Raw genomic sequence first — 140,961 nt, forward strand, 5'->3', positions numbered from 1 at the left:
GCCAGGATTTCGAACCGCCATGTCTTCCAGTCGCTACGTAAGATACAGTAACGTTGCCTGAATGAATGAAGCGTCGAGCGCAGACTGAGTGCTCTGTGCCGGGTGAATGTGCTTTGTGGATGGACTGTTTGGGGTTGGCCTTGGCGATGAGGATGGTGACAGACTGCGGGGTAGGGTGTGCCTGGGTTGACGGCAATATCACTTACTCAGTGTATTTTCTTCTGCCACTTTAATGCAGCCGCCTGTACCCGCTGTTACTGGGCAGGTCCCTGCCGCAGGCTGGCAGGAGGAGTCTGCTGAGCCGGAGCACTGAAGGCATTTTGTGCTTTGTGCTGGAGAAAGAAGAAGGAGTGTTTCCTTTTTACTGTGGCGTAACAGTGTCACCTCTGGCACGTCCTTTAGCCCCAGTCTTCCCCCTCTGCTCTAAATTAGCCAAGGGATTAATGGACCTGATTTCCTCTGGGACACTCAGCAATTGCACAATTTCAGCCCCTGGGCCAGTGGTACCTGGGGAGTCAGAACTGGGATGGGTGAAGGGGATGGTGCTCTTCCCAAGCTCCACCCACACAAAATCTCATTCCCGTTGTGCAGGTATTCACAGTACCGGAGAGTTGCTCGCTTCTCAGCGTGCGTTCATAGAATCATAGATCATTAGGGTTGGAAGGGACCTCAGGAGATCATCTAGTCCAACCCCCTGCTCAAAGCAGGACCAATCCCCAAATGGCCCCCTCAAGGATTGAACTCATAACCCTGGGTTTAGCAGGCCAATGCTCAAACCACTGAGCTATCCCACCCCCCTGTTGCCTGTGTTGGTTGCATGACCCGGGTCTCCTGGCAGCCTCCCATTGCCCTCACAAATTCGAGTTACCCTCCCATCCCCATCTATTGCAGGGTCACCAGACTACCCCCCACCCCCTAACTAATGCCAGGGGCTCTATCCCCCCTCCCTGTACCAAGGTCTCCAATTCTCTTCCCATGCCAGGAGCATTGTGTGCGTCCCATTCCCATCCCCCATACCAGAGTCCCCCATTCTCCCCCCATGCCCAGGCCACTGTGTGCTTCCCCCCGCCCCGCCCTATCATCCATCTTTCTGTCTGGGAGATCAGCTGCTCAGGGTGTAACATGAAAATACCATTGAGGTGAGTGCGGCCAGGCTCTCTGGGCTCCCAGCCGGCCAGCAGAGGGGTCTGACGGAAAGGTTTGGGGTGCAGAGCAGAAGCCAGTGTCTTGGCCTCTAGCGTCGTGGGGATTGATCCCCGTTGGGAAGGCTCCACTGGACTGGTCCCCCCAGGTTTACACCTGGTTACATGGCCCTGAGCTTTAGTTAAAGCCAATTTTGCCCACATCCCTCTGGATCAGCCCAGCCATTTGCAATATGTGGGGGATGGGAAGGATGGAAATCACCAGGCAAAACCTGTGTTAAGCAGAACAAAGGGACGTTCATTGTCTCTTGTTCCACAAATTACCATTGATACAGTCACATTAACCACAGCGTGTGGACACACACAGACCTCTTGGGGACATGGACGTGAACAATCTCCGCACTTCAGTCCTTATGTACAGCACCCTGCACACAAGCTGTGTAAGTGCAGCAGCTTCACAACTTTTCTTTTAGAGAGATTTAGATTTTCAGGCTCTGATGCTGTTCTAGTCTGAGCTCCTGCATTGCCCAAGCCAGAGAACCTCGCCCAGCCCTTCCTCCATCCAGCCCATATCTGATGGCTGAGCTAGAGCCGATATTTTAGAAGGACGTCCAATTTCAGTGTAAAGACTCCAAGTGATGGAGAATCCACCCCCCACTCTTCGAGAAGCTGCTGCCAGGATTAATTCCACCTTCGAATTCAACTCCCAGCCATTGGAGCTCATTCTGCCTCTGTTTGCTCGGTTGGAGAGCCCTCTGCTACCGGAAATTGTCGGCCTGATTCCCGGTTACACTCAGTCCCTTAGCAGTGTCATTTACTCCTATATGGAGTCCCCTTTGTGCTGCCAGAGCAGGGCAGAGGGGCCTTCATGGGAATAAGAATCCAGGGCAGTGTCCAGTAATGGTGTCTCAGGCCTGGTCCACACTCAACAGTTAGGTTGTTATAGCTACGGCGCTTGGGGAAGTCACACCCTCAGCACTGCAGTGAGGCCAGTCTAACCCCTGGAGGAGATGGAGGTCGATGGGTGAATCCTTCCCTCAACACGGCTTCCATCGCTCAGGGAGGGGAGTTCCTAGAGGGATGGAAACCCCCGTCCATTGGGACAGGCGACGCATCTACTACGGGTCTCTGCCAGCCCAGCTACAGCGCTGTGGCTAAGCGGCTACAGTAGCCCTAGTGTAGACAGGGCCCTGTACCCCACCCAGAGCTAATCCCCCCTCCCTGCACATGCTGGATGTTCTCCTGACTGGGGATCCCTGGGGTGTAAAGTGTCCAAGTCCGGGGGGGAGGCTACATGGCCACAGCAGCGAGTGACTCACCTTGTGCATTCGTTGTAGCTAGGAGAGCAGGCAGCAGGCAGAGGATGAAGGGAACCATCCTGGTGCTGGGAGGCCCACGGGGCCGGGCTCAGAGCTGAACGGAGCTTCTCACGGCTGACACGGCGAGCGCTGCCGGGGGGAGGAGGAGAGAGACAAGACCGAAATGAGAAGGGAAAGGGAATTACAGCCGAGATTCAGGGGGTAAAGCACCAGGGAACAGAGCTCACAAATAACCAATTTTTTTGTTCACTAGCAATTGTCAAAGATCGGGGAGGGGAAGTGGAATCTTTTTTGGTTGGCCCAAAATTCTCATCTAACTAAAAAGCTGAACAAAAATATGGTTTTGTTTCTTTTTCAAGTATCTAAAAATATTTTTAAATTGGTTTTAAAATAAAAATTGACTGCAGTTTTGAAATTAAAAGACACTTTGAGTTGAAAAAAATCAAAACATTTAATTCTGGAAATATCCAGACAAAACTTTTCCTTTTTTTAGGATTTGTTTTTCTAGAATTTTTTCCAGCTGAAGCAATGCAGCAAAATTGACACAAATTTGTGAAATGTTTTATTTGCCCCAAACCTGCATTTTTCAATGGAGAAAAGTTTGGGTTAGAAAATTTCTCCCAGCTCCGGCTGAAGACAGAAGCTGCCACCGAATTGCTGCCGCCGAGGAAATGCGCATGCTGCCCTAACAGCACACAGACTGCCCCCAATGTCCGCGGCGGCAATTTGGCGCACTGCTTGGGGCGGCAAAAACAGTGGTCCCTTCTCTGGATCAGCCTGGTTCAGTTAGAACCTGTCAGATCTAGGAGGCTTCAACCCCCTCAGCCCCCATGTGCGTTACTTTGTATTGATCAAAACTCAGCTTCATCCGCCATCGTGTTACCCATTGATCCAGCTCCGTTCGATCTCGCTGAGGTTCCCGACTAACCTCAGTAAGTTGCCTCCTCTGCAGATTTCACCACCTCCTCGCTCATCCCCCTTGCAGATCATTTGAGTAACTTGAACTCTGGGTCTAGCATAGAGCTTAGAGGCCTCCACTTCTAAGCTTTTGCCATCACACAAAATTCCCTGGAATTTCAGCTCTGTTTTCTAGAGACACAAGGTGGGGGACGAGACGAGCGTCCGAGTGACACCGAGCTCTTCTGCGGGTCAATGGAGCTCCAGAGCTTCTGTCTCTCTCCAGCAGAAGCTGGTCCAATAAAAGCTTTTCCCTCACTCACCTTGTCTGTCTAGTATCCTGGGACCCACACGGCTACCACAACGCTGCAAACTCCTCTGTTCTCTGACTGTTGTCCTGTTTCTGCTCCATGCCAGTCCCTTGCCTCCCGCCCCAGCACTGCTTCGATTCCTTACTGCGCCACGGTGAGGGAGTTTGCCGAAGGCTTTTTGACAGTCCAAATCAAGTACGTCGACTGGTTCCTCTCTGCTCCCTAAGCCTGGGATGTTCAAAGCAGCCGGAGGGAGTTCGAGGCCCGACTCCCAGGGCGTTTCAGCAGACGCTGGCCCTCTCGCTGCTGGTTTTGCCTTTGAAAATCTCCCTATTTCGCTCACACCCCATTCCATGAGTGGGGCTGCTTTTCCTTTGCACAAACTGAGCCGCTTTATCCCTGCAGCTTGCACCTGAAATATATCTCCAGCCTTTACCCACTTTCAGCAGATTATCAGTGATGACAAGCAATAATTTAACACTGCATTAAAAACTCTTACCTTCAGCCGCACCACGGTTCCGTTCACCTCCAACTTCTCTGTAATATCAAAGAGATGCACTGACCTGTCTAGCACGGCCCCTTCCTCTCTATATAGTCCAATGACACAGTCTGATTAATCTAGAAACTGGGAGTCACAGTGAATGATTTACTGAAATGTAATAAATTGCACGACCGTCATACCAGGCCACTCCCTCTTCAAATACAATCCAGATCGACCCTTTCTCAATCCATCAGCTATTGTTTTATTGAACTTGTCCCATACTGTTCATGCAACAGAGATAAGGGGCGATACGCAGCTCAGTCACGGGTAGAGTTGCAATGTTTGCATACCAGAGGTGTTTATCCAGATCCTGAGGTGCTGTAAATGATAGAGGAACCGGTAAATTCACAGCAGCTGGGGATCCGGCTCCATTGATTCCATTGGAGCAAAGGCCAATTGACACCAAATGGGGGTCGGGTGAGATTGTCAGAACGAAACTAAGGATGGCCATGGAGTTGGCCCCGTTACAACAGCTCCCCGCCCATTCCCAGAACAGGTTGTTAAATTCCTTCTCGTTCAATTGTGTTAATATTAATTGGGGAAAGATTTTCTTATCTGCCCCATACCAGGGGGTGGCATCAAACTGGGTCTCATGTGCATGAGGTCGCACCCGGCTGGGGGAATTTAGTTACAGAATAACTGAGCGGAGAAGATTTTTTCAGCCTTGGTTGCATTCCAGGCCAGCTTGGCTCCCGGAGGTTGTCAAGATGGGCAGGGGGCTTCCAGACAGAATCCAGGTGTTAGGCTCTTCAGATGTCTAACAAGAGAGAGTGGTTGGAGATTGACTGATGAACAGTGTGATGGAAAAGCTGGGGATTAACTATAAACACGTATGGACTCCTGGCTCAGATTCAGCCAGGCAGCGTGGTCTGATAGTGGCACCTCGCTGAATCTGCAGCCTTGTTCTCTAGGATCTCGGCTGCCACTGAACACACACGAGCTATTGAGTGTCAGGGTGGGAGCTCCCACCCCCGCCCTAGGGAACTGTTGGGTGGATAATTCCCCTCCCTGCTAAACATTTGGATTGCGCCCACTTTGCCCCAGATCAGCCCCAGCCGTCTGTCATGCCCATCCCAAAGTTGTGTGGGGAGCCCCTCACCCCAGCACTCTGCACCATCACTCCTCACCTTGGTCAGCGAGTCACATCAGGACAAACCCCTGCCTAGTTGAACCCAGGAGTCCTGACACTCAGCCCCTCCCGGCCCTGTGCTCTAACCACTAGGCATCCCTCCTAGGGCCAGCTCTAGGCACCAGCCGACCAAGCACGTGCTTCGGGTGGCACCTTATAAGGGGTGGCCAATCTTGGTTAGGCAGGGCAGCGCTCGGGTTTTTTTGTTGGTGGTGGTTTTGGTTCGGCGCTCACGGGGGTGTTGGTTTTGGTTCGGCGGGGCGGTGCTCGGAGAGGTTGGTTTTGGTTCAGCGGGGCGGCGCTTTTTTGTTGTTGTTGTTGCTTGGGGTGGCAAAAAAGTTAGAGCTGCCTCTGCCCCCTCCACTCCCTGAGCTGGGGATGGAACCCAGGAGTCCTGGCTCCCGGGAGATAGGGACAGAGCGGATTCTCCATTCTTAAATCAAGACACTTCTTTCTTTCTAAAGGATGTGACTCGTTTCCACACTCATCCCCCCCCGCCCACCCCCGATATGGGCTGCGTGCAGAACTCACGGGGGAGGTTATTTGGCTTGGGATATACAGGAAGTCAGACTAGAGTATCTTACCACTCCCTTCTGGCCTTAGACTCTGAAATGAAATCAGCTTTAAGAACCCAGCCCAGCTGCTTGGCTTCACTCTGTGACATCTGACTGACGTTCACCTGCACCAACTGGCTTGCCTTAGTGAGGCCTCGGAAACACAGAGAGGGTTGGCTAGCGAAGGGTTAAATCCGGGCAGCTTTCTTGGGAAAGGATTATCACCTGGTTTCCCATCATTCCAGCCCTCTTTATGAGAGATCACTAACTGCTGTGTTATCGGAAATCATTGTCAGAAAGTGATTCCACTTTCTATATGATACAGGGGCCTGCTGCGTATGTATATATATCTCTATAGGGAAGAGGAGCTCAGGCTGGGAGAAGAAAGGAAGAAGCCCCGTCTCTGTTCTGCTCACTGACACACAGGGGGCTGAAGGTAAGAGATTCCCTGGCATAGAATTGACGGCCAAGGAACCGTCACGGTGATCCAGTCTGGTTTCCTGCACAGCCCAGGCTGGCGAATGTCTCCCCGTGAGTTCCCCGTGCAGCCCATAACATCTGGCCCAGAAAGAGGCGCCCAGATGTGACTGGCTGAGTCATTTATGATCCGGCTTGGTCCATGCTGAAAGCTTAGGTCGACAGAACGGTGATGCTCAGCTGAGTGCTTTGATCCTTCCGGTCAAAACACCAAACGCCTGGCAACCCTACCCACGAGCCCCTGGCCTAAGTGACCACGAGAAGACTGGGGGTGCAGCCCCCCAGGGATCCTGGGCCCAGCCTTGTTGGGGTTACAAAGACTCTGCCATGCAGATGGGAGGAAGGGGAGCCCTCGAGAGCAGGCCGGCCTCTGGGTGAAGGACTTGGAGCGAGGACTCAGATCCTGCCACCATCCAATACTGCCGGGGCAGTGCAGATTCCAGGAAAGTTCCCCGCGGTAGCGGGACCATCCCCCACTGGCATAGACACGGCCTCAGAGCACCTCTGCTGTATCGGGGTGAGGGAGGCGGGGAACTGCCTAGTGTGAGAACCACACCCAGCATCATGTGTGTGAAGCCGAACCCAGTTTCCCGGGTCCCACCAGGTCAATAATGTTTGTGACGCTCTCAGATGCCGCGGTGAGAACTCTGGAGACAGGCGCAGGCAGTGAGCTCATCATTCAGCTCAGCGCAGGGTTGGAACGCTGGGTGGGAAATCCCGCCTGGAGTAGCCCCCCCAGCGAGAAGAAAAAGACGTATTCCCTGGGGCAGGGCTGCGGTGGAGAACGCACAGTGTGTGATCATGGAATCAAAGGCTGTAGCCATAGGCTCCGACTCTGTGGGTGCTCTGGGGCTGGAGCACCCACGGGGAAAAATTAGTGGGTGCTCTGCACCCACCGGCAGCCAAGCTCCCCTATCCCCCACACCTTTCCTCCTCCACCTCCTCCCCTGAGCGCTCCATGTACCCGCTCCTCCCACTGCCAAACAGCTGTAGCAAGCTCCGGGAGGGAGGGGGAGGAGCAGGAACGTGGCAGATTTTTTAATACAGATTCTATTTATACACAGACACACACACAGAAAGAGAAGCAAATTCTTATGTGGCTAAAGCATCGGTCAGCGCCCCAGTCTTATGCGGACGGGCTCAGCAATGGGAAACCTGAACATACCATAAAGCTTGGGGGGCCTATGAACTTTAGCACAGATCAATGGCCCAATGGTCACCCCTAAATTTGAGGGGCCTGGGAACAGAGTGTTTAAAGGGGCGGTTTGTCCGTAATGACACCAGCCAGCCACAGGGACGTGAGCTAACGCCGGCTTTGGGATATTGTAGGACGGGAACGTCTGGAGATGTCTGACCACAAGCCGGCCATGGCAAGGAATTGACATGTCTGAGAATAAGCTGAGATCAGTAACATCCTAACCTACAGGAGACGGGACCCCGACATCGGCAGGGTGAGGAGATACAGATAAGGAGGAGGGGAGAAGCCCCTACTGAATAGGCATTAGGCACAGCGGCGTCAGCGTAACATTATACAAGTCGTACCCCAGCCTGTGGGCAGGAGGTGAGCGAGAGGCAGCGTTTGGGGGGTGCCCGGATCACGGCCCCGGGTGATGAGGAGGAAGGTGCTGGTGAGGAGGAAGATAATGTCTAACGTTTCCGGTTGTTCCGCAAGGGGCGGTGCGAGAACGGGGCAGTTCAGATGGACATTCTGTATTACCGCTGTCCCCCTTGCTGGGCTGGAGCCTTTGGGACTCTTCATAAATGTGCTGATCAACCATTAGAAACACAGAAGTTTCCTACAGTGCAAGGGCTGCGACCAGCCCCCTCGGGGTTCCCAGCTGAACTGCAATTTTAATAACACTGGGACGGATCTAGGAACCAGAACCTGTCAGACCTCCCAGCGAGCACTGGGAGTTTGTGAATAATCAATAGAATTAACGTACGATTCAGAGCTCGGGCTGCAGCGCGCAGGAATCAGGTGCTGCTTGGGCCGTGCTGGGCGGGGGTCAGGCGAGCAGCTTCACCAGCAGCAGCCCAGTCAGGCCAGGCAGGTAGAGGGCGAAGGAGAATCGCCCCAGGGCCGGGCTGGCCCCACTGGGGGGTGTTTTCTCCGCAGGATTGGAGGTCGTCTTTGTTAAGTTGTAAGTGGAGAATGCAGAAACCAGGGGGATTCCAGCTGGAATGTCTTTTGTGGATGCAGTTGCGCAGCCTTTTGCAACAAATGTTGATATATCTGAAGATGTACCTGATGGGAAAATTAGCCTGTTATTGAGGGGGGCAGCTCTGGTTCCTTCTCTGCCCCAGAACCTCTGTCTCCACCATCCAGCGGTTCCCACCTCTGCCTCCCGTTCCCACCCACCCGGTGCTCTCCCTGCTCTCACTGTAACTAGCCACGGCAGGGCGGGCGTCTGGTCCCTTCCTGCCTCCCCCGCGCCCCTTTCTGCAGCTCCGCAGGAGACTGAAGCTGGAGTTTGGAACCAGCTGATCTCCAGGGGCAGCTCCTTCCCCAGCGCCCGGCACCCCCGGGGAACACACCCGGCTCTCACCGTCCCCGGCAGCCCCAACCGCTCACTTCAGTTATTTTATAAACACCCCAAAGCGCTGGGAGTCCTGGACACACACTGAAAACAGAAGCTTCTGCACTGAGCAATAGCTTAGTCACGTTAAACATAAAGGGAGTGGTGTCTAGTGGTTAGAGCAGCAGGGGCTGGGAGCCAGGACTCCTGGGTTCTCTCCCCAGCTCTGAGCTAGGGGAGGGGTCTGGTGGGTTAAAGCAAGCGGGGACAGGGAGTTAGGATTCCTGGGTTCTCTCATTGGCCCTGGGAGGGGACTAGGGGCTAGTGGTTAGAACGGGGGGCGGGGGGAGCTGGGAGTCAGGACTCCCAGGTTCTCTCCCAGCTCTACATCGGTGACATAAGAACCCTTCCCCTGTGTAGCGGGGTGCTTACCCTGCCCTGAAGGGCTAAAACAGCCCTGGGAGAGGGCTGTGGCGGGGAAAGCTGGGCGGATCGGGGAAACTGCCTCAGCTGTGGCCACCCCCCAGCCAGGCCCAGCTGGTTCCTGTGAGAGGCTGCGAGCCAGAGGCACAGAGATTCGCTCTCTGCCTCCAGAGAGAGGGGGGCCGGGCTGCTGGGAAGCTCAGGGTGCCTGGAGTGAGGCAGGGCTGGGGAAAGGCTAGCGGGGCTGGGGAGCTCCAGGCTGGCAACGCCCCAGGCTGCAGGGCCCCGTCCAAGGCCCCAGAGAGGCACTGGGATGCAGAGAGAGGCAGCGGGTCCATACCCAAGCTTGCTGGCGATGAGTGGCTGACACTGCAGTCTGCCCCAGGGCGCGGGGCGAGTTGGTGACTGGCCGTAGCCTACGACTGAGGCGAGGTGGGGATAGGGGGTGGGGGCTCCCCGGGGAGGGGAGACCCTGAGAGTGAGGGACGTATGGCCAGGGGGCAGCACCCCAGATTATGAGGCATCAGGTTCAGGAGGGACACAGGGGCCTAGCGGCAGCAGGACACCAGCCTGCAGAGGGCGCTCCGGAGACTGGAGAGCTAATTCCCCGAGATGACCAGCAGGAGGCGCCACAGGGGTGAGTCCCGCATCGCTACACCATGGCAAGAGAGTAACGCCAGGGGCAGGGCGGCATCGCTGAGAGGCGGGAGCTGGTCTGGAAGGGAAAACTTCCCAATTCCTCACTCCTTCCCTCTGGCCAAAAACCCCTCTTGGCGGCTCCCAACCGCCCAAGGGCTCAGCACAGCCCGCGGGTCTGGGAGACTCTAGGGGCCTGTCTACACTACATTTTATGGTGGTATAAGCTATAGCGCTCAGGGGACGAATAAGCCACCCACTGAGCAACATAAGTGACACCACCCTAAGCACCCGTGTCGGCAGGAGAGCTTCTCCCACCAACGTACCTACGGCTGCTCGCAGGGGTGGTTTTATTGTGCCGATGGGAGAGTTCTCTCCCGTCAGCACAGAGTGTCTTCACCTCATGGGTTACAGTTTCACCGCGGTAGCGCCTCTAGTGTAGACTGGCCCTAGGTTTCACCAGCTCTCTGGGGAGTTCCTGAGGCGTGAGATTCCCGGGGCAGCTCCCGCGCTGCGGCCAGCTGGCAGCATTTACCATTCTGTATCGTCCCAGCGAAATCGATGCAATAGGTCTCGTCCCCAGTACAAGGGGTGATTTGGCTGTTGCAGACGGTGACGTTCAGAGCGAAGCAGGTTGGGCACTGCAGCCCGTTCACGGTGGTGCTCCCCGTGGGCACTGGGAACCCAGAGAGAGAGAGAGAGAGAGAGAGACATGGTTACGAGATGGGTTCAGATTAATTTATCCCATGTTGTGCACCCGCTGCCCTGCATTGCCCATGCGTGTAAAGGCCTCTATCCCCAGCCCAACAGCATTGCTCCATCTGTCTGTCCCAGGGTAACCTCCGAATCCCACATCCGATCAATTTCAGAATTTCCAGGCACGTTCTAGGCACCGAGGGCCAGAACCCTGCCATCCTTGGGAGAAATCGGAAACACCCCTCTCCCCCTGCCACCAGCTGATCAGCCCAGCCACCTCTGCCATTGTCTCAGATCAAACAACTGGTTAACGGTCCCATTGACACCCATCTCCGCTCTGTTCACCGTCCCGGGGGTGTAACCCGGTGACACCCGCTATGACTCATCTCCCAGGCAGAAAGAAGGAGGATGGTAGGGGAGGGGGAGTGGGGATGAAGACGGCATATACACAGACCTGGCATGGGGGGGACAGGAATGGGGGAAGAGGGGTTTGGGGGATGCACTGAATCCTTGGCAAGGTGGGGGAGATTGCTATAAAATGTTGTCTGCAAGGAATTCCCAGCAGGGACGGTGCAAGGATGTTTCGCGCCTTAGGCAAAACTTTCACCTTGCGCCTTCCCCCGTCCCCGAGCCCCCGCCCTGAGGTGCCCCCCCGGCAGCTCCCCTGCTCTGCCCTGAGGCACCCCCCCTGAGGTAGCTCCCCACCCTCCACGCTGAGGCACCCCCCCGCCCCAGCTCACCCCTGCTCCGCGCACGAGCACCCCGTCGCTGCTTCACTTCTACCACCTCCCAGGCTTGCAGCACCTAAGCTGATTGGCACCGGAAGCCTGGGAGGCGGGAGAAGTGAAGCAGCCATGGCGTGCTCGGGGAGGAGGCGGGGCAGGGGTGAACTGGGGCGGGGAGTTCCCCTGCGTGCCGCCCCCCGCCTTACTTGCCCTCCCTGTGCTCCCCTGCCCCAGATCCCTCCGCCTAAATGCTGGCGGCAACCGGGGCGGCCGAAGATCCAGCCACCGCGGTTGCTGCCGAAGAAAATGCCGCCCCCCAAATCCTAGTGCCCTAGGCGACTGCCTAGGTGGCCTAAATGGTTGCACCGGCCCTGATTCCCAGACTTTATTGGAGGATCTGTGCCCGGCTGTGTTATTTTCCCAACTGATCTCTGGGTAGTTGAAGTCCCCCCGTCACCACCACGTCCTGGGCTTTGCATGATTTTGTTAGATGTTTAAAAAAAGCCTCCTCCACCTCTTCTTCCTGGTTAGCTGGCCTGTAGCTGACCCTACCATGGATCCCCCTTGGTTTTCCCCCTTTAATCCTTACTCGGAGATTTTCAATGAGTCCGTCTCCTATTCCCATCTCAGCCTCCGAGCAGGTTAGGGTGACCAGACAGCAAATGTGAAAAATCGGGACGGGGTGGGGGGTAATAGGAGCCTATTTAAGAAAAAGACCCAGAAATCGGGACTGTCCCTACAAAATCAGGACATCTGGTCACCTTAGAGCAGCTGCAGACACCTTTGCTATACAAGGCAACCCCTCCTCCCGCTATCTCTGCCCGGGGTAAGCTGTGCCCCTCGGTGCCGATATCCCAGTGTGACTCATGGCTAGAAAGGTTTAAACGCCCTGCAAAATAAATAGCCCACAGAAGACATGTGGGGAGATAATATTTCTTGTTTCGTGTATTTACATATGTATGAGTAGGGTGGACATTGTAATCACTCGTCCCGGTCTGGGCTGTATTCTGATGTCATTTAAATTAACTGTAAACACGGGATATCTCCATATTCATCTCTCTTTGAAATGTACCGGGAATGGTGGAGGAACAAGCAAATGGCCTTATGTTAATTCTATAGCTAAGTACCGGTGATGGGCATCCTTCAACGTCATCCTAATGACCTTTTGTTCCGGGAAGGAATCCCAACTTGCCAAAGACGACATGAAACTGTATAAAAGACCCTTGGGTCCTGATTCTGTCATCTCAGATCTGCTTAGACGTCATCAGGGGAAGTTTGAGACGCAAGACTGAGGTCCCAGTTATGCTGGTACACCCTGAATATGAGATTTGGACTATGACCTATGAACTGAATTCTAAAGGAACTCTTTGCAACTACAAAGCTCACCATCTCTGCTGTGAATCTGCACCTCAATGAACTGAACTCATGGCTGTATGTATACTGATCTTTTAACCATATTCTCTCTTTTGTTTTGTTTTTTTCATAAATTTTAGTTTAGTTAATAAGAATTGGCTGTAGCGTGTATCTGTGTAAGATCTGAAACATTCATTAACCTGGCAGGTGATGTGTCTGATCCATTGGGATTGGTAGAACCTTTTCTATTATATGATGAAATAAGAGTTACAGATATTTTCATCATATTTGACGTGGGTACCTGGATGGAGGCCTGAGGCTGGATCACTTGAAGGGAACTGTGTTGTTTGGACATTTGAGTAACCAGTAAGGTACTAGAGAAGCAGTTTTATGCTGGTTGGTGAATCTAAGTATTGGCATGTCCACCAGATTGTTGGGGTTTGTCTGCCCCATTCTTTGCAGTTCACCCTAATTGAGTGACCACAGCTGGCCCCCACTGGGACCCCGGTCACACCCAGCTATGTGTATTCTCCCCCCAAGAGCCTCCAGCGAGTTTGAAGGTGGAGCCTGCCAGGTTCAGGGAGGTTTAGACTGGAGCCCAGCCCGGCTGCTGCCCCCTCTCTCGCGTGCAGCCCTCGCCCGTCTGATTTCACAAGGGCCCCGACTGTTCCAGCCCCTGGTTTGGGGACCCGCCAGCGACAGGCATTTCAGTGGCGACAGAAATGACATTCCAGTGAATGGACGTTGGGGGCAGTAAAGGGGAGAAATGGTAACAAATATGATTCTGCTGGGGCTTGTCCACATCAACCATTCGACTGTGGCAATGGGTGAGGTGATGTAAGGGTTCGGCGGGGTGTAAATCTACCCTGCCTGCCACGGCCCAGCTGTCCCCGTGCGCCCTGCTGACACGCGTGAACCGTTCGTTAATGTGCTTTGAGCTAGTGCCCTGCCAAGGTGCTGGAACGAGCTGTTCACGTGCATCAGCAGGGGGCACACGGAGAGCTGGATTCACACCCCGGCTCAGCGCCGTCTCACTGTTCCTGTGGACAAGCCATGAAACAGGGACAATAAAAACTGACCCATAACTTACCTGCCAGTGTGCCCGAGTTACAGTTATCTGTGTCGTTGCATCGTGTGGTGTTGATCCTTAGATACTTGCCGTTCCCAAGAGTGACAGTGACGGGGTCTTTTATGCCAATATTATAGTCATCTAAACAGTCACTGGCGAAGCCCGTGGTCTTTCCCCCAACTGTTGTAAAGAAAGAAAACAAAGAACAGAACTGAGAGGCTGGTGGGGGAACCTGGAGGCGGAGCAGGGAGGTTATTTTACCTCCGTGTCCGGCCCTGGGGCGATGCTGCTGGGAGCCTATGCCCAGTTCTGGGCCCCACCGTTCAGGAAGGAGGTTGGTCAATGGCAGAGAAGAGCCGTGAGGACGATTGAAGGGTTAGAAAACCTGCCCTAGCACGAGAGACACCAGGAGCTCGATCCGTGGAGCTGAACACAGAGACAGTTCAGGGGCGACGTGGTCCCCGTCTGCCAGAACCTACCCGGGGAACAAACGTTCACTGACGAGCTCCTCAATCGGGCGGCGGAAGGTCGGACGCCGTCCCGGGGCTGGGAGTTGGAGCCGGTCACACTCAGACTGGGAATAAGGGGAAGGTTTTTCACAGGGAGGGTGATTAACCACTGGGATGATCTCTCAGGGGCCGGGGTGGATTCTCCATCAGGGACAATGTGTAAAGCCAGAAGGGAGGTTTCTCTCCCAGCTCTGCCCTAGGGATGATCTGGGGCAGGTCTCTGGCCTGTGCTGGGCCAGGGGTCAGATGAGACGATCCCAACGGTCCCTTGTGGCCCTGGGGACTAGGACTCGGTGGCCGTGTCTGCAGTGCAGAGTGAACCCGGGTTAGCCACGCCCTGGGGTGAGCGTCCGCACTGCGAAGCCTCCCGGGGGTTGGATCCACCCGGACACCACCTGGCCAGTGCTGCACTAACCCCGGGGCAGCGCTAGGCCTCTGGGGACAAGTTTCTGTGACGGCGTCCCTGCCTGAGAGCCGGGTAGAGCCGGAGCCGGCTGCAGGGAACGTGGGGTTTGAAATATCACCAAGGGGTGTGTAAACCGGCAGGTGATTTCAGTACAGCAGAAGTGAGTAGGAAGGAGGGCAGGAAAACACGGCCCCGAAGGAATTATGGGAAGGCGTTGGAGGACTATCAGAAACTGTGTGAAATAACCTAGTTTACAGCTGCGTCCTCACTGCAAAGTTAAAGTGGAACCCGGGTCTAAGCTACACTTTGAACTGCACAGCCTGCCTGAGCTCACAGCTTGTATCCACTAGGGTTAAAGGGTTTGTGGGGGTTAATAGGGACGGTGGCGGGGATGCTAGAGCTAAACCCCAGGTCACAGCCCACATCAACTGCAGTGAAGACAAACCCTGAGTGGGGGGAAGTTTTAATAAACCCATTTGTGATTGTGCTGGGAAAATTTCCAGATTCTGGTCAGAAAGAGAGAGAGAGAGAGATATGGGTGTGTGGAGATTAGATAGATAGATAGATAGAGAGATGGGGTGGATGGGGATAGATAGATAGATAGATAATGACAGAGCACGTTAAAGCTGATGCTGTGCTATGCATCCTTCTTACAGGGTAAATGGAAGGAATCTTAAATCTCTTTAATTCAATGGGAGGATGAACAAAGCCAGGTCTGTAACTCAGATTTTCAATTCCAAAGGGCAAACGTGGAGAAATGAAGGGAACTAGTGAAATCCGCCAGCCTGAAGAGCTCAGGGAGTTGAACACAGAGAAGGTTTAAGTCAAAAGGGAAAAAACATTTTGAATTTGCATCCCAAGCAAGGGGAAAAATCTTGTACGGAAGGGCTCCAGCCCTGAGCAGTGACTAACAGCTTCATTGGGAGCAAGGTGGCAGTGTACAAGGGATCTCAGCGCCAATTTCCTGTTTTTAACACGATTCAGAATGGGCATCTCCACCCAAAGCAGCTTCGCTTGTTGCAGCGCAGCCGTCCATTGTGGAGATGAAAACTTAGTGAATAATATTCAGTAAATAAAGAAAACCTGACCCCAGTGAAGTCAATGGGAGATTTGCAATTTGGGGCCAGGATTTCGAACCGCCATGTCTTCCAGTTGCTACGTAAGACACAGTAACATTGCCTGAATGAATGAAGCGTCGAGCACAGACTGAGTGCTCTGTGCCGGGTGAATGTGCTTTGTGGATGGACTGTTTGGGGTTGGCCTTGGCGATGAGGATGGTGACAGACTGTGGGGTAGGGTGTGCCTGGGTTGACGGCAATATCACTTACTCAGTGTATTTTCTTCTGCCACTATAATGCAGCCGCCTGTACCCGCTGTTACTGCGCAGGTCCCTGCCGCAGGCTGGCAGGAGGAGTCTGCTGAGCCGGAGCACTGATGGCATTTTGTGCTTTGTGCTGGAGAAAGAAGAAGGAGTGTTTCCTTTTTACTGTGGCGTAACAGTGTCACCTCTGGCACGTCCTTTAGCCCCAGTCTTCCCCCTCTGCTCTAAATTAGCCAAGGGATTAATGGACCTGATTTCCTCTGGGACACTCAGCAATTGCACAATTTCAGCCCCTGGGCCAGTGGTACCTGGGGAGTCAGAACTGGGATGGGTGAAGGGGATGGTGCTCTTCCCAAGCTCCGCCCACACAAAATCTCATTCCTGTTGTGCAGGTATTCACAGTACCGGAGAGTTGCTCGCTTCTCAGCGTGTGTTCATAGAATCATAGATTATTAGGGTTGGAAGGGACCTCAGGAGATCATCTAGTCCAACCCCCTGCTTAAAGCAGGGCCAATCCCCAAATGGCCCCCTCAAGGATTGAACTCATAACCCTGGGTTTAGCAGGCCAATGCTCAAACCACTGAGCTATACCTCCCACCTGTTGCCTGTGTCGATTGCATGACCCGGGTCTCCTGGCAGCCTCCCATTGCCCTCACAAATTCGAGTTACCCTCCCATCCCCATCTATTGCAGGGTCACCAGACTACCCCCCACCCCCTAACTAATGCCAGGGGCTCTATCCCCCCTCCCTGTACCAAGGTCTCCAATTCTCTCCCCATGCCAGGAGCATTGTGTGCCCCCCATTCCCGTCCCCCATTCTCCCCCCATGCCCAGGCCACTGTGTGCTTCCCCCCGCCCCGCCCTATCATCCATCTTTCTGTCTGGGAGATCAGCTGCTCAGGGTGTAACATGAAAACACCATTGAGTTGAGTGCGGCCAGGCTCTCTGGGCTCCCAGCCGGCCAGCAGAGGGGTCTGACGGAAAGGTTTGGGGTGCAGAAGCCAGTGACTTGGCCCATAGCGTCGTGGGGATTGATCCCCATTGGGAAGGCTCCACTGGACTGGTCCCCCCAGGTTTACACCTGGTTACATGGCCCTGAGCTTTAGTTAAAGCCAATTTTGCCCACATCCCTCTGGATCAGCCCAGCCATTTGCAATATGTGGGGGATGGGAAGGATGGAAATTGTCAGGCAAAAGCTGTGTTAAACAGAACAAAGGGACATTCATTGTCTCTTGTTCCCCAAATTACCATTGATACAGTCACATTAACCACAGCGCGTGGACACGCACAGACCCCTTGGCGACATGGAAGTGAACAATCTCCGCACTTCAGTCCTTATGTACAGCACCCTGCACGCAAGCTGTGTAAGTGCAGCAGCTTCACAACTTTTCTTTTAGAGAGATTTAGATTTTCAGGCTCTGATGCTGTTCTAGTCTGAGCTCCTGCATCGCCCAAGCCAGAGAACCTCCCCCAGCCCTTTCTCCATCCAGCCCATATCTGATGGCTGAGCTAGAGCCGATATTTTAGAAGGACGTCCAATCTCGGTGTAAAGACTCCAAGGGATGGAGAATCCACCCCCCACTCTTCGAGAAGCTGCTGCCAGGGCTAATTCCACCTTCAACTGGTCTAAATTCAACTCCAAGCCATTGGAGCTCATTCTGCCTCTGTTTGCTCGGTTGGAGAGCCCCCTGCTACCGGAAATTGTCGGCCTGATTCCAGGTTACACTCAGTCCCCAAGCAGTGTCATTTACTCTTATATGGAGTCCCCTTTGTGCTGCCAAAGCTGGGCAGAGGGGCCTTCATGGGAATAAGAATCCAGGGCAGTGTCCAGTAACGGTGTCTCAGGCCTGGTCCACACTCAACAGTTAGGTTGTTATAGCTACGGTGCTTGGGGAAGTCACACCCTGAGCACTGCAGTTAGGCCAGTCTAACCCCTGGAGGAGATGGAGGTCGATGGGTGAATCCTTCCCTCAACACGGCTACCATCGCTCGGGGAGGGGAGTTCCTAGAGGGATGGAAACCCCCGCCCATTGGGACAGGCGACACCTCTACTACGGGTCTCTGCCAGCCCAGCTACAGCGCTGAGGGTAAGCGGCTACAGTAGCCGTAGTGTAGACAGGGCCCTGTACCCCACCCAGAGCTAATCCCCCCTCCCTGCACATGCTGGATGTTCCCCTGACTGGGGATCCGGGGGGTGTAAAGGGTCAAAGTCCAGGGGGAGTTACCTGGCCACAGCAGCGGATGACTCACCTTGTGCACTCGTAGCTAGGAGAGCAGGGAGGAGGCAGAGGATGAAGGAAACCATTCTGGTGCTGGGAGGCGCACGGGGCCGTGCTCGGAGCTGAATGGAGCTTCTCACGGCTGACACGGCGAGCGCTGCCGGGAGGGAGGAGGAGAGAGTCAAGACTGCAACGAGGAGGGAAAGGGAATAACAGCCGAGATTCGGGGGGGGGGGGCAGGGGAAGAACACCAAGCAACAGAGATGCACAAATAACCAATTTTGCGGTTCACTGGCAGTTCCAAAAGATCGGGGGGGAAATCATTTTTGGTTGACCCAAAATTCTCATCTAACTGAAAAGTCAAATGAAAAATGATTTTGGTTCATTTTCAAGCGTTTTAAAACATTTGTAAATTGGTTTTAAAATTAAAATTGCCGTCAACTTTGAAATGAATTGAAAAAAATCTCAATGTTTCATTCTGGAAGTGTTGAAACAGAACGTTTCCATTTTTCAGGATTTTTTTTCCTAGAATTTTTCCGGCTGAAGCAATGCAGCGAAATCGATACAAATTTGTGAAATGTTTCAGTCACCCTGAACCTGCATTTTTCAGTGGAGAAAAGTTTTGGTTAGAGAATTTCTCCCAGCTCCCCATGGCTCAGACATGCCCAGCAGTAGCAGAGCGGGGGCTCCGGGACATCCGGAGACGGGCGCTCCGTAGGGCAATCCCTGTAAAAGTCATTGCTCCGGACGGAATCATGGTGACCAGCAAAGCGGAGACGTCAAATGGAGCCAGTGAGAGTCACGGGGACACGACCTGCCCCGACTCACACCTTGTTACACCAAATAGATTGAATGTAGATGGAAACAGTTAAACAGCAAATCATCCTATAGCCTGGGTACTTACTGCCAGACGGCCAGGGCCCTAGCAAGCAAATGGGTCCATTGACTTCAACAGCTACACTGGTGTAAACCGGCTGGGGATCCGGCCCCATTGACTGCAATGGAGCTACGACCTATTGACCCCAGCAGGGATCTGGCCCAGTTTTCACTCCCTCGTCCGTATTTGCTCCAGATCTGCACTGTCCCTTCTGACATGGGGCGACCAGCACGGCCTGTGGGGCGCCAGGGTCAGAGCATCCTGCTGGTCTGCAGAGGGGCACTGCAGTGTTTTCACATTATCTCCATCCCCTTGGGCAGCCCAACGGCGTCTTCGCTTTTCTCTTCTAGTGTAGAACTTGGAGGCCTCCTCTTTTAAGCTTTTGCCATCACACAAAATTCCCTTGAATTCCAGCTCTGTTTTCTAGAGGCAGAAGGTGGGAGAAGAGACGAGCGTCCGAGCGGCACTGAGCTCTTCTGCGGGTCAGCGGAGCTCCAGAGCTTCTGTCTCTCCCCAGCACAAGCTGGTCCAATAAAAGCTTTTCCCTCACCCACCCAAGCTTGTCTCTCTAGTATCCTGGGACCCACATGGCTACAACGCTGCAAACTCCTGTTCTCTGGCTGTTGTCCCATTTCTGCTCCATGACAGTCCCTTGCCTCCCGCCCCAGCACTGCTTCGATTCCTTACTGCCCCGCGGTGAGGGAGTTTGCCGAAGGCTTTTTGAAAGTCCAAATCAAGTACGTCAACTGGTTCCTCTCTGCTCCCTAAGCCTGGGATGTTCAAAGCAGCCGAAGAGAGTTCGAGGCCCGACTCCCAGGGAGTTTCAGCAGATGCTGGCCCCCTGACTGCCAGTTTTGCCTTTGAAAATCTCCCTATTTCGCTCACACACCATTCCATGAGTGGGGCTGCTTTTCCTTTGCATAAACTGCGCCGCTTTACCCCTGCTCTGTCGTCATCAGGGGGTTTTACAATGGGAGCTTCCACCTGAAATATATCTCCAGCCTTTACGCGCTTTGGAGCAGATCGTGAAAGATTACAAACAATAATTTAACAGCATTAAAAACTCTTACCTTCAGCCGCACAATGGTTCTGTTCACCTTCAAGTTCTCTCCAAATTCAGAGATTCACTAGCCCGTCTAGCACAGCCCCTTTCCTCTATATATAGTCCAAAGACAGAATTGGATTATTCCAGAAATTGGGAGTAAAAGTGAATCATTTACTGAAATGTAACATTATACGAGACTCATACCTGGACACTCCCTCTTTAAACACAGTTCAAATTGACCCTTTTTCAACCCATTCTGTTTTATAGAACTGGTTCCATACAGTCTGCTGGTCCTTGCAACGAAGATAAGAGGTGATACTCAGCTCAGTCACAAGGGTAGAGGTGCGACTGTTTGCACATTAGAGGTGTTTCGCCAGATCCTGAGGTGTGTAGATCATAAAGCAATGGCAAATTCACAGCAGATGGGGGTCAGGCCCTATTGACTCCAGTGGGGCTAGGGCCAATTGACACAGTGGGGGATCTGGTTCCATTGACTTCAATGGAGCAATGGCCAATTGACACCAAATGGGGGTCTGGTGAGACCGTCATAACAAAACATAAGGATGGCCATGGAGTTGCTCCATTACGACAGCTCCCCTCCCATTCCCAGAACAGGTCGCTAACTTCCTTGTTGTTAACTTGTGTAAATATTCATTGGGGAAAGATTTTCTTACCCGCCATATCTCAAGTGTGTTGTGCCAAGCCGGATCTCACGAACATGACGTTGCACCCGGCTGGGGGAAGTTAGTTATAGAATAACTGAGTGGAGAAGAGCGTTTTGACCTTCGTCGCGCTTCGGGCCAGTTTTGCTCCCTGAGGTTGTAGAGATGGATAAGGGGCTTCCAGAGAGAATCCAGGAGTTAGGATCACCAGGAAGGTCAGAGACAGAGGGTGGTTGGAGATTGACGGATGAACAGTGTGATGGAAAAGCTGGGGATTATTTAGATCAATGTATTAATGCGAGGCTCAGATTCAACTGGTAGGTGATGGTTTTGTATCGGCGCATCTCTGAAGTTGCAGCCTTGTTCTCTAGAATCTCGCTGTCATTGAACACACAAGAGTATGGCCAGGTCGACACCAGAATCATTTGCTGGCACAGCTAAGCTGGTTAGGGCGTGTGATCTCCTGGGACATCTCTGTGCAGGTTAAAGCCCCAGCATGGGGGCAGTTATACCGACAGAAAACCCTTTTGCCCGTAGAACTTATTTCTGCCTCCTACTGATGCTGTCCCACGGTGTGTAACTGAAATATTCATTGGAACAAGAGCTTGAGACTCCCACCTCCCAGGTACAGAATCTTTCTCTCACTTGTGCTCTTGGTCTCTCTGGCCCAATAAATAGGGGGAATCTCACGTAAGAGCAGGGAGGTGATTTCCCTCTGGAGTTGGCCTTGGTGGAACTGCTGTGCTGGGATCCTTTTCCAGTTCTGGGGACAACAATTTGTGAGGGATGTTGATCAATTGCAGAGAAGAGCCATGAGTAGTAAAAGGGTCTACTGTCAATCAAACTTTGACTCCGCCCTGTGGCCACTAAGGCCCCTCCCACCTCTCACCATAAGGCCCACCCTGTGGTATATTACTTCCAGGGTCAAGATTGACATATGACCAGAAGCAAGGGGTGGCATGTGACCCCTCTAAGAACTCCTCCTGCTGCCCACTATCAATCGCGGTGGGTTTCAGCTCCATGGAACCTCCGCAAGAGCAGAATTGACCAATTGGGGCAGGTTCTGGGGGAGGGTTCCCAGCTGGAAGTGGCTCGTGTAACCAATCCAAGAACTCCTCCCACCACCGTCTACCAATCAGCGAGGATTTCACCCTCTATCAATCCATATAGGTATAGTGCAAGGCTCTGGGCTGGAACCCCCGCCCCCAATCTCTGGAGCACAATGGTTGGCCAGCTGGCAGCACCGCCCCAGAAGTCCCAACACTGCATGGAAGAGGCTGTCTCGTTTCAATAACATGATTTTTGTTTGTTTGTTTCCAGAAATTGTGGAAATGCTGAGAGGAAACATGGACTCCTTCACCACTCCAGTCAGAATTTAGCAATTTGTTGTAATTCCCAGGGAGTTCGGATGCCTGCAGAGAAAGCCCTACATCAGCGACAGTTGTGAGGTGGAGGGAGCGACCGAGGGGACCCCTGTGGCCCAGCCATTGATGAGTACGTCAAAACCCAACCCCATGACCCAAGTGCTCGTGAGGCAGACTGGTGAGCATGATGGCCTCCTGTTGTCCACCTGTGTGGAGGAAGGTGCCTGCAGCTCATGGGAGTCACTGGTGGACGAGGTGAACAGAGAAGACATTGCACAGCTGAGTAAATGATAAGAAGTGACGGTCAAGGATGGAGTGTAATGGGGTAGGAACCAACTTGGGGTTTTGTAAATCTAAAAGCAGGGGGAAGGGAGGTTACAGCTCTTTCTTTTCTGAAAATCTCAACAACACCTTTCTAGAGGCCTTTGAGAGTCATGTGGCAATAAATCTTTCATGCATCAGGTGTTTTTGCTCATGCCTGAGACACAGTTCTTAAGAGAAAAATCAGGATAAGAATAAATTGGAAGAAAGACGGGCAGTGAAGTATCCACGGCCTTTAAAGCTGTTTTCAGCGAAGGTCGCATGCCTCAAAAATTACAAAACGTTTGAGGAAAATAATTTTTAAACAAACCTTTACGCAGATTGTTAAAGCGGCGTTAATGGCGTTCACCATTTTGTTACTAATAATGAAGTCAAAGCGGGGGTTGTGGTGCGATTTAACAGGACTTCAAAATCTCGGATGTGGAGTGTAAGCAGGCGCAGACTCACCCGGCAGCGCCTCCTGCTGGTCGTCCGTGGGAATTAGCTCTTCTCCAGCCGTTGGTGTGCCCTCTGCAGGCCAGTGTCCCGCTTGCTGCTTGGGTGCCGTGTCCTTCCCAGATCCCGCTGCCCTTTTATCTGGGGTGCTGCCCCCTGGCAATACCCCCACCCTCTGCCTCTGGGTCTCCCCTCTCTGGGGAACCCCTCAACCCTCAAATCCCCACCTGGCCTCAGTTGTAGGCGACTGCCAGTTACCAACTAGCCCCCGCGCCCTGGGGCAGACTGCAGTGTCAGCCACTCAGCATTGGCAAGGAGGGTTTGGACCTGCTGCCTTGGCCTACCCCGGGGCTGCCCTCTGCAACCCCCAGTACCTGTTGGCCCAATGCTAGGCCACAGCCTGGGGCTTTCCAAGCTGGAGCTCCCCAGCTCCTCTGCCTTTCCCCAGCCCTGCTCCACTCAGGTCCACTGCTCAGGTCCCTGCATCCAGGTCCCTCCTTCTCAGAAGCTAGAGAGAGTCTCCTGAGCTCCTGGCTCCCAGCTTCTTAAATAGGGCCAGCTGAGGCCTTGATTTCACTGGCTACAGCTGTGGCTGCTTTCTCCATCAGCCCAGCTTTTCTCTGCCCCAGCCCTCTCCCAGGGCTGATTGAAGCCCTTCCAGGCAGGAGCCAGTGACCACCCCGCTACATGGAGATATTTTACATCCCACAACACCGTTTGCTACCTCGACATGTTCCCTGAGTTTATAAAGAGTGACAGCCGGAACTTTCACAAAACTCTAAGTACCAGACCCGCTGATGTCAACCCCTCAAATTCTCTGAAGGTGTGAAAAATGGTTTACATCCCCTATGATAAACCTCATTACGTGCCTGTCAGTAAACACCACATCGGCACCATCACCCCCAAAATAAAGACAGACCAGAAGAGACGCGTCCCATTTCACTTTGGCAAGGTGATCGTCAAGCTGCACTTGCATTCCTGGAGAGGGCAAGGTTTCTAACAAGCAAAACACTATAGTGACCCTAATAAATTATGGGAACCCCACTGTCTACGGCAACTATGACAAAGCCAGGGGCGGCTCCAGGCAGCAGCACACCAAGTGTGTGCCTTGGGCGGCAAGCCAAGGGGGGGTGGCATGCCGGTTGCCGTGAGGGCAGCAGTCAGGCAGCCTTTGGCGGCACGCCTACAGGAGGTCCGCCGGTCCCGCGGTTTCGGTGGCAATTCAGCGGTGGGTACGCCAAAGCCGCGGGACCAGCGGAGCTCCCGCAGGTGCGCCGCCAAAGGCTGCCTGACTGCCGTGCTTGGGGTGGCCTCCCCCAGCCAGCCCATCCGCATTGCCTGGCCCACACTGCCTGGGGCTCCGGCGATGATTTAAAAGGGCCCAGGGCTCCAGCCACTGCAGCCCCAAGCCCTTTTAAATCACCAGGCCCCACATCGGCAGCCCTGCCAGTAGGGTCCCTACTGGCCAGGCCACTGACAGGGGATGGGTAGAAAAGGGCAGTGATCTTAAAGAGCTGCTGGGGCTTTAACATCAGCTGTGTACAGGCCAGTACTGGTAGCCACTTACCAGAAAGCCATATTGGCCTTTCACCCCGGGGCTGTAATAAGACTCTTAATTGAGTCTTAATTAGCTCTGTTATTATACAGTGGACAGATAAAAGGGTCAAATAGACTAGACAGACACACACCCAATACAAGTACCTATCATCACCTTTTCTGAACTCACTGGGCTTTGGCACCCACGTCCCCTGCCTAGCGAGTGCCGTTCAGTTGAGGGCGAGTCCCTCAGTCGGGATGTGCCAAGTACAGTTCTGCTGCCCTCGATTCACGCAACAAGGATAACCACCCTTTAGTGCCCCTGCCCCAATAACAAGGCGACTGGGGATCCCACACCAGCCAAGAGGGACCCTTTGGGCAAGCAATCCCATCATGCCGAGCACCTAGGCAGCGTGGGTGTGCCCGGGCAAAGGAGAAGCGCTCCCCACGTCCTCTTCCCCAGCTTGTCACTAGATGTCAGGGGAGAGCTCCTTCAAACCCTGTTTGCAGGTTATGTTAAACAGCCCGCTGCTGTCGCTTTGTTGCCAGACTGTAAAAGTGGACGGAACTGAACTCACCAGGGGAGCCGAGGTGGGTCTGATGAATTACCCAGCGGCATCTATTTTCAGGCAGTTGGATGTCATGCTGGGAGACCACCTTGTAAGCCAACGCAACAACTGTGACCCTTACAAGGTCTTTATAGACTCGGTGCTCAATTACAGTGATGACACCCTCGCCACGCAATTTTCTGCTAGTCTGTTTTACAAAGACATTGTCAGTGCAACACAGAGCAGCAGAGCTGGATGGTGAGAATCGAGGCTTTGTGAGGTGGGCAAACCCGATTACAAGACCCCTGCTCTGTCGGCTGCAGCTATCCCTGCGTGTTTTCCTTACATCGCCATAGCAAGGGTTCATCTTTGACCAGATTTAAAAAATATATTGTAACGACTTAGTGCAAAATGACCCGATGGTGATGCTTTTTGTAAAAAATAAAAAACGTTAAATCTCGAGTGTGTCTAGGCTCACTCAAAACACCTTTCAACAAGCCCAGACGTGTGTCTCTTGCAAACTGTGTCCTCTTGAGAGGAAGGGGAGCCCTCGACGGTGGCCGGCCTCTGGGTGAAGGGAGTTGGAGGGAGGACTCAGATTCTGTCACTGTCCACTACCACCAGGGTGCTGCAGAAGCCAGGAAAGTTCCCCAGTGCCTCTGCTGTATCGGGGTGAAGGAGGCAGGGGCTGCCTCGTGTGAGAATCACACCAGGACTTGGACGTGAGCAGGGAGGTGAGTGTGAGGACTCCCTGTGCCCGTGTCTCAGTTTCCCGGGTCACACAGGGCTGTTGCTCAGACCAAGTTATGAATGTTTGTGATGCCCTCAGATACCACAGCGAGAACTCCAGAGAGGCCCGGGGGTGTCATTAATCATTCAGCTCAGTGTAGGCTTGGAACGGTGGGTGGGAAATACACCCTGGGGTGGCCCTCCCACCACTCCCAACCCAGCAAGAAGTAAAAGACGTATTGTCTGAGGCAGGGCTGCGGTGGAGAACACAGTGTGTGACCATGGAATCAAAGGCTGTGGCACACTGCAAACGGGCCGGGGGATTGAATTAAGCTGGTAATGGCAACGTGTGCAACCTCCATGGTGTGCTTGGAATGTAGATATTTAATTCAAGTATTATGTCTACACACACACACACACACAAAAGCCAAGCACATGTTCATGTGGCTAATGCATCTGACAGTGCCCCAGACTCATGAGGACGGGCTCAGCAATGGGCCCCCTAAAAGAGCAGCACACTGGAGGAGTTTATTTAGGGTCTGGTGAATTTGCTAATGCACAGAGAGATTCCAGCCAGCCGTGAGGTACCGGGACAGACACACCCTTCATTTTGGAGACTCTTGGTTATGCACTGAGAACCTCCAGAGAAGGGGCAACTGGGAATTCAGGCCTTTATTCAGTCGCCCATCGAGCCAGCATTTGCATTCGCTTCATTCAGCAGTAGCACAAGGAACCGCCGGGCCTGTCTCCGGTAAGACCCTGGCTGCAGCGGTTAGAATAAGGCTTGAGCTTTGGCACAGATAAATGGCCCAACGCTCGTGTCAGGGCTGAATCCCCCTCTGGCACTTCGAGTGTGGAAGGGGGGGCCCGCAAGGATTCTAAACATCAATACTGGCCACTCCTGGCTGGTATTAAACTCCTCAGGTTACAGCTTCTCTCTGACCTTGGCTTGGCAAACGCTGCCACTACCCAATGCAAAAACCCCTTGGACCCAGGAAGGGGCACTTGGGAATTCCTCCCTGTGGGGCACCCTCAAGCCCTCTCAACACCCCCAGGGGAAGAGCTGAGAAAGAAAGCAAAGGAAATTAGTGGTTGCCACCAGCTAATCAAACAGCATGTGCACAGACCTGTCACAACACCGAAACTCCAATCCTGTTCTTTAAACAGGTCAATTTTATTCAAATCAAAAAGAAAGAAAATAAACCTGGAACTTCGGCTTCTGCTAGTTTTTAAAAGAGCAATTCCAAAAACCAAGCACCCAGAATAGCTTCTTGGGGTTCAGCTTAAAGGTTACAAGCAAACAGAAGCACCTGGGGTTAGCACAGAGGAGTCCACAAGCCAAAATAAAGAAATAACCTGATCGCGTCCACCTGGACATTCCCTGTCCCAATGAGCCCTGCTAGGCAGGGAAAATAAAGTTTCATACCTGGTTCAAAGCTTACCCAGCATTGCTGCTTATAGCATGGCTGCTCCTGTCCCCGCAGCCCACAGAGAACAACAGACAAAGGGAAAGTTTCTTTCCCCCTTTTATAAAGTTCTACCTTCCCACTGGCTCTTTTGGTCAGGTGCCCACTTCCTTTTCTTTACCTGGGGGACTTTTTAACCCTTTACAGGTAAAGCAAGTTAAGAACAGCCACCAAGAGGGATTTTACAGCTAACTGGCTGGCTGGGTGTCCATCAAAGGGAGCTGCTTGCCCCCAACTTTACTTATCACAACTCGCCCCTACGTTTGGGGGACCTGGGAACAGAGTGTTTAAAGGGGAGGTTTCTCCATAACGACACCAGCCAGCCACAGGGACGTGAGCTAACGCCGGCTTTGGGATATTGTAGGACGGGAACGTCTGCAGATGTCTGACCACAAGCCGGCCATGGCAAGGGATTGACGTGGCTGAGAATAAGCTGAGATCAGTAACTTCCTAACCTACAGGAGAAGGGACCCCGACATCGGCAGGGTGAGGAGATACAGATAAGGCAGAGGGGAGAAGCCCCTACTGAATAGGCATTAGGCACAGTGGCGTCAGCGTAACATTATACAAGTTGCACCCCAGCCTGTGGGCAGGAGGTGAGTGAGAGTCAGCGTTTGGGGGGTGCCCGGATCACGGCCCCGGGTGATGAGGAGGAAGGTGCTGGTGAGGAGGAAGATAATGACTAACATTTCCGGTTGTTCCGCAAGGGGCGGTGCGAGAACGGGGCAGTTCAGATGGACATTCTGTGTTACCGCTGTCCCCCTTGCTGGGCTGGAGCCTTTGGGACTCTGCTAAATGTGCTGACCAACCATTAGAAACACAGAAGTTTCCTACAGTGCAAGGGCTGCGACCAGCCCCCTCGGGGTTCCCAACTGAACAGCAATTTTAATAACACTGGGATGGATCTAGGAATTAGAGGCTGTCAGACCTCTCAGCGAGCACTGGGACTTTGTGAATAATCAATAGAATTAACGTACGATTCAGAGCTCGGGCTGCAACGCGCAGGAATCAGGTGCTGCTTGGGCCGTGCCAGGCGGGGATCAGGGGAACAGCTTCACCAGCAGCAGCCCAGTCAGGCCAGGCAGGTAGAAGGCAAAGGAGAATCTCCCCAGAGCCGGGCTGGCCCCACGGGTGGTGGCGGCGGGTGGTTTGGTGGTGGGGGTTATTTTCTCTGCAGCTTGGGAGGTCGCCTTTGTGAACGTGAACGTGGAGAGTGCAGAAACCAGGCCCATTTCCACTTTAATCACTTTTGTGGACGCTGTAGCGCAGCCTTTTGCAACAAATGTTGATTTCTTTGTACCTGATGGAAAAAATCAGCCTGTTATTAGGCGGGGGCAGCTCTGGTTCCTTCTCTGCCCCAGAACCTCTGTCTCCACCATCCAGCGGTTCCCACCTCTGCCTCCCGTTCCCACCCCCCGGTGCTCTCCCTGCTCTCGCTGTAACCGGCCACGGCAGGGCGGGCGTCTGGTCCCCTCCTGCCTCCCCCGCACCCCTTTCTGCAGCTCCACACGAGACTGAAGCTGGAGTTTGGAAGCAGCTGATCGCCGGGGGCAGGTCCTGCCCCAGCGCACGGCCCCCCCAGGGAACACGCCCAGGCCAGAGTTGACAGAGTCTTCCTAAAAGTGGGGGGGCCATGAGGCCCTGCCCCCTCTATGGTCCCGCCCCACCTCTCCTCTTCCCCTCGGGGCCCTGCCCCCCAGCCAAGCCGGAAGCCGTAGCAGGGCTGGGGACCCTGGGCCTCTCCACCTGCCCAGGGTGGGGGGGACTGAGAGCAACCCCTGGCCTGAGTCCCTGCCCTCTGGGTCCCCTGCCCAGGGCAGATGGAGGGTGCACAGCACCCCACAGCTGCTCAGGCTCCAGTTTCCAGCCTGGCCGGGCGGCAGGATCTCAGGAAGAAGAGGAGGGGAAGGGGGCCAGGCCCGTGGTGAAAAGTGAATGGCCCAGGCCCAGCTTTCACCATCCCCTGCAGCCTCGACCGGGTTCAGTTCAGTTATTTTATAAGCACCACAAAGCACTGGGAGTCCTGCACACACACAGAGAACAGGAGCTTCCGCACTGAGCAATAGCTTAGCTTCACGTTAAACATACCGGGGGTGGGGTCTAGTGGTTAGAGCAGCGCGGCTGGGAGCCAGGACTCCTGGGTTCTCTCCCCAGCTCTGCATCATTGACATAACAACCCTTCCCATGGCAAGTACTGTGTTGTCATAACTCCAGGAGCAGGGCAGCATCACTGAGGAGGGGGGAGCTGGTCTGGAAGGGAAACTTCCTAATTCCTCTCTCCTTCCCTCCGGCCAAAACCCCTCTTGGTGGCTCCCAACTGCCCAAGGGCTCAGCACAGCCTGAGACTCTAGGGGCCTGTCTACACTACAGCTTGGGTCAGTATGTCACTCAGGGGTGTTGGAGAAGCCACGTCCTTCAGCGATGTAAGTTACGCCATCCAGTGCCCACTTCCCGCTGACCTCCCCACTGCCCCTCGTGGAGGTGGATTTATTGTGCAGACAGCAGAGCTCTCTCCCGTCAGCACAGAGCATCTTCACCAGATGTGGTACAATGGCGCAGTGTAGACTGGCCCTAGGTTTCACCAGCCCTTTGGGGAGTTCCTGAGCCGTGAGATTCCCGGGGCAGCTCCCGCACTGCGGCCAGCTGGCAGCATTTACCTCTCCATGCCATCCCAGCGAAATCGATGCAATAGGTCTCGTCCCCCGTACAAGGGGCGATGTGGCTGTTGCAGTGATCGGAGTCCAGAGCGAAGCAGGTTGGGCACTGCAGCCCGTTCAAGGTGGTGCTCCCCTTGGGCACTGAGAACCGAGAGAGAGAGTCATGATTACCGGGTGGGTTAAACCTCGCTCAAACCGTACGGTGCACCCGCTGCCCTGCATTGCCTGAGCATTTAAAGGTCCCTACCCCCAGCCCGACGGCATCCGTCTGTCACATGGCAACCTCTGACCCTGGCAGCCGATCGGTTCCAGAATTTCTGGGCATTTTCTAGGCACCCAGGGCCAGAAGCCTGCCGTCTTTGAGAGAAATCGGACCCCCCTCTCCCGCCCACCCAGGCACACACCCTGACATCTGATCAGCCCAGGCACCTCTGCGATTGTCTCAGATCAAACCCCCTGTCAATGGCCCCACTGACACCCCATCTCCATTCTGCCCAGCATCCCCGGGGGTGTAACATGCTGACACCTGGAATGACCCATCTCCCAGACAAAAAGGAGGATAGTGGCGGGGGGGGGGAGGTGGAAGGGGAGTGAAGGGGGCATATACACAGACCTGATATGGGGGGGGGGAAGAGGGGAAGGGGGACATGGTGGGTGCCCTGAATCCATTTCAAGGAAGGGAAGATTGCAATAAAAAAAAGTTGTCCCCAACGAATTCCATGAACTTGTTGGACAATCTGCCCGGCTGTGTTATTTTCCCAACTGATCTCTGGGTGGCTGAAGTCCCCCATCACGCCACGTCCTGGGCTTTGCATGATTTTGTTAATTGTTTAAAAAAAGTCTCATTCTCCTCTTCTTCCCGGCTAGCCAGTCTGTAGCCAACCATACCATGGTGCCTCCCCCTGGTTTTTCCCCTTTTATTCCTACCCAGAGATTTCCAATGAGTCCGTCTGCTATTCACATATCAGCCTCCGAGCACATGCAGACACCTTTGCTATCCAAGGCAACCCCTCCTCCCACTATCCCTGCCCGCCCGCCAGGAACAAGCTGGGCCCCTGGGTGCGGATATCCCACCCGTGTGTGTTCTCCCCCCACGGCTCTGTGACACCAGTGATGTCACAGCTGGGATCACTCACTGCTTCAAACGCTGAAAGCGACAGGAAATCACATTGTTTGGGGAAATGGCCAAATGGGTGGTTTTGAATTTTTCGCACAAGGGCCCATGGGAATAGCCTGGCTGGCAATGAACAGCCCCAGGGCTCCGAACCCGGTTTCCAGACATCTTAGAATCATTGAATATCAGAGTTGGAAGGGACCTCAGGAGGTATCTAGTCCAACCCCCTGCTCAAAGCAGGACCAACCCCAGCTAAATCATCCAGCCAAGGCTTTGTCAAGCCGGGCCTTCAAAACCTCTAAGGAAGGAGATTCCACCACCTCCCTAGGGAACCCATTCCAGTGCTTCACCACCCTCCTAGGGAAATAGTGTTTCCTAATATCCAACCTAGACCTCCCCCACTGCAACTTGAGATGATTGCTGCTTGTTCTGTCATCTGCCACCACTGAGAACAGCCGAGCTCCATCCTCTTTGGAACCCCCTTCAGGTAGTTGAAGGCTGCTATCAAATCCCCCCTCATTCTTCTCTTCTGCAGACTAAATAACCCCAGTTTCCTCAGCCTCTCCTCATAAGTCATGTGCCCCAGTCCCCTAATCATTTTTGTTGCCCTCTGCTGGACTCTCTCCAATTTGTCCACATCCTTTCTGTAGTGGCGGGACCAAAACTGGACACAGTACTCCAGATGTGGCCTCAACAGTGCTGAATTGAGGGGAATAATCACTTCCCTCGATCTGATGGCAATGCTCCTGCTAATACAGACCAATATGCCATTAGCCTTCTTGGCAACAAGGGCACACTGCTGACTGATATCCAGCTTCTCGGCCACTGTAATCCCCAGGTTCTTTTCTGCAGAACTGCCACTTAGCCAGACAGCCCCCAGTCTATAGCAGCACCTGGGATTCTTCCATCCTAAGTGCAGGACTCTGCACTTGTCCTCATTGAACCTCATCACATTTCTTTTGGCCCAATCCTCAAATTTGTCTAGGTCACTCTGGACCCTATGCTATTCTCTGGCTTTAAGATTAAGCTTGATAAGTTTATGGAGGGAATGGTTTGATAGGATAACGTGATTTAGTCAATAGGTCAATAACGTGCGACCACTGGTAATTAGTACTGAGGGTCAATGTTGGGAAAGTGAAAGTCTTTTTCCTGAGTGTCTGGCTGGAGAGTCTTGCCCACATGCTCGGGGTTCAGCTGATCGCCATATTTGGGGTCGGGAAGGAATTTTCCTCCAGGGTAGATTGGCAGTGGCCCTGGAGGTTTTTCGCCTTCCTCCGCAGCATGGGGCAGGGGTCGCTTGCTGGAGGATTATCTGCTACTTGAAGTCTTTAAATCAGGATTTGGGGACTTCAACAGCTGAGTCAAGGGAGAGAATTATTTCAGGAGTGGGTGGGTCAGTTTTTGTGGCCTGCATCTTGCGGGAGGTCAGACTAGATGATCATAATGGTCCCTTCTGATCTTAAGTTCTATGATTCTATCCCTACCCTCCAGCGTATCTACAGCTCCTCCCAGTTTAGTGTCATCTGAGAACTTGCTGAGGGTGCAACCCATCCCATCATCCAGATCATTAATGAAGATATTGAACAAAACCGACCCCAGGACCGACCCTTGGGGCACTCCGCTTGATATCGGCTGCCAGCTAAACATTGAGCCATTGATCACTACCTGTTGAGCCCAACAATCTAGCCAGCTTTCTATCCACCTCATAGTCCATTCATCCAGACCATACTACTTTAACTTGCTGGCAAGAATACTGTGGGTGACCGTATCAAGAGCTTTGCTAAAGTCAAGATATATCACGTCCACAACTTTCCCCATATCCACAGAGCCAGTTATCTCATCATAGAAGGCAATCAGGTTGGTCAGGCATGACTTGCCCTTGGTCAATCCATGTTGACTGTTCCTAATCACTTTCCTCTCCTCCAAGTGCTTCAAAATGGATTCCTTTAGCATCTGCTCCATGAATTTGTCGGGGACTGAAGTGAGGCTGACTGGTCTGTAGTTCCCTGGGTTCTCCTTCTTCCCTTTTTTAAAGATGGGCACTACATTTGCCTTTTTCCTGTCATCTGGAACCTCCTCTGATCGCCACGAGTTTTCAAAGATAATGGTCAATGGCTCTGCAGTCACATCTGCCAACTCTCTCAGCACCCTCAGATGCATTAGATCTGGACTCATGGACTTGTGCTTGTCCAGCTTTTCTAAATAGTCTTTAACCTGTTCTTTCACCACTGAGGGCTGCTCACCTCCTCCCCATACTGTGTGGCCCAGGACAGCAGTCTGAGAGCTGACCTTGTCTGTGAAGACCAAGGCAGAAAAAGCATTGAGTACTTCAGCTTTTTCCACATCCTCTGTCACTAGGTTGCCTCCCCCATTCAGCAAGGGGCCCACACGTTCCCTGACCTTCTTCTTGTTGCTAACATACCTGTAGAAACCCTTCTTGTTACCCTTCACATCCCTTTCTAGCTGCAAATCCAATTATGCTTTGCCCTTCCTGATTACACCCCCGCATGCTCGAGCAATATTTTTATACTCCTCTCTAGTCATCTGTCCAAGTTTCCACGCCTTGTAAGCTTCCTTTTTGTGTTTAAGCTCACCAAAGATTTCACTGTTAAGCCAAGCTGGTCACCTGCCACATTTGCTATTCTTTCTGCACATCGGGATGGTTTGTTCCTGCGCCTTCAATAAGGCTTCTTTAAAATACAGTGAGGACTGGCCTGTCTCCCAACTAAAACCTCTCCAGCACATCGTCTAGGATCTACAACCTATCCTAGAGGATGATCCCTCACTCTCACAGACCTTGGGAGACAGGCCAGTCCTCGCTTACAGACAGCCCCCCAGCCTTAAGCAAATACTCACCAGCAACTACACACCACACAACAAAAACACTAACCCAGGAACCAAACCCTGCAACAAACTCCGGTACCAACTCTGTCCTCATATCTATTCAAGGGACACCATCATAGGACCTAACCACGTCAGCCACGCCATCAGGGGCTCGTTCACCTGTGCATCTATCAATGTGATAGATGCCATCATGTGCCAGCAATGCCCCTCTGCCATGTACATTGGCCAAACTGGACAGTCTCTATGCAAAAGAATAAATGGACACAAATCTGACAGCAAGAATTGTAACATTCAAAAATCAGTCGGAGAACACTGTGTTATAACTGAAATAAATATATTTGAAAATGCAGAAAACATGCAAATTTTTTAAACAAATGGCATTCTATTATTGTTTAACAGTGTGATTAATTGCAATTAATTTTTTAATCACTTGACAGCCCTACTTTAGATTTTAGATACTAAAGGATTGGCACCAGCATGACTATTGTGTAAGATCTGAGTTATATAGTGACCTGGGTATGTGGCTGGTCCTTCAGAATTAGAAGAACCCTTTTGTTTGATAAAATTGGTTTTCAATAACCACTCATCTTTAAGTCTAGGGTTTTTGGTGGTGATACAAGAACTGGAGGGCCTAAGGAGGCTGCTTTGCTGACTTCTTGTTAGCCGGTGTGGTGAGACAGAAGTTTACGTTGGTTGCTGGTTTGGTATATCTCATGGAAGAATAGCCACCAGTTTTGGGGTGTGTCTGCCCTTTCCCCAGCAGCCTGTCCTGAATTTGGTATTCTCCGTTGTGACCCACGGAGGCACAGTGACAAACACCCCAGCTCACTGCTGTCTAATTGTTTGGGTGAACAAGCCCTTAAACGGGGCAAGTAAAACTGATCTATAACCTACCTTCCGGTACGGCCGAGTTACAGTTATTGTCTGTGTTGCACCATGTGGTGTTGATCCGCAGATACGTGTCATTCCCAAGAGTGAGAGTGACGGGGTCTTTAACTCCCATATTATCGTTATTTGTACAGCGACTGGCGAAGCCCGTGGTCTTTATCCCCTCTGTTGTAAAGAAAGAAAACAAAGAACGGAACTGAGAGGCTGGGAGGGGAACCTCGAGGAGGAGCAGGGAGGTTATTTTACCTCCGGGTCTGGCCCTGGGGCGACGCTGCTGGGAGCCTGTGCCCAGTCCTGGGCCCCACCGTTCAGGAAGGAGGTTGGTCAGTGGCAGAGAAGAGCCGCAAGGACGATTGAAGGGTTAGAAAACCTGCCCTAGCGCGAGAGAGGCCAGGAGCTCGATCCGTGGAGCTGAACACACAGACGGTTCAGGGGCAACGTGATCCCCGTCTGCCAGAACCTACCCGGGGAACAAACGTTCACTGACGGGCTCCTCAGTCAGGAGGCGGAAGGTCGGACGCCGTCCCGTGGCTGGGAGTTGGAGCCGGACACACTCAGACTGGGAATAAGGGGAAGGTTTTTCACAGGGAGGGTCATTAACCACTGGGACGATCTCCCAGGGGCCGCGGTGGATTCTCCATCAGGGACAATGTGTAACGCCAGACGGGAGGTTTCTCTCCCAGCTCTGCTCTAGGGATGATCTGGGGCAGGTCTCTGGCCTGTGCTGAGCTGGGGGTCAGACGAGACGATCCCAACGATCCCTTGTGGCCCTGGTGTCTAGGACTCGGTGGCCGTGTCTGCACTGCAGAGTGAACCCGGGTTAGCCACGCCCTGGGGTGAGCGTCCACACTGCGAAGCCTCCCAGGGGTTAGATCCACCCGGACACCACCCGGACAGTGCTGCACTAACCCCATGGCAGCGCTAGGCCTTTGGGGGCATGTCCCAGGGCTCCTAGCGCTGCCCTGAGCTGGGCCGTCCTCTGCTGCGAGTCTCTGCGACGGCGTCTCTGCCTGAGAGCCGGGTAGAGCCGGAGCCGGCTGCAGGGAACGTGGGGTTTGAAACATCACCAAGGAGTGTACAAAGCAGCAGGTGGTTTCAGTGCAGCAGAAGGGAACAGGCAGGAGGGCAGGAAAACCTGGCTCTGCAGGAATTATGGGAAGGCGTTGGAGGACTATCGGCACCGTGTGAAGTAACCCAGGTCACAGCCGCGTCCCCACCGCAGAGTGGGCGGGTTCCAGCCAAGTTGAAGCGGAACCGGGGTCTAAGCTGCACCGTGAACTGCGTCAGCTGGGCTGAGCTCAAAGCTCATATCCACGGAGGCTAAAGGGGTTTGTGTGGGCGTAGTAGGGGATGGCGGGGGTGGGGGGGCAGGTTGGGGCTAAACCCCGGGTCACAGTTCACATTAACTCTGCAGTGAAGCCGTATCTTGAGTGGGGGGAAGTTTTAATCAACCCATTTGTCACTGTGCTGGGGAAATTTCCTGAGTGTGGTCAGGGGGTTGGGGGGAAAAGCAGGAGAGAGAGAGAGAGAGAGAAAGAGAGAGATAGGGAGAGATGCATGTATGGGAGATTAGATAGATAGTTAATGACAGAGCACGTTAAAGCTGATGCTGTGCTATGCATCCATCTTACAGGATAAATGGAAGGAATCTTAAATCTCTTTAATTCAATGGAAGGATGAACAAAGCCAGGTCTGTAACTCAGATTTTCAATTCCAAAGGGCAAATGCTGAGAAGTGACGGGAACTAGTGAAATCCGCCGCCCTGAAGAGCTCAGGGAGTTGAATGTGAAGAAGGTTTGGAATCTCTTTAAGTCAAAGGGGCAAAAACCATCTTGAATTTGCATCCAAAGCAAGGGGGAAAATGTGTTATGCAGGGCTCCAGCCCTGAGCAGGGGACTAGCAGCTCAGAAATGACTTTGGGTGTCCAGCAGTGTACAAGGGATCTCGGCACCAATTTCCTGTTTTTAACATGATTCAGAAGGACCATTTTCACTTTGCTTTTTGACGTCCGTTGTGGAGAAGGAAACTCAGTGAATAAAAATAAATAAATAAAGCACAAGGGTTGAAATCCTGGCTGCCCTGAAGTCAATGGGAGATTTGCAACTGACTCCAGAAGGCAGGAAACACCGTAATGTTGCCTGAACATATCAAGCATCGAGCCCAAACTGAGTGCTCTGTGCCGGGTGACCGTGTTTGTTAATGGACCGTGTTGGGGTTGGGCTTAGCAATGAGGTGAGGCTGGTGACAGACTGCAAGATAGGATGTGCCTGGGTTGACGGCAATGTCACCTACCCAGTGTAATTTCTTCTGCCACCGAACAGCAGCCACCTGTAGCCGTGTCTACTCTGCAGGTCCTTCGAGCAGTACGGCAGACATCTGCTGAACCAGCGCAGGTTTTGCATGTAAGGGTTGATGCTGGAGAAAGAACAAGAACAAGTGTTTCCTTCTTACTGGGGCATAACAGCGTCACCTCCCTTAGCCCCAGTCTTGCCCCTCTGCTCCAAACCAGCCGTCGGATTAATGGATCCGATTTCCTTGGCAACACTCAGCAATTGCACAATTTCAGGGCCAGCGGTACCTGGGGGTCAGACTGGGGACGGGTGAAGGGGATGGTGCTTTTCCCAAGCTCCGCCCACAAAATAAGCCCCACCCACCCCAGATGTGGCTCCTGTTGTGCAGATTTTCACAGTACTGGAGAGTCGCTCGCTTCGCAGCCTGTGTTGGCTGAGTCCATTGCACGGCCCGGGGCTCCTGCCAGCCCCCCGTGGCACTCACAGACTCCTCGCATGCCCCTCTCATCCCCTTCCACTGCAGGGATGCCTGGCTAGCTCCTCCCACACACACAGACACATCCTACCACATGCCAGGGGCTCTGTGTGTCCCCCAATCCCCATCCCTCATACCAGGACCCCCCATTCTGCCCCCACCGTGCCACAGCTGCTGTGTACCCCCCATTCCCCCTCCCCCATCATCACTTGTCTTTCTGTCTGGGAGATCAGCTGCTCAGGGTGTAACATGTTAAGCTCCATGGGGACGCTGGGCTGGGCTGATGAGCTGGAAGGTGTCATTGTCACCACCAACCGGCTCTGTGACCTACACACAGTCACAGAGGAGGCTGAAAGTGGCTGGGTTGGCCAGACCCAATGGCTCTGTGTGTCCCCGATTTCCCTCTTCCGGTTCTCTCACTTTCCCTAAAATCAGTAGAGTTCTGCCCAGTGATGCTGGATTATTGGAATTGGTCGGATGCAGGATTCAGACGTTAGCCTGTTGCACAGAAGCAGAGAAACGCCATTGAGGTGAAAGCGGCCAGGCTCTCCGGGCTGCCAGCCGGCCAGCGGAGGGGTCTGACGGAAAGGTTTGGGGTGCAGAAGCCAGTGCCTTGGCCCCTAGCCGCATAGGGATTGATCCCCATTGGGACGGCTCTGGGATGGACTGGCCCCCCAGTTATACAGCCTGATTATACGGCCCCGAGCCTCTGGATCAGCCCAGCCATTTGCAATCTGTGGGGATTGGGAAGAATAGAAATCGCCAGACAAAAAACAGAACAAAAGGACGTTCATTGTCCCGTGTTCCCCAAATTACCGTTGATACAAGTGGCATTAACCACAGCGCGTGGACATGCTGGGGACCTGCAAGTGAACAATCTCTGCCCTTCAGTCCTTATGTACAGCACCCTGCACGCAAGCAGGTGCTGTAAGTGCAGCAGCTTCACACCTTTTCTTTTAGAGAGATTTAGATTTTCAGGCTTTGATGCAGATCTAATCTGAGCTCCTGCATCGCCCAAGCCCTTCCTCCATCCAGCCCATATCTGATGGTTGAGCTAGAGCCAATCTTTTAGAAGAATGTCCAATCTCAATGTACAGAGACCAAGGGATGGAGAATCTGCCCACCCCACCCCCTTCTTGAAAAGCTTTTGCCACGGTTTATTCCAGCTGGGATTTGTTTAAATTCAGCTCCCAGCCATTGGAGCTCATTCTGCCTGTTTGCTCGGCTGGAGAGCCCTCTGCTACTGGAAATTGTTGGCCTGATTCCAAGTTACACTCAGTCCCCAAGCAGAGTCATTTATTCCCATATTAAGGCAAAGCCGGGCAGAGGGGCCTTCGTGGGAATAAGAATTCAGAGCAGTGTCCAGTAACGGTGTCCCAGGCCTGGGCTACACTATACAGTTAGGGTGATATGGCTGTGGTGGGGGGGGGGTTTGAAAAATCCACACCTTGAGCACCACAGCTAGATCAGTCTAACCCCTGGAGTAGGTGCAGGTCGACGGGTGAATGCTTCCCTGGGCTCAGCTACCATCACTCGGGGAGGTGAGTTCCTAGAAGGATGGAAAACGCCGTCCATTGGAACAGGCGGCGTCTTCATTACAGGGCTCTGCCAGCCCAGCTACAGCGCTGTGGCTAAACTACAGTAGCCGTAGTGTAGACAGGGCCCTGTAGCCCACCCAGAGCTAATCCCCCCTCCCTGCACATGCTGGATGTTCCCCTGACTGGGGATCCGTGGGGTGTAAAGTGTCCAAGTCCGGGGGGGTTACATGGCCACAGCAGCGAGTGACTCACCTTGTGCACTCGTAGCTAGGAGAGCAGGGAGAAGGCAGAGGATGAAGGAAACCATCCTGGTGCTGGGAGGCGCACGGGGCCGGGCTCGGAGCTGAACGGCGCTTCTCACGGCTGACACGGCGAGCGCTGCCGGGGGGGGAGGAGGAGAGAGTCAAGACCGAAATGAGGAGGGAAAGGGAATAACAGCCGAGATTCGGGGGGAGGGGGGGGGGAAGCACCAGGGAACAGAACTGCACAAATAACAGATCTTTGCTTCACTGGCAGTGCTAAAAGATAGAGGGGGTGGGGAGAGGGAATTGTTTTGAGTTGGCCCAACTTCCTGTCCAACTGAAAAGCCAAACAAAAAATGGTTGTGTTTCATTTTCAAGCATTTAATATCATTTTAAAATTGGTTTAAAATAAAAATTGCCGTCAATTTTGAAACAAAAGGACCATTTGAGTAGAAAAACCCCAAAACATTTAATTCTGGAAATGTCCAGACAGAACGTTTCCTTTTTTTTTCAGGATGTTTTGTCTTGGGATTTCTTTTGTACTGAAGCAATGCAGCTAAATTGACACAAATTCGCAAAGTGTTTCAGTCGCCCTGAACCTGTATTTTTCAGTGGAGAAAAGTTTTGGTTAGAGAATTTCCCCCAGCTCCCCATGGCTCAGACATGCCCAGCAGTAGCAGGGTGGGGCTCCGGGACATCCGGAGACGGGCGCTCCGTAGGGCAATCCCTGTAATAGTCATTGCTCCGGACGGAATGATGGTGACCAGCAAAGCGGAGACGTCAAATGGAGCCAGTGAGAGTCACGGGGACACGACCTGCCCCTGCCTCACGGCTTGTTACACCAAATAGATTGAATGTAGAAGGAAACGGTTAAACAGCAAGTCAGCCTATAGCCTGGGTACGTATTGCCAGACGGCCAGGGCCCCAGCCAGCCTATGGGTCCATTGACTTCAACAATTACCCTGGTGTAAACAGGCTGGGGATCCGTCCTCATTGACTCCAATGGCGCTACGACTGATTGACACCAGCTGGGGATCGGGCCCAGTTTTCACTCCCTCGTCCGTATTTGCTCCAGGTCTGCACCGTCCCTTCTGACATGGGGCGACCAGCACGGCCTGCGGGGCGCCAGGGTCAGAGCATCCTGCTGGTCTGCAGAGGGGCACTGCAGTGTTTTCATGCTTTTACAATTTACGCTCAGGTACGGGAGAAAATCCTTGGAAATATTCATTTTTAGGAGGGGGTTAGTGAGATTTGACCTTTTAATGAAAGGGGTTTGCAGGTTGTTGAAGCTGGGGAACCACTGTCCTAGGGGGACACTCAGATCCCTTCCCTGGATCAACCCGGTTCAGTTAGAACCCGTGAGGTCTAGGAATGCGTCACACTCCCTTCCCCACACACCCAGTGCACGTTACTTTACATTGATCAAAACTTAACTTCTTCTGCCATCACGTTGCCCATTGACCCAGCCCTGTTAGATCTCGCTGGAGTTCCTGACTAACCTCAATAAGTTTGACTCATCCGCAAATGTCACCACCTCCTCGCTCACCCCCCGTCAGATCATTTGAGTCACTTGTACACTGGGTCTAGCACAGAACTTGGAGGCCTCCACTTTTAAGCTTTTGCCATCACACAAAATTCCCATGAATTCCGGTTCTGTTTTCTAGAGACACAAGGTGGGGGAAGAGACGAGCGTCCAAGCGGCACCGAGCTCTTCTGCGGGTCAGCGGAGCTCCAGAGCTTGTGTCTCTCCCCAGCAGAAGCTGGTCCACTAAAAGCTCTTCCCTCACCCACCTTGTCTGTCTAGTATCCTGGGACCCACACGGCTACAACAACACTAGAAACTCCTGTTCTCTGGCTGTTGTCCTGTTTCTGCTCCATGACACTCCCTTGCCTCCCGCCCCAGGTCTGAGTGCTAATCAGGATATTATCCACATAAGAAATCACACTATTTCCCTCAGGCATCCCATGCCACATCCTGACCACCTACAATGGAGGCCATTACTTCCTAATTCTTAGCCACTAGCGGGGCCATTGGTGGGGTAGCCCTCCCTTTAGGGAAAAGTGGGATCCAGGGAGGCCTGGGGGATTAGCAGGGCGGCCTGGCACCGGCAGCAGAGAGCGACCTACACCCAGCCTGCTCTGCCCCGCCCCACCAGCTCCCAGCGTCGCTCAGGGGAGGGGGCAGAAGCCGGAAATAGGTGGGGCGGTGGTTTGGGGGAAGGGGTGGAATGGGGGAGGGGCAGAGCAGGGGCAGGAAGAGGCAGGGTGGGGCAGGTGTTGTAACCTATAGGATTAGCTTGCTTGCATATGCATATTATATATATAAATATATAAATAAATGGTTCAATTCTTTGTTTTATTGTAATAGGTTTATATGTAGTGTGGCTGTAACACAAGGAACCTACAGGCTATACCCTGTATGCTGAGCTAAGACAAAGTTAGCGTATCTACATCTGGGACCTTTCATCTAGATAGATAGATAATGGGCAGAATGGCATAGAGGGTTTTGTACCCTCAAACTTAACAGGTACACCACAAGGGAAAAACAAAATAAGCGGGTAAACAAAAAACAACACATAAAAATAATCTAATGTCATAAACAGGGATGTACATGTCATCAATACATACAAACATGCCTGCCTATGGAGTAAGTGACCCTAACAAGTTTGTGGTGTGATACAGGAGGGCCCGGGAGCAGTGGTAGAGTGGTCAAGGGGAAGTATATAAGCCCACAGCTGATTAAGGCGTAGTTCGCTGTAGACTGGGGAGGGGGGCTACAGGTTAATTGGAGCACCTGCCGTCAATTAAGGCCCTGTCAGTAATCTTATAAAACCTCCTGCTTCAAGCAGTCAGAGAGGAGGAAGGAGAGAGGACTGAAGCTTGGAGGTGGCCTGTGAGACTTGGAAGGTCAAAGAACTGAAGGAAGAGAGATCCCGTCTCCAGCGTTTAAGGACAGAAAGTAGCCCACCCAAGGGGGAAGAGGCTAAGAACCTGCAGGGGTTGAGGCTCAGCGTGAGGAGCAAACCCAGACCCCTCCCCTGCTTCCCTCCTTTACCACCTTCACAGGCCACTAGTGCGGCCCTTGGTGCCACAAGAGCAGGGGCAAGGGGTGACCTCTTAGCCCCCCTGCCAAGAAAAGCACACGGCCCACCATACTGACATCGGCCATCTTGTTACAGTGGGTAAAAAAAGAAAGATTGGGCATAAAAAATGGGCTCAGGTACCTGTGCCCACCTTGCTAAAGCGAGAGCCTGTATTTGTTTTTCTTAAACCTCCTAAGCTCCAAGGAGAGTAGGCTAAGCTTGGTTTCTCTAAACTTTTCTGTTCTTAGTTTTATTAGGTTTTAATTTTAAGTTTGTTAGTTAAGTAAACTTTAAGTTAGCTTTGGTAGCTCTTAGCTCCAGCTTCTTCTAAGCTCTGTGCCTCTCACTCAAGAGCTGAGGAACCTGAAACGCCAGAGGTGAGGCCGGTCCTGTGTCTCTCACCACCGGGTTATCGAGGACGGGTGCGAGTATATTAACCAAAGCTTTGTAACACATAATACCATATGTATCTTTTAAATAGCAGGAATACAATTGTAACTTTGTAACTCTAATTATTTTACCATTTAATTATTACTTCATTTATCTTAATAAAAGTCTTTAAAGCTGTATCGGTCTCAGTATGAACTTCTTGTCATCTCCCCAAGGGATCCTTTGTAAATTCTGTGGAGCCTGATTTGGAACAAAAACCTTATCTTCTGATCAGATTGTTTGGTGAGCCTATAACCCATACTATCCAAATTAACAGCATTAACCTCCTAAACCAGGCAATGGTGTGCAGTGGGGGCAGGGCCTGGGGCAGAAGGAGGGTTGTCCAAGGCCCTGTACACCTCCCCCCCGGGATGGCCCTGGGTGGGGGTCATCTAATTAAGGGGGCAAAAATCCAGAAGCCTCCAAGTCTTGCCGTCACTTTTAAGGACCAGCCATAGAGCAGCGTTATTAGGGCTTGTCTGTTCTGCCAAAACGCCTCGACTCAACACTTCATCAGTAGTTTCTTTCAGATTGGCTTCTGCGTCCTTGGGACATCTTTGTCTTCTGGGGTGGGGGGCACTAGAATTTCTGCGTCGGTTCTAACACATTCTATTTTATTTTCTCCTTCCAAATCCATCAAGTCAAATTGCCCTTGTATTGTTCCTCTTTTTAACACAATACACAGCAATGCTAGCAACAAGACAGACAACACAAACCATAAAATACAAAACACAATCTTTGTTGCAACAGTAAATCCAGGGTATTCTGGGTTTCTCTTAGCCTGGTGCCTGCTTTTCCTAAAGTTCTGAAAGAAAACCAGAACATTTTTCTAGACCCCATCGTGGGGAGGGGTACCAGATTATTGCTTAAAATACCCCTGCCTTTTACAAATCTTTTTGCATATTTCATGAGAAAATACACATTTTCTTCTTTCTAAGTTTAACTTCCATAACATTGTATTAGCAGTGACAATCTTTACATAAAGTATAACTTTGTGCTTACAGAGCTTTCAGGTACCCTTATTAAAGTCTGGTTATTCAGGTAAGGCATAGTGTCTCTAACATTGCTTTTCTTGTGCACCTCATCCCTGCTGTATTAACTTTTTGGCCTTTTCCCTGCAGCTCTTTGCTGCTACCTATTACAAAGAAAAAGGTTCAGAATCTTTCCCCATTCTCCTGGTTTTGACTGTTCCTGCCACAGCCACGTCTTCTGGTCCTCATTTTAAAAGCTATTAAACTTCATGAAAAAATGGACGTATCCACAGGGTTAAATAATAAAGCCAAACCGCACTCGCTGCCTGTGACTGGCTAAAATGTCAACTTGAAATGGGAGATTCAAATGGATTTTTAGTGGCTTTTTTTTTTTTTTCAAACACCCAAACCACTTCATCTTAAACCTACAAAATACAGTTTTCTGAGTCAGGAGTGTTTGTTTAGGTTTTTAAAACTTTACATATTTACACACACACGTGCACACACACACACATTCTCTTTTGCTTAACATCCCTTGCAGTGCTCTAATTATTTTTTTACAGCTGTACACAGATTCCATTCCCTTTTATACATTTGAGGCACTTAGGTTCCAATGGAAACCCCTTATGTTCTTTTAGTGATTTTTGACTAATTTGTCCATATTCAAATGAATTAAATCAGATGGTCTTTCTGCCTGCAGCAGTTGTTTACAACTGATTATTTACAGAAAGTCCCATTTTCCTTCAGAATGGCTGCAAAGAAACCAAGAATTCTCTTCCTCTTTAACATTTCCATGACAGTTTAATTTTTTTCTAACCTCCAGGTATCTGCTCTCCCCAGTGCCTGCACTTATCCTGAGATTCCTTCAGTACAGCTCTAACCTCATTTCTATCAGTTTGCTTTTGCAATTCAAATACTTCCCGCTGCAGCCCATCTCTCTCGCTCGCTATCAGACACTTGCTTCTGTGCGGTCTGAGTCCATGTGGTAGCTCTGGGGTATCTCATTTGACTTGCAAGCTGGCTTCAACTTTTTCTGACTCTTTCACCCTCTCTTTCAACTGGGAGGATAACACTGTCATCCACACTGACCCAGGTTTCCCATTGCTTACATAGCTGCAGGAATGCTCCGGGGCTGTTAAAGGTTCCAAGCTTCCAAAAATCATTACCCTGCCCCTGTACAAAATCAGTCACACTCTTTCCCAATGCCATGTCTAACTTTTCCATCTTTCCAGATGTTCCCTTCTCTTCGGATACAATTTCTCAACCAAGCAGGTCACTGGCCTGAGCTCTTGAAACCAATGACTTGCAAACTACGACCCGGGAACTGTAGGGAGCGACCCCAACCCACTGACCTCTATTTTCTATTACAATAAAACTGTTTATGCCAGCCATCTCCTTCCTCTCAACCATCCCTGCTGGGCCCTCCAAATCTGTTACTGGCAGTTCCCCCGAAGCCAAAGCTCTCTGCGAGTCAGTATCAGGACAGGCCAGGGGAGACACAGGACCTTTGTCTGCTGTATAGCTGGCACAAACCAATCAAAGCCACGTGCTGCCACTTCAAGCCAGTATTTTATTAATTCGCTGCACTCCCAATGGAATGCCTCTATTTATCTAGTCTCAAGCACACACCAACACAATCGGTTCTACGGCACCCTAATCTGCAAAATATCCCTCAGAAGTTTGGAGTGGTCTTTGGGTGATTCACCTGCAGATTTCCAGTGGCCAGCCTTCCCTCTGTGTCTGGAGATCATCTTAATGTGTCCACAATGTGATCTGCTGACCGAGTCCCACAACGCCCCTTTTATACCCCAAAATTGCAAAGACATCTAATCAAACAGCATCAATTGCTGAAAAAAGCAAGTTTTACAGAGAATGTCAAAACAGGATGCGGTTTTGTGGTTTCCAGCAATTAGTCCTGATGCCTGTTTCTGAGAAGCCCACCCTGCCCTCCCGCTCCCCCTTCACTCCCCCCCAGCACTCCTGCTCTTCCTTTCCCGCTCATTTCCCCCCCCCACACACACACACGCACACCCCTGCCAGTGTCCTCCTTTTGAGGAACCTGAAATATGGCAACCCCACCTGAGAAGGAGCCCAGAGGGCAGAGCCAGGGAGCTGAAGCTGCAGCGGTGCAGACCAGCCGCGCTGATGGGGAGCCAGAGGCCACCAGTGACACCAGCGCCACGTGCGTGGAGTGCTGGGAAGAGCCAAGGAGGACCGTGGGCTGCGGGCCTAGCGCAGGGAGACATCATCAAGCTGCTGTTGAGAAAATACAATATGTGATCGTGCAATCAATGCGCCAGGGATTGAATTAAGCTTGCACTGGCAACGTGTGTTCGGGCATTTCCTAACTTCTTAGTGCCTGAGTGTGCAACCTCTATGGTGTGCTTGGAATGTAGATTTATAAATTTTCACACACACACACACACACACACACACACACACACAGAGCCAAGCAAATTCTTATGGGGCTAATGCATCTGACAGCGCCCCCGTCTCATGCGGACGGGCTCAGCAACGGGCAATGTGAACATAACACACCAAAGTTCAGATCCTGATTTATTCAGTGAATTTGCTAATGCACAGAGAGATTCCAGCCAGCCGTGAGGCACTGGGACAGACACACCCATACGCTGGGCAGACCTTTGGCTACACAGTGGCCCCTTTGCATCGTCCGGCAGCGTGCGGGGGGGGGGGGGAATTGGAAGGGGTGTATCTGAGAATTCAGGCCTTTATTTTCCTCCATAATGAAGTGTCTCAGATGATTAAAGCTGAAAACAGCTCTTAAAAATCCAAATCTAATGCTCATGTTTGCTAATTCATAGAATCATAAAATATCAGGGTTGGAAGGGACCTCAAGAGGTCGTCTAGTCCAACCCCCTGCTCAAAGCAGGACCAATCCCCAGACAGATTTATGCCCCTGATCCCTAAATGGCCTTCTCAAAGATTGAACGCACAACCCTGGGTTTAGCAGGCCAATGCTCAAACCACTGAGTTATCCCTCCTCCTATACCAACAAATTGGTTGAAACTATAGTAAAGAATAGAATTATCAGACACATAGATGGACACGATTTGATGGGGAAGAGACAACATGACTTTTGTAAAGAGAAATCATACCTCACCAATATATTAGAATATATATTGGAAGGGGTCAACAAACATGCGGACAAGGGTGATCCAGTGAATATAGTGCACTTAGACGTTCAGAAAGCCTCTGACAAGGTCTGTGTAGCGAGTCGGTGTGGCTCCCCTCGTGCCCAGCAGAAGGAGCTCCCTTCCAAACACCCAAGTGGGCGGAGCCACCACCACCTGTCCCCGCTCCCCGGAAGTCAAGGGGCGGGACAGGAAGTAGAAAAGCCGGCAGCAAGAGCTCAGTCGGAGCCCAGCCACCGCCGCGAGCAGACGTGCCGACGGGGGCTCCAGACTGGGAACCCTCTAGGACCCGAAGCGGCTATCCTGACTGGCCAGACCTTCCTCGCGCCCGGTACGACGAGGAACCAGTGGAGCTTCCCCGGGAACGGTACCCTGAGGAGCCGCTGGAACTCCCTCACGCCAGCTACGAAGAGGAGCAGCCGCCACCGCCGCTTCCGCCCTGCTGTTATCCGGAGGAGCCGCCTGAGCACGCCTGGCCGGACTTCCAGCAGGAATTGCCGGACCTGCCCCCAAGCCCTGGTCCCGAGGAGCCCATGCAGCTCGACTGGCCGGGGTCCAGTGCCACGGAGGAGGTAGGCCCGGAGGGGGAGATGGAGTGTAGCCCGGGGGTAGCCGACCCCTGTCCGGCTGAGGGCACCGACGTGCCCATGTCAGTGTGTTGCGGCCAGGATCCCCACTGACTGCAGCGGATCCACGCAGCTGCTAGGGCCCCGGGCTGGGACACAGTGGAGTGGGTGGGCCTGTGTCCCCCCTGCCACCCCACCCACGGGTGGCAGTCTCCCCCTCCACTCCAACACTCAGGCTTAGAAGCCTGAACTTAACTGTTTGTCTGCTCAGCCCTGCCTGAGGGTCTGAGCCCTGTGTCTATTGCTGCCCTGCCCTGAGCTAGGGCTTGTTCTTTATAGAGACTGATTGCTACTCAGCCCCCTGCTCCAGAGAGCCTGAGTTCCTACTTTGAACTGCTATTGCCCAGCCCCTGCTCCAGAGGGCCGGGCCCTACTTTGAACTTCTGTTTGCCCAGCCCCTGCTCCAGAGGGCCTGGGCTTATTGGGTACTGCTATTGCCCAGCCCCTGCGCCAGAGGGCCTGGGCCTACGTTGAGACTGATTGCTGCTCAGCCCCCCTGATCCAGAGGGCCTGAACTCCTTGAGACTGATTGATGCTCAGCCCCCTGCTTCCTAGGGCCTGGAGCGTAGAGACTGATCTAACCCTGTTTTCTTGTCACTCAACCAGTTAGAGGGGACAAGGAGCGAGTCGGTGTGGCTCCCCTCCCGCCAGCAGGAGGGTTGAGCCCCGACGCCGCCCGTTTACAGGGGGGTATGGGACTTTGTGGCGGGGGAGGGCAGTTGCAGATACACTGCAGGGGGGCTCTGTCCTCCTGCCTGCGGTCCTGCAGAACATCCACAAGGCGCCGGAGTGTGTCCGTTTGCTCCCTCATTAGTCCAAGCAGCATTTGAGTCGCCTGCTGGTCCTCTTGACGCCACCTCTCCTCCCGTTCGCTGTGTGAGCGCTGGTACTGAGAGAGGTTCTCCCTCCACTGGCTCTGCTGGGCCGCCTCGGCTCGGGAGCAGCCCATACGTTCAGCGAATATCTCGTCCCGTGTCCTTTTCTTTCGCCGCCTAATCTGCGCCAGCCTCTGTGAGGGGGATGCTGGGGCAGGTCGGGAGACAGTCGCAGCTGTGTGATGGGAAAAAGGGAGTGAATTCCTTACAAAGATACATTTTTGTGAACAATGAACACAGTCCAGTCTGTCTCTGTGAACAAGACCATGCACAGCACCTATCTCATGCGCACTCAGGACAAGTTTGAATTTTCGGCCTTCACATTCATTGCCTGGGGTCTTGCACTGGAGATCAGACAAGCGGGGCAGGACAGCAGAATCCGTGGAGCAGGCAGGCATGGTAAGCCGTAGACTTTTGGCTGCTTAAAACTTAATGTATAGAAGTGCCCTCCTGCTGCAGGCAATCCGGAAAGCATGAACTCTGCCCCTGTTCCACCCCCTCGCGGCTGTCCCCGGGAAAGATCCCTGTATGCTGCCCCTCTGCAGCCTCCACCACGTGGCTGTAAACCGACGCTTATTGTTATGCAAAGGAACAGTGAAGCATTCCCAATACTAACATTACCCTAATTACCCTAATTCAATGCAGGAGTCGCCGAGCGAGATCACCCTGAGGAGGATCACTGAAAGAGATAGAGAGCGCATGCTGCGTGAGAGCCAGCACAAACCAGGGGCCTATGCTGCCATGCTCGTCGAGGCAATGCTCCCAGAGTACCTGAGGATAGCCTGGCGCGGAAAAGTGTCCTACCACGGAGCACCCAATCAGGCAGCTCTCCCCAGGAACCTCATGCGGAGGATTTTTATTACCTCCAGGAGAGCTTCATGGAGATCTCCGAAGAGGATTTCTGTTCTATCCCCATATATATTGACCTTCTTTTCGCATAGTTAATATTCCTGTTCTGTTAGAAATAAATGTTTACATGTTTAAAGCACTTACCGACTGATCCTTCCCTGATTCAGGGTCCGGGTTAACGGCCGGGGAGGGTTGGTAGGGGATCTCTGTGAGGGTGATGAAGAGATCCTGGCTGTCGGGGAAATCAGCGCTGTAAGCACTGTCGACTGCCTCGTCCTCCTCATCTGCTTCCTCATCTTCCCCGTCTGCGAACATCTCCGAGGAACCAGCCGTCGACACTATCCCATCGTCAGAGTCCACGCACACTGGTGGGGCAGTGGTGGCAGACCCACCGAGACTGGCATGCAGTGCCTCGTAGAAGCGGCATGTCTGGGGCTGGGATCCGGAGCGTCTGTTTGCCGCTTTGATTTTTTGGTAGTCTTGTCTCAGCTCCTTGATTTTCACGCGGCACTGCGTTGTATCCCGGCTGTATCCTCTGTCTGCCATGGCTTTGGAGACCTTCTCGTAGGTCTTTGCATTCCGTTTTTTGGAGCGCAGCTCCGAAAGCACAGACTTACTGCCCCACACAGTGATCAGATCCAAGACTTCCCGGTCAGTCCATGCTGGGGCCCTCTTTCTATTCTGAGGGTAGGTCTATACTTACCTGCCGGGTTGACGCACAGAGTTCGACTTCTCGGAGTTCAAAATATCGCATCTAATCTAGACACGATCGTTCGAACTCCGAACGCGCTCCCGTCGACTCCGGAACTTCACTACCGCGAACGGCGGTGGCGGAGTCGATGGGGGAGCCGCGGACTTCGATCCCGCGGCGTCTGGACGGGTGAGTAGCTCGAACTAAGGTAGTTCAACTTCAGCTACGCGAATAGCATAGCTGAAGTTGCGTACCTTAGTTCGACCCCCCCCCCCTTAGTGTAGACCAGGCCTGAGATTGCATGGACACCTCTGCTGGAGAGCTCTGCATCGCTGCCAGTGCTGCTGAGCTCGCCCCGATGTCCAAACAGGAAATGAGATTCAAACTGGCCAGACAGGAAAAGGAATTCAAATTTTCCCGGGGCTTTTCCTGTGTGGCTGGTCAGAGCATCCGAGCTCAGACTGCTGTCCAGAGCGTCAGAGTGGTGCACTGTGGGATAGCTCCCGGAGCTATTAACGTCGAATTCCATCCACACCTAGCCTAATTCGACATAGCCATGTCGAATTTAGCACTACTCCCCTCGTCGGGGAGGAGTACAGAAATCGAACTAAAGAGCCCTCTATGTTGAACTAAATAGCTTCGTTGTGTGGACGGGTGCAGGGTTAATTCGAATTAACGCTGCTAAATTCGACATAAACTCCTAGTGTAGACCAGGCCCAAACATCAGTACTGGCCACTCCTGGCTGGTATTAAACTCCCCAGGTTACAGCTTCTCTCTGACCTTGGCTTGGTAAACGCTGCCACCACCCAATGCAAAAATCCCCTTGGGCCCAGGAAGGAGCACTTGGGAATTCCTCCCTGTGGGGCACCCTCAAGCCCTCTCAACACCCCCCCCAGGGAAGAGCTGAGAAAGAAAACAAAGGAAATTAGTGGTTGCTACCAGCTCATCAAACAACATGTGCACAGACCTGTTAATAGGCAGCAGGTTTAAAACAAATAAAAGGAAGTTCTTCTTCACGCAGCGCACAGTCAACTTGTGGAACTCCTTACCTGAGGAGGTTGTGAAGGCTGGATTATAACAATGTTTAAAAGGGAACTGGATAAATTCATGGTGGCTAAGTCCATAAATGGCTATTAGCCAGGCTGGGTAAGAATGGTGTCCCTAGCCTCTGTTCGTCAGAGGATGGAGATGGATGGCAGGAGAGAGATCACTTGATCATTGCCTGTTAGGTTCACTCCCTCTGGGGCACCTTGCATTGGCCACTGTCAGTAGACAGATACTGGGCCGGATGGACCTTTGGTCTGACCCGGTACGGCCTTTCTTATGTTCTTAACACTGAAACTCCAATCCTGTTCTTTAAAAAGGTCAATTTTATTCAAAACAAAAAGAAAGAAAATACGTCTGGAACTTCAGCTTTTGCTAGTTTTTAAAAGAGCAATTCCCAAAACCAAGCACCCAGAATAGCTTCTTGGGGTTCAGCTTAAAGGTTACAAGCAAACAGAAGCACCTGGGGTTAGCACAGAGGAGTCCACAAGCCAAAATAAAGAAATAACCTGATCGCATCCACCTGGACATTCCCTGTCCCAATGAGCCCTGCTAGGCAGGGAAAATAATGTTTCATACCTGGTTCAAAGCTTACCCAGCATTGCTGCTTATAGCATGGCTGCTCCTGTCCTCGCAGCCAAAGGGAAAGTTTCTTTCCTCATTTCAAAAAGTTCTACCTTCCCACTGGCTCTTTTGGTCAGGTGCCCACTTCCTTTTCTTTACCTGGGGGACTTTTTAACCCTTTACAGGTAAAGCAAGTAGAGACCAGCTACCAAGAGGGATTTTACAGCTAACTGGCTGGCTGGGTGTAGGGCCGGCTCCAGGCACCAGCTTATCAAGCAGGTGCTTGGGGCAGCCACTCCGGAGCGGGGCGGCACTTTCAAGGATTCGGCAGCATTTCGGCAGAGGGTCCCTCACTCCTGCTCGGAGCGAAGGACCTCCCACTGAATTGCCGCAGATCGCGATCCCCCAACTTTACTTATCACAACTCGCCCCTACGTTTGGGGGACCTGGGAACAGAGTGTTTAAATGGGAGGTTTCTCCATAATGACACCAGCCAGCCACAGGGACGTGAGCTAACGCCGGCTTTGGGATATTGTAGGATGGGAACGTCTGCAGATGTCTGACCACAAGCCAGCCATGGCAAGGAATTGACGTGTCTGAGAATAAGCTGAGATCAGTAACATCCTAACCTACAGGAGAAGGGACCCTGACATCGGCAGGGTGAGGAGATACAGATAAGGCGGAGGGGAGAACCCTACTGAATAGGCATTAGGCACAGTGGCATGGGAATAATATATTATAAAGTTGTACCCCAACCTGTGGGCAGGAGGCGAGCAAGAGGCAGCATTTGGGGGGTGCCCGGATTGTCGGATTGTTTTGCATAAGAGTGTGGGAAACTGACATGCAAGTCTCAAGGATGAGGCTCGTTCTTATCTGCTGGGAGGCAATAACAGAATAATAAATTAAAGGGTTGGCCAGGATGTTAAATAGCCAATGAAGTTACAGCTGTGCTTGTTTGTATTTTATTAACCAATTAGCAATTGCTTGATTGCTTGCTTTAAGTGTATAAAGATGTATGCTGGAGAGAAATAAAAGGACTCTGCTTTAAATCATATTGATGGTCGAGCTCTGTCCACGCACGCCTGCGCTGCAACAAATGGTGACCCCGACGTGATTCGTATCGAATGAAAGTGTCGGTGGCCTGACCCAGGCGGAGAAGCCCTGAGCCCAGAGGCGAACGGCCAGGAGCCTGAGCCCAGAGGCGGGGAGTGCTTATCCGACGTGACTCGTATCGAGTGATGATAGTGTCGGGAGCTTGAGCCCAGAGGCGAACGGCCAGGAGCCTGAGCCCAGAGGCGGGCGGCTGGGAGCCGCGGCGGGGAGTGCTTGAGAAGCCCCCGGATTCCGACGTGATTCGTATCGAGTGATGATAGTGTCGGGAGCCTGAGCCCAGAGGCGAACGGCCAGGAGCCTGAGCCCAGAGGCGGGCGGCTGGGAGCCGCAGGGGAGAGTGCCGGAGACGCCCCCGGGCGTCCAACAGAGACGCGGTGAGCGGCTGGGAGCCGCAGGGGAGAGTGCCGGAGACGCCCCCGGGCGTCCAACAGAGACGCGCGCCTGAGCTCAGGGGCGAGCGTCCGAAAAGAGAGGCGCACCCAAGCTCAGATATGAGTACCGCTGTATCAGCTGAAGAAAAGATAACATAGAAGTTTTATTTGCACATTATGAACCGACAAAGGGAAAAGATCTTCCCTGCTGCACTGATTCACTTATTAAGAAGAGAGGGGGAGTTGTGGAGGCTCCTCCTGACCGGCCTTTGGGCACAGGACGAGGAGGTGCTCCGCTGGAAGCGAGCCCTGGACGGGAAGACGTTGGAGTGCACGGCGCAGGTAGAGGCTTGTGCCGTGGCCCCGGAGGTCGTTCGGACCTACAGAAGCCCGGAGAAGGCATCCTACGCTGGCTGGTTTGAGCCTGGGACAGTCCCGGGAAAACCATTGTGCTTCTCCGGTATGAGCAGCAATAGCTGACACAGGATTCACAGATTAAAAGAAGCCAAGCAGGGAAGGAAAAGGAACAGCATGAGTTAACTAAGCAAGCTAAAGATAAGACTTGGCGAACAGCCCAGACTAAAGAGAGCGTGACTGGGCCCAAAAAAGTTAATGAGAGCTGCAAAACTCGGCCTGGCATTACCGGAATGTGTCAGATTTCTTTTCTTATGGGTAAAGAAACGCTACAAAAAAGACTGACTGCTTGGACCCATGATTTTTACTGCAGAAAGACCCCTCCACATCAGAAGAATTTTTCTACTGATGATTGGCCTATGTAATTTTTTAGTCCTATTGTGTTTTTGGACAGCATGAAAAAGGGACAAGGTGTCCCTTGGTAGCCCCCATTGTGTTATTTGGAATTTTTTTTGTTGTTTTTTGAAAGAAGCAAAATTACTACGGGATGGTGTCCTGGTAAATTTCCCCCGTAGAAGCTGAACCATGCCGGTGGTGGAAAACAAGAAAAAACACTTATGTTGTTGATATTGCCAAAGTCCAGAAATTCCTGATTAAAAGGACATTGAGAACTGACCCTGGTGAAGAAACAAAGAATTACACACTGGCAGGACGAAATTTGTGGGACTTATGTTTGGAACTGTGGTATTGATTGAATTTCGGGGTTTATTCTACAGGCTGCGCCCTGTGTTTTGGATAAATCCTTCAGTATGTATAGCCCACCCTAATTGGATTGTAAAAAATTATGTCCTTCTTTTATTGAGGCTGAGAAAGCATTGCCGTGGGAGCTAGTATGTTTGAAGTTTTGAATGGCCAGCTGATGGCCATTCGGAGTGATTTTGAGCACCAGGATAGCCCACTGCCCTTACAAATATATTAGGAGTGCCATTTGATCTGGAGTTGTAAAAATATATTTAGACACTGTTTAAGTAAAAGTGTAAATGTTTGCAGTGCCCCTCCCCAGCATGTAAACCGGTTGAGTTGGGGGGTGAGGGCTTTTACATACCGAACCCTGCCGGGTTCATGGGGAGGATGATTGTGGAATTAATTGCCCCAGCTTTTTAGAGTTTAATTGTTTTTGTTTTTCAAGTTTGAGAAAACTCAGCCAAAGGGTTTGTTGAGTATTCTCAAGGGGGGAGTTGTGTGTTATTTAGGCATAAATTTAGGTAATTTGGGAGAATGGCTTTGAATTTATGTGATCCTAAGAATTTTTATGTAAAGTGCCTTTGTTAGTTTATTTAGACTTTTTGTTAATTTTGTGTTATGTGCTGATTATTGGCCGTTGTAGACTGCTTGATATTAGATGTGGCTTATATTATAATAGACAGCGTATTTGGAGAGGAAAAAAGGATCGGGCCCAAGCGGACAGGCAACAGATAAGGCTTGGAAAGCTGGCTGAAAAACTCTTGAGGGCGTAGCGAGACTAAAAGTTTAACTCTATGGTTGCCAGAGGGAATAAAGGTTGAATTTTGTAAAAATGCTTAGAGAAAAGTTTTTGGTGTTTTGAAATGTTTGTAAATAAATTTAGGCAAAGAAATTAGTTTGCAATTGTTTGGCCATGAATATTTTGTTGCATTAGTTGAAGATTGTATATTGTGCTATGTAATTGTAATTGTATTAGGCTAAGGGCATATAAGTGGTGATGTTTTTTTTTTTTAGTGTTTAAAATTAGAAGCTAATAGTAAGAAATTTTAAGCTGTGATTAGCTTTGAATTTTAGGAGTAAGCTAGGAAGCAATTGTATTATTGTAAATGATTTATTTGATGAAGTAATTTTTTTGTTTTGCCTGCTAGCTATATAGGGTTTTGGTATATTTTAAGTAATGATTAATTGCCCAGTAGGGGTAGTTTTGTTTTTGTTTTTTAGATATTAAAGAAAATTGGTGTTAGCTGTATAGCATTTAATGTACCATGTAATTATTTATGAATTGCATGGTTATGGATAAGCCTTATAGATTAAGGAAGTATTATTTGGCTTTTAGTTTTGTTTTGTTTAATTGGTTATTGTTAATTTTTTATGTGTTTTTGGAATAGAGGGGAGAATTTCCCTATGCTGCCTTGGTGGAAAATTACAGCTGCGTGATTACGAGAACAGAGGGATGAGATAATGTTGTTATGAGAAAGTAGGGAACTGCCAGAGCGAGGCAAAGGCCAGGTGGCCTAATTGGATCAGATACGGTGCATGGGAAATGGGAAGACAGTAAGCCAGGTGGATTCCGGCGAAGTGGGTCCGGCCTTGGCTGATTTTGGCGCAGAGTGCCATAAATACAATGGCCTTCTGCTTGCTGCCCCATGTTGCTGCAGTGGAAGCCCTTATTGGAAATCTGCTTTGTGGCTGTTTGCATATTGGCAGAACCCTCCTGGCCCCTTGGGCCACTTGCGTTACCTGGAGGAGGGATGTATAGGTAAAAATAGGGCACTGCGGAAGATATTGTTACGGTTTAGTTAGGCAGCTGGTGTTTAGATTTGCTTTTAGTTTTGCTGTGTGATAGATTGTAGTAATGTGATGTTATAAGTTGAAAATGTTTTGCTGTGCCTTCCTTTTTTTTATTATGAGAAAAAGGGGGAAGTGTCGGATTGTTTTGCATAAGAGTGTGGGAAACTGACATGCAAGTCTCAAGGATGAGGCTCGTTCTTATCTGCTGGGAGGCAATAACAGAATAATAAATTAAAGGGTTGGCCAGGATGTTAAATAGCCAATGAAGTTACAGCTGTGCTTGTTTGTATTTTATTAACCAATTAGCAATTGCTTGATTGCTTGCTTTAAGTGTATAAAGATGTATGCTGGAGAGAAATAAAAGGACTCTGCTTTAAATCATATTGATGGTCGAGCTCTGTCCACGCACGCCTGCGCTGCAACACCGGATCACGGACCTGGGTGAGGAGGAGGAAGGTGCTGGTGAGGAGGAAGATAATGACTAACATTTCCGGTTGTTCTGCAAGGGGCGGTGCGAGAACGGAACAGCTCACATGTATTACTGCTGTCCCCCTTCCTGGGCTGGAGCATTTGGGACTCTGCTAAACGAGTTGATCAATGATTAGAAACACAGAAGTTTCCTCCAGTGCGAGGGCTGCGACCGGCCCCCTCGGGGTTCCCAGCTGAACAGCAATTTTAATAACACTGGGACGGATCTAGGAACTAGAGCCTGTCAGACCTCCCAGCGAGCACTGGGAGTTTGTGAATAATCAATAGAATTAACGTACGATTCAGAGCTCGGGCTGCAACGCACAAGAATCAGGTGCTGTGGGGCCGTGCCGGGCGGGGGTCAGGAAAGCAGCTTCACCAGCAGCAGCCCAGTCAGGCCAGGCAGGTAGAGGGCGAAGGAGAATCTCCCCAGAACCGGGCTGGCCCCACTGGTGGGTGTTTTCTCCGCAGGTTTGGAGATCGCCTTTGTGAACGTGAACACAGAGAGTGCAGAAGCCAGGCTGATTCCCACTTTAATCACTTTTGTGGACGCTGTAGCGCAGCCTTTTGCAGCAAATGTTGATATCTCTGAACCTGATGGAGAAAATCAGCCTGTTATTGGGGGGCGGCAGCTCTGGTAGCTTCTCTGCCCCCAGAACCTCTGTCTCCGCCATCCAGCGGTTCCCACCTCTGCCTCCCGTTCCCACCCCACCCCCCGGTGCTCTCCCTGCTCTCGCTGTAACCGGCCACGGACGGGCGGGCGTCTGGTCCCCTCCTGCCTCCCCCGCGCCCCTTTCTGCAGCTCCACACGAGACTGAAGCTGGAGTTTGGAACCAGCTGATCGCCCGGGGGCGGCTCCTTCCCCAGCGCGCGGCCCCCCGGGGAACATGCTCAGGTCAGGGCTGACAGAATTACTAAAAGTGGGGGGGCCATGAGGCCCTGCCCCCTCCATGGTCCCGCCCCACCTCTCCTCTTCCCCTCGGGGCCCTGCCCCCCAGCCAAGCTGGAAGCCGTTGCAGGGGTGGGGACCCTGGGCCTCTCCACCTGCCCAGGGTGGAGGGACTGAGAGCAACCCCTGGCCCGAGTCCCTGCCCTCTGGGTCCCCTGCCCAGGGCAGATGGAGGGTGCACAGCACCTCACAGCTGCTCAGGCTCCAGTTTCCAGCCTGGCCGGGCGGCAGGGCCTCAGGGAGAAGAGGAAGGGAAGGGGGCCAGGCCCGTGGTGAAAAGTGAATGGCCCAGGCCCAGCTTTCACCATCCCCTGCAGCCCCGACCGGGTTCAGTTCAGTTATTTTATAAGCACCCCAAAGCGCTGGGGGTCCTGGACACACACTGAGAACAGGAGCTTCCGCACTGAGCAATAGCTTAGCTCCACCTTAAACATACCGGGGGTGGGATCTAGTGGTTAGAGCAGCATGGCTGGGAGCCAGGACTCCTGGGTTCTCTCCCCAGCTCTGCATCATTGACATGACAACCCTTCCCATGGCAAGTACTGTGTTGTCATAACTCCAGGGGCAGGGCGGCATCACTGGGAGGGGGGAGCTGGTCTGGAAGGGAAAACTTCCCAATTCCTCACTCCTTCCCTCAGGCCAAAATCCCTCTTGGTGGCTCCCAACCGCCCAAGGGCTCAGCACAGCCCGAGGGTCTGGGAGACTCTAGGGGCCTGTCTACACTACAGCTTGGGTCCATATGTCGCTCAAGGGTGTGGAGAAGCCACGTCCTTCAGCAATGTAAGTTACGCCATCCGGTGCCCACTTCCCGCTGACGTCCCCACTGCCGCTCGCGGAGGTGGATTTATTGTGCGGACAGCAGAGCTCTCTCCCGTCAGCACAGAGCGTCTTCACCAGATGCGGTACAATGGCGCAGTGTAGACTGGCCCTAGGTTTCACCAGCCCTTTGGGGAGTTCCTGAGGCGTGAGATTCCCAGGGCAGCTCCCGCACTGCAACCAGCTGGCAGAATTTACCTTTCTGTATCGTCCCAGCGAAATCGATGCAATAGGTCTCGTCCCCTGTACAAGGGGCGATGTGGCTGTCACAGGTATCGGCGCTCAGAGACAAGCAGGTTGGGCACTGCAGCCCGTTCAAGGTGGTGCTCCCCGTGGGCACTGAGAACCGAGAGAGAGACATGATTACCGGGTGGGTTAAACCTCGCTGCCCTCCATTGCCTGAGCATTTAAAGGTCCCTATCCCCACCCGATGTCATCCGTCTGTCACACGGCAACCTCTGAAACTGGCAGCCGATCGGTTCCAGAATTTCTTGGCGTTTTCTAGGCACCCAGGGCCAGAAGCCTGCTGTCTTTGAGAGAAATCGGACCCCCCTCTCCCGCCCACCCAGGCACACACCTCGACAGCTGATCAGCCCAGCCACCTCTGCGATTGTCTCAGATCAAACCCCCGGTCAATGGACCCACTGACACCCCATCTCCGCTCTGCCCAGCATCCCCAGGGGTGTAACACAGTGACACCCAGAATGACCCATCTCCCAGACAGAAAGGAGGATAGTGGCGGGGGGAGGTGGAAGGGGGGTGAAGGGGGCATATACACAGATCTGATATGGGGGGGAATGAGGGAAGGGAGGCATGGTGGGTTCTCTGAATCCATGGCAAGGAAGGGAAGATTGCAATAAAAAAAGTTGTCCCCAATGAATTCCATGAACTTGTTGGACAATCTGCCCAGCTGTGTTATTTTCCAACCGATCTCTGGGTGGCTGAAGTCCCCCATCACCACACGTCCTTAGACAGCTGCAGCGGCACAGCAGCCAGCAAACAGAGCTGTAAACAGGGGAGTTTCACTGGGAGTTTGCGGGGGAGACTTAGACCTAGGCAGAAGAACTAACAGGCTAGTGAAGGCAGTGGGTGGTGGTCTGCCAGTGTTCTGGTGCCTGTTGGGGGTTTGTTTTGGTTTTTGTTTCTTTGACTAACAGTTGTTAAGTGGGAAGCCTATGATCGATACAGAGGCAGCAGTGAAAGACACAATGAGGATGACCGGATGTGGAAGCTGCGGGATGTACATGATCCTGGAGGGGGTACCTGAAAAGAGTTTCGTCTGCATGAAGTGCTGCCTGATAGAGCTGATGGAAGAAAAGATCCGAGGACTGGAGATGCAGATGGAAACTCTGGTCGAGTTTAGAAGGGGGGTTGAGCGGGTGCTGGAGCAAAGACATGAGGAGGCTGAAGGGACAAGCTCAGACTTCCAGATGGAAGCAGGACCAAAGAGCTCTGAGGAGAGACTGCTGGGTGAGGAAAGTGGACGGTGGAAGCATGCGACTAAGAGAACCAGGCAGAGGAAAAGACGGGCCAGTGAAGGAGCAATAGAGCTCAGGGACAGGTTTGCAGAGTTGGAAAATGAAGAAGGGGCACAGCAGGTGGTCGCTGAAGGTGAGAGGGTGAGGAAAAAGAGGAGAGCAGCTAGTCCTATAAGGAGAAGGGAAGAGTCAATGGAGATGACACCAAACATGAGCCCCAGAAGAATACAGGATGGGTTGCGGAGGATTCCAAGGGCGAATAGGAATAGAGAGGACTATGGGAGCAGGGGATAGACCGGAGAATCACACGGTCACCAGGAAAGGCAGGTCTACGTGATGGGGACTCCTTACTGAGAAGAATAGACAGGCCTGTAACTAGAGCTGATCCGGAGAACAGAAGGGTGAGCTGTCTGCCAGGTGCTAAGATACGGGATGTGGAGCTGAGGCTGAAAAGGATCCTAACGGGAGCGGGCAAGAATCCATTGATTGTCCTGCATGTGGGAATGAATGATACGGCTAGATTCTTGCTGGAACGTATCAAGGGAGACTATGCCAGGCTGGGAAAGACACTTAAGGAAATCGAGGCTCAGGTGATCTTCAGTGGGATTCTGCCTGTTCCTAGAGAAGGGCAACAAAGGTGTGACAAGATTATGGCGATCAACAGATGGCTCAGGCAGTGGTGCTATAAGGAGGGCTTTGGGATGTACGGCCACTGGGAAGCATTCATGGACAGAGGACTGTTCTCTCAGGATGGACTTCACCTGAGTAAGGAGGGAAATAGACTTCTAGGATGGAGGCTGGCACAACTGATTGAGAGAGCTTTAAACTAGGAATTTGGGGGAGATGGTTGGGAGATGTCCAGGTAATCTCCACGCCAGAATTCAACACTGAGAGGGAAGAAAACAAAGTAAGAAAGGATACAGCCATGGGCAGAAGAATGGAGATAAGGAGGAAGGGTAGTGTAGATACCAGTCTAATAGGTGATACTGGTGGTAGAATGTGCCTAATTGGGTAAAGAATGTCAGTGAAGCCAAACGGCAAAAATTAAGATGTCTGTACACTAATGCGAGGAGCCTAGGTAACAAAATGGAGGAACTAGAGCTACTGGGGCAGGAAGTGAAACCGGATATTATAGGGATAACAGAAACATGGTGGAATAGTAGTCATGACTGGAGTACAGGTATTGAAGGCTATGTGCTGTTTAGGAAAGACAGAAATAAAGGCAAAGGTGGTGGAGTAGCATTGTATGTCAATGATGAGGTTAAATGTAAAGAAATAAGAAGGGATGGAATGGATAAGACAGAGTCTGGGCAAAAATCACATTGGGAAAGAAAGCTACTAGAGCCTCCCCTGAGATAGTGCTTGGGGTGTGCTACAGACCACCGGGATCTGATTTGGATATGGATAGAGACCTCTTCAATGTTTTTAATTAAGTAAACACTAATGGGGATTGTGTGATCATGGGAGACTTTAACTTCCCAGATATAGACTGGAGGACAAGTGCTAGTAATAATAATAGGGCTCAGATTTTTCTGGATGCGATAGCTGATGGATTCCTTAATCAAGTAGTTGAAGAACCAACAAGAGGGGATGCCATTTTAGATTTGGTTTTGGTGAGTAGTGAGGACCATATAGAAGAAATGGTTGTAGGGGACAACCTCGGTTTGAATGATCATGAGCTAATTCAGTTCAAACTAGATGGAAGAATAAACAAAAATTGATCTGGGACTAGGATTTTTTATTTCAAAAGGCGTCAAGTATCAGAGGGGTAGCCGTGTTAGTCTGGTTCTGTAGAAGCAGCAAAGAATCCTTGCATCCGACTGCTTGCATCCGAAGAAGTGGGTATTCACCCACGAAAGCTCATGCTGCAAAACTTCTGTTAGTCTATAAGGTGCCACAGGATTCTTTGCTGCTATTTCAAAAGGGATAACTTTAAAGAATTAAGGAAATTAGTTAGGGAAGTGGATTGGACTGAAGAACTTGTGGATCTAAAGGTGGAGGAGTCCTGGAATTACTTCAAGTCAAAGTTGCAGAAACTATCAGAAGCCTGCATCCCAAGAAAGGGGGAAAAAATCATAGGCAGGAGTTGTAGACCAGGCTGGATGAGCAAGCATCTCAGAGAGGTGATTAAGAAAAAGCAGAAAGCCTACAAGGAGTGGAAGATGGGCAGGATTAGCAAGGAAAGCTACCTTACTGAGGTCAGAACATGTAGGGATAAAGTGAGAAAGGCTAAAAGCCATGTAGAGTTGGACCTTGCAAAGGGAATTAAAACCAATAGTAAAAGGTTCTATAGGCATATAAATAAGAAGAAAACAAAGAAAGAAGAAGTGGGGCCGCTAAACACTGAGGATGGAGTGGAGGTTAAGGATAATCTAGGCATGGCCCAATATCTAAACAAATTCTTTGCCTCAGTCTTTAATGAGACTAATGAGGAGCTTAGGGGTAATGGAAGGATGACAATTGGGAATGAGGATATGGAGGTAGATATTACCACATCCGAGGTAGAAGCCAAACTCAAACAGCTTAATGGGACTAAATCGGGGGGCCCCAGATAATCTTCATCCAAGAATATTAAAGGAACTGGCACATGAAATTGCAAGCCCATTAGCAAGAATTTTTAACGAATCAGTAAACTCAGGAGTTGTACCGTACGACTGGAGAATTGCCAACATAGTTCCTATTTTTAAGAAAGGAAAAAAAGGTGATCCGAGTAACTATAGGCCTGTTAGTTTGACATCTGTAGTATGTAAGGTCTTGGAAAAAATTTTGAAGGAGAACGTAGTCAAGGACATTGAGGTCAATGGTAATTGGGACAAAATACAACATGGTTTCACAAAAGGTAGATCGTGCCAAACCAACCTGATCTCCTTCTTTGAGAAGGTAACAGACTTTTTAGACAAAGGAAATGCAGTGGATCTAATTTACCTTGATTTCAGTAAGACATTTGACACGGTTCCACATGGGGAATTATTAATTAAATTGGAAAAGATGGGGATCAATATGAAAACTGAAAGGTGGATAAGGATCTGGTTAAAGGAGAGACGACAACGGGTCGTACTGAAAGGTGAACTGTCAGGCTGGAAGGAGGTCACTAGTGGAGTTCCTCAGGGATCAGTTTTGGGACCAATCTTATTTAACCTTTTTATTACTGACCTTGACACAAAAAGTGGGAATATGCTAATAAAGTTTGCAGATGACATGAAGCTGGGAGGTATTGCTAACACAGAGAAGGACCGGGATATCATACAGGAAGATCTGGATGACCTTGTAAACTGGAGTAATAGTAACAGGATGAAATGTAATAGTGAAAAGGGCAAGGTCATGCATTTAGGGATTAATAACAAGAATTTTAGTTATAAATTGGGGACGCATCAGTTGGAAGTAACAGAGGAGGAGAAGGACCTCGGAGTATTGGTTGATCAGAGGATGACTATGAGCCGCCAATGTGATATGGCCATTAAAAAAGCTAATGCGGTTTTAGGATGCATCAGGCGAGGTATTTCCAGCAAAGATAAGGAGGTGTTAGTACCGTTATATAAGGCACTGGTGAGACCTCATCTGGAATAGTGTGTGCAGTTCTGGTCTCCCATGTTTAAGAAGGATGAATTCAAACTGGAACAGGTTTAGAGACGGGCTACTAGGATGATCTGAGGAATGGAAAACCTGCCTTATGAAAGGAGACTCAAAGAGCTTGGCTTGTTTAGCCTAACCAAAGGAAGATTGAGGGGGGATATGATTGCTCTTTATAAATATATCAGAGGGATAAATATTAGGGAGGGAGATGAATTATTTAAGCTTAGTAACAATGTGGACACAAGAACAAATGGGTATAAACTGGACACTAGGAAGTTTAGACTTGAAATTAGACAAAGGTTTCTAACCATTAGAGGAGTGAAGTTCTGGAACAGCCTTCCAAGGGGAGTAGTGGGGGCAAAAGACATATCTGGCTTCAAGACTAAGCTTGATAAGTTTATGGAGGGGATGGGATGATGGGATAGCCTAATTTTGACAATTAATTTGGCAATTGATCTTTGATTATCAGCAGGTAAGTATGCCCATTGGTCTGTGATGGGATGTTAGATGGGTTGGGATCTGAATTACCGCAGAGAATTCTTTCTGGGTGCTGGCTGGTGAGTCTTGCCCACATGCTCAGGGTTTAGCTGATCGCCATATTTGGGGTCGGGAAGGAATTTTCCTCCAGGGCAGATTGGCAGAGGCCCTGGAGGTTTTTTGCCTTCCTCTGCAGCATGGGGCACGGGTCACTTGCTGGAGGATTCTCTGCAGCTTGAAGTCTTCAAACCGCAATTTGGGGACTTCAATAACTCGGACATAGGTTAGGGGTTTGTTACAGGAGTGGGTGGGTGAGATTCTGTGGCCTGCGATGTGCAGGAGGTCAGACTAGATGATCATAATGGTCCCTTCTGACCTTAAAGTCTATGAGTCTATGAGTCCTGGGCTTTGCATGATTTTGTTAATTGTTTAAAAAAAGCCTCATTCTCCTCTTCTTCCTGGCTAGCTGGTCTGTAGCCAACCCTACCATGGTGCGCCCCCCTGGTTTTTCCCCTTTTATCCCTACCCAGAGATTTCCAGTGAGTCCGTCTGCTATTCACATCTCAGCCTCAGAGCGGGTGCAGACACCTTTGCTATCCAAGGCAACCCCTCCTCCCGCTATCCCTGCCCACCCGCCGGGAAGAAGCTGGGCCCCTGGGTGCCAATATCCCACCCGTGTGTGTTCCCCCACACACACACACAGCTCTGTGATGCCAGCGATGTCACAGCTGGGATCACTCACTGCTTCAAACGCTGAAAGCGACAGGAAATCACATTGTTTGGGGAAATGGCCAAACGGGTGGTTTTCAATTTTTCGCACAAGGGCCCATGGGAATAGAGTGGCCAGCGATGAACAGCCCCAGGGCTCCGAACCCGGTTTCCAGCCATCTTAGAATCATTGAATATCAGAGTTGGAAGGTACCTCAGGAGGTATCTAGTCCAACCCCCTGCTCAAAGCAGGACCAACCCCAACTTTGTCAAGCCTGAACTTAAAAACCTGTAAGGAAGGAGATTCCACCACCTCCCTAGGGAGCCCATTCCAGTGCTTCACCGCACTCCTTGTAAGCTTCCTTTTTGTGATTAAGCTCACCAAAGATTTCACTGTTAAGCCAAGCTGGTCACCTGACATATTTACTATTCTTTCTGCACATCGGGATGGTTTGTTCCTGCACCCTCAATAAGGCTTCTTTAAAATACAGCGAGGACTGGCCTGTCTCCCAACTAAAACCTCTCCAGCACATCATCTAGGATCTACAACCTATACTGGAGGATGATCCCTCATTCTCACAGACCTTGGGAGACAGGCCAGTCCTCGCTTACAGACAGCCCCCCAACCTGAAGCAAATGCTCACCAGCAACTACACACCACACAACAGAAACACTAACCCAGGAACCAAACCCTGCAACAAACCCTGGTGCCAACTCTGTCCACATATCTATTCAAGGGACACCATCATAGGACCTAACCACATCAGCCACACCATCCGGGGCTCATTCACCTGCACATCTACCCTTGTGATAGATGCCATCATGTGCCAGCAATGCCCCTCTGCCATGCCAATGCCTCCCCATTGGCCAAACCTGGACAGTCTCTACACAAAAGAATTAATGGATACAAATCAGACATCAAGAATTGTAACATTCAAAAAGCAGTCGGAGAACACTGTGTTATAATTGAAATAAATATATTTGAAAATGCAGAAAACATGCAAATTTTTTAGATAAATGGCATTCTATTATTGTTTAACAGTGTGATTAATTGCAATTAATTTTTTAATCACTTGACAGACATACTTTAGATTTTAGATACTAAAGGATTGGCACCAGCATGACTATTGTAAGATCTGAGTTATATAGTGACCTGGGTATGTGGCTGGTCCTTTGGGATCAGAAGAACCCTTTTGTTTGATAAAATTGGTTTTCAATAACCACTCATCTTTAAGTCTAGTGTTTTTGGTGGTGATACAAGAACTGGAGGGCCTAAGGAGGCTGCATTGCTGACTTCTTGTTAGCCGGTGCAGTGAGACAGAAGTTTACGTTGGTTGCTGGTTTGGTATATCTCATGGAAGAATAGCCACCAGTTTTGGGGTGTGTCTGCCCTTTCCCCAGCAGCCTGTCCTGAATTTGGTATTCTCCGTTGTGACCCACAGAGGCACAGTGACAAACACCCCAGCTCACTGCTGTCTAATTGTTTGGGTGAACAAACCCTTAAACAGGGCCAGTAAAACCAGGGGCGGCTCTAGAATTCAGGCTGCCCCAAGCAGCGCAGTGCGCTGCGCCGCCCTTCCCCGGTCCCACGGCGGGTCCCCTCTTCCCGCGGCTCCGGTTGAGCTCCCGCAGGCATGACTGCGGCGGGTCCACCGGAGCCAAATGCCGCCCCCCCGGGAAAGGGCCGCCCCACGCGCCTGCTTGGCGCGCTGGGGTCTAGAGCCGCCCCTGAGTAAAACAGATCCATAACCTACCTTCCGGTACAGCCGAGTTACAGTTATTGTCTGTGTTGCACCATGTGGTGTTGATCCGCAGATACGTGCCATTCCCAAGAGTGACAGTGACAGGGTCTTTAACTCCCATATTATAGTCATCTATACAGTGACTGGCAAAGCCCGTGGTCTTTGTCCCCTCTGTTGTAAAGAAAGAAAACAGAGAACAGAACTGAGAGGCTGGGAGGGGAACCTGGAGGCGGAGCAGGGAGGCTATTTTACCTCCGTGTCTGGCCCTGGGGCGATGCTGCTGGGAGCCTGTGCCCGGTTCTGGGCCCCTCCGTTCAGGAAGGAGGTTGGTCAGTGGTCAGAGAAGAGCCGTGAGGACAATTGAAGGGTTGGAAAATCTGCCCTAATACGAGAGATGCCAGGGGCTCGATCCGTGGAGCTGAACACAGAGACAGTTCAGAGGTGACATGATCCCGTCTGCCAGAACCTACCCAGGGAACAAACATTTACTGACGGGCGTCTCAGTCAGGCGGCGGAAGGTCGGACGCCATCCCGTGGCTGGGAGTTGGAGCCGGACAGACTCAGACTGGGAATAAGGGGAAGGTTTTTCACAGGGAGGGTCGTTAATCACTGGGACGATCTCCCAGGGGCCGTGGTGGATTCTCCATCAGGGACAATGTGTAACGCCAGACGGGAGGTTTCTCTCCCAGCTCTGCCCTAGGGATGATCTGGGGCAGGTCTCTGGCCTGTGCTGAGCAGGGGTCAGACGAGATGATCCCAACGGTTCCTTGTGGCCCTGGGGACTAGGACTCGGTGGCCGTGTCTGCGCTGCAGAGTGAACCCAGGTTAGCCACGCCCTGGGGTGAGCGTCCGCACTGCGAAGCCTCCCGGGGGTTAGATCCACACGGACACCACCCGGCCAGTGCTGCACTAACCCCAGGGCAGCACTAGGCCTTTGGGGGCATGTCCCAGGGCTCCTAGAGCTGCCCTGAGCTGGGCCGTCCTCTGCCACGAGTCTCTGCGATGGCATCTGTGCCTGAGAGTCGGGTAGAGCTGGAGCTGGCTGCAGGGAACGTGAGGTTTGAAACATCACCCAGGGCTGTACAAACCGGCAGGTGATTTCAGTGCAGGAGAAGGGAGTGGGGAGAAGGGCAGGAAAACACGGCTCTGCAGGAATTATGGGAAGGCATTGGAGGACTATCGGCACCGTGTGAAGTAACCCAGGTTACAGCCGCGTCCCCACTGCAGAGTGGGCGGGTTCCAGCCCAAGTTTAAGCAGAATCAGGGTCTAAGCTGCAGCCTGAACTGCGTCAGCCGGGCTGAGCTCAAAGCTCGTATCCACGGAGGTTGCAGGGGGTTGTGGAGAGTAGTAGGGGACGGCGGGGGTGGGGGAGCAGTTTGGGGCTAAACCCCGGGTCACAGCCCACATTAACTCTACAGTGAAGCCGTATATTGAGTGGGGGGAAGTTTTAATCAACCCATTTGTCACTGTGGTGGGGAAATTTCCTGAGTGTGGTCGAGAGGTGGGGGGGAAAAGCAGGAGAGAGAGAGAGAAAGAGAGAGATAGGGAGAGATGCATGTATGGGAGATTAGATAGATAGATAATGACAGAGCACGTTAAAGCTGATGCTGTGCTATGCATCCTTCTTACAGGATAAATGGCAGGAATCTTAAATCTCTTTAATTCAATGGAAGGATGAACAAAGCCAGGTCTGTAACTCAGATTTTCAATTCCAAAGGGCAAACGCTGAGAAATGACGGGAACTAGTGAAATCCGCCAGCCTGAAGAGCTCAGGGAGTTGAACGTGAAGAAGGTTTGGAATCTCTTTAAGTCAAAGGGGCAAAAACCATCTTGAATTTGCATCCGAAGCAAGGTTAAAAATGTGTTATGCAGGGCTCCAGCCCTGAGCAGGAGACTAGCAGCTCAGAAAGGACATTGGGTGTCCAGCAGTGTACAAGGGATCTCGGCACCAATTTCCTGTTTTTAACATGATTCAGAACGGCCATTTTCACTTTGCTTTTTGAGGTCCGTTGTGGAGAAGGAAACTCAGTGAATAAAAATAAATAAATAAAGCACAAGGGTTGAAATCCTGGCTGCCCTGAAGTCAATGGGAGATTTGCAACTGACTCCAGAAGGCAGGAAACACCGTAATGTTGCCTGAACAAATCAAGCATCGAGCCCAAACTGAGTGCTCTGTGCTGGGTGACCGTGTTCGTTAATGGACCGTGTTGGTGTTGGGCTTAGCGATGAGGTGAGATGGTGACAGACTGCAGAGTGGGATGTGCCTGGGTTGACCTCAATGTCACCTACCCAGTGTAATATCTTCTGCCACCGCAAAACAGCCACCTGTAACCTTGTCTACTCTGCAGGTCCTTTGAGCAGCACGGCAGGCGTCCGCTGAATCAAAGCAGGTTTTGCATGTCAGGGTTGACGCTGGAGAAAGAACGAGAACAAGTGTTTCCTTCTTACTGGGGCGTAACAGTGTCACCTCCCTAAGCCCCAGTCTTTGCTCCAAACCAGCCGTGGGGCTAATGGACCCAATTTCCTCGGCGACACTCAGCAATTGCACACTTTCAGCCCCTGGGCCAGCGGTACCTGGGGCTCAGACTGGGGATGGGTGAAGGGGATGGTGCTTTTCCCAAGTTCGCCCACAAAATAAGCTCCGCCCACCCCAGATGTGGCTCCTGTTGTGCAGGTATTCACACTACTGGAGAGTCACTCACTTCGCAGCCTATGTTGGCTGAGTCCATTGCATGGCCCCGGGCTCCTGGCAGCCCCCCATGGCCCTTGCAGACTCCTCACATGCCCCTCCCATCCCCTTCCACTGCAGGGCTGCCTGGCTAGCTCCCCCCACACACATCCTACCTCATGCCAGGGGCTCTGTGTGCCCCCCAATCCCCATTCCCCAGACCAGAGCCCTCCATTCTCCCCCCACCATCACCATCTTTCTGTCTGGGAGATCAGCTGCTCAGGGTGTAACATGTTAAGCTCCATGGGGACGCTGCACTGGGACGCTGTTGATGAGCTGGAAGGTGTCATTGTCACCACCAACCGGCTCTGTGACCTACACACAGTCACAGAGGGGGCTGAAAGTGGCTGGGTTGGCCAGACCCAACGGCTCTGTCTGTCCCCGATTTCCCTCTTCCGGTTCTCTCACTTTCCCCCAAATCAATAGGGTTCTGCGCAGTGATGCCGGATTATTGGAATTGGTCGGATGCAGGATTCAGACGTTAGCCTGTTGCACAGAAGCAGAGAAATGCCATTGAGGTGAAAGCAGCCAGGCTCTCCGGGCTGCCAGCCGGCCGGCAGAGGGGTCTGACGGAAAGGTTTGGGGTGCAGAAGCCAGTGTCTTGGCCTATAGCCACGTGGGGATTGATCCCCATTGGGAAGGCTCTGGGATGGACTGGACCCCCAGTTATACAGCCTGGTTATACGGCCCCGAGCCTCTGGGACGTAAAGGTGGCTTAAGGTAAAGCCAACTTAGCCCCCGTCCCTCTGGATCAGCCCAGCCGTGCGCAGTCGGTGCAGAATGGGAAGGATGGAAATCGCTAGACAAAAAAGCAGAACAAAAGGACGTTCATTGTCCCGTGTTCCCCAAATTACCATTGATACAAGTGGCATTAACCCCAGCGCATGGACACATGCTCTTAGCACCTTTTCTTTTAGAGAGGTGGAGATTTTCAGGCTGTGATGCTGATCTAGTCTGAGCTCCTGCATCACCCAAGCCAGAGAACCTCCCCCAGCCCTTCCTCCATCCAGCCCATATCTGATGGCTGAGCTAGAGCCGATCTTTTAGAACAATGTCCAGTCTCAATGTACAGAGACCAAGGGATGGAGAATCTGCCCACCCCACCCCCTTCTTGAAAAGCTTTTGCCACGGTTTATTCCAGCTGGGATTTGTTTAAATTCAGCTCCCAGCCATTGGAGCTCATTCTGCCTGTTTGCTCGGCTGGAGAGCCCTCTGCTACTGGAAATTGTTGGCCTGATTCCAAGTTACACTCAGTCCCCAAGCAGAGTCATTTATTCCCATATTAAGGCAAAGCAGTGCAGAGAGGCCTTCGTGGGAATAAGAATTCAGGGGAGTGTCCAGTAACGGTGTCCCAGGCCTGGGCGACACTAAACAGTTAGGGTGATATGGCTGTGGCACTCGGGGGGGGGGGTGAAAAATCCACACCCTGAGCACCACAGCTAGACCGGTGAAACCCCTGGAGTAGGTGCAGGTCGACAGGCGAATGCTTCCCTGGGCTCGGCTACCGTCACTCGGGGAGGGGAGCTCCTAGAAGGATGGAAAACCTTGTCCATTGGGACAGGCGACACCTCCACTCCGGGGCTCTGCCAGCCCAGCTACAGCGCTGTGGCTAAGCGGCTACAGTAGCCGTAGTGTAGACAGGGCCCTATACCCCACCCAGAGCTAATCCCCCTCCCTGCACATGCTGGATGTTCCCCTGACTGGGGATCCGTGGGGTGTCCAAGTCCAGAGGGGGTTACATGGCCACAGCAGCGAGTGACTCACCTTGTGCACTCGTAGCTAGGAGAGCAGGGAGAAGGCAGAGGATGAAGGAAACCATCCTGGTGCTGGGAGGCCCACGGGGCCGGGCTCGGAGCTGAACGGCGTTTCTCAGGACTGGCACAGCGAGCACTGCTGGGGGGAGGAGGAGAGAGTCATGACTGAAATGAGGAAGGAAAGGGAGTAACAGCCAAGATTCGGGGCAGGGTGGAGCACCAGGCCACAGAGCTGCACAAATAACAGATCTTTGGTTCACTGGCAGTTCTAAAAGATCGGTGGGGGGGAATTGTTTTGAGTTGGCCCAATTTCTTGGCCAACTGAAAAGCCAAACAAAAATGGTTTTGTTTCATTTTCAAGCATTTAATATTTTAAAATTGGTTTAAAATACAAATTGCCGTCAATTTTGAAACAAAAGGGCACTTTGAGTTGAAAAGAACCAAAACATTTAATTCTGGAAATGTCCAGACAGAACGTTTCCTTTTTTTCACGATGCTTTGTCTAGAATTTCTTTTGTACTGAAACAATGCAGCACAATATGGATACGCATCAGCAGTGCGTCCTTGTTTCCAAGAAGGCCAACGGCATCTTGGGCTGTATTAGTAGGGCCATTGCCAGCAGATCGAGGGACGTGATCATTCCCCTCTATTCGGCACTAGTGAGGCCTCATCTGGAGTATTGCGTCCAATTTTGGACCCCCCACTACAGAAAGGATGTGGACAAATTGGTGAGAGTCCAGCGGAGGGCAACGAAAATGATTAGGGGGCTGAGGCACATGGTTGACAAGGAGAGGCTGAGGGAACTGGGCTTGTTTAGTCTGCAGAAGAGAAGAGTGAGGGGGGATTTGATAGCAGCCTTCAACTACCTGAAAGGGGGTTCCAAAGAGGATGGAGCTCGGCTGTTCTCAGTGGTGGCAGATGACAGAACAAGGAGCAATGGTCTCAAGTTGCAGTGGGGGAGGTCTAGGTTGGATATTAGGAAACACTATTTCCCTAGGAGGGTGGTGAAGCACTGGAATGGGTTCCCTAGGGAGGTGGTGGAATCTCCTTCCTGAGAGGTTTTTAAGGCCCAGCTTGACAAAGCCCTGGCTGGGATGATTTAGTTGGGGATTGGTCCTGCTTTGAGCAGAGGGTTGGACTAGATACCTCCTGAGGTCCCTTCCCACCCTGATATCCTATGATTCTAGGAAACTGACACAAACAAGAACGCACATGGCAAAAAAGGGAATTTTATAAAGCAGACTGTTTAGTGAGCACATGGTAAAAATATAAAGGTTAGTTAATAAAAAAACATTTAAAATATTAAACATAAGGGTTAGTTAAGAAAAGAGCATTTTAAAAGTGTGAAATAAAAGAGAAACATGTAAAGAGAGAACAGGGCAAGAAAGGGAAATGAAACCCCTTTGCAAAGGGCAAAGATAGTCAGCAGGTGGCTGAGTCAGAGAGAGATCTTACCCTTGCAACTGTTCCTGGGGAAGGAGGGAACTCCCAGGGCTCACAACCCCTCAGGTTAGTTATCTGCCTTTGGATCGGACCAATCAGATGCTGTTCTACGGCTGCATCATACAATATATTTTCCTGAACCAATCCTATACTCTCAAGATTTGTATACAAGAGCCATCGCCCTCCCCTCACTACCCCCCCTTAACTGCCTTATTCTTATCTAAAAAACAGACCCCAAGCATCTTTCCTGCCATGCAGCCCTTTTACATAGGTGCTTTAATAAAGGTTAAAACCATAAGCCCTTAGTAACAAACAGTTTTTTAAAGTTTTTCCCTATGTTTTAGACTAAGACTAGTGATATTTTAGTGAGGACAATTTGAGGCAGCAGCAAAGCCACTGTTAGCAAAATCAATGTCTGTGAGGCAGTTGATCAGAGCTAAGAAGGCCGCATCTTCCCCCACTTTTTAACAAATACAAGTGAAAGTTATATTAAGTTTTGTAAAGGAATAAACACTTTAAAAGAGAAGCTTATATGAAGACAGAGCCCTTTATTTAACTTTTTTACAGGTGTGTTTCAATTAAAAAGAAATGAGCATGCAGAAACACCCCAGAGTGAAAACCACTGTGGCTTTTTCTACATTTTGAAAACAGATAAGATTAATTAGGCTAGCCAGTGACCCATGCACTATAGTCTGCCTTAGCAAGTCTCTAGGGTCACCCCTTCCGTTTGCTTGGTTTTTTACACAGATTTCTTTCCTAACTTTTTAAATGCTGTAAAATGTTCAACAATGGTGAGATTGCTGTGAAAGACACTTTGTGAAAGTTATAACAAGTATTTTATTCCATTTCCTGACTGTAAAAGACAAAAACCCACGGCTTTGTGACTGCGTGAAGCTCAGAGCGAGCCTAGCTGAAGAACACCCCTTGACTTTCCCTCCATACTTTTAACACTTGCTAAACATGCAGTGTTTCATTATATAAAGTTTTTTTTAACATTTAACATGAAAATAAAGGTTTTTTAATATTTAACATGAAAATACAGCATTGACTGAGCTGTAATATAACATGACCTTTTTAAAGGCTATTCTGTATGCAGTGAGGCCTATTTGAAGGATTATGTTTGTTTCTTTTTTAAAAAGTTTAACATGACAAATCAGTATTGCCTGAGCTGTAACAAAACCAGGCCATTCTGAGGGATATTTTGTAGAAGTTTAGTGAACTAAAAAGGCTTAAGATACTAGCCTGTCCTTTTAAAAATAGCATTTTTAAAGTACCAAAACAGCAACTGGGTAAGAATATGAAAACTGGCAATTGAGGGGAGTTTACAGACGTGTTTTAATTAAAAAAAAATTTAACAAAAAATAAACAAGATTGCTTTTAACAGTTTGGATTTATACAAAAATCACAAGAAAAAATTAGCTTATGTAAAAGAAGTTAGCTGTTTATTACCAGAGATAAGAAGTCTGTCCCGTCCGTCCCCCCCGCCACACACACATTTTCTTCTTTTTTAATGTTTTTTAAAATCTAAAGTGAGGACAAACACATTTTTAAAAAAGCCACAGAGCTCATGGCCTGGGGGTAAGAAAGCTGCCCTGAGTTTTGGGGGGAATGTTGATCACTCTTTTAGTGAAACAGTTTTGTAGGCAGCCATTCCGCGTTAGTTGTTGTGTGTTAACACGGGCAAGCGTTTGTCATTCGGAAGCACTTTCCCATTTATGAGGAATTATCTCCCCCATTCTACGACCGATCAGAAATATTAACAAAAACAAACTTAAAGATACTTTGTAGCAGGGCCTGCAAAGCAAGAATTACAATTGTGTAGATCATTATCTTGTCTAAGCCCCGAGAGAATATTTTGTTTTGGTTTGGTTTTATAAAACCCTAGATGCTGTACAGCATTAGATAACATGAACCAGCAGACCAGAGACCTGAGACACTGTTGAAATCAGAGGGGTCATGATTAAGTCCTAATGCAGAGGGCCGAGGGGGGGGGGAATGAAAAGGTCCAGCTGAAGCGGAAGACGGTTTGATTTAAGAGGGATTCGGGGGCAGCTTTGCAATGGTCCAGATGCCCCCACAGCCTATATACAGGCCGCTCATGTACCTCTTCTTGTTGTTGACAAACTGTAACCTAATTGTGCGTATACTACGGGGGCAACCTACTTCCCTTTGACAAACCACACAGCCCTTGAACGCCATAAAAACCACACTTCACACTGACAGGTTTCAGAGTCGCAGCCGTGTTAGTCCGTATCTACTTCACACTGTTATTTTCAACTGGCATTTTATTTTACAACACAGCCTGTTTTGTTCCCAAAACACGCTCTGACTTTTAGTGTTCTTTCTTAGCAAGATTTTGTCGTTTGCTGAACGAAGAAAACGTTCAACATTTCGCATTAAGCATTTATCTGTCGGTTTAATGATTTATTATTATTTATGATGTGTTTATGAACGCCCTGGCGGAGCTGAATGTCCCATCTTCCATCATAGACAACGCAGTCAGCAGAGATCTTTTGGAAATGCCTGCAGGCCTCGACCACCAACACCAGTGTGATCAAAAAACACCACTATCCGCTCTTTTTTTGTTTTTTGCCTCTTAAAAGGCAAAAATTGGCTAAAAGACCCGAATGGCTCAGTGTCTAATGTTTTTCATGCTTTAAGAAAGCAATTTTACAAATAGTAATGGTTTGCTTTAGAAAACACTTCTATGCTTCTCCAAAAAAAATTAAATATCTATGTGCACTTTCTCTGAATTGGTCATTGTGAAAACAAACAAACAAACAGAAACCGCCCCCCCCCCACTCACCTGGGGTGCTCTATTCAGAAACATGGCTCTGAAAGTCATTTCAAGAGGCACCGTCTGGGCTTGTTGAAACACATTTTGAGCGAGCCTAGATTCACTTGAGATTTTACGAAATTCATCACTGTAGTGAGGCGGTGTGGCTCCCCGCCGCCCCGGAGCAGGACGAGCCCGTCCGGAGGCCGGAGTGGGCGGAGCTAGGGAGCTTTGAGCCCACCCCTCAGAGGGTCAGGCGGCGACCCAGAAGTATAAAGGCCGGTTCTCAGAGCTCAGTCGGGCCCCAGACACCGGGGAGACCAGACGCTTCCAGCCTAACCCACGACTGGGAAAACCCTGCGGCCCAAGGTGCAGGCCAGGACTGGCCAGGCCTGCCCTGTGCCCGCTACCTGGAGCTGCCGGGCCCACCCCGCGCCCGCTACCCGGAGGAGCCGCCGGGCCCACCCCGCGCTCACTACCCGGAGGAGCCGCCGGGCCCGCCCCGCGCCCGCTACCCGGAGGAGCTGCCGGGCCCGCCCCGCGCCCGCTACCCGGAGGAGCTGCAGGGCCCGTCCCGCGCGCGCTACCCGGAGGAGCTGCCAGGCCCGTCCCGCGCGCGCTACCCGGAGGAGCCGCCAGACCCGCCCCGCGCCCGCTACCCGGAGGAGCCGCCTGGCCCGCCCCGCGCTCGCTACCTGGAGGAGCCGCCAGACCCGCCCCGCGCTCGCTACCCGGAGGAGCCGCCGGGCCCGCCCCGCGCCCGCTACCCGGAGGAGCCGCCAGACCCGCCCCGCGCCCGCTACCCGGAGGAGCCGCCAGACCCGCCCCGCGCCCGCTACCCGGAGGAGCCGCCGGGCCAGCCCCGCGCTCGCTACCAGGAGGAGCGGCCGGGCCCGACCCGCGCGCGCTCCCCGGAGGAGCCGCCGGGCCCGCCCCGCGCCCGCTACCCGGAGGAGCCGCCGGGCCCATCCCGTGCCCGCTACCCGGAGGAGCTGCCGGGCCCGTCCCGCGCGCGCTACCCGGAGGAGCCGCCGGGCCCGCCCCACGCTCGCTACCCGGAGGAGCTGCCGGGCCCGCCCCGCGCCCGCTACCCGGAGGAGCTGCCGGGCCCGCCCCGCGCCCGCTACCCGGAGGAGCCGCCGGGCCCATCCCGTGCCCGCTACCCGGAGGAGCCGCCGGGCCCGTCCCGCGCGCGCTACCCGGAGGAGCTGCTGGGCCCGTCCCGCGCGCGCTACCCGGAGGAGCTGCCGGGCCCGTCCCGCGTGCGCTACCCGGAGGAGCCGCCTGACCCGCCCCGCGCCCGCTACCCGGAGGAGCCGCCGGGCCTGCCCCGCGCTCGCTACCTGGAGGAGCCGCCAGACCCGCCCCGCACCCGCTACCCAGAGGAACCGCCGGGCCTGCCCCGCGCTCGCTACCCAGAGGAGCCGCCGGGCCCGCCCCGCGCCCGCTACCCGGAGGAGCAGCCGGACCCCCCCCGCGCCCGCTACCCGGAGGAGCCGCCGGTCCAGCCCCGCGCACGCTACCGGGAGGATCGGCCGGGCCCATCCCGTGCCCGCTACCCGGAGGAGCCGCCGGGCCCGCCCCGCGCGCGCTACCCGGAGGAGCCGCCGGGCCCGTCCCGCGCGCGCTACCCGGAGGAGCTGCCGGGCCCGTCCCGCGCGCGCTACCCGGAGGAGCCGCCAGACCCGCCCCGCGCCCGCTACCCGGAGGAGCCGCCGGGCCTGCCCCGCGCTCGCTACCTGGAGGAGCCGCCGGGCCCATCCCGCGCCCGCTACCCGGAGGAGCCGCCGGGCCTGCCCCGCGCCCGCTACCCCGAGGAGCCGCCAGACCCGCCCCGCACCCGCTACCCAGAGGAACCGCCGGGCCTGCCCCACGCTCGCTACCCAGAGGAGCCGCCGGGCCCATCCCGCGCCCGCTACCCGGAGGAGCTGCCGGGCCCGCCCCACGCTCACTACCCGGAGGAGCCGCCAGACCCGCCCCGCGCCCGCTACCCGGAGGAGCCGCCGGGCCTGCCCCGCGCCCGCTACCCAGAGGAGCCGCCAGACCCGCCCCGCACCCGCTACCCAGAGGAACCGCCGGGCCTGCCCCGCGCTCGCTACCCAGAGGAGCCGCCGGGCCCGCCCCGCGCCCGCTACCCGGAGGAGCTGCCGGGCCCGCCCCGCGCCCGCTACCCGGAGGAGCCGCCGGGCCCGCCCCACGCTCACTACCCGGAGGAGCCGCCAGACCCGCCCCGCGCCCGCTACCCGGAGGAGCCGCCGGGCCTGCCCCGCGCCCGCTACCCAGAGGAGCCGCCAGACCCGCCCCGCACCCGCTACCCAGAGGAACCGCCGGGCCTGCCCCGCGCTCGCTACCCAGAGGAGCCGCCGGGCCCGCCCCGCGCCCGCTACCCGGAGGAGCTGCCGGGCCCGCCCCACGCTCGCTACCCGGAGGAGCTGCCGGGCCCACCCCGCGCTCACTACCCGGAGGAGCCGCCGGACCCGCCCCGCGCTCGCTACCCAGAGGAGCCGCCGGGCCCATCCCGCGCCCGCTACCCGGAGGAGCTGCCGGGCCCGCCCCACGCTCGCTACCCGGAGGAGCCGCCGGGCCCACCCCACGCTCACTACCCGGAGGAGCCGCCGGGCCCACCCCGCGCCCGCTACCCAGAGTAGCTGCCAGACCTGCCCCAAACTCGCTACCCAGAGGAGCTGCCGGGCCCGCCGCCCGCTACCGGAGGAGCCACTGGACCCGCCCCGCGCCCGCTACCCGGAGGAGCCGCCGGACCCGCCTCGCGTTCACTACCCGGAGGAGCCGGGGCCCACCCCGTGCCCGCTACCCGGAGGAGCCGCCGGGGACCGCCCCGCGCCCGCTACCCAGAGGAGCCGCCGGGCCTGCCCCATGCTCGCTACCCGGAGGAGCTGCCGGGCCTGCCCCGCGCCCGCTACCCGGAGGAGCCGCCGGGCCTGCCCCATGCTCGCTACCTGGAGGAGCTGCCGGGCCTGCCCCACGCTCGCTACCTGGAGGAGCTGCCGGGCCTGCCCTGCACTCGCTACCCGGAGGAGCCGCCGGGCCTGCTGCCCGCTACCCGGAGGAGCCGCCGGGCCCGCCCCGCACTCGCTACCCAGAGGAGCTGCCGGGCCTGCCGATCGACCACTGCCCCGAAGAGCCCCTGGTGCTGGACCCCCCCAGAGGACAACACCCTGACCCAGGTACTAACTGAGGGGGAGAGGGGAAGTAGCCCGGGGCAGCTGACCCCAGTCTGGCTGCAGCACTGCCAGAGCCCACGTCGGTGTGTTGCGGTCCGGATCCCCACTGACGCAGCAGCGGCTCTTCTGCCGCTGCCAGGGCCCCGGGCTGGGACGCAGTGGAGTGGGAGGGCCTGCGTCCCCCCTGCCACCCCACTCACGGGTGCCCATCTCCCCCTCTCCCTGGCCTTTGGAGGCTTGGGCCTATTGTTACTGCTCAGCCCTGAGGGCCTGAGCCCCTGACTCATTGTTGCCCCACCCCAACCCAGGGCCTGGGCTTATGGTGCTTATTCCAGTTACCGCAAGGGCTGCACGGAAAGACTCCCACGGCCGGACTAATTCCCCAAACCTCAGCAGTGGGCAGTGAGCCGGTGCGGCTCCCCCGCCCCGGAGAGGGCTGAGCCCCGGCCAGCACCTCTGCAGTCACCATCTGGTCATTTTGCGCTAAGTCGCTAGAACGCCATTTTAAAATTGGTCAAAGATGACCCCTCGCTAGGGCGATGGAAGGAAAACACGCAGGGATAGCTGCAGCCAACAGAGCAGGGGTCTTGTGATCGGGTTCGCCCACCTCACAAAGCCTCAGTTCTTGCCATCCAGCCCTGTTGCTCCATGTTGCCTGGGATTGTCTTTGGAAAACAGGCCGGCGGAAAATTGTGAGGGCAGGGTGTGGTCGCTGCAATTGAGCACCGAGTCTATAAAGACCCTGTGACGGAAACAGTTGTTGCTTTTGCTTATAAGAACATAAGAACAGCCAGACTGGGTCAGACCAAAGGTCCATCAAGCCCAGTGTCCTGTCTGCTGACAGTGGCCAGTGCCAGGTGCCCAAAGGAAATGAACAGGCAGGTTATCATCCAGTGATCCATCCCCTGTCACCCATTCCCAGCTTCTGGCAAACAGAGGCGAGGGACAGCATCCCTGCTCAGCCTGGCTAATAGCCATTGATGGACCTATCTTGCATGAATCTATCTAGCTCCCTTTTGAACCCTGTTATACTATTGGCCTTCACAACACCCTCCGGCGGCTTCCCAGAGTGACATCCAACTGCCTGAAAATAGACTCCATGGGGTAATTCACCAGGCCCAGCTCAGCCCCCTGGTGAGTTCGGTTCCGTCTCCTTTCACAATCTCGCAACAAAGCTACAGCAGCGGGCTGTTTAATATAATCAATGCCATTCCCTGCTATAAAAACATCCATGGGGGCAGACTCCGTAATGGCTGATAGAGGCGACACCTCAAAGTAGATGCTTTTCTCGATGCCGGTCTGCGTAGGGGCTATTTGGAATAAGTCTAGTTCGGATTTGAGGCACTCTTCAGACCCGCAGGGAACAGAAGCCATGTTGATTAAAATCTCTCTCTTTTACCAAGTGGAGAGCGTCTCCTCTTTTGCCCAGGCTTCCTCTTGTACTTTCGCTTATGGCTGGCCCTGCGCATCAAAGCCCTTCTTTTAAAGGGTTTCGGGGGACCTGTGCGTCGCGGGTATCACACATTTCTCTCTCTCTTCATCCTTTAATGTACATCAGCCCCGGTCTCCCCTGCACATCTGGATTCCCCACCTTCTCCAGAACATCACAGGAGACGTAGCCTACCATGTCTCTAGCTATGTTTTGAGCAGCGGATTTTGAGCAGCTGGGGTTTAATAATCTCTATCCCCCTCCTCAAAAGCAGTACAGCTTTTTGAAAGAGGCTACGGAATATTCCACCCACGCCAACCCCGTACATCACTGGGACCCCATGATATCCGGAAAGGGCGTATCCAGCCTGGCTTTATCATAGTTGCAGTAGATGGTGGGGTCCCCATAATTTATTAGGGTCACCATAGCAAAGTGAGACGCATCTGTTCTGGTCTGTCTTTATTTTGGGGGGATTGTGTTGATGTGATGTTTACTGACAGGCACGTAATGCGGTTTATCATAGGGGATGGTGACAAACTCGTTGTTCCTTTCTTGGATGGGGACACAGTGTAACAGGGGAATGGAAAAGTCCTCCACAAACCTTTTTCAAAAGCTCTTCCGGTCGCCTTTTCTAAAAGGGGCAACAACTGGGTTTTAAACTGTCTCTGTCAACTGTTTTCCATACTGTGGCAGGGTGGACTAGGTCTGGAGGCCCCTGCTGTCCTGTATCACCCTGCCCCAGAACAGAGCAGAGAGAAATCCTCCAGGCAGCCTAGAGTGGCTGCAGAGGAGCGGCCAATCAAAGGGGCTGATGAAGCGACCAATAAGGGGCCAGAAGGGCCAGATAAAAGGCAAGCCACAGAGCAGAGCCTTCAGTGTCTGAGTGAAACTCGATGAGGGAGGGCCGGGTGCCTGGCTGGCTAGACGAGCAGCAGGCCCCGGGCAGCTCACCAGGCAGAACCAAGCCCGGGGAAGGCTGCCAGAGACCGGCTGGCTGGATAGAGCAGCAGCAGGACCATGAAAAGGTCAGTACGGGCAGGCTGAGCCCAGGGGGCTGAGCCCAGGACCTGGCCGGACCTGAGGAGGGAACCGAGATGGGCCCCGCTGGTCTGGTTACAGACTGAGCCCAGGGAGGGCTGCTGAAAAGGTCACCAGCTGCTGGTACCGGCTGGGCCCCGGCTGGGTGGCTGAAGAAGGCAGTGCCGCGGGGAAGAAGCCTCTGAGCTACAGCCCCATAGCAGGGCCGTGATAAGAACTCGGGACTGTATATCCCGGAAGGGGGGGCAGCGTGTGCGGCTCGGCCGGAGACTGAGCTGCGAAGACCAGCCGAGAGAGCCAGCGGCCGGGGGCGCTTGCAAGAGGCAGCTGCCACCCTGCTGTAAGACTGAAAAAGAAAAGCAGGTCACACCTAACCGGGAGCAAGGGGGCCTGCCACGAGACTGTGATTGCAGGTATATTGGCCAGAGAAAAGAGAGCGCTCGCGAGAGGCTGACCCATTACACAGGCCTTCAGAGAATTTGAGGGGTTGACATCAGCGGGTCTGGTACGTAGAGTTCGGTCACCGCTCCGGCCGTCACTCTTTATAAACTCAGGGAACACATCGAGGGAGCGAACGGTTTGGTGGGATGCAAAATATCTCCACAGCCGAGATTTTTAAAGTTCTGTTAAATGGCTCCACAACCCCCGCTTTGACTTCATTATTAGTAACCAAAGGGGGCGCGCCATTAACGCCGCTTTAACAATCGGCCTGAAGGTTTGTTTAAAAATTCTTTCCTCCAAACTGTTTGTCATTTTTGAGGCACGTGAGCTTCGCTGAAAATAGCCTTAAAGGCCGTGGATACTTCACTGCCTGTCTTGTCTTTTAGGCCGAAAGCCCAGGCTTATTTAGACAGAATGTCTGTTGCTGTTAAGATGTACTTAAAATCACTCTCAGACTCCAGCGATCGGGTGGTTCCAGCCGAGACCCACACACTACGCCTATTCTAATTGTACGTTTCCCTGCTGGGACGCCCTAAGGGGGGCTGAAACCCCCTTGGTAGAGGGTGGTGAGGGGAGGTCTTAGAGGGGTCACACAGCCCCCTTTTAGGATGGTCACCCCACCCCGGAACCTGTCCTGATTGGTCAAATCTTCCCTCAGGGAGGTCCTATGGGCTGAAACCGACCCCACTTGGTAGAGGAGTTCTTAGGGGGGCACATGCCACCCTTTGCTTCCAGTCATGTGTCCATCTTGACCCCTGAAGTAATACCCCAGGGGGTGAGTCTTATGGTGACAAGTGGGTGGGGCCTGAGGGGGCAAAGGGCGGGTTCAGTGTTTGTACTACCTAGCTGTCCCCATACACCCCTCTGGCTAGTGTGGTTATATGTTCATAGAGTTTGGTTGCATGTGTGTGTTCCCGCTGTGTGCCGCCCCAGCCCAGTGCAGGCAGCGGGCACAGCAGACCTTGAGCAAACTGCCCAATGACCACATGATCCATGAAGGGACGAAGGCACCCGACCAAGTTTATTGTCAATGAAGCACGGTACCATCCTTGATATACTCCCTCTGAGAGACATCTTTATACCCCAGATATAGTCCAGCTTCTGTGAGCAGGTCCTGCCTCATACCAAGTAGAGGTGGAGAGCATACAGTGTGTGACTGTGGAATCAAAGGCTGTAGCACAATGCAAATGCACTGGGGGTTGAATGAAGCTTGTACTGGTGTAACGCTGACAGACCCCAGGCGTTGGTGGGCGGGATCAAACTGGGGAACCTCTGGAGCTTAGTGCATGAGCCTCTAGTGCATGAGCCAAAAGCCAACTGGCTGGTAGCCAAGGCTGTAAAGCAGATTCATTTGATCTCTCTAAGTGGTCTCAGTGCCACCACATGGGACAGAGCCCCACGCCCAGGAGGTGTGTGAGTTACACTGGCAACGTGTGTTCTGGCATTTCCTAACTTCCCAGTGCTTCCGTGTGCAACCTCCATGGCGTGCTTGGAATGTAGATTTTTAATGCAGATTACACACACACACACACACACGCAAATTCTTCCGTGGCTAATGCATCGGCCAGCGCCCCAGTCCCATGCAGACGGGCTCAGCAACGGGCAGCCTGCACACAACACCACACCGGGGGCTTTTATTTCGGATCCTGATTTATTCGGTGAATTTGCTAATACACAGAGAGATTCCAGCCAGCCGTGAGGCACCGGGACAGACACACCCATGCGCTGGGCAGACCCTTGGCTATGCAGCGGCCCCTTTGCGTCGCCCGGCAGTGTGGAGGGGCCTGGGAGGGGGTGCAGCTGGGACTTCGGCCTTTATTCACAGACACCAGGTGCTGCGTGGGCCGTGCCGGGTGGGGTCAGGAGAGCAGCTTCACCAGCAGCAGCCCAGTCAGGCCAGGCAGGTAGAGGGCGAAGGAGAATCTCCCCAGCGCCGGGCTGGCCCCACTGGGGGTTGTTTTGGGGTTGGTGCTTGTGGGAGGGGTCTTGGTGGTATTAGCGGGGTTGGTGCTTGTGGGAGGGGGATTGGTGGTACTACGGGGGGTGGTGCTTGTGGGAGGCGGGGTGGTGGGTATTTTACCCGCCGGATCAGAGGTCCCCCATAAAAAGACGTATCTGTAGCCTGCAGAAATCAGGGTGGTTTCAGGTTTAATGTCTTTTGTGGACGCAGTAGCGCAGCCTTTTCCAACAAAGGCTGAAATACCTGAACCTGAGGGAGACAATCAGCCTGTTATTAGGCGGGGGCAGCTCTGGTTCCTTCTCTGCCCTCGAACCTCTGTCTTCACCATCCAGCGGTTCCCACCTCTGCCTCCTGTTCCCACCCCCCGGTGCTCTCCCTGCTCTCGCAGTAACCGGCCACGGCAGGGCGGGCGTCTGGTCCCCTCCTGCCTCTCCCGCGCCCCTTTCTGCAGCTTCACAAGAGACTGAAGCTGGAGTTTGGAACCAGCTGATCTCCGGGGAAGGCTCCTTCCCCAGCGCCCGGCACCCCCGGGGAACACGCCCAGCTCTCACCGTCCCCGGCAGCCCCGACCACTCGGTTCAGTTATTTTATAAACACCCCAAAGCGCTGGGAGTCCTGGACACACACTGAGAACAGGAGCTTCCGCACTGAGCAATAGCTTAGCTCCACCTTAAACATACTGGGGGTGGTGTCTAGTGGTTAGAGCAGTGGGGCTGTGAGCCAGGACTCCTGGGTTCTCTCCCCAGCTCTGCATCATTGACATAACAACCCTTCCCATGGCAAGAGACCGTGTTGTCGTAACTCCAGGAGCAGGGCGGCATCACTGGGAGGGGGGAGCTGGTCTCGAAGAGAAAACTTCCCAATTCCTCTTTCCTTCCCCCCAGGCAAAAACCCCCTTGGCCACCACCACCTGCCCAAGTGCTCAGCACACACTCCAGGTTTCACTAGCTCTTTGGGGAGTTCCTGAGGCGTGAGATTCCCGGGGTATCTCTCGCACTGTCCCCAGCTGGCAGAATTTACCTTTCACTAGGTATCCAGTGAAATCCATGCAATAGGTCTCATTCCCAGTACAAGGGAATGTTTGAGTGTTGCAGACACTGAAGTTCTGAGTAAAGCAGGTTGGGCACTGCAGCCCGTTTGCGGTGGCATTCTCCTTGGGCACTGAGAACCGAGAGAGACAGAGAGACAGTCACAGGGTGGGTTAAACCTCGTTCAACCTGTAGGATGCGCCCACTGCCCTGCATTGCCCGAATCTGTGAAGGCCCCACCCCCAGCCCGACGGCATTTCTCCATCTGTCTGTGACCCAACTATCTGTGAACGCCGCAGCCGATCAGTTCCAGACCCCGGCGAGTTTGAAGGTGGAGCCTGACAGGTTCGGGGAGGTTTAGACAGGAGCCCATCCCGGCTGCTGCCCCCTCTCTCGCGTGCAGCCCTCGCCCGTCTGATTTCACAAGGGCCCCGACTGTTCCACCCCCTGGTTTCGGGACCCGCCAGCGACAGGCATTTCAGTGGCGACAGAAATGACATTCGAGTGAATGGACGTTGGAGGCAGTAAAGGGGAGAAATGGGAACAAATACAATTGTGCCGGGGCTTGTCCACATCAACCATTCGACTGTGGCAAGATGGGTCGGGGTGTAAGCATCTGCCAGGGTGTGAATCGACCCTGCGCCAGCCTGCCACGGCCTAGCTGGCCATGTGCTCCCTGCTGACGTCCGTGAACCGTTCGTTAATGTGCTTTAAGCTAGTCCAATTTCAAGCTGCTCGAACGAGCTGTTCAGGTGCATCAGCGGGGGGCACATGGAGACAGGGCCAGCTCTACCTTTTTTGCTGCCCCAAGCAAAAAAAAAAAAGAGTGTCTCCTCGCTGTAACACACACCCCTGTGAGCACCGCCGAGCCCTCCCCGAGCGCCGCACTGCGCCGCCCAAGCCCCCCCGAGCACCACGCCACCCAAGCCCCCCGCCCCCCCAGCACCGTGCCCCCCAAGTCCCCGCCCCCCCGAGCGCCGCACCACCGAAGCCCCCATCCCCCAAGCGCAGTGCCGCAGAAGCCCCCTGCCCCCCGCCCCTCCCGAGCGCCGCACCGCCGAAGCCCCCCGCCCCTCCCAAGCGCCGCACCACCAAAGCCCCCCATGCCACCACCACCCCGAGTGCCGCGCCGCCCAAGCCACCCCCACTCCTCCTGAGCGCCGTGCCGCCCAAGCCACTCCCACCCCTCCCGAGCTCCGCGCTGCCCAAGCTCCCCGCCCCTCCCGACCACCATGCCGCCCAAGCCCTCCGCGCCCCCGAGCTCAGCACCGCCAAAGCCCCCCGAGCACCGTGCCACCCCAGCCCTCTGCCCCCCCGAGCACCGCGCCGCCCAAGCCCCCCGAGCACCACGCCGCCCAAATCCCCGCCCCCGAGTGCCACGCTGCCCAAGTCCCTGCCCCTCCGAGTGCCGCGCCTCCCAAGTCCCCCGCCCCCCAGCACCGAACCGCCCAAGACCTGCCCCCCCACCCCGAAGCACCACCCGGCCGAAACAAAAACAAACAAAAAACCCTCCAGCGCCGCCCAGGCAAACCAAAAAAACCCAACACCCGAGCGCTGCCCCGCCCAAGGTGCCGCCCCAAGCACGTGATTGGTTGGCTGGTGCCTGGAGCCGGCGCTGCATGGAGAGCTAGATTCACACCCCAGCTCACCATCATCTAACTGTTCCTGTCGACAAGCCATTAAACGGGGACAGTAAAAACAGACCCATAACGTACCTCCAAGGACAGCCGAGTTACAGTGATCGGTGTCGTTGCACTGTGTGATGTTGATCCTGAAATACTTGTTGTTCCCAACAGTGAAGGAGATGGGGACTTTGATGTCACTTTTATAGCTACTTAGACATTGTTTGTAGAAGAACGGGGTCCTTGTCCCATCTTTGTTAAAGACAGAAAACCAAAATAGAAAACGAGAGACTCCAAGGGAAATCTCAAGTAACAGCAGGGAGGTTATTTTATCTCCATGATTGGCCCTGGGGTAACAGCTGCTGGGATCCGGTGACCAGTTTGGGGCCCACAATTCAAGGAATTAAAGAGGAACCTGGATCTAAACTCCACCCCAAATTGCATCAGCTAGCCTGTGGTTAAAGGGTTTTGTGGGTGGATAATAGGGTTACGGCTAAACCTCGGGTCACGGCCCACGTTACCTCTGCAGTGAAGCCAACCCCTGACTGGGGGGAAGTTTGAATATACCCATTTGTGACTGTGCTGGGAAAATTTCCTGAGTGTGGTCAGAGAGAGAGAGAGAGAGAGAGAGATGGGTGTATGGAGATTAGATAGATAGATTTGATTAGATAGATATGACAGAGCACGTTAAAGCTGATGCTGTGCTATGCATCCTTCTTACAGGGTAAATGGAAGGAGCCATTAAACCTCTTTAATTCAATGGAAGGATGAACAAACACGGGTCTGTAACTCAGGTTTTCATTTTCAAAGGGCAAACGTTGAGAAGTGAAGGGAACCAGTGAAATCCGCCGGCCTGAAGAGCTCAGGGAGCTGAACACGGTGAAGGTTTGGAATCTCTTTAAGTCAAGTGGGCAAAAATTGCCTTGAATTTGCACCCTAGGGGGAAAACGTGTAAGGCAGGGCTCCAGCCCTGAGCAGGGGACTAACCGCTTCAGACAGGACCCTGGGAGCAAAGCGACAGTCTACAAGGGATCTCAGCGCCAATCTCCTGTTTTTAACACAATTCAGAACGTGCATTTCCACCAAAGCAGCTCCGCTTGTTGCAGCGCAGCCGTCCATTGGGGAGCTGAAAACTTAGTGAAATCCTGGCCCCACTGAAGTGAATGGGAGATCTGCAATATGGGGCCAGGATTTCAAACCTCCGTGTCTTCCAGTCACTACATAAGACACAGTAACGTTGTCTGAGCATCGAGCACAGACTGAGTGTTCTGTGCCGGGTGAATGTGCTTTGTTGATGGACTGTTTGGGGTTGGCCTTAGCAATGAGGATGGTGACAGACTGCAGGATAGGATGTGCCTGGTTGGCAGCAATGTCACCTACCCAGTGTAATATCTTCTGCCACGGAGAGGCAGCCTCCAGTAGCCTTGTTGTCTTGGCAAGTTCCTACAGCCGTATCACAGGTCTCCGTTAGGCCAGCGCACACTTTGCATGTCAGGGTCGCAGCTGGAGGAAGAAGAAGTGTTTCCTTCTTACTGTTGTGCGTCCCTTAGCCTGAGTCTTCATAAGAACGACCAGACCGGGTCAGATCAAAGGTCCATCTAGCCCAGTCTCCTGTCTTCCGACAGTGGCCAATGCCAGGTGCCCCAGAGAGAATCAACAGGGAATCATCAAGTGACCCATCCCCTGTTGTCCATTCCCAACTCCTGGCAAACAGAGCTAGGGACACCATCCCTGCCTGTCCTGGCTATTACCCATTGATGGACCCATCCTCCATGAACTTATCTAGTTCTTTTTTTAACTCTGTTATAGTCTTGTCCTGCACAACGTCCTCTGGCAAGGAGTTCCACAGGTTTTATGCATTGTGTGAAGAAATACTTCCTTTTGTTTGTTTTAAACCTGCAGCCTATTAATTTAATTCAGTGACACCTAGTTCTTGTGTTATGAGAAGCAGTAAATAACACTTCCTTATTCACTTTCTACATGCCAGTCATGATTTTATAGACCTCTATCATATCACAGAATCAGAGAAGATTAGTGTTAGAAGAGACCTCAGGAGGTACCTAGTCCAACCCCCTGCTCAAAGCAGGACCAACACCCAACTAAATCATCCCAGCCAGGGCTTTGTCAAGCCGGGCCTTAAAAACCTCTAAGGAAGGAGATTCCACCCCCTCCCTAGGGAACCCATTCCAGTGGTTCACCACCCTCCTAGGGAAAGAGTGTTTCCTAATATCCAACCTAAACCTCCCCCACTGCAACTTGAGACCATTGCTCCTTGTTCTGTCATCTGGTAGCACTGAGAACAGCCGAGCTCCATCCTCTTTGGAACTCCCTTTCAGGTAGTTGAAAGCAGCTATCAAATCCCCCCTCATTCTTCTCTTCTGCAGACTAAACAATCCCAGTTCCCTCAGCCTCTCCTCAGAAGTCATGTGCTCCAGCCCCCTGATCATTTTTGTTGCCCTCTGCTGGACTCTCTCCAATTTGTCCACATCGTTTCTGTAGTGTGGGGCCCAAAACTGGATGTAATACTCCAGATGTGTCCTCACCAGCGCCGAATCGAGGGGAATAATCACTTCCCTCGATTTGCTAGCAATGCTCCTATCAATACAGCCCAATATGCCATTATCCTCACTTAGTCATCTTTTTTCCAAGCTGAAAATTCTGTTTTTATTAATCTCTCCTCATACGGACCATGTCCTATACTCCTAATCATTTTTGTAGCCCTTTTCTGAACCTTTTCCAATTCCAATACACCTTTTTTGAGACAGGGGTACCACATGTGCATGGAGCATTCAAGATGTGGGTGTAGCATAGATTTATACAAAGGCAATATATTTTCTGTCTCGTTATCTATCCCTTTCCTGATGATTCCCAACATTCTGTTTGCTTTTTTCACGGTCGCTGCACATGGAGTGGATGTTTTCAAAGAACTATCCACAGAGACGCCAAGGTCTCTTTCTTGAGTGGTAACAGCTAATTTAGACTCCATCATTTAATATGTAGAGTTGGGATGATGTTTTCCAATGTGCGTTACTTTGCATTTATCAACGCTGAATTTCATCTGCCATTTTGTTGCCCAGTCGCCCAGTTTTGAGAGATCCTTTTGTAGCTCTTTGCAGTCTGCTTTAGACTTAAGTATCGTGAGTAATTTTGTATGATCTGCAAATTTTGCCACCTCATTGATTATCCCTTTTTCCAGATCATTTATGAATATGTTGAATGGGACTGGGCCCAGTACAGACCTCGGGGGGACACCACTATTGACCTCTCTCCATTCTGAAAACTGACCATTTATTCCTGCTCTTTGTTTCCTATCTTGTAACCAGTTACCGACCCATGAGAGAACCTTCCCTCTTATCCCATAACAGCTCACTTTGCTTAAGGGCCTTTGGGGAGAGACCTTGTCAAAGGCTTTCTGAAAATCTAAGTGCACTATATCCACTGGATCCCCCTTGTCCACATGCTTGTTGACCCCCTCAAAGAATTCTAGTAGATTGGTGAGGTGTGATTTCCCTTTACAAAAGCCATGTTGACCCTTCCCCCAACAAATCATGCTCATCTATGTGTCTGACCATTCTGTTCATTAGTATAGTTTCAACTAGTTTGCCCGGTACTGAAGTCAGGCGTACGGGCCTGTAATGACCGGGATCGCCTCTCGAGTCTTTTTTTAAGAATTGGCGTCACATTAGCGATCCTCCAGTCATCTGGTACAGAAGCTGATTTGAATGATAGGTTACAGATGACAGTTAGTAGTATATCCGCAATTTGGCATTTGAGTTCCTTCAGACCTCTTGGGTGAATCTCATCTGGTCCTGGTGATTATTACTGTTTAGTTTATCAATTCGTTCCAAAACCTCCTCTATCGACACCTCAGTCTGGGACAGTTCCTGAGATTTGTTACCTAAAAAAAATGGTTCAGGTGTGGGAATCTCCCTCACATCCTGAGCTGTGAAGACCGATGCAAAGAATTCATTTAGTTTCTCTGCAATGGCCTTATTGTCCTGAGTGCTCCTTTAGCATCTCAATCATCCAGTGGCATCACTGGTTGTTTACCAGCTTCCTGCTTCTGCTGTTACTTTTGGAGTCTGTGGCTAGCTGTTCTTCAAATTCCTTTTTCAGCTTCCTAATTATATTTTTACATTTCACTTGCCAGAATTTATTCTCTTTTCTATTTTTCTCATTAGGATTTAACTTCAACATTTTAAAGGATGCCTTTTTGCCTCTCACCGCTTCTTTTACTTTGTTGTTTAACCACTGTGGCTCTTTTTGGGTTCTCTTACAATGTTTTTTTTTATTTGAATTATAAATTTAAGTTGAGCTTCTGTTATGGTGTCCCTAAAAAGTTACCATGCAGCTTTCAGGGATTTCACATTTTGCGCTGTACCTTCTAATTTCTCTTTAACTAACTTCCTCATTTTTGAGTAGTTCCCCTTTCTGAAATTAAATGCTACAGTGTTGGGCTGTTGTGGTGGTTTCCCCACCACAGGAATGTTAAATTTAATTATATTATGGTCACTATTACCAAGTGGTCCAGCTATATTCACCTCTTGGACCGGATCCTGTGCGCCACGTAGGGCTAAATCAAGAACTGCCTCTCCTCTGGTGGGTTCCAGGACTAGCTGCTCCAAGAAGCAGCCATTTATGGTGTCTAGAAACTTTCTCTCCGCATCCCGTCCTGAGGTGGCATGTATCCAGTCAATAGGGGGATAATTGAAATCCCCCATTATAATTCAGTTTTTTATTTTAATAGCCTCTCTAATCTCCCTGAGCTTTTCACAGTCACTATCACCATCCTGGTCAGGTGGTCAGTTATACATCACTCCTGCTATATTCTTATTATCCAAGCATGGAATTACAATCCATGGAGATTCTACGGGACAGTTTGGTTCATTTAAGATTTTTCCTTCATTTGACTCTATGCTGTCTCTCACATATAGTGCCCCTCCCCAACCAACACCATCTGCTCCAAACAAGCCGAGGGGTTAACAGACCCGATTTCCTCCTGGACACTCAGCAATTGTACAATTTCAGACTCTGGGCAGTGGTACCCAGAGGGGTCAGACTGGGGACGGGTGAAGGGGATGATGCTCTTCCCAAGCTCCGCCCACCCCAGATGTGGCTCCTGTTGTGCAGGTATTCGCAGTAGTGGAGAGTCGCTCGCTTCGCAGCGGGTGTTGGCTGAGTCCATTGCACGGCCCCGGGCTCCTTGCAGCCCTCCATTATCCTCGCAGACTCCACAGGTGCCCGTCCCACCCCCTTCTATTGCAGGGACATCATGTAAGCTCCCCCCCCGCCTCATGCCAGGGGCTGTGTGTGCCCTCCATTCCCCAATACCAGGGTCCCCTGATTCACTCCCATGCCAGGGGCTCTGTCTTCCCCCCATTTCCCCTCCCATGTACCAGGGTTCCCCCTTCTCCCCTGTGTGCCCCCCATTCCTCCCCCCCCCCCCCATCATCCTTGTTTCTATCTGGGAGATCAGCTGCTCAGGGTGTAACATGTTAAGCTCCGTGGGGACGCTGGGCAGAGCTGGGCTGGGCGGGTTGATGGGCTGGAAGGTGTCAATGGCGCCACCAACTGGTTCTTTGATGTACACACAGTCACAGAGGTGGTTGAAAGTGTGGCTGGGTTGGCCAGACGCCAACGGCTCTGTGTGTCCCCGATTTCCCTCTTCCAGTTTTCTGATTTCCCCCCCAAATCAACAGGGTTCTGCCCAGTGATGTCTAGAACATCCCCTGAAGTTATGGAGTTGAGGGAACGCAGCGTTCAGAAGCTACTTTGGTTGCATAGAAATAGGGAAAGGCCACTGATGTGAGTGCGGCCAGGCTCTCCGGGCTGCCAGCCGGCCAGCAGACGGGTCTGACGGAAAGGTTTGGGGTGCAGAAGCCAGTGTCTTGGCCCCTAGGCTCGTGGGGATTGATCCCCATGGGAAGGCTCTGTGATGACTGGTCCCCGAGCTTTACAACCCGGTTACATGGCCCTCAGTCTTTGGGACATAAAGGTGGCTTAAGTTAAAGCCAACTTAGCCCCCATCCCTCTGGATCAGCCCAGCCGTGCCCAGTCTGTGGGGACTGGGAAGGATGGAAATCGCCAGACAAAAAACAGAACAAAAGGAGGTTCGTTGTCCCGTGTTCCCCAAATTACCGTTGATACAAGTGGCATTAACCACAGCACGTGTACATGCTGGGGACCTGCAAGTGAACAATCTCTGCCCTTCGGTCCTTATGTACAGCACCCTGCACGCAAGCTGTGTAAGTGCAGCAGCTTTGCACCTTTTCTTTTAGAGAGGTGGAGATTTTCAGGCTGTGATGCTGATCTAGTCTGAGCTCCTGCATCGCCCAAGCCAGAGAACCTCCCCCAGCCCTTCCTCCATCCAGCCCATAGCCGATGGTTGAGCTAGAGCCGATCTTTTAGAAGGGCGTCCAATCTCCATAGACCGTGTCCGAGGGATGGAGAAACCGCCCTGCCTCTTGAGAAGCTGCTTCCAGAATTAATTCCACCTTCAATTGGTCTAAATTCAACTCCCAGTCATTGGATCTCATTCTGCCTCTGTTTGAAATAACTACGGTGCTTGGGAGGAAGGAGAACCACACCCTGAGTGCTGCATCGAGGCCAGACCAACTCCTGGAGTAGATGCAGCTGGGTTGATGGGTGAATGCTTTCCTCAGCCTGGCTACCAGCTCGGGGAGGTGAGTTCCTAGAATGATGGAAAAGCCCCGTCCATTGGGACAGGCAGCGTCTTCACTACAGAGCTCTGCCGGCCCAGCTACAGCGCTGTGGCTAAGTGACTACAGTAGCCGTAGTGTAGACAGGGCCCTATACCCCACCCAGAGCTAATCCCCCCTCCCTGCACATGCTGGATGTTCCCCTGACTGGGGATCCGTGGGGTGTAAAGGTTCAAAGTCCAGGAGGGGTTACAGGGTGACAGCAGTGGATGACTCACGTGCAATAGTTTGTGCACTCGTTGTAGCTAGGAGAGCAGGGAGGAGGCAGAGGATGAAGGAAACCATCCTGGTGCTGGGAGGCCCACGGGGCCGGGCTCGGAGCTGAAAGGAGCTTCTCACGGCTGACACAGCGAGCGCTGCCAGAGGGGAGGAGGAGAGAGTCAAGACCGAAATGAGGATGGAAAGGGAATAACAGCCGAGATTCACCAGGCAACAGAGCTCACAAATAACCAATTTTGTGCTTCCCTGGCAGTTCCAAAAGATTGGGGAGGGAAATCATTTTTGGTTGACCCAAAATTCTCGTCCCACTGAAAAGCCAAACAAAAAATGGTTTTGATTCATTTTCAAGCATTTAGAAAGATTTAAAAATTGGATTAAATAGAAATGTTGCCGACATTTTTTAAATGAAAAGATATTTTGAGTTTAAAAAAAAATCAGCACGTCTAATTCGGGAAATGCCCAGACCAAACTTTTCCATTTTTTCAAGATTTTTTTTTTCTAGGCTATTTTTTTCAGCTGAAACAGGGTAGAAAAATTGACACAAATTTGCAAAATGTTTCAGTCTCCCTGTCATAAACAGATAGTTAAGGGTTAAGGTCTGTTTTACCTGTAAAGGGTTAACATGTAGTACCTGGTGACCACCTGACCAGAGGACCAATCAGAGATAAGATTTTTTTCAAATCTCTGTGGAGGGAAGCCTTTGTCTGTGTGAGAACTGTTTTTGGATCTAACAGAGGACAGTCATGTCTCCAAGTTCTCCTGGAGTAGTTTCTACTAATTAATAGTGAGTATTAATTAGAAAGGCGATTTAGTCTTATGATTTGATTTCTATATTTGCAATTGTGTGTTTGCTAAAGGAAATGCTTTATTCCTGTTTGCTGATATTGCTTTTACTGAGAAAAGGGGGAGAGGGGATTCTCTCCAGAGATTGATAAGGTTATACCCTATGAGTGTCCAGCTTGGGCTCATAGAGATTCTGTACTTTCTTTTTGTTCTCTTAATAAATTCTTTTCTATTAAGGACTTGTTGGTCTTTCCTTGGGTGGATTCTCAGGGAAAGGGGAGGGGGAGGTATCCCTCTGTAGTTGGATCCCGGTATCTCTCCTAGGAAAAGGGAGGGGGGGAGGAAGCAGGGGGAATGGTTTGTTTCTCCTGGGTGTAAGAACTCCATGGATTTGGGGCTCTTGGAATCCCCTAGGATTTTGGGGAAGGACTGTGTCTCAATTCACATTTCCTAATTGAGTGGTGGCAGCGAGAAGGAACCCTACCCTAAGGGTTAGGGTGGTGGCAGAATACCTGCGGGTCCCCATCTTTGAACCCACAAGCTCAAAGTGGGGGTGAGATCCCATAGGACATGGTGGCAGAATACATGCGGGTCCCCATCTTTGAACCCACAAGCTCAAAGTGGGGGTGAGATCCCATGACACTCCCCGAACCTGCATTTTTCACTGGAGAAACGTTTTGGTCGAAACATTTCTCCCAGTTCTCTCATGCCACCGACATGCCCAGAGATAACAGAGTGGGAGTTCTGGAGTAGAGCCCTGCGTGGGGCTATTTTTTAAATCCCACTTCCACCCGCTCCTGAACTGTTCCTTGCATTTTTATTTTTCTCCCACCCGCAAAAACCTTTGATCCCACAAATCCTACAAGAGAGACAGAGTCCCTCAGGCTACTTTTAAACAAAACAGTCTGGTTAATATATTATACATATAAAGGGAAGTCAGACATAATTTTTACCACTAAAAGTATCAAACAAATCTTACTTAAGCCATGTAAAAAGTAGTTTAACTGCTGTTATAATGGACACCAAATCTCTTTCTATCCCTCACTTAAATTTAAGGGTAAAAACCTTTATTTTTAAAAAACCAACTTGCTTTATATTGCTGAACTTCTGTTGATGACAAGCTGCTGCCCTGTGTTTTCCTGCATATTACCGCAGTTGGCTTCCTTTGCCCACCCAATCCCGCCTGCAACAAAGTACTTTTCCCCGCTCCCTCTATTCTAGCAGCAGGTCCTGCGGGTTCTGAGGGATCCCAGTCCCGCTGCAGGGCTCTAGCCTGGCCCAGGTTTCACTCCCTCGTCCGTATTTGCTCCAGGTCTGCACTGTCTCTTCTGACATGGGGCGACCGGCACGGTCTGTGGGGCGCCAGGGTCAGAGCATCCTGCTGGTCTGCAGAGGGGCACTGCAGTGTTTTCACATTATCTCCATCCCCTTGGGCAGCCCAACGGCTTCTTCGCTTTTCTGTTCTGCAGCCGCACAGCGAGCTGAGGTGTCCATTGATCCTCCTACAGGGATGCTCAGGTCCCTTCCCTGAATCAGCTGGGTTCAGTTAGAACCGGTCAGGTCTAGGAGGCTTCAAACCCCTCTGCCCCCATGTGCGTTACTTTGCATTGATCAAAACTCAGCTTCATCCGCCATCGCGTTGCCCATTGACCCAGCTCCGTTCGATCTCGCTGAGGTTCCCAATTAACCTTAGTAAGTTGCCTCCTCTGCAGATTTCCCAACCTACTCGCTCACCCCCCATCAGATCATGAGTCACTTGAACGCTGGGTCTAGAATAGAGCTTGGAGGCCTCCACTTTTAAGCTTTTGCCATCACACAAAATTCCCATGAATTCCGGTTCTGTTTTCTAGAGACACAAGGTGGGGGAAGAGACGAGTGTCTGAGCGGCACCGAGCTCTTCTGCGGGTCAGCGGAGCTCCAGAGCTTGTGTCTCTCCCCAGCAGAAGCTGGTCCAATAAAAGCTTTTCCCTCACCCACCTTGTCTGTCCAGTATCCTGGGACCCACACGGCTACAACAACGCTGCAAACTCCTCTGTTCTCTGGCTGTTGTCCTGTTTATCCTCCATGCCAGTCCCTTGCCTCCCGCCCCAGCACTGCTTCAATTCCTTACTGCCCTGCGGCGAGGGAGTTTGCCGAAGGCTTTTTGACAGTCCAAATCAAGTACATCGACTAGTTCTTCTCTTCTCCCTAAGCCTGGGATGTTCAGAGCAGCCGGAGGGAGTTCGAAGCCCGACTCCCAGGGAGTTTCAGCAGACGCTGGCCCCCTCGCTGCTGGTTTTGCCTTTGAAAATCTCCCTATTTCGCTCACACACCATTCCATGAGTGGGGCTGCTTTTCCTTTGCACAAACTGAGCCGCTTTATCCCTGCTCTGTTGTCGTCATGGGGTTTCCCCATTCACAATATATCTCCAGCCTTTACGCATTTTGCAGCAGATCATGGAAGATTACAAAGGATAATATAACATGGCATTAAAAACTCTTACCTTCAGCCACACAATGGTTCCATTCACCTCCAAGTTCTCTGTAAATTGAAGAGATGCACTAACCTCTCTGGCACGGCCCCTTTCCTCTCTATATAGGCCAAAGATAGAATTGGGAGTAATGATTTACTGAAATGTAACATGTTATACGATCCTCACGTCTGGCCACTCCCTCTTTAAGTGCAATTCAGACCAACTCTTTCTCAACCCATCTGCTTCTGTTTTATAAAATTTGTCTCATAAAGTCTGCTGGTTCGTGCAACGGAGATAAGAGGTGATACTCAGCTCAGTCACGAGGGTAGAGGTGCGACTGTTTTGCACATTAGAGGTGTTTATCCAGATCATGGGATGGGGTAGATCATAGAGCGACGACAAATTCACAGGAGATGAGGATCAGGCCCCACTGACTCCAATGGGGCTAGGGCCAATTGACACGAGTCCGGGATCTGGTTCCATTAACTCTAATGGAGCGACGGCCACTTGACACGAAATGGGGGATCCTGTGAAACTTCCAAGGTAAATAAGGTTGGCCATGGAGTTGGTTCCCTCCCACTCCCAGAACAGGTTGCTAAAGTCCTTCTCATTAAATTGTGTAAATATTCACTGGTGACATATTTTCTTCCTCACCCCATGTCAAGGGCATTGCAGCAAACTGGGTCTCACGCACATGATGTCGCACCCAGCTTGGGGAATTTAGTTATAGAATAACTGAGCAGAGAAGAGCATTTCGGCCTTGGTTGTATTTCAGGCCAGTTTTGCTCCCAGAGGTTGTCGCGATGAGTAGGGGGCTTCCAGAGAGAAGCCAGGTGTTAGGGATCACCAGGAGTCTAAAGAGAGAGACTGGTCGGAGATCGGCTGATGAACAGTGCAATGGAAAACCTGGGGATTAGATAATGCAAGGCTCAGATTTAACCGTTTGTATCAGTGCCTCGCCGAGTTTGCAGCCTTGTTCTTAGAATCTTGGCTGTCATTGAAAACACAAGAGTAAGGGAAACGGAAAAGTCCCGCACCACCTTTTTCAAAAGCTCTTTCGGTTTTAGATAGTCTCACGCTGTCACTTTTTCTAAAAGGGGCAACATTTGTTGTTGTTTTTTAAACTGTCTCCATAAACCGTTTTCCATCTCTTCAGAGAATTTGAGGGGTCGACATCAGCAGGTCTGGTACATAAAGTTCTGTGAAAGGTCTGGTTGTCACTCTTTATAACATGTTGAGGTAGCCAGCGGGGTTGTGGGATGCACAATGTCTCCACATTCAAGTTTGTAAAGTTCTGTTAAATCGCTCCACAACCCACATATCATGCCACTTTAGCATTCTGCTTGAAGTTTTGTTTAGAAATTATTTTCTCTGATCTGTAATTTTTGAGGCAGGCAACCTTCACTGAAAATAGCTTTAAGGCCATGGTACTTCACTGGCCATTTTATCTTTGAGGCCTAAGGCCCAGGCTTATTTAGAGAGACTGTCTATTGCTGTTAAGATATACTTGCAATCACTGTCAAACTCCAGAGATCGGGGGGTGGGGGAGGGTTCCAGCCTAGACCCTTGCATTACACTTCTCCTGATTAGTACATGTTTCCCTGCTGGGATGCCCTAAGGGGGGCTGAAACCCCCTTGGTAGAGGATGGTGGGAGGAGTTCTTAGAGGGGTCACACAGCCCTCTTTTTGGGTGGGTCACTCCACCTCAGAATCTGCCCTGATTGGTCAAATCTGCTCTCAGGGAGGTCCTATGGGGCTAAACCCCATCCCTATTGGTACAGGGTGGTGGGAGGAGTTCTTAGAGGGGTTGCATGCCACCCCTTGCTTCTGGTCATGTGTCCATCTTGACCCCAGGAGTAATACCCAAGGGGGTGAGTCTTACAGTGACAAGTGGGTGGAGCCTGAGGGTAAAAGAGGCGGGTTCAATGTTTGATTGATGTTGTCACCCTTGTACTACTTATCTCTCCCCATGCACCTCCTCTGTCTATCTGGAAAGATCTTCAGGGCAGGACTGTGTCAACATGTCTGTGCCGCGCCTGGCACAACGGGGGCCCCGATCTTGTCAGAATCTGGGCAGCACTTCGCACAATGCATCCCTGATCTCTAGGTACCACCCTAGTGTACATTTATTTCTGTCTTACATGCCAAGGGACCTCAGATCTTTCCAGGCCAGGATAGCACTGAAACGCAGCTACTTCTGGGGTAGGGGTGAACCCCAGATTGGGGAATGTCTAAGGACAGCAGCATTTAGGAAATTTGCCTTTGGAGATTAAATATCCTCAGAGAGGAGCCAAGTGGCTTTAACAGAGACAAGGGTGGAAATTGGCAACTCCACTGCAACTTCCACTCATCCTCTGCCTCTGATAGCTCAGCTAGACTGCTACCGAAGGACTTTTCCCCAAGGGTTCCCTCCACCTTCCCAGTGGCTGCCCCCCTTCTCTGGCCATACAGCCTTTTCTCTCCCCGGCTGTGGGAGGGCCACTAGTCTGCCTCTGTTAACCATTTAGGATGTATACACACTGCAACTGGGAGGAGTCCGGCCCAGCTCAGGGAGAGGGATCCAGGCTATCCTGACTTAAGTACCAGGCAAACAGGTTCAAACTATAGTGAGGAACAACATTGTCAGACATGTAAATGAACATAATATGTTGGGGAAGAGTCAACATGGTTTTTGTAAAGGGAAATCATGCCTCACCAATCTATTAGAATTCTCCGAAGGGGTCAAAAAGCATATGGACAAGGGGGATCCAGTGGATATAGTGCACTTAGATTTTCAGAAAGCCTTTGACAAGGTCCCTCCTCAAAGGCTCTTAAGCTAAGTGAGCTGTCGTGAGATAAGAGGGAAGGTTCTCTCATGGGTCGGTAACTGGTTACAAGATAGGAAACAAAGGGTAGGAATAAATGGACAGTTTTCAGCATGGAGAGAGGTAAATAGTGGAGTTGCCCAGGGGTCTGTACTGGTACCAGTGCTGTTCAACATAAATGATCTGGAAAAAGGGGTAAACAGTGAGGTGGCAAAATTTACAGATGATACAAAACTACTTAAGAGAGTTAAGTCCAAAGCTGACTGCGAAGTGTTGCTAAGGGCTCTCACAAAACTGGGTGACTGGGTAACAAAATGGCAGATGAAATTCAGTGTTGATAAATACAAAGTAATGCACATTGGAAACCATAATCCCAACTATACATATAAAATGACGGGGTCTAAATTATCTGTTACCACTCAAGAATGAGATTTTGCAGTCATTGTGGCTAGTTCTCAGGAAACATCCACTCAATGTGCAGCGGCCATCAAAAAAGCAAACAGAATGTTGGGAATCATTAGGAAAGGGATAGATAATAAGACAGAAAATATCACATTGCCTCTATATAAATCCATGGTACTCCCACATCTTGAATACTGCGTGCAGATGTGGTCTCCGATCTCAAAAAAGGTGTATTGGAATTGGAAAAGGTTCACAAAAGGGCAGTAAAAATGATGAGGGGGATGGAATGGATTCCGTATGAGGAGAGATTAATAAGACTGGAATTTTTCAGCTTGGAAAAGAGACGACTAAGAGGAGATATGATAGAGGTCTATAAAATATTGAAGGGTGTGGAGAAAGTGAATAAGGAAGTGTTATTTACTCCTCATAACACAAGAACTAGGGGTCACCAAATGAAATTAACAGGCAGCAGGTTGAAAACAAACAAAAGGACGTATTTCTTCACACAGTGCACAGTCAACCTATGGAACGCCTTGCCAGGCGATATTGTGAAGGCCAAGACCATAACAGGGTTCAAACAAGAACTAGATAAATTCATGGAGGACAGGTCCATCAATGGCTATAGCAGGGATGGTGTCCCTAGCCTCTGTTTGCCAGAAGCTGGGAATGGGCAACAGGGGCTGGATTACTTGGTGATTCCCTGTTCTGTTCATTCCCTCTGGGGCACCTGGCACTGGCCACTGTTGGAAGACAGGATACTGGGCTAGACAGCGCCCCAGTCTCATGCAGATGGGCTCAGCAACGGGCAGCCCGAACACAACAACACACCGGGGGCTTTTATTTCGGATCCTGATTTATTCTGTGAATTTGCTAATGCACAGAGAGATTCCAGCCAGCCGTGAGGTACCGGGACAGACACACCCATATGCTGGGCAGACCCTTGGCTATGCAGCGGCCCCTTTGCATTGCCCGGCAGTGTGGAGGGGCCTCGGAGGGGGTGCAGCTGGGACTTCAGGCCTTTATTCACAGGCACCAGGTGCTGCGTGGGCCGTGCAGGGCGGGGGTCAGGAGAGCAGCTTCACCAGCAGCAGCCCAGTCAGGCCATGCAGGTAGAGGGCAAAGGAGAATCTCTCCAGAGACGGGCTGCCCCCACTGGTGGTGGAAGCGGTTGGTTTGTTGGTGGTGGGTGATTTGGGTGGAGCAGTGGGTTTGTTGGTGGTGATGGTTGTAGGGGTGGGTGTTGTTTTGGGGATGGTGGTTGTTTTGTTTGTGGTATTTGTGTCAGGGGTGGTGGTTGTTGTAGGGGAGGTGGTGGTTGCATTGAGGGGGGTGGTTATGTTGGGGATGGTGGCGGTGGTTGTATTGGTAGTGGTGGCGGTAGTAGCAGAAGTGGTGGTGGTTGTTTCAGGAGTGGTGGTTGTGTTGGCGGTGGTGGTGATTGTGTTAGGGGTGGTGGTTGTGTTGGGGGTGCTGTCGGTTGTAGCAGGAGTGGTGGTGGTGGTGGTTGTTTCGGGGGTAGTGGTGGTTGCGTTGGGGGTGGTGTCGGTAGTAGCAGGAGTGGTGGTGGTTGTTTCAGGGGTGGTGGTTGTGTTGGCGGTGGTGGTGATTGTGTTAGGGGTGGTGGTTGTGTTGGGGGTGGTGTCGGTAGTAGCAGGAGCGGTGGTGGTTGTTTCAGGGGTGGTGGTTGTGTTGGCGGTGGTGTCAGTTGTAGCAGGAGTGGTGGTGGTGGTGGTTGTTTCAGGGGTAGTGATGGTTGCGTTGGGGGTGGTAGTGGTGGTGGTTGTAGCAGGGAGTGTGGTAGTGGTTTTATTGGGGGCGGGGCTGGTTGTTTCTAGAGAGGCAGCAGTTGTGGATGGGGGGTTGGTGGGTATTTTCTCCGCCAGAACAGCGGCCCCCTCCAAAAAGTCAAATGTGTACTGTGCCGTAGTCAGGATGGCTCCAGGTTTAATGACCTGAGGAGACGCTGTAGTGCAGCCTTTTGCTTGAAATGGCGAAGGAGATGAACCTGAGGGAGAAAATCAGCCTGTTATTAGGCGGGGGCAGCTCTGGTTCCTTCTCTGCCCCCAGAACCTCTGTCTCCACCATCCAGCGGTTCCCACCTCTGCCTCCCGTTCCCACCCCCCGGTGCTCTCCCTGCTCTCGCTGTAACCGGCCACGGCAGAGCGGGTGTCTGGTCCCCTCCTGACTCCCCTGCGCCCCTTTCTGCAGCTTCACAAGACACTGAAGCTGGAGTTTGGAACCAGCTGATCTCCGGGGAAGGCTCCTTCCCCAGCGCACGGGCCCCTGGGGAACACGCCCGGCTCTCACCGTCCCCGGCAGCCCCGACCGCTCGGTTCAGTTATTTTATAAACACCCCAAAGCGCTGGGAGTCCTGGACACACACTGAGAACAGGAGCTTCTGCACTGAGCAATAGCTTAGCCACGTTAAACATAAAGGAAGTGGGGTCTAGTGGTTAGAGCAGGGAGAGGCTGGGAGCCAGGACTCCTGGGTTCTCTCCCCAGCTCTGCATCATTGTGTGAAAGCAGGGAAAGAATTAACAAGGATTTGAAGGGATCTTAATGCATGTCAGTTAGTTAGCATGAGTTAGGCTAACTGTGACCCTAATGACGTGAGATTTGTAGAAGCAAGATAATGTGAGACAGACGAACGAACTGTGTAAAAAGTTATTACGACCTTGCAATGATAACCAAATATGCAGGCTTGCTTTTTTAAGTAGTGAGACAAATAAGATAGCAGAAAGGCTTATGTATAAACAAATGCAATTGTTTCTCTTTTACTGTCTCCATTATTGCTAGCTATTGTCTGTAACAAAGGTATAAATGCTTGTTGTAATTGTTTACCAATTGAGAGACCTGTCCGGGACAAGGGGCAACCCTGTTTCCTAGGACACTCCCTCCCTCTATTGTAATTACTAGAGAAAGAATAAAGTATTTGATTTTGCTGCACCCAAACAAAAAGCGAGAACTGAGTTTTTCTCTAACAATTTGGGGGCTCGTCCGGGATGGCAATTGACATAACAACCCTTCCCATGGCAAGAGACTGTGTTGTCATAACTCCAGGAGCAGGGCGCCATCACTCAAGGAGCGAGGAAGGGAAAGGAAAGGAAAGGAAAACTTCCCAATTCCTCTCTCCTTCCCTCCAGCCAAAAACCCCACTTGGCCGCCCCCACCTGCCCAAGGGCCCAGCACTGACTAGTTTTCACCAGCTTTCTGGGGAGTCCCTGAGGTGTGAGATTTCCGGGGTAGCTCCCATGCTGCAGCCAGCTGGCAGCATTTACCTTTGTGTAGAAACCCAGTGAAATTCATGCAGTAGGTCTCATCCCCGGTACAAGGGGTGACTGAGCTGTTGCAGACAGTGACGTTCAGAGCGAAGCAGGTCGGGCACTGCAGCCCATTCGCGGTGGTGCTCCCCTTGGGCACTGAGAACCGAGTGAGAGAGAGAGAGAGACGGTCACAGGGTGGGTTAAACCTCGTTCAAACTGGTGGATGTTCCCTGCATTGCCTGAGCAGGTGAAGGCCCCACCCCCAGCCCGACGGCATTTCTCCGTCTGTCTGTGACCCAACTATCTGTGAACGCCGCATCCGATCAGTTCCAGACCCCGGTGAGTTTGAAGGTGGAGCCTGACAGGTTCAGGGAGGTTTAGATTGGAGCCCATCCCGGCTGCTGCCCCCTCTCTCGCGTGCAGCCCTCGCCCGTCTGATTTCACATGGACCCCGACTGTTCCACCCCCTGGTTTGGGAACCTGCCAGCGACAGGCATTTCAGTGGCGACAGAAATGACATTCGAGTGAATGGACGTTGGGGGCAGCAAAGGGGAGAAATGGGAAAAAATACAATTGTGCCGGGGCTTGTCCACATCAACCATTTGACTGTGGCAAGATGGGTCGGGGTGTAAGCATCTGCCAGGGTGTGAATCGACCCTGCGCCAGCCTGCCACGGCCTAGCTGGCCACGTGCACCCTGCCAATGTGTGTGAACCGTTCGTTAATGTGCTTTGAGCTGGTGCCCTTCCAAAGCGCTCGAACGGTCACGTGCATCAGCAGGCGGCGCACGGAGAGCTGGATTCACACCCCATTAAAGAGGGACAATAAAAACACACTCATAACTTACCTCCAGGTACAGCCGAGTTACAATTATCTGTGTTGCATAGTGTAGTGTTGATCCTCACGTAATTGCCATTCCCAACAGTGAAGGAGATGGGGACTTCTATGTCACTCTTATGGTTACTCAGACACTCTTTGTAGAAGTTCGTGTTCTGTGTCCCACCTTTGTTAAAGACAGAAAACCAGGAAAGAAAATGAGCAGCTGGGAGGGGAACCTCCAGTAACAGCAGGGAGGTTATTTTACCTCCATATTTGGCCCTGGGGCGACGCTGCTGGGATCCTGTGTCTAGTTCTGGGGCCCGGATCTAAACTGCACCCCAAATTGCAGCAGTTAGCCTGGGTTTAAAGGGTTTTGTGTGTGGATAATAGGGAGCGGTGGGGGGGGTAGTCTAAAACTTGGGTCATGGCCCACGTTAACTCTGCAGTGAGGCCACACCCTGAGTGGGGGGAAGTTTTAATAAACCCATTTGTGACTGTGCTGGGAAAATTTCCTGAGTGTGGTCAGAGGCAGGTTGGCACGTATGGGGATTAGATAGATTAGATAGGTAGGTAGATAATGACAGAGCATGTTAAAGCTCATGCTGTGCTATGCATCCTTCTTACAGGGTTAATGGAAGGAGCCATTTGCTCTCTTTAATTCAAGGGAAGGATGAACAAAGCCAGGTCTGTAACTCAGATTTTCAATTGCAAAGGGCAAACGTTGAGAAATAAAGGGAACCAGGGAAATCCGCCGGCCTGAAGAGCTCAGGGAGTCGAATCTCTTTAAGTCAAATGGGAAAAGGTATCTTGAATTTGCATCCCAAGCAAGGTGAAAAACGTGTACGGCAGGGCTCCAGCCCTGAGAAGGTGACTAACAGCTCCAGACAGAATTTGGGAGCAAGGCGCCAGTGTACAAGGGATCTCAGCACCAGTTTCTTTTTTTACACGATTCAGAATGTGCATTTCCACCCAAAGCAGCTTTGCTTGTTGCAGCGCAGCCGTCCATTGTGGAGATAAAGCTCAAGGGGCAAAATCCTGACCCCACTGAAGTCAATGGAAGATTTACAATTGACTCCAATGGGGACAGAATTTTGAATCAGCGAGTCTTCCAGTCGCTACGTAAGACACAGTAACGTTGCCTGAATGAATGAAGCATCGAGCACAGACTGAGTGCTCTGTGCCGGGTGAATGTGCTTTATTGATGGACTGTTTGGGGTTGGCCTTAGCGATGAGGATGGTGACAGACTGCGGGGTAGGGTGTGCCTGGGTTGACGGCAATATCACCTACCCAATTTAATATCTTCCGCCACGGAGAGGCAGCCACCAGTAGCCTTGTTGACTTGGCAGGTTCCTGGAGCGAGATTGCAGGTCTCCGTTAGGCCAAAGCACGTGTCACATGTCAGGATCACAGCTGGAGAAAGAAGAAGTGTTTCCTTCTTACTGTGGCGTGACAGTGTCACTCTGACACGTCCCTTAGCCCCAGTCTTCCCCCTCTGCTCCAAACAAGCCGAGGGGTTAACGGACCCGATTTCCTCCCGGACACTCAGCAATTGCACAATTTCAGCCCCTGGGCCAGCGGTACCCAGGGGGGTCAGACTGGGAAAGGTGAAGGGGATGATGCTCTTCCCAAGCTCCGCCCACAAAATAAGCCCCGCCCACCCCAGATGTGGCTCCCATTGTGCAGGTATTCACAGTACTGGAGAGTCGTTCGTTTTGCAGTGTGTGTTGGCTGATTCCACTACACTCTGGGCCCTAGTGGCGCCACTAGGACCCAGAGTGCAGAAAATTGTGTCTGCTGCTGGTGCACGTGTATTCTCTCTGCTCATGAGAAGGCAGCAAATCACCGGAGAGCATTCCATAGGTGGAAGAGCTTGAGATGAGACTAAGGTTAAAGGCCACCATAGATGATCAGCAGCAAGAGAAGCTTGCATCAGTCTCCCTTTGCTGGCAAAATGTTCTGAAAAGGCTCACTGGCATTGTGAGAATGCTTGCTACCCCAAACCTAGCACTGCCTGGCACTTCAGATCCGCTGTATGTGCCAAACAATGGAAACGTCCTTAAAATTGTGGAGCTGATGGCTGAGTTAGAGAGCCCTGATTCCAGGTTACACTCAGTCCCTTAGCAGTGTCATTTACTCCTATATTTAGTCCCCTTTGTGCTGCCAAAGCTGGGCAGAGGATCCTTCGTGGGAATAAGAATTCAGGGAAGTATCCAGTAATGGTGTCCCTCAAGCCTGCTCTCTACTAACCAGGGTGATATAGATACAGTGCTTGGGGGGGTTGAAAAGTCCACGCCCTGAGCACCACAGCTAGGGCCGATCTAACCCCTGGAGTAGATGCAGGTCGATGAGTGAACGCTTCCCTCAGCCTGGCTACCGGCTCAGGGAGGTGAGTTGCCACAGGGATGGAAACCCCCGTCCATTGGGACAGGCGATGTCTTCACTCCGGGGCTCTGCTGGCCCAGCTACAGCACTGTGGCTAAGCGGCTACAGTAGCCGTAGTGTAGACAGGGCCCTGTACCCCACCCAGAGCTAAGCCCCCCTCCCTGCACATACTGGATGTTCCCCTGACTGGGGATCCGTGGGGTGTAAAGTGTCCAAGTCCGGGGGGGGCTACATGGCCACAGCAGCGAGTGACTCACCTTGTGCACTCGTAGCTAGGAGAGCAGGGAGCAGGCAGAGGATGAAGGAAACCATCCTGGTGCTGGGAGGCGCACGGGGCTGGGCTCGGAGCTGAAAGGAGCTTCTCATGACTGACACAGCGAACGCTGCCAGAGGGGAGGAGAGAGTCAAGACCAAAATGAGGATGGAAAGGGAATTGTGGCTGAGATTTGAGTAAAAAGCACCAGGGCTCAGAGCTGCACAAATAACTGATTTTTTGGTTCACTGGCAGTTCCAAAAGATCAGGAAATAAAAATCGTTTTTGGTTGAACCAAATTCTCATCCGACCAAAAAGCCGAACAAAAAGTGCTTTGGGTTTGTTTTCAGGCATTTAAAAATCATTCTTAAAATGGTTTAAATATAAATGTTGCCATCAATTTTGAAAGGACAATTTGAGTTGAAAAAATCAAAACATTTAATTCTGGAATTGTGAGGACAAAACATTTCCGTTATCCAGGATTTTTTTTCCCTTGGATTTGTTTTTGCTGCTGCAGCAATGTGGCGAAATTGACACAAATTCGCGAAATGTTTCTGTTGCCCCAAACGTGCATTTTTGGGTGTAGAAAAGTTTTGGTGAAAACATTTCTCTCAGAAACAACAAGGAGTCCGGTGGCACCTTAAAGACTAACAGATTTTGTTTTACCCACGAAAGCTGATGCCCAAATAAATCTGTTAGTCTTTAAGGTGCCACCGGACTCCTTGTTTTTTTGTGGATACAGACTAACACGGCTACCCCAGATACTTGACACCGTGCATTTCTCTCAGCTCTTTCATGCCACAAACATGCCTAGTGTAGCGGGCCGGTGTGGCTCCCCTCCTCCCTGGGGAGGGTTGAGCCCCGGACACAGGAAGGGGCGGGGCTACAGAGTAGTGAGCCCGCCCCTCAGAGGGTCAGGCGGCGACCCGGAAGGATAAAAGCCAGCCCATCCAGCTCAGTCAGGCCCCAGCCACCACAGGGAGCAGACCTGCCTGAGGGAGCTCCTGATGGGGAAGTCGCTGGAGCCTCGAGCCCTTGCCCGGACTGGCCGGAGATACCCCTGACTTGCTTCTGGGAAGACCTGCCGGAGCTTCCCCGCGCCACCTATGAAGAGGAGCCACTAGGAACCTCCCCATCCCCGTGCTGCTACCCTGAGGAACCCCCGGATCAGAATTGGCCAGACTTCCCTGAGGACCTACCCGATCTACCCCCCAGCCCGGGGCTTGAGCAACCCATGCAGTGGGACTTCCCGGAGCCAGACGCCGTGGATCAGGTAGGACCAGAGGGGGATATTGGAAGTGGCCCGGGGGCAGCCGACTTCAGTCAGGCTGCTGACCAGACCGAGCCTATGTCAGTGTGTTGCGGTCAGGATCCCCACTGACCGTCAGCGGTGCTGACCGCTGTCTAGGGCCCAGGGCCGGGACACAGTGGAGTGGGTGGGCCTGTGCCCCCCCTGTCACCCCACTCACTAGTGGCAGTTATCCCCCTCACCCTATTGCTCAGCCCTGCTGCAAGAGGCCTGAGCCTTCCCTGAACTGTTACTGCTCAGCCCTGCTGCAAGAGGCCTGAGCCTTCCCTGGGAACTGTTTATTGCTCAGCCCTGCTGCAAGAGGCCTGAGCCTTCCCTGGGAACTGTTACTGCTCAGCCTGCTGCAAGAGGCCTGAGCCTTCCCTGGGAACTGTTTATTGCTCAGCCCTGCTGCAAGAGGCCTGAGCTCCCTTGTACTGCTTAGTGCTCAGCCCTGCTCCAAGAGGCCTGAGCCCGCCGTATACTGCTGATTGCTCAGCCCTGACATCAGGGGCTTGAGCCCTCCATCTACGGTTTACGGCCCCGGCTTGTGGCCCAAGGCCGGAGGCCCGGAGACTCTGACTCTGTTCCCTAGCCTTAAAGGGGACAGGACAGAACCCCCGTGAGACCAGCGGGCCGGTGTGGCTCCCCTCCTCCCCTCAGAGGGTTGAGCCCCGGACCCACCTGTTACACTAGAAATAACAGAGTGGATCTCCAGAGTAGACCCCGGTGAGGGACTGTATCTCCTGAGATACATAGACACAAATGTTGACGGTGAGCCTTCTGGCCCCAATGAGGATGTAAGTGGTGAGAAGATGCCTCCTCTTCCAGTTAGTCAGAGTGCAGGTGACCTGGCAGCTACTACAGCATCCATATCTCCATCTCAGATGGATGTAACCATGCACATTCCTGAAGAACAGTGTAGATCAGAGACAGTGTGGTGGAGGTGCAAGAAACAGCTGCTGCTGAGTTTAGTTCCTTAAGTCTAGATGATCCAGGACTGTGGACCCACTTGAGCAGTAGCCTGAGGGACTTCCTTGTATTGCATGGGCCACAGCAAGTGAAAAACTTCATGTTCCCCAAAGACAATGAAAATAGAAGTTTCCATCCAACACATTCCTGGCATGAAATCCCCAATGGTGACAAAGTGGAGAGGCCATGGCTTATGTACTCAAAAACCCAGAATGCTGCATAATTTTTTGTTGCAAAATCTTCCAGTCTGATGTTCCAGGCACATTGGGTTCTACAGGAACAAAGGACAGGAGAAATCTGGCTAGAAATCTGGCATGCCATGAGAAGGCAGCAAATCACCAGAGAGCATTCCATAGGTGGAAAGAGCTTGAGATGAGACTACGGTTAAAGGCCACCACAGATGATCAGCATCAAGAGAAGATTGCATCAGAGTCTCTTTACTGGCAAAATGTTCTGAAAAGGCTCGTTGCCATTGTGAGAATGCTTGCTACCTAAAACCTAGCACTGTATGACACTGCAGATCAGCTGTATGTGCCAAACAATGGAAACTTCCTTCAAATTGTGGAGCTGATGACTGAGTTTGTTGCTGTACTCCAGCAGCATCTAAGAAGAGTCACCACCCAAGAAATGTACACACACCACTACCTTGGAAAAACAGTTCAAAATGAGATCACACAGTTACTGGCAACAAAAGTTAAACAGAAGATTGTGGCACATATGAAGTCAGCAAAATATTACTCTTTTATTCTGGACTGCACACCTGACACCAGCCATACGGAACAAATTACTTTAATGATGCGTTTTGTAACAACAAAACCTGGTAAAAAGGTCCCTGCAATGGTGACTGTCAAAGAGCATTTTCTAGAATTTATTGACATTGATGATACTACAGGAGCTGGTATGACAAATGTGCTTCTTAAAAAGCTGGAAGATTCAGGAATTGCGATAGCTGACATGAGAGGTCAGGGCTGCAATAATGATGCCAACATGAGAGGAAAGAACAGAGGAGCGCAGACACGGATCCGAGAGTTAAACCCTCGAGCTTTTTTTGTCCAATGCAGTTCTCATTCTTTGAACTTTGTGGTCAGTGATGCAGCATCAGCTTTTAGTGAGGCTGCTGAATTTTTTAATGTAATTCAAAGCATCTCTGTATTTTTCTCTGCATCAACTCATCCATGGCAAATTTTGAAGCAACATCTGGGAACATCGTCTGACACTGAAACCACTGAGTGCCACACGATGGGAAAGTCGAGTGGAGGCGATAAAGTCTATCAAACACCAAATTGGGAAGATAGATGATGCCATAGTTGCCATTCTGGAGGATAATGCTATGACAGGAACTGTTCGTGGGAGAACAGTGGCAGAGGGAAATGGAATCACCAGAAACATACATAACTTCACTTTTCTTTATGGCTTAGTGTTGTGGCCTGCCATACTGTTTTAAATAAATGTTGTAAGCAAGAGACTCCAAGGTGTTGATCTTGATATATCTAGACCAATGGAACAACTGGACAGAGCAAAGTCAGACCTACAGTCTGACCGGTCAGATGAGGGATTTCAAAACGTTCTGAAGAGTGCACAGCAGTTGGCAGAGGAACTTCACACAGAAGCTATTTTCCCACCCATTCAAGAATACAAGAGTCACCGAAGATGACGACATTTTGATTACGAGACAGGGGATAATCCCATAAGAGACCCCAAACAACACTTCAAAGTTGAATTCTTTAACCAGATGCTAGATTGTGCAATACAGTCAGTTGAAGAACGTTTCATGCAGCTCAAGGAACACCGCCGCATATTTGGGATATTGTATGATATTCCAAAACTCCTCACTATACCTGAAGAAGACCTACACCAGCAATGCAGGGCGCTAGAGACAGTGTTGACACATGATGACATGCGCGATATTGATGCGAGTGATTTAGGTGATGAACCGAAAGCCCTTTCAAGATACATTTCAGCAGGATCAACTCCAAAGGCTATTCTGCAATAGATGTGCACAAATAAGATGACCATCCTCTTTCCAAATGCTTTTGTTGCTCTGCGCATACTTCTAACACTTCCTGTAACAGTTGCCAGTGGAGAACACAGCTTCTCCAAACTGAAGTTAATAAAAACACATCTTCGCTCCTCAATGACACAGGAGAGGCTGGTCGGCCTTGCAACCATCTCAGTAGAGCATGAGCTGGCCCAGACTGTGGACCTTCAGGAAGCAGTTCAAATCTTTGCATCCAGGAAGGCCCGGAAAGCACCACTTTGATTATTCAAACAGATGAAAATGCCAGTGTTTACTATGCAGACAAGGAAAGTTCCATTTGCTGTTTGGGGCGTTTGAAGGTTAAGTGTTACTTAAACTTAAAATGAACAAGGCATTTTAAGTTGTTAGTTCTCCTTTATTGGGGTAGGTAGCAGAGCCGTACCATGAGATGAGTAGAACAGGAAGAAGGCAGGATTGACACCTTTCAAAGTTTTGACCCAAGTGAGAGGGCATGGGGACATCATTTGAGCTCCCCGCCTCAGGGGCCAAAATGTTGTGGGCCAGCCCGGTTACTGCCCTACGATGAGGGAGTTTGCCGAAGGCTTTTTGGCAGTAAAAATCAGTTATGTTGAGTGGTTCTTCTCTGTTCCCTAAACCTGGGATGTTCAAAGCAGCTGAAGGGAGTTCGAGGCCCGACTCCCAGGGAGTTTCAACAGATGCTGGCCTCCTCGCTGCTGGTTTTGCCTTTGAAAATCTCCCTATTTCATTCACACACCATTCCACGAGTGGGGCTTCTTTTCCTTTACACAAACTGAGCCGCTTTATCCCTGCTCTGTCGTCGTCAGGGGGTTTTACAATGGGAGCTGGCACTTGAAATATATCTCCAGCCTTTACACGCTTTGCAGCAGATCGTGAAAGATTACAAACAATAATTGAACCCAGCTTAAAAACTCTTACCTTCAGCCCCACAACGGTTCCATTCACCTCCAAGTTCTCTGTAAATTGAAGAGATACACGGCCCCTTTCTTCTCTATATAGTCCAAAGGCGGAATCGGATTCATATATACATAGGGAGTAACAGTGAATGATTTACTGAAATGTAATATATTACACGACCCTTGTGCCTGGCCACTCCGTCCTTAAATACAATTCAGACTGACCCTTTCTCAGCCCATCAGCTTGTGTTTTATAGAACTTGTTCCATACAATCAGCTGGTTCGTGCAACAGAGATAAGAGGCGATACTCAGCTCAGTCACAAGGGTAGAGGTGCAACTGTTTACACATTAGAGGTGTTTAGCCAGTTCATCAGGAGCTGGAAATCACACAACAATGGCAAATTGACACAGTGGGGGATCTGGACCATTTACTTTAATGGAGCAATGGCCGATTGACACCAAATGGGGGGTCCACTGAAACTATCCCAAGGAAACTAAGAATGGCCATGGAGTTCGTTCCATTACGACAGCTCCCCTTCCACTCCCAGAACAGGTTGCTAAATTCCTTATCGTTAAATTGTATAAATATTAATTGTTGACACATTTTCTTCCTCGCCCCATGTCAAGGGCATTGTGGCAAAATGGGTCTTATGCACATGACGTCGCACCCAGCTTGGGGAATTTAGTTACAGAATAACTGAGCGGAGAAGAGCATTTCGGCCTTGGTTGTATTTCAGGCCAGTTTTACTCCCTGAGGTTGTCAAGATGGGTAGGGAGCTTCCAGACGCAATCGAGGTGTTAGGATCTCCAAGATGAAAACCAAGGACAGGGTAGGCCCATTACTCAGTGAAGGAGGGAAAGACAATAACGGACAATGGAAATGGCAGAGGTGCTAAATGACTTTATTGTTTCAGTTTTCACCAAAAGGTTAGTAGCAATCAGACATCTTACGTAGTGAACACCAGTGAAAATTAGGTAGGATCACAGGCTAAAATAGAGAAAGAACAGGTTAAAAAATGCAATGACAAGTTAAATGTCTTCTAGTCAGCAGGGCCTGATGAAATACATCCTAGAATACTCAAGGAGCTGACTGAGGAGATATCTGAGCCATTAGCAATTAAATTTGAAAAGTCATGAAAGGCAGGAGAGATTCCAGAAGACTGGAAAAGGGCAAATCTAGTGCCAATCTATAAATAGTGAAATAAGGACAAGCCAGGGAATTACAGACCAGTCAATTTAACTTCAGTACCCGGAAAGATAAGGGAACAAATAATCAAGCAATCAGTTTGCAAACATCTAGAAGATAACAAGGTGCTAAGTAACAGCCAGCATGGATTTGTCAATAATAAATCATGTCAAACCAACCTGATAGCTTTCCGTGACAGGTAACAAGTCTTGTGGAAGGGAGGGATGCAAGGTGGTATAACCTTGACTTTCATAAAGCTTTACATACTGTCTCACATGACCTTCTCATAAAAAAACTAGAAAATACAACCTAGATGGAGCTACGTAAGTCTAACGTCGGTACCGGGCAAATTAGTTGAAACAATAGTAAAGAATAAAATTGTCAGACACATAGAAAAACATAAACTCTTGAGCAATAGTCAACATGGTTTCTGTAAAGGGAAATCGTGTCTTACTAATCTATTAGAGTTCTTTGAAGGGGTCAACAAACATGTGGACAAGGGGGATCCGGTGGACATAGTGTACTTAGATTTCCAGAAAGCCTTTGACAAGGTCCCTCACCAAAGGCTCTTACGTAAATTAAGCTGTCATGGGATAAAAGGAAAGGTCCTTTCATGGATTGAGAACTGGTTAATGGACAGGGAACAAAGGGTACGAATTAATGGTAAATTCTCAGAATGGAGAGGGGTAACTAGTGGTGTTCCCCAAGGGTCAGTCCTAGGACCAATCCTATTCAATTTATTCATAAATGATCTGGAGAAAGGGGTAAACAGTGAGGTGGCAAAGTTTGCAGATGATACTAAACTACTCAAGATAGTTAAGACCAAAGCAGATTATGAAGAACTTCAAAAAGATCTCACAAAACTAAGTGATTGGGCAACAAAATGGCAAATGAAATTTAATGTGGATAAATGTAAAGTAATGCACATTGGAAAAAATAACCCCAACTATACATACAACATGATGGGGGCTAATTTAGCTACAACGAGTCAGGAAAAAGATCTTGGAGTTATCGTGGATAGTTCTCTGAAGATGTCCACGCAGTGTGCAGAGGCGGTCAAAAAAGCAAACGGGATGTTAGGAATCATTAAAAAGGGGATAGAGAATAAGACTGAGAATATATTATTGCCCTTATATAAATCCATGGTACGCCCACATCTCGAATACGGTGTACAGATGTGGTCTCCTCACCTCAAAAAAGATATTCTAGCACTAGAAAAGGTTCAGAAAAGAGCAACTAAAATGATTAGGGGTTTAGAGAGGGTCCCATATGAGGAAAGATTAAAGAGGCTAGGACTCTTCAGTTTGGAAAAGAGAAGACTAAGGGGGGACATGATAGAGGTATATAAAATCATGAGTGATGTTGAGAAAGTGGATAAGGAAAAGTTATTTACTTATTCCCATAATACAAGAACTAGGGGTCACCAAATGAAATTAATAGGCAGCAGGTTTAAAACAAATAAAAGGAAGTTCTTCTTCACGCAGCGCACAGTCAACTTGTGGAACTCCTTACCTGAGGAGGTTGTGAAGGCTAGGACTATAACAATGTTTAAAAGGGGACTGGATAAATTCATGGTGGCTAAGTCCATAAATGGCTATTAGCCAGGATGGGTAAGAATGGTGTCCCTAGCCTCTGTTTGTCAGAGGATGGAGATGGATGGCAGGAGAGCGATCACTTGATCATTGCCTGTTAGGTTCACTCCCTCAGGGGCACCTGGCATTGGCCACTGTCGGTAGACAGATACTGGGCTAGATGGACCTTTGGTCTGACCCGGTACGGCCTTTCTTATGTTCTTATGTTATGTTCTTATGTACGTATTATAAAGTGGGTCCAAAACCGGTTGGAAAATTGTTCCCAGAGAGTAGTCATCAGTCGTTCACTGTCATACTGGAAGGGCATAATGAGTGGGGTCCTGCAGGGATCAGTTCTTGTCCGGTTCTGTTCAATGTCTTATAAATGATTTAGATAATCACTTAGAGTATACAGAGTACACTGATAAAGTTTGTGAATGATACCAAGCTGGGTGGGGTTGCAAGTGCTTTGGAGGTTAGGATTAAAATCCAAAATGAGCTGGACAAACTGGATAAGTGGTTTGAAGGAAACTGGATGAAATTCAATAAGGACAAATGCAAAGTGCTCCACTTAGGAAGGAACAATCAGTTGCACACATACAAACTGGGAAATGACTGCCTATGAAGGAGCACTGCGGAAAGGGATTGGGGGGTCATAGTGGATCACAGGCTAAGTGTGAGTCAATAGTGTAACGCTGTGGCAAAAAGAGCCAACGTCATTTTGGGCTGTATTAGCAAGAGTGTGGTAAGCAAGACACGAGAGGTAATTCTTCTGCTCTATTCCGCGCTGATTAAGCCTCAACCGGAGTGTTGTGTCCAGTTCTGGGTGCCACATTTCAGGAAAGATGTGGACAAATTGGAGAAAGTCCAGAGAAGAGCAACAAACATGATTAAAGGTCTAGAAAACATGAGCTATGAGGGACGATTGAAAACATGGGTGTGATGTTGCACTCCACATGCTTTATGGAAGTATGCTCATGAATATGACATCACTGGAACATGCTTTATGCTAAATACCCCTTGTATGGTGTCATTAGAAAGCTTGTAATCTACTAAGTGTGTTCATCCTATTTCTTTTCATGTATTATTTTTCTCATTAGGATTCATCTTCCACTTTTTAAAGGATGCCTTTTTGCCTCTCACCACTTCTTTTCCTTTGTTGTTTCACCACAGTGGCTCTTTTTGGGTTCTCTTACTATGTTTTTTTAATTGGGGTCTACATTTAAGTTGAGCCTCTGTTATAGTGTCCATAAAAAGTTACCATGCAGCTTGAAGGGATTTCACTTTGGGGGCGCTGTACCTTTTAATTTCTGTTTCACTAACCTCCTCATTTTTGTGTAGTTCCCCTTTCTGAAATTAAATGCTACCGTGTTGCGCATCTGTGGAGTTTTCCCCACCACAGGAATGATAAATTTAATTATATTATGGTCACTATTACCAAGCAGTCCGGCTATATTCACCTCTTGGACTGGATCCTGTTCGCCACATAGGACTAAATCAAGAACTGCCTCTCCTCTGGTGGGTTCCAGGACTAGCTGCTCCAAGAAGCAGCCAATTATGGTGTCTAGAAACTTTCTCTCTGCATCCCGTCCTGAGGTGATAGGTACCCAGTCAATAGGGGGATAATTGAAATCCCCCATTATAATTCAGTTTTTTATTTTAATAGCCTCTCTAATCTCCCTGAGCATTTCACAGTCACTATCACCATCTTGGTCAGGTGGTCAGTTATACATCCCTCCTGCTATATTCTTATTATCCAAGCATGGAATTACAATCCATGGAGATTCTACAGGACAGTTTGGTTCAGTTAAGATTTTTCCTTCATTTGACTCTACGCTGTCTCTCACATATAGTGCCCCTCCGCAACCAACACCATCTGCTGCAAACAAGCTGAGGAATTAATGGACCCATCTTCCTCCAGGACACTCAGCAATTGCACAATTTCAGCCTCTGGGCCAGCGGTTGGCAAATTGGGGATGGGTGAAGGGGATGGTGCTTTCCCCAAGCTCCGCACACAAAACAAGCCCTGCCCACCCCAGATGTGGCTCCCGTTGTGCAGGTATTCACACTACTGGAGAGTCGCTCACTTCGTAGCCTGTGTTGGCTGAGTCCATTGCATGGCCCGGGGCTCCTGCCAGCCCCCCGTGGCCCTCGAAGACTCCTCGGGTGCCCGTCCCACCTCCTTCTATTGCAGGGACATCATGTAATAGGGGCTCATAATAGGGGCTCTGTGTTCCCCCCATTTCCCCTCCTGTGTACCAGGGTGTAGCGGGGTGGTCACCCGCTCCTGCCTTAAAACAGCCCGGGGAGAGGGCTGCGTCAGGGAAGGAAAAGTGGGGCTGATTGGGGAAAGCAGCCTCAGCTGGGGGCCAAACCCCAATCAGGCCGAGGCTGGCTGAATCAGGGCCCAGCTGGCCCTTATAAGGGGCAGTGGGCCAGGAGCAGGCAGGCTCCCTCCAGCTGAGGAGGGGGATGGATGTGGCTGCCTGAATGCTAAAGGGCACTGGAGTGAAGCCGGGCTGGGGAAAGGCCAGAGGAGCTGGGGAGCTCCGGGCCAGCAGCTCCCCAGGCTGCAGGGCCTTGTACGAGGCCCCTGGGGGTCCTGGGTTGCAGGGAAAGGCAGCAGGTCCAAACCTCCCTTGCCTATGATGACTGGCTTATACAGCCGGCAGTCGGCCCTAGTGGAAGGGGGCGAGATGGTGACTGGCAGTAGCCCATAGGCTGAGGCAAGGTGGGGATAGAGGGTGGGGGTTCCCCGGGGAGGGGAGATGCAGATCTGTGGGGTATTGCCTGGAGGGGCAGCACCCCAGGTAAAAGGGCACCGGGGTCCGGGAGGGACATGGGGGGGGGCCAGCAGCAAGCAGGACACCGGCCTGCAGAGGACGCTCCAATGGCTGGAGAGCTAATTCCTGGAGACAACCAGCAGGAGGCGCCGCAGGGGTGAGTCCCACACCCGCCACACAGAGTCCCCCTTTCCCCGCAATGCCAGGGGTGCTGTGTGCCCCCCATTGCTCCCCCACTCCACCATCATCCTTGTTTCTGTCTGGGAGATCAGCCGCTCAGGATGTAACATCTTAAACTCCATTGGGACGCTGGGCAGAGCTGGGCTGGGGTGGGTTGATGGGCCGGAAAATGTAAATGGCGCCACCAACTGGTTCTTTGATCTGCACCCAGTCACAGAGGTGGTTGAAAGTGTGGCTGGGCTGGCCAGACACCAACGGTTCTGTGTGACAGAATTGTCAGACACGTAGATGAACATAATTTGTTGGGGAAGAGTCAACATGGTTTTTGTAGAGGGAAATCATGCCTCACCAATCTACTAGAATTCTTTGAGGGGATCAACAAGCATGTGGACAAGGGGGATCCAGTGGATATAGTGCACTTAGATTTTCAGAAAGCCTTTGACAAGGTCCCTCCTCAAAGGCTCTTAAGCAAAGCGAGCTGTCATGGGATAAGAGGGAAGGTTCTCTCATGGGTCAGTAACCAGTTACAAGATAGGAAACAAAGGGTAGGAATAAATGGACAGTTTTCAGAAAAGAGAGCGGTAAATAGTGTGGTCCCCCAGGAGTTGTACTGGGCCCAGTCCTATTCAACATATTGATAAATGATCTGGAAAAAGGGGTAAACAGTGAGGTGGCAAAATCTGCAGATGATTCAAAACTACTCAAGAGAGTTAAGTCCAAAGCTGACTGTGAAGTGTTACAAAGGGATCTCACAAAACTGGGTGACTGGGCAACAAAATGGCAGATGAAATTCCATGTGGATAAATGCAAAGTAATGCACGTTGGAAACCATAATCCCAACTCTACATGTAAAATGATGGGGTCTAAATTAGCTGTAACCACTCAAGAAAGATCTTCCACTCAATGTGCAGCGGCCATCAAAAAAGCGAACAGAATGTTGGAAATCATTAGGAAAGGGATAGATAATAAGACTGAAAATATAACATTGCCTCTATATAAATCCATGGTACGCCCACATCTTGAATACTGCATGCAAATGTGGTCTCCCATCTCAAAAAAGGTGTATTGGAAGTAGCTCACGAAAGCTCATGCTAAAATACATTTGTTAGTCTCTAAGGTGCCACAAGGACTCCTGTTCTTTTTGCGGATACAGACTAACACGGCTGCTACTCTGAAACCTGGAATTGGAAAAGGTTCACAAAAGGGCAGTAAAAATGATGAGGGGGATGGAACGGCTTCCGTATGAGGAGAGATTAATAAAACTGGGATTTTTCAGCTTGGAAAAGAGATGACTAAGAGGAGATATGATAGAGGTCTATAAAATATTGAAGGGTGTGGAGAAAGTGAATAAGGAAGTGTTATTTACTCCTCATAACAGAAGAACTAGGGGTCACCAAATGAAATTAACAGGCAGCAGGTTGAAAACAAACAAAAGGACGTATTTCTTCACACAGTGCACAGTCAACCTGTGGAACTCCTTGCCAGGGGATGTTGTGAAGGCCAAGACCATAACAGGGTTCAAACAAGAACTAGATAAATTCATGGAGGACAAGTCCATCAATGGCTATTAGCCAGGCTGGGCAGGGATGGTGTCTCTAGCCTCTGTTTGCCAGAAGCAACAGGTGATAGGTCACTTGGTGATTCCCTGTTCGGTTCATTCCCTCTGGGGCACCTGGCACTGGCCACTGTTGGAAGACAGGAATGGGCTAGACAGCGCCCCAATCCCATGCAGATGGGCTCAGCAACGGGCAACCCGCACACAACACCACACCGGGGCTTTTATTTCGGATCCTGATTTATTCAGTGAATTTGCTAATGCACAGAGAGATTCCAGCCAGCCGTGAGGCACCGGGACAGACACACCCATGCGCTGGGCAGACCCTTGGCTATGCAGCAGCCCCTTTGCATCGCCCAGCAGCGCGGAGGGGCCTCGGAGGGGGTGCAGCTGGGACTTCAGGCCTTTGTTTGCAGACACCAGGTGCTGCGTGGGCCGTGCAGGGCGGGGGTCAGGAGAGCAGCTTCACCAGCAGCAGCCCAGTCAGGCCAGGCAGGTAGAGGGCGAAGGAGAATTTCCCCAGCGCCGGGCTGGCCCCACTGCGGGTTGTTTGGGTGGGGAGGGCGGGTTTGGGTGAGGTGTTTGTTTTGGGTGGAGTAGTGGGTGTGGTGGTGGTGGTGGTTGTAGGGGTGGGTGTTGCTTTGGGGATGGTGGTGGTTTTCTTTGTGGTAGTTGTGTCGGGGGTGGTGGTGGTTGTAGGGGAGGTGGTGGTGGCATTGAGGGGGGTGGTTATGTTGGGGATGGTGGCGGTGGTTGTGTTGGTAGTGGTGTCGGTAGTAGCGGAGGTGGTGGTGGTTGTGTTGGGGGTGCTGTCGGTTGTAGCAGGAGTGGTGATGGTGGTGGTTGTTTCGGGGGTGGTGGTTGTGTTGGCAGTGGTGTCGGTTGTAGCAGGAGTGGTGGTGGTGGTGGTTGTTTCAGGGGTAGTGATGGTTGCGCTGGGGGTGGTAGTGGTGGTGGTTGTAGCAGGGAGTGTGGTAGTGGTTTTACTGGGGGCGGGGCTGGTTGTTTCTAGAGAGGCAGCAGTTGTGGATGGGGGGTTGGTGGGTATTTTCTCCGCCAGAACAGAGGCCCCCCAAAAAAAGTCAAATGTGTACTGTGCCGTAGTCAGGATGGCTCCAGGTTTAATGACCTGGGGAGACGCTGTAGTGCAGCCTTTTGCTTGAAATGGCAAAGGAGATGAACCTGAGGGAAAAAATCAGCCTGTTATTAGGCAGGGGCAGCTCTGGTTCCTTCTCTGCCCCCAAAACCTCTGTCTCCACCATCCAGCGGTTCCCACCTCTGCCTCCCGTTCCCACCCCCCGGTGCTCTCCCTGCTCTCACTGTAACCGGCCACGGCAGAGCGGGCGTCTGGTCCCCTCCTGCCTCCCCCGTGCCCCTTTCTGCAGCTCCACACAAGACTGAAGCTGGAGTTTGGAACCAGCTGATATCCGGGGAAGGCTCCTTCCCCAGCGCACGGGCCCCCGGGGAACACGCCCGGCTCTCACCGTCTCCGGCAGCCCCAACCGCTCGGTTCAGTTATTTTATAAACACCCCAAAGCGCTGGAAGTCCTGGACACACACTGAGAACAGGAGCTTCCACACTGAGCAATAGCTTAGCCACGTTAAACATAAAGGGAGTGGGGTCTAGTGGTTAGAGCAGGGAGAGGCTGGGAGCCAGGACTCCTGGGTTCTCTCCCCAGCTCTGCATCATTGACATAACAACCCTTCCCATGGCAAGAGACTGTGTTGTCATAAATCCAGGAGCAGGGCGCCATCACTCAAGGAGCGAGGAAGGGAAAGGAAAGGAAAGGAAAACTTCCCAATTCCTCTCTCCTTCCCTCCGGCCAAAAACCCCACTAAGCCGCCCCCACCTGCCCAAGGGCCCAGCACAGACTAGTTTTCACCAGCTTTCTGGGGAGTCCCTGAGATGTGAGATTCCCGGGGTAGCTCCCACGCTGCAGCCAGCTGGCAGCATTTACCTTTGTATAGAAACCCAGTGAAATCCATGCAGTAGGTCTCATCCCCAGTACAAGGGGTGACTGAGCTGTTGCAGACAGTGAAGTTCAGAGCGAAGCAGGTCGGGCACTGCAGCCCATTCGCGGTGGTGCTCCCCTTGGGCACTGAGAACCGAGAGAGAGAGAGAGAGAGAGACGGTCACAGAGTGGGTTAAACTTTGTTCAAACTGGTAGATGTTCCCTGCATTGCCTGAGCAGGTGAAGGCCCCACCCCCAGCCCGACGGCATTTCTCCGTCTGTCTGTGACCCAACTATCTGTGAACGCCGCATCCGATCAGTTCCAGACCCCGGTGAGTTTGAAGGTGGAGCCTGACAGGTTTAGGGAGGTTTAGATTGGAGCCCATCCCGGCTGCTGACCCCTCTCTCGCGTGCAGCCCTCGCCCGTCTGCTTTCACATGGGCCCCGACTGTTCCACCCCCTGGTTTGGGGACCTGACAGCGACAGGCATTTCAGTGGCGACAGAAATGACATTCGAGTGAATGGACGTTGGGGGCAGTAAAGGGGAGAAATGGGAACAAATACAATTGTGCCGGGGCTTGTCCACATCAACCATTCGACTGTGTCGGGGTGTAAGCATCTGCCAGGGTGTGAATCGACCCTGCGCCAGCCTGCCACGGCCTAGCTGGCCACGTGCACCCTGCTGATGTGCGTGAACCGTTCGTTAATGTGCTTTGAGCTGGTGCTCTTCCAAAGCGCTCGAACGGTCACGTGCATCAGCAGGCGGCGCACAGAGAGCTGGATTCACACCCCATTAAAGAGAGACAATAAAAACACACTCATAAGTTACCTCCAGGTACAGCCGAGTTACAATTATCTGTGTTGCATCGTGTAGTGTTGATCCTCACGTAATTGCCATTCCCAACAGTGAAGGAGATGGGGACTTCTATGTCACTCTTATGGTTACTCAGACACTCTTTGTAGAAGTTTGTGTTCTGTGTCCCACCTTTGTTAAAGACAGAAAACCAGGAAAGAAAATGAGAAGCTGGGAGGGGAACCTCCAGTAACAGCCGGGAGGTTATTTTACCTCCATGTTTGGCCCTGGGGCGACGCTGCTGGGATCCCACAATTCAAGAAATTAAAGAGGAGCCCGGATCGAAACTGCACCCCATATTGCAGCAGTTAGCCTGGGGTTAAAGAGTTTTGTGTGTGGATAATAGGGAGCGGTGGGGGGCTGGGTTAGGCTAAACCTTGGGTCACGGCCCACGTTAACTCTGCAGTGAGGCCGCACCCTGAGTGGGGGGAAGTTTTAATAAACCCATTTGTGACTGTGCTGGGAAAATTTCCTGAGTGTGGTCAGAGGCAGGTTGGCACGTATGGGGATTAGATAGATTAGATAGGTAGGTAGATAATGACAGAGCATGTTAAAGCTGATGCTGTGCTATGCATCCTTCTTACAGGGTAAATGGAAGGAGCCATTTGCTCTCTTTAATTCAAGGGAAGGATGAACAAAGCCAGGTCTGTAACTCAGATTTTCAGTTGCAAAGGGCAAACGTTGAGAAATAAAGGGAACCAGGGAAATCCGCCTGCCTGAAGAGCTCAGGGAGTTGAATCTCTTTAAGTCAAACGGCAAAAGGTATCTTGAATTTGCATCCCAAGCAAAGTGAAAAACGTGTACGGCAGGGCTCCAGCCCTGAGAAGGTGACTAACAGCTCCAGACAGGATTTGGGAGCAAGGCGGCAGTGTACAAGGGATCTCAGCGCCAGTTTCTTTTTTTACATGATTCAGAATGTGCATTTCCACCCAAAGCAGCTTTGCTTGTTGCAGCGCAGCCGTCCATTGTGGAGATAAAGCTCAAGGAGCAAAATCCTGACCCCACTGAAGTCAATGGAAGATTTACAAATGATTCCAATGGGGATAGGATTTTGAACCACCGAGTCTTCCAGGCGCTACGTAAGACACAGTAACGTTGCCTGAATGAATGAAGCGTCGAGCACAGACTGAGTGCTCTGTGCCGGGTGAATGTGCTTTGTTGATGGACTGTTTGGGGTTGGCCTTAGCGATGAGGATGGTGACAGACTGCGGGGTAGGGTGTGCCTGGGTTGACGGCAATATCACCTACCCAATTTAATATCTTCCGCCACGGAGAGGCAGCCACCAGTAGCCTTGTTGACTTGGCAGGTTCCTGGAGCGAAATTGCAGGTCTCCGTTAGGCCAAAGCACGTGTCACATGTCAGGATCGCAGCTGGAGAAAGAAGAAGAAGTGTTTCCTTCTTACTGTGGCGTGACAGTGTCACTCTGACACGTCCCTTAGCCCCAGTCTTCCCCCTCTGCTCCAAACAAGCCAAGGGGTTAACGGACCCGATTTCCTCCTGGACACTCAGCAATTGCACAATTTCAGCCACTGGGCCAGCGGTACGCAGGGGGGTCAGACTGGGGACAGGTGAAGGGGATGATGCTCTTCCCAAGCTCCGCCCACAAAATAAGCCCCGCCCACCCCAGATGTGGCTCCCATTGTGCAGGTATTCACAGTACTGGAGAGTCGTTCATTTTGCAGTGTGTGTTGGCTGATTCCGCTACACTCTGGGCTCTAGTGGCGCCACGAGGACCCAGAGTGCAGAAAATTGTGTCTGCTGCTGGTGCACATGTATTCTCTGTGCTCATGAGAAGGCAGCAAATCACCGGCGAGCATTCCATAGGTGGAAGAGCTTGAGATGAGACTAAGGTTAAAGGCCACCATAGATGATCAGCAGCAAGAGAAGCTTGCATCAGTCTCCCTTTGCTGGCAAAGGAGGGCAGAGGAGCCTTCGTGGGAATAAGAATTCAGGGCAGTATCCAGTAATGGTGTCCCTCAAGCCTGCTCTCTACTAACCAGGGTGATATAGATACAGTGCTCGGGGGGGTTGAAAAGTCCACGCCCTGAGCACCACAGCTAGGGCCGATCTAACCCCTGGAGTAGATGCAGGTCGATGAGTGAACGCTTCCCTCGGCCTGGCTACCGGCTCAGGGAGGTGAGTTGCCACAGGGATGGAAACCCCCGTCCATTGGGACAGGCGATGTCTTCACTCCGGGGCTCTGCTGGCCCAGCTACAGCACTGTGGCTAAGCGGCTACAGTAGCCGTAGTGTAGACAGGGCCCTGTACCCCACCCAGAGCTAAGCCCCCCTCCCTGCACATACTGGATGTTCCCCTGACTGGGGATCCGTGGGGTGTAAAGTGTCCAAGTCCGGGGGGGGCTACATGGCCACAGCAGCGAGTGACTCACCTTGTGCACTCGTAGCTAGGAGAGCAGGGAGCAGGCAGAGGATGAAGGAAACCATCCTGGTGCTGGGAGGCGCACGGGGCTGGGCTCGGAGCTGAAAGGAGCTTCTCATGACTGACACAGCGAACGCTGCCAGAGGGGAGGAGAGAGTCAAGACCAAAATGAGGATGGAAAGGGAATTGTGGCTGAGATTTGAGTAAAAAGCACCAGGGCTCAGAGCTGCACAAATAACTGATTTTTTGGTTCACTGGCAGTTCCAAAAGATCAGGAAATAAAAATCGTTTTTGGTTGAACCAAATTCTCATCCGACCGAAAAGCCGAACAAAAAGTGCTTTGGGTTTGTTTTCAGGCATTTAAAAATCATTCTTAAAATGGTTTAAATATAAATGTTGCCATCAATTTTGAAAGGACAATTTGAGTTGAAAAAATCAAAACATTTAATTCTGGAATTGTGAGGACAAAACATTTCCGTTATCCAGGATTTTTTTTCCCTTGGATTTGTTTTTGCTGCTGCAGCAATGTGGCGAAATTGACACAAATTCGCGAAATGTTTCTGTTGCCCCAAACGTGCATTTTTGGGTGTAGAAAAGTTTTGGTGAAAACATTTCTCTCAGAAACAACAAGGAGTCCGGTGGCACCTTAAAGACTAACAGATTTTGTTTTACCCACGAAAGCTGATGCCCAAATAAATCTGTTAGTCTTTAAGGTGCCACCGGACTCCTTGTTTTTTTGTGGATACAGACTAACACGGCTACCCCAGATACTTGACACCGTGCATTTCTCTCAGCTCTTTCATGCCACAAACATGCCTAGTGTAGCGGGCCGGTGTGGCTCCCCTCCTCCCTGGGGAGGGTTGAGCCCCGGACACAGGAAGGGGCGGGGCTACAGAGTAGTGAGCCCGCCCCTCAGAGGGTCAGGCGGCGACCCGGAAGGATAAAAGCCAGCCCATCCAGCTCAGTCAGGCCCCAGCCACCACAGGGAGCAGACCTGCCTGAGGGAGCTCCTGATGGGGAAGTCGCTGGAGCCTCGAGCCCTTGCCCGGACTGGCCGGAGATACCCCTGACTTGCTTCTGGGAAGACCTGCCGGAGCTTCCCCGCGCCACCTATGAAGAGGAGCCACTAGGAACCTCCCCATCCCCGTGCTGCTACCCTGAGGAACCCCCGGATCAGAGTTGGCCGGACTTCCCTGAGGACCTACCCGATCTACCCCCCAGCCCGGGGCTTGAGCAACCCATGCAGTGGGACTTCCCGGAGCCAGACGCCGTGGATCAGGTAGGACCAGAGGGGGATATTGGAAGTGGCCCGGGGGCAGCCGACTTCAGTCAGGCTGCTGACCAGACCGAGCCTATGTCAGTGTGTTGCGGTCAGGATCCCCACTGACCGTCAGCGGTGCTGACCGCTGTCTAGGGCCCAGGGCCGGGACACAGTGGAGTGGGTGGGCCTGTGCCCCCCCTGTCACCCCACTCACTAGTGGCAGTTATCCCCCTCACCCTATTGCTCAGCCCTGCTGCAAGAGGCCTGAGCCTTCCCTGAACTGTTACTGCTCAGCCTGCTGCAAGAGGCCTGAGCCTTCCCTGGGAACTGTTTATTGCTCAGCCCTGCTGCAAGAGGCCTGAGCCTTCCCTGGGAACTGTTTATTGCTCAGCCCTGCTGCAAGAGGCCTGAGCCTTCCCTGGGAACTGTTACTGCTCAGCCTGCTGCAAGAGGCCTGAGCCTTCCCTGGGAACTGTTTATTGCTCAGCCCTGCTGCAAGAGGCCTGAGCTCCCTTGTACTGCTTAGTGCTCAGCCCTGCTCCAAGAGGCCTGAGCCCGCCGTATACTGCTGATTGCTCAGCCCTGACATCAGGGGCTTGAGCCCTCCATCTACGGTTTACGGCCCCGGCTTGTGGCCCAAGGCCGGAGGCCCGGAGACTCTGACTCTGTTCCCTAGCCTTAAAGGGGACAGGACAGAACCCCCGTGAGACCAGCGGGCCGGTGTGGCTCCCCTCCTCCCCTCAGAGGGTTGAGCCCCGGACCCACCTGTTACACTAGAAATAACAGAGTGGATCTCCAGAGTAGACCCCGGTGAGGGACTGTATCTCCTGAGATACATAGACACAAATGTTGACGGTGAGCCTTCTGGCCCCAATGAGGATGTAAGTGGTGAGAAGATGCCTCCTCTTCCAGTTAGTCAGAGTGCAGGTGACCTGGCAGCTACTACAGCATCCATATCTCCATCTCAGATGGATGTAACCATGCACATTCCTGAAGAACAGTGTAGATCAGAGACAGTGTGGTGGAGGTGCAAGAAACAGCTGCTGCTGAGTTTAGTTCCTTAAGTCTAGATGATCCAGGACTGTGGACCCACTTGAGCAGTAGCCTGAGGGACTTCCTTGTATTGCATGGGCCACAGCAAGTGAAAAACTTCATGTTCCCCAAAGACAATGAAAATAGAAGTTTCCATCCAACACATTCCTGGCATGAAATCCCCAATGGTGACAAAGTGGAGAGGCCATGGCTTATGTACTCAAAAACCCAGAATGCTGCATAATTTTTTGTTGCAAAATCTTCCAGTCTGATGTTCCAGGCACATTGGGTTCTACAGGAACAAAGGACAGGAGAAATCTGGCTAGAAATCTGGCATGCCATGAGAAGGCAGCAAATCACCAGAGAGCATTCCATAGGTGGAAAGAGCTTGAGATGAGACTACGGTTAAAGGCCACCACAGATGATCAGCATCAAGAGAAGATTGCATCAGAGTCTCTTTACTGGCAAAATGTTCTGAAAAGGCTCGTTGCCATTGTGAGAATGCTTGCTACCTAAAACCTAGCACTGTATGACACTGCAGATCAGCTGTATGTGCCAAACAATGGAAACTTCCTTCAAATTGTGGAGCTGATGACTGAGTTTGTTGCTGTACTCCAGCAGCATCTAAGAAGAGTCACCACCCAAGAAATGTACACACACCACTACCTTGGAAAAACAGTTCAAAATGAGATCACACAGTTACTGGCAACAAAAGTTAAACAGAAGATTGTGGCACATATGAAGTCAGCAAAATATTACTCTTTTATTCTGGACTGCACACCTGACACCAGCCATACGGAACAAATTACTTTAATGATGCGTTTTGTAACAACAAAACCTAGTAAAAAGGTCCCTGCAATGGTGACTGTCAAAGAGCATTTTCTAGAATTTATTGACATTGATGATACTACAGGAGCTGGTATGACAAATGTGCTTCTTAAAAAGCTGGAAGATTCAGGAATTGCGATAGCTGACATGAGAGGTCAGGGCTGCAATAATGATGCCAACATGAGAGGAAAGAACAGAGGAGCGCAGACACGGATCCGAGAGTTAAACCCTCGAGCTTTTTTTGTCCAATGCAGTTCTCATTCTTTGAACTTTGTGGTCAGTGATGCAGCATCAGCTTTTAGTGAGGCTGCTGAATTTTTTAATGTAATTCAAAGCATCTCTGTATTTTTCTCTGCATCAACTCATCCATGGCAAATTTTGAAGCAACATCTGGGAACATCGTCTGACACTGAAACCACTGAGTGCCACACGATGGGAAAGTCGAGTGGAGGCGATAAAGTCTATCAAACACCAAATTGGGAAGATAGATGATGCCATAGTTGCCATTCTGGAGGATAATGCTATGACAGGAACTGTTCGTGGGAGAACAGTGGCAGAGGGAAATGGAATCACCAGAAACATACATAACTTCACTTTTCTTTATGGCTTAGTGTTGTGGCCTGCCATACTGTTTTAAATAAATGTTGTAAGCAAGAGACTCCAAGGTGTTGATCTTGATATATCTAGACCAATGGAACAACTGGACAGAGCAAAGTCAGACCTACAGTCTGACCGGTCAGATGAGGGATTTCAAAACGTTCTGAAGAGTGCACAGCAGTTGGCAGAGGAACTTCACACAGAAGCTATTTTCCCACCCATTCAAGAATACAAGAGTCACCGAAGATGACGACATTTTGATTACGAGACAGGGGATAATCCCATAAGAGACCCCAAACAACACTTCAAAGTTGAATTCTTTAACCAGATGCTAGATTGTGCAATACAGTCAGTTGAAGAACGTTTCATGCAGCTCAAGGAACACCGCCGCATATTTGGGATATTGTATGATATTCCAAAACTCCTCACTATACCTGAAGAAGACCTACACCAGCAATGCAGGGCGCTAGAGACAGTGTTGACACATGATGACATGCGCGATATTGATGCGAGTGATTTAGGTGATGAACCGAAAGCCCTTTCAAGATACATTTCAGCAGGATCAACTCCAAAGGCTATTCTGCAATAGATGTGCACAAATAAGATGACCATCCTCTTTCCAAATGCTTTTGTTGCTCTGCGCATACTTCTAACACTTCCTGTAACAGTTGCCAGTGGAGAACACAGCTTCTCCAAACTGAAGTTAATAAAAACACATCTTCGCTCCTCAATGACACAGGAGAGGCTGGTCGGCCTTGCAACCATCTCAGTAGAGCATGAGCTGGCCCAGACTGTGGACCTTCAGGAAGCAGTTCAAATCTTTGCATCCAGGAAGGCCCGGAAAGCACCACTTTGATTATTCAAACAGATGAAAATGCCAGTGTTTACTATGCAGACAAGGAAAGTTCCATTTGCTGTTTGGGGCGTTTGAAGGTTAAGTGTTACTTAAACTTAAAATGAACAAGGCATTTTAAGTTGTTAGTTCTCCTTTATTGGGGTAGGTAGCAGAGCCGTACCATGAGATGAGTAGAACAGGAAGAAGGCAGGATTGACACCTTTCAAAGTTTTGACCCAAGTGAGAGGGCATGGGGACATCATTTGAGCTCCCCGCCTCAGGGGCCAAAATGTTGTGGGCCAGCCCGGTTACTGCCCTACGATGAGGGAGTTTGCCGAAGGCTTTTTGGCAGTAAAAATCAGTTATGTTGAGTGGTTCTTCTCTGTTCCCTAAACCTGGGATGTTCAAAGCAGCTGAAGGGAGTTCGAGGCCCGACTCCCAGGGAGTTTCAACAGATGCTGGCCTCCTCGCTGCTGGTTTTGCCTTTGAAAATCTCCCTATTTCATTCACACACCATTCCACGAGTGGGGCTTCTTTTCCTTTACACAAACTGAGCCGCTTTATCCCTGCTCTGTCGTCGTCAGGGGGTTTTACAATGGGAGCTGGCACTTGAAATATATCTCCAGCCTTTACACGCTTTGCAGCAGATCGTGAAAGATTACAAACAATAATTGAACCCAGCTTAAAAACTCTTACCTTCAGCCCCACAACGGTTCCATTCACCTCCAAGTTCTCTGTAAATTGAAGAGATACACGGCCCCTTTCTTCTCTATATAGTCCAAAGGCGGAATCGGATTCATATATACATAGGGAGTAACAGTGAATGATTTACTGAAATGTAATATATTACACGACCCTTGTGCCTGGCCACTCCGTCCTTAAATACAATTCAGACTGACCCTTTCTCAGCCCATCAGCTTGTGTTTTATAGAACTTGTTCCATACAATCAGCTGGTTCGTGCAACAGAGATAAGAGGCGATACTCAGCTCAGTCACAAGGGTAGAGGTGCAACTGTTTACACATTAGAGGTGTTTAGCCAGTTCATCAGGAGCTGGAAATCACACAACAATGGCAAATTGACACAGTGGGGGATCTGGACCATTTACTTTAATGGAGCAATGGCCGATTGACACCAAATGGGGGGTCCACTGAAACTATCCCAAGGAAACTAAGAATGGCCATGGAGTTCGTTCCATTACGACAGCTCCCCTTCCACTCCCAGAACAGGTTGCTAAATTCCTTATCGTTAAATTGTATAAATATTAATTGTTGACACATTTTCTTCCTCGCCCCATGTCAAGGGCATTGTGGCAAAATGGGTCTTACGCACATGACGTCGCACCCAGCTTGGGGAATTTAGTTACAGAATAACTGAGCGGAGAAGAGCATTTCGGCCTTGGTTGTATTTCAGGCCAGTTTTACTCCCTGAGGTTGTCAAGATGGGTAGGGAGCTTCCAGACGCAATCGAGGTGTTAGGATCTCCAAGATGAAAACCAAGGACAGGGTAGGCCCATTACTCAGTGAAGGAGGGAAAGACAATAACGGACAATGGAAATGGCAGAGGTGCTAAATGACTTTATTGTTTCAGTTTTCACCAAAAGGTTAGTAGCAATCAGACATCTTACGTAGTGAACACCAGTGAAAATTAGGTAGGATCACAGGCTAAAATAGAGAAAGAACAGGTTAAAAAATGCAATGACAAGTTAAATGTCTTCTAGTCAGCAGGGCCTGATGAAATACATCCTAGAATACTCAAGGAGCTGACTGAGGAGATATCTGAGCCATTAGCAATTAAATTTGAAAAGTCATGAAAGGCAGGAGAGATTCCAGAAGACTGGAAAAGGGCAAATCTAGTGCCAATCTATAAATAGTGAAATAAGGACAAGCCAGGGAATTACAGACCAGTCAATTTAACTTCAGTACCCGGAAAGATAAGGGAACAAATAATCAAGCAATCAGTTTGCAAACATCTAGAAGATAACAAGGTGCTAAGCAACAGCCAGCATGGATTTGTCAATAATAAATCATGTCAAACCAACCTGATAGCTTTCCGTGACAGGTAACAAGTCTTGTGGAAGGGAGGGATGCAAGGTGGTATAACCTTGACTTTCATAAAGCTTTACATACTGTCTCACATGACCTTCTCATAAAAAAACTAGAAAATACAACCTAGATGGAGCTACGTAAGTCTAACGTCGGTACCGGGCAAATTAGTTGAAACAATAGTAAAGAATAAAATTGTCAGACACATAGAAAAACATAAACTCTTGAGCAATAGTCAACATGGTTTCTGTAAAGGGAAATCGTGTCTTACTAATCTATTAGAGTTCTTTGAAGGGGTCAACAAACATGTGGACAAGGGGGATCCGGTGGACATAGTGTACTTAGATTTCCAGAAAGCCTTTGACAAGGTCCCTCACCAAAGGCTCTTACGTAAATTAAGCTGTCATGGGATAAAAGGAAAGGTCCTTTCATGGATTGAGAACTGGTTAATGGACAGGGAACAAAGGGTACGAATTAATGGTAAATTCTCAGAATGGAGAGGGGTAACTAGTGGTGTTCCCCAAGGGTCAGTCCTAGGACCAATCCTATTCAATTTATTCATAAATGATCTGGAGAAAGGGGTAAACAGTGAGGTGGCAAAGTTTGCAGATGATACTAAACTACTCAAGATAGTTAAGACCAAAGCAGATTATGAAGAACTTCAAAAAGATCTCACAAAACTAAGTGATTGGGCAACAAAATGGCAAATGAAATTTAATGTGGATAAATGTAAAGTAATGCACATTGGAAAAAATAACCCCAACTATACATACAACATGATGGGGGCTAATTTAGCTACAACGAGTCAGGAAAAAGATCTTGGAGTTATCGTGGATAGTTCTCTGAAGATGTCCACGCAGTGTGCAGAGGCGGTCAAAAAAGCAAACGGGATGTTAGGAATCATTAAAAAGGGGATAGAGAATAAGACTGAGAATATATTATTGCCCTTATATAAATCCATGGTACGCCCACATCTCGAATACGGTGTACAGATGTGGTCTCCTCACCTCAAAAAAGATATTCTAGCACTAGAAAAGGTTCAGAAAAGAGCAACTAAAATGATTAGGGGTTTAGAGAGGGTCCCATATGAGGAAAGATTAAAGAGGCTAGGACTCTTCAGTTTGGAAAAGAGAAGACTAAGGGGGGACATGATAGAGGTATATAAAATCATGAGTGATGTTGAGAAAGTGGATAAGGAAAAGTTATTTACTTATTCCCATAATACAAGAACTAGGGGTCACCAAATGAAATTAATAGGCAGCAGGTTTAAAACAAATAAAAGGAAGTTCTTCTTCACGCAGCGCACAGTCAACTTGTGGAACTCCTTACCTGAGGAGGTTGTGAAGGCTAGGACTATAACAATGTTTAAAAGGGGACTGGATAAATTCATGGTGGCTAAGTCCATAAATGGCTATTAGCCAGGATGGGTAAGAATGGTGTCCCTAGCCTCTGTTTGTCAGAGGATGGAGATGGATGGCAGGAGAGCGATCACTTGATCATTGCCTGTTAGGTTCACTCCCTCAGGGGCACCTGGCATTGGCCACTGTCGGTAGACAGATACTGGGCTAGATGGACCTTTGGTCTGACCCGGTACGGCCTTTCTTATGTTCTTATGTTATGTTCTTATGTACGTATTATAAAGTGGGTCCAAAACCGGTTGGAAAATTGTTCCCAGAGAGTAGTCATCAGTCGTTCACTGTCATACTGGAAGGGCATAATGAGTGGGGTCCTGCAGGGATCAGTTCTTGTCCGGTTCTGTTCAATGTCTTATAAATGATTTAGATAATCACTTAGAGTATACAGAGTACACTGATAAAGTTTGTGAATGATACCAAGCTGGGTGGGGTTGCAAGTGCTTTGGAGGTTAGGATTAAAATCCAAAATGAGCTGGACAAACTGGATAAGTGGTTTGAAGGAAACTGGATGAAATTCAATAAGGACAAATGCAAAGTGCTCCACTTAGGAAGGAACAATCAGTTGCACACATACAAACTGGGAAATGACTGCCTATGAAGGAGCACTGCGGAAAGGGATTGGGGGGTCATAGTGGATCACAGGCTAAGTGTGAGTCAATAGTGTAACGCTGTGGCAAAAAGAGCCAACGTCATTTTGGGCTGTATTAGCAAGAGTGTGGTAAGCAAGACACGAGAGGTAATTCTTCTGCTCTATTCCGCGCTGATTAAGCCTCAACCGGAGTGTTGTGTCCAGTTCTGGGTGCCACATTTCAGGAAAGATGTGGACAAATTGGAGAAAGTCCAGAGAAGAGCAACAAACATGATTAAAGGTCTAGAAAACATGAGCTATGAGGGACGATTGAAAACATGGGTGTGATGTTGCACTCCACATGCTTTATGGAAGTATGCTCATGAATATGACATCACTGGAACATGCTTTATGCTAAATACCCCTTGTATGGTGTCATTAGAAAGCTTGTAATCTACTAAGTGTGTTCATCCTATTTCTTTTCATGTATTATTTTTCTCATTAGGATTCATCTTCCACTTTTTAAAGGATGCCTTTTTGCCTCTCACCACTTCTTTTCCTTTGTTGTTTCACCACAGTGGCTCTTTTTGGGTTCTCTTACTATGTTTTTTTAATTGGGGTCTACATTTAAGTTGAGCCTCTGTTATAGTGTCCATAAAAAGTTACCATGCAGCTTGAAGGGATTTCACTTTGGGGGCGCTGTACCTTTTAATTTCTGTTTCACTAACCTCCTCATTTTTGTGTAGTTCCCCTTTCTGAAATTAAATGCTACCGTGTTGCGCATCTGTGGAGTTTTCCCCACCACAGGAATGATAAATTTAATTATATTATGGTCACTATTACCAAGCAGTCCGGCTATATTCACCTCTTGGACTGGATCCTGTTCGCCACATAGGACTAAATCAAGAACTGCCTCTCCTCTGGTGGGTTCCAGGACTAGCTGCTCCAAGAAGCAGCCAATTATGGTGTCTAGAAACTTTCTCTCTGCATCCCGTCCTGAGGTGATAGGTACCCAGTCAATAGGGGGATAATTGAAATCCCCCATTATAATTCAGTTTTTTATTTTAATAGCCTCTCTAATCTCCCTGAGCATTTCACAGTCACTATCACCATCTTGGTCAGGTGGTCAGTTATACATCCCTCCTGCTATATTCTTATTATCCAAGCATGGAATTACAATCCATGGAGATTCTACAGGACAGTTTGGTTCAGTTAAGATTTTTCCTTCATTTGACTCTACGCTGTCTCTCACATATAGTGCCCCTCCGCAACCAACACCATCTGCTGCAAACAAGCTGAGGAATTAATGGACCCATCTTCCTCCAGGACACTCAGCAATTGCACAATTTCAGCCTCTGGGCCAGCGGTTGGCAAATTGGGGATGGGTGAAGGGGATGGTGCTTTCCCCAAGCTCCGCACACAAAACAAGCCCTGCCCACCCCAGATGTGGCTCCCGTTGTGCAGGTATTCACACTACTGGAGAGTCGCTCACTTCGTAGCCTGTGTTGGCTGAGTCCATTGCATGGCCCGGGGCTCCTGCCAGCCCCCCGTGGCCCTCGAAGACTCCTCGGGTGCCCGTCCCACCTCCTTCTATTGCAGGGACATCATGTAATAGGGGCTCATAATAGGGGCTCTGTGTTCCCCCCATTTCCCCTCCTGTGTACCAGGGTGTAGCGGGGTGGTCACCCGCTCCTGCCTTAAAACAGCCCGGGGAGAGGGCTGCGTCAGGGAAGGAAAAGTGGGGCTGATTGGGGAAAGCAGCCTCAGCTGGGGGCCAAACCCCAATCAGGCCGAGGCTGGCTGAATCAGGGCCCAGCTGGCCCTTATAAGGGGCAGTGGGCCAGGAGCAGGCAGGCTCCCTCCAGCTGAGGAGGGGGATGGATGTGGCTGCCTGAATGCTAAAGGGCACTGGAGTGAAGCCGGGCTGGGGAAAGGCCAGAGGAGCTGGGGAGCTCCGGGCCAGCAGCTCCCCAGGCTGCAGGGCCTTGTACGAGGCCCCTGGGGGTCCTGGGTTGCAGGGAAAGGCAGCAGGTCCAAACCTCCCTTGCCTATGATGACTGGCTTATACAGCCGGCAGTCGGCCCTAGTGGAAGGGGGCGAGATGGTGACTGGCAGTAGCCCATAGGCTGAGGCAAGGTGGGGATAGAGGGTGGGGGTTCCCCGGGGAGGGGAGATGCAGATCTGTGGGGTATTGCCTGGAGGGGCAGCACCCCAGGTAAAAGGGCACCGGGGTCCGGGAGGGACATGGGGGGGGGCCAGCAGCAAGCAGGACACCGGCCTGCAGAGGACGCTCCAATGGCTGGAGAGCTAATTCCTGGAGACAACCAGCAGGAGGCGCCGCAGGGGTGAGTCCCACACCCGCCACACAGAGTCCCCCTTTCCCCGCAATGCCAGGGGTGCTGTGTGCCCCCCATTGCTCCCCCACTCCACCATCATCCTTGTTTCTGTCTGGGAGATCAGCCGCTCAGGATGTAACATCTTAAACTCCATTGGGACGCTGGGCAGAGCTGGGCTGGGGTGGGTTGATGGGCCGGAAAATGTAAATGGCGCCACCAACTGGTTCTTTGATCTGCACCCAGTCACAGAGGTGGTTGAAAGTGTGGCTGGGCTGGCCAGACACCAACGGTTCTGTGTGACAGAATTGTCAGACACGTAGATGAACATAATTTGTTGGGGAAGAGTCAACATGGTTTTTGTAGAGGGAAATCATGCCTCACCAATCTACTAGAATTCTTTGAGGGGATCAACAAGCATGTGGACAAGGGGGATCCAGTGGATATAGTGCACTTAGATTTTCAGAAAGCCTTTGACAAGGTCCCTCCTCAAAGGCTCTTAAGCAAAGCGAGCTGTCATGGGATAAGAGGGAAGGTTCTCTCATGGGTCAGTAACCAGTTACAAGATAGGAAACAAAGGGTAGGAATAAATGGACAGTTTTCAGAAAAGAGAGCGGTAAATAGTGTGGTCCCCCAGGAGTTGTACTGGGCCCAGTCCTATTCAACATATTGATAAATGATCTGGAAAAAGGGGTAAACAGTGAGGTGGCAAAATCTGCAGATGATTCAAAACTACTCAAGAGAGTTAAGTCCAAAGCTGACTGTGAAGTGTTACAAAGGGATCTCACAAAACTGGGTGACTGGGCAACAAAATGGCAGATGAAATTCCATGTGGATAAATGCAAAGTAATGCACGTTGGAAACCATAATCCCAACTCTACATGTAAAATGATGGGGTCTAAATTAGCTGTAACCACTCAAGAAAGATCTTCCACTCAATGTGCAGCGGCCATCAAAAAAGCGAACAGAATGTTGGAAATCATTAGGAAAGGGATAGATAATAAGACTGAAAATATAACATTGCCTCTATATAAATCCATGGTACGCCCACATCTTGAATACTGCATGCAAATGTGGTCTCCCATCTCAAAAAAGGTGTATTGGAAGTAGCTCACGAAAGCTCATGCTAAAATACATTTGTTAGTCTCTAAGGTGCCACAAGGACTCCTGTTCTTTTTGCGGATACAGACTAACACGGCTGCTACTCTGAAACCTGGAATTGGAAAAGGTTCACAAAAGGGCAGTAAAAATGATGAGGGGGATGGAACGGCTTCCGTATGAGGAGAGATTAATAAAACTGGGATTTTTCAGCTTGGAAAAGAGATGACTAAGAGGAGATATGATAGAGGTCTATAAAATATTGAAGGGTGTGGAGAAAGTGAATAAGGAAGTGTTATTTACTCCTCATAACAGAAGAACTAGGGGTCACCAAATGAAATTAACAGGCAGCAGGTTGAAAACAAACAAAAGGACGTATTTCTTCACACAGTGCACAGTCAACCTGTGGAACTCCTTGCCAGGGGATGTTGTGAAGGCCAAGACCATAACAGGGTTCAAACAAGAACTAGATAAATTCATGGAGGACAAGTCCATCAATGGCTATTAGCCAGGCTGGGCAGGGATGGTGTCTCTAGCCTCTGTTTGCCAGAAGCAACAGGTGATAGGTCACTTGGTGATTCCCTGTTCGGTTCATTCCCTCTGGGGCACCTGGCACTGGCCACTGTTGGAAGACAGGAATGGGCTAGACAGCGCCCCAATCCCATGCAGATGGGCTCAGCAACGGGCAACCCGCACACAACACCACACCGGGGCTTTTATTTCGGATCCTGATTTATTCAGTGAATTTGCTAATGCACAGAGAGATTCCAGCCAGCCGTGAGGCACCGGGACAGACACACCCATGCGCTGGGCAGACCCTTGGCTATGCAGCAGCCCCTTTGCATCGCCCAGCAGCGCGGAGGGGCCTCGGAGGGGGTGCAGCTGGGACTTCAGGCCTTTGTTTGCAGACACCAGGTGCTGCGTGGGCCGTGCAGGGCGGGGGTCAGGAGAGCAGCTTCACCAGCAGCAGCCCAGTCAGGCCAGGCAGGTAGAGGGCGAAGGAGAATTTCCCCAGCGCCGGGCTGGCCCCACTGCGGGTTGTTTGGGTGGGGAGGGCGGGTTTGGGTGAGGTGTTTGTTTTGGGTGGAGTAGTGGGTGTGGTGGTGGTGGTGGTTGTAGGGGTGGGTGTTGCTTTGGGGATGGTGGTGGTTTTCTTTGTGGTAGTTGTGTCGGGGGTGGTGGTTGTAGGGGAGGTGGTGGTTGCATTGAGGGGGGTGGTTATGTTGGGGATGGTGGCGGTGGTTGTGTTGGTAGTGGTGTCGGTAGTAGCGGAGGTGGTGGTGGTTGTGTTGGGGGTGCTGTCGGTTGTAGCAGGAGTGGTGATGGTGGTGGTTGTTTCGGGGTGGTGGTTGTGTTGGCAGTGGTGTCGGTTGTAGCAGGAGTGGTGGTGGTGGTGGTTGTTTCAGGGGTAGTGATGGTTGCGCTGGGGGTGGTAGTGGTGGTGGTTGTAGCAGGGAGTGTGGTAGTGGTTTTACTGGGGGCGGGGCTGGTTGTTTCTAGAGAGGCAGCAGTTGTGGATGGGGGGTTGGTGGGTATTTTCTCCGCCAGAACAGAGGCCCCCCAAAAAAAGTCAAATGTGTACTGTGCCGTAGTCAGGATGGCTCCAGGTTTAATGACCTGGGGAGACGCTGTAGTGCAGCCTTTTGCTTGAAATGGCAAAGGAGATGAACCTGAGGGAAAAAATCAGCCTGTTATTAGGCAGGGGCAGCTCTGGTTCCTTCTCTGCCCCCAAAACCTCTGTCTCCACCATCCAGCGGTTCCCACCTCTGCCTCCCGTTCCCACCCCCCGGTGCTCTCCCTGCTCTCACTGTAACCGGCCACGGCAGAGCGGGCGTCTGGTCCCCTCCTGCCTCCCCCGTGCCCCTTTCTGCAGCTCCACACAAGACTGAAGCTGGAGTTTGGAACCAGCTGATATCCGGGGAAGGCTCCTTCCCCAGCGCACGGGCCCCCGGGGAACACGCCCGGCTCTCACCGTCTCCGGCAGCCCCAACCGCTCGGTTCAGTTATTTTATAAACACCCCAAAGCGCTGGAAGTCCTGGACACACACTGAGAACAGGAGCTTCCACACTGAGCAATAGCTTAGCCACGTTAAACATAAAGGGAGTGGGGTCTAGTGGTTAGAGCAGGGAGAGGCTGGGAGCCAGGACTCCTGGGTTCTCTCCCCAGCTCTGCATCATTGACATAACAACCCTTCCCATGGCAAGAGACTGTGTTGTCATAAATCCAGGAGCAGGGCGCCATCACTCAAGGAGCGAGGAAGGGAAAGGAAAGGAAAGGAAAACTTCCCAATTCCTCTCTCCTTCCCTCCGGCCAAAAACCCCACTAAGCCGCCCCCACCTGCCCAAGGGCCCAGCACAGACTAGTTTTCACCAGCTTTCTGGGGAGTCCCTGAGATGTGAGATTCCCGGGGTAGCTCCCACGCTGCAGCCAGCTGGCAGCATTTACCTTTGTATAGAAACCCAGTGAAATCCATGCAGTAGGTCTCATCCCCGGTACAAGGGGTGACTGAGCTGTTGCAGACAGTGAAGTTCAGAGCGAAGCAGGTCGGGCACTGCAGCCCATTCGCGGTGGTGCTCCCCTTGGGCACTGAGAACCGAGAGAGAGAGAGAGAGAGAGAGACGGTCACAGAGTGGGTTAAACTTTGTTCAAACTGGTAGATGTTCCCTGCATTGCCTGAGCAGGTGAAGGCCCCACCCCCAGCCCGACGGCATTTCTCCGTCTGTCTGTGACCCAACTATCTGTGAACGCCGCATCCGATCAGTTCCAGACCCCGGTGAGTTTGAAGGTGGAGCCTGACAGGTTCAGGGAGGTTTAGATTGGAGCCCATCCCGGCTGCTGCCCCCTCTCTCGCGTGCAGCCCTCGCCCGTCTGCTTTCACATGGGCCCCGACTGTTCCACCCCCTGGTTTGGGGACCTGACAGCGACAGGCATTTCAGTGGCGACAGAAATGACATTCGAGTGAATGGACGTTGGGGGCAGTAAAGGGGAGAAATGGGAACAAATACAATTGTGCCGGGGCTTGTCCACATCAACCATTCGACTGTGTCGGGGTGTAAGCATCTGCCAGGGTGTGAATCGACCCTGCGCCAGCCTGCCACGGCCTAGCTGGCCACGTGCACCCTGCTGATGTGCGTGAACCGTTCGTTAATGTGCTTTGAGCTGGTGCTCTTCCAAAGCGCTCGAACGGTCACGTGCATCAGCAGGCGGCGCACAGAGAGCTGGATTCACACCCCATTAAAGAGAGACAATAAAAACACACTCATAAGTTACCTCCAGGTACAGCCGAGTTACAATTATCTGTGTTGCATCGTGTAGTGTTGATCCTCACGTAATTGCCATTCCCAACAGTGAAGGAGATGGGGACTTCTATGTCACTCTTATGGTTACTCAGACACTCTTTGTAGAAGTTTGTGTTCTGTGTCCCACCTTTGTTAAAGACAGAAAACCAGGAAAGAAAATGAGAAGCTGGGAGGGGAACCTCCAGTAACAGCCGGGAGGTTATTTTACCTCCATGTTTGGCCCTGGGGCGACGCTGCTGGGATCCCACAATTCAAGAAATTAAAGAGGAGCCCGGATCGAAACTGCACCCCATATTGCAGCAGTTAGCCTGGGGTTAAAGAGTTTTGTGTGTGGATAATAGGGAGCGGTGGGGAGGTGGGTTAGGCTAAACCTTGGGTCACGGCCCACGTTAACTCTGCAGTGAGGCCGCACCCTGAGTGGGGGGAAGTTTTAATAAACCCATTTGTGACTGTGCTGGGAAAATTTCCTGAGTGTGGTCAGAGGCAGGTTGGCACGTATGGGGATTAGATAGATTAGATAGGTAGGTAGATAATGACAGAGCATGTTAAAGCTGATGCTGTGCTATGCATCCTTCTTACAGGGTAAATGGAAGGAGCCATTTGCTCTCTTTAATTCAAGGGAAGGATGAACAAAGCCAGGTCTGTAACTCAGATTTTCAGTTGCAAAGGGCAAACGTTGAGAAATAAAGGGAACCAGGGAAATCCGCCTGCCTGAAGAGCTCAGGGAGTTGAATCTCTTTAAGTCAAACGGCAAAAGGTATCTTGAATTTGCATCCCAAGCAAAGTGAAAAACGTGTACGGCAGGGCTCCAGCCCTGAGAAGGTGACTAACAGCTCCAGACAGGATTTGGGAGCAAGGCGGCAGTGTACAAGGGATCTCAGCGCCAGTTTCTTTTTTTACATGATTCAGAATGTGCATTTCCACCCAAAGCAGCTTTGCTTGTTGCAGCGCAGCCGTCCATTGTGGAGATAAAGCTCAAGGAGCAAAATCCTGACCCCACTGAAGTCAATGGAAGATTTACAAATGATTCCAATGGGGATAGGATTTTGAACCACCGAGTCTTCCAGGCGCTACGTAAGACACAGTAACGTTGCCTGAATGAATGAAGCGTCGAGCACAGACTGAGTGCTCTGTGCCGGGTGAATGTGCTTTGTTGATGGACTGTTTGGGGTTGGCCTTAGCGATGAGGATGGTGACAGACTGCGGGGTAGGGTGTGCCTGGGTTGACGGCAATATCACCTACCCAATTTAATATCTTCCGCCACGGAGAGGCAGCCACCAGTAGCCTTGTTGACTTGGCAGGTTCCTGGAGCGAAATTGCAGGTCTCCGTTAGGCCAAAGCACGTGTCACATGTCAGGATCGCAGCTGGAGAAAGAAGAAGAAGTGTTTCCTTCTTACTGTGGCGTGACAGTGTCACTCTGACACGTCCCTTAGCCCCAGTCTTCCCCCTCTGCTCCAAACAAGCCAAGGGGTTAACGGACCCGATTTCCTCCTGGACACTCAGCAATTGCACAATTTCAGCCACTGGGCCAGCGGTACGCAGGGGGGTCAGACTGGGGACAGGTGAAGGGGATGATGCTCTTCCCAAGCTCCGCCCACAAAATAAGCCCCGCCCACCCCAGATGTGGCTCCCATTGTGCAGGTATTCACAGTACTGGAGAGTCGTTCATTTTGCAGTGTGTGTTGGCTGATTCCGCTACACTCTGGGCTCTAGTGGCGCCACGAGGACCCAGAGTGCAGAAAATTGTGTCTGCTGCTGGTGCACATGTATTCTCTGTGCTCATGAGAAGGCAGCAAATCACCGGAGAGCATTCCATAGGTGGAAGAGCTTGAGATGAGACTAAGGTTAAAGGCCACCATAGATGATCAGCAGCAAGAGAAGCTTGCATCAGTCTCCCTTTGCTGGCAAAGGAGGGCAGAGGAGCCTTCGTGGGAATAAGAATTCAGGGCAGTATCCAGTAATGGTGTCCCTCAAGCCTGCTCTCTACTAACCAGGGTGATATAGATACAGTGCTCGGGGGGGTTGAAAAGTCCACGCCCTGAGCACCACAGCTAGGGCCGATCTAACCCCTGGAGTAGATGCAGGTCGATGAGTGAACGCTTCCCTAGGCCTGGCTACCGGCTCAGGGAGGTGAGTTGCCACAGGGATGGAAACCCCCGTCCATTGGGACAGGCGATGTCTTCACTCCGGGGCTCTGCTGGCCCAGCTACAGCACTGTGGCTAAGCGGCTACAGTAGCCGTAGTGTAGACAGGGCCCTGTACCCCACCCAGAGCTAAGCCCCCCTCCCTGCACATACTGGATGTTCCCCTGACTGGGGATCCGTGGGGTGTAAAGTGTCCAAGTCCGGGGGGGGCTACATGGCCACAGCAGC

The 140,961-nt window shown here is 51.3% G+C and overlaps 4 protein-coding genes across 5 annotated transcripts in view; all 4 read right to left on the bottom strand.

The window, feature by feature from the left end:
- Positions 1 to 8,323: 8,323 nt before the first annotated feature.
- LOC123351791 (phospholipase A2 inhibitor and Ly6/PLAUR domain-containing protein-like) lies at positions 8,324 to 18,328 on the bottom strand. The gene is made up of 5 exons (XM_044991427.1): positions 18,274 to 18,328; positions 16,032 to 16,157; positions 13,810 to 13,968; positions 10,481 to 10,621; positions 8,324 to 8,615 (listed from the first exon to the last, which is right to left on the bottom strand). The coding sequence occupies exons 1-5, from the start codon at positions 18,326 to 18,328 to the stop codon at positions 8,377 to 8,379; spliced, it is 720 nt and encodes a 239-aa protein (XP_044847362.1). The 3' UTR covers positions 8,324 to 8,376.
- Positions 18,329 to 28,265: 9,937 nt separating this feature from the next.
- On the bottom strand, positions 28,266 to 45,649 carry LOC123351861 (phospholipase A2 inhibitor and Ly6/PLAUR domain-containing protein-like). The gene is made up of 6 exons (XM_044991541.1): positions 45,463 to 45,649; positions 39,285 to 39,410; positions 37,021 to 37,143; positions 34,735 to 34,893; positions 29,883 to 30,023; positions 28,266 to 28,525 (listed from the first exon to the last, which is right to left on the bottom strand). The coding sequence occupies exons 1-6, from the start codon at positions 45,581 to 45,583 to the stop codon at positions 28,266 to 28,268; spliced, it is 930 nt and encodes a 309-aa protein (XP_044847476.1). The 5' UTR covers positions 45,584 to 45,649.
- Positions 45,650 to 56,306: 10,657 nt separating this feature from the next.
- Positions 56,307 to 74,997, bottom strand: LOC123352032 (phospholipase A2 inhibitor and Ly6/PLAUR domain-containing protein-like). Of its 2 annotated transcripts, none has more exons than XM_044991728.1 (6): positions 74,876 to 74,997; positions 70,637 to 70,762; positions 68,434 to 68,556; positions 66,156 to 66,314; positions 58,364 to 58,504; positions 56,307 to 56,994 (listed from the first exon to the last, which is right to left on the bottom strand). In XM_044991728.1, exons 2-6 carry the CDS (start codon positions 70,689 to 70,691, stop codon positions 56,762 to 56,764), a joined length of 711 nt encoding a protein of 236 aa, XP_044847663.1. In that variant the 5' UTR covers positions 70,692 to 70,762; positions 74,876 to 74,997; the 3' UTR covers positions 56,307 to 56,761. The 2 variants fall into 2 exon arrangements, with proteins under 2 accessions (XP_044847663.1, XP_044847664.1); XM_044991729.1 differs by lacking the exon at positions 74,876 to 74,997 and adding an exon at positions 72,082 to 72,169.
- A 61,233-nt stretch (positions 74,998 to 136,230) lies between these two features.
- The window catches only part of LOC123351862 (phospholipase A2 inhibitor and Ly6/PLAUR domain-containing protein-like), a 4,855-nt gene continuing 124 nt past the window's right edge, over positions 136,231 to 140,961 (bottom strand). Inside the window, exons 2-6 of the mRNA XM_044991542.1 lie at positions 139,831 to 139,953; positions 138,559 to 138,714; positions 137,734 to 137,874; positions 136,870 to 136,957; positions 136,231 to 136,585 (exon numbers count right to left, since the gene is read on the bottom strand). Of these exons, the coding sequence (XP_044847477.1) occupies positions 136,231 to 136,585; positions 136,870 to 136,957; positions 137,734 to 137,874; positions 138,559 to 138,714; positions 139,831 to 139,953 (863 nt within the window). The remainder of the gene's footprint in view (positions 136,586 to 136,869; positions 136,958 to 137,733; positions 137,875 to 138,558; positions 138,715 to 139,830; positions 139,954 to 140,961) is intronic.

The sequence above is a fragment of the Mauremys mutica genome, chromosome 17 (assembly GCF_020497125.1).
Source record: "Mauremys mutica isolate MM-2020 ecotype Southern chromosome 17, ASM2049712v1, whole genome shotgun sequence".
Lineage (NCBI taxonomy): Eukaryota > Metazoa > Chordata > Testudines > Geoemydidae > Mauremys > Mauremys mutica.

Bases quoted from the DNA above. Each gene is read 5' to 3' on its own strand.
- LOC123351791 (XM_044991427.1), bottom strand. From the start codon at position 18,328: ATGGTTTCCTTCATCCTCTGCCTCCTCCCTGCTCTCCTAGCTACGAGT. The intron at 16,158-18,273 runs GTGAGTCATCCG...TTCTTTCTCCAG, and splicing joins CCTAGCTACGAGTGCACAAG to CACAAAGCACAAAATGCCAT. The intron at 13,969-16,031 runs GTAAGTGATATT...TCTTTACAACAG, and splicing joins GGCAGAAGAAAATACACTGA to TTGGGGGAAAGACCACGGGC.
- LOC123351861 (XM_044991541.1), bottom strand. From the start codon at position 45,583: ATGTCTTTGCAATTTTGGGGTATAAAAGGGGCGTTGTGGGACTCGGTC. The intron at 34,894-37,020 runs GTAGGTGACATT...TCTTTACAACAG, and splicing joins GGCAGAAGAAATTACACTGG to AGGGGATAAAGACCACGGGC. The intron at 30,024-34,734 runs GTAGGTTATAGA...CTCGGTTCTCAG, and splicing joins TAACTCGGCCGTACCGGAAG to TGCCCAAGGGGAGCACCACC.
- LOC123352032 (XM_044991728.1), bottom strand. From the start codon at position 70,691: ATGGTTTCCTTCATCCTCTGCCTTCTCCCTGCTCTCCTAGCTACGAGT. The intron at 68,557-70,636 runs GTGAGTCACTCG...TTCTTTCTCCAG, and splicing joins CCTAGCTACGAGTGCACAAG to CGTCAACCCTGACATGCAAA. The intron at 56,995-58,363 runs GTAAATTCTGCC...TTTCTCCATCAG, and splicing joins CGCTGGGACGATACAGAAAG to GTTCAGAGATATCAACATTT.